The sequence below is a fragment of the Cervus canadensis genome, chromosome 14 (assembly GCF_019320065.1).
Source record: "Cervus canadensis isolate Bull #8, Minnesota chromosome 14, ASM1932006v1, whole genome shotgun sequence".
Lineage (NCBI taxonomy): Eukaryota > Metazoa > Chordata > Mammalia > Artiodactyla > Cervidae > Cervus > Cervus canadensis.
In genome coordinates this window covers 58785755-58928241 of record NC_057399.1, presented here as the reverse complement: position 1 = coordinate 58928241, position 142487 = coordinate 58785755, and the positions used below count along the sequence as shown (strand labels likewise).

Genomic DNA, 142487 nt, shown 5'->3' with positions numbered 1-142487 from the left:
TTGGTTCCCTCCAAAAGTGTTTTTGATCTCATTCATTGCATTATTCATTTTTAATTGACTCTTTTTTATTTCTTCTAGGTCTTTATTAAACAATTCTTGTATCTTTTCAATCTTTGTCTCCAGGCTATTTATCTGTAACTCCATTTTGTTTTCAAGATTTTCGATCATTTTTATTATCATTATTCTAAATTCTTTTTCAGGTAGATTCCCTATCTCCTCCTCTTTCATTTGACTTGGTGGGCATTTTTCATGTTCCTTTACCTGTTGGGTATTTCTTTGCCTTTTCATCTTGTTTAGATTGCTGTATCTGGAGTGGGCTTTCTGTATTCTGGAGGTCTGTGGTTCCTTTTTGTTGTGGAGGATTAACCCAGTGGGTGGGGTTAGACGATTGGCTTGTCAAGATTTCCTGGTTAGGGAAGCTTGCATCAGCGTTCTGGTGCGTGGAACTTGATTTCTTCTCTTTGGAGAGCAATGGAGTGCCCAGTAATGAGTTTTGAGATGGGTCTATGTGTTAGGTGTGACCTTCGGCAGCCTGTATGTTGATGTTCAGGGCTATGTTCCTGCGTTGCTGGAGAATTTGCGTGGTATGTCTTGCTCTAAAACTTATTGGCTCTTGGGTGGTGGTTGGTTTCAGTGTAGGTATGAAGGCTTTTGGACAGTCACTTATTACTTAAAGTTCCATGTAGTCAGGAGTTTTCTGGTGTTCTCAAGTTTTGGGCTTAAGTCTCCTGCCTCTGGATTTCAGTTTTATTCTTCCTGTAGTCTCAGGACTTCTCCAACTATACAGCACTGATAAGAAAACTTCTAGGTTAATGGCGAAAAGATTCTCCCCTGTTAGGGACACCCAGAGAGGTTCACAGAGTTACATGAAGAAGAGGAGAGGGAGGAGGGAGATAGAGATGAACAGGAGGAGAAAAAGGGGGACTCAAGAGGAGAGAGACAGATCTACACAGCTGTCTGTTTCCAGAGTGTTCTCCGTAGCCCAGTCACCTACAAGGATTCACAGAATTGGATTGGGAAGAGAAGGGGAAAGGAGGAAATAGAGGTGTTCTGAGGTAGAAAACAGAGAGTCAAGATTGGAAGAGAATAATCTTCGGTTTAAAAATAGGGCTTCTCTTCTTTTTTTTTTTTTGTAAGGTTATAGTGTATTGAAAATGAAAATTAAGGAGTAATAGAGGAGTACTAGAGGACTTTAAAAGAAATAAGAGAAAAAGAAAAATAGAAAATAGAAGAGAAAAAGGAAAGAAAAAAAAGAAGAAAAAAGAAAAAAAAGAAAAAAAAAAAAGAAAAAAAAATTTTTTTCCCCCCTAATTAAAAAATCGTAAAAATCTATGGAAATGAAAGTTAAGGAGTCATGGGGGAGTAATAGGGGATTTTAAAGGAAAATAAAAGAGAAAAAATAAAAAAGAAAAAATAAAAAAAAGAAAAGAAAAAAAAAAGAGAGAAAAAAGTAAAATTATATCTAGGAGTTTCTCTGGAGCTGTTGTGGTCAGTGTGGGTTCGGCTCAGTTTCAGATAGCTCCTCGTTCCAGCTTACACTTCTGATATCTTCAGGCCCCTTCCGGTGTAGTCAGTGTTTTCTAGAGGGATTTTAATCTGTTGCACCAGTCCCTTCTGAAGCGGTTCCCTTTGTTTATTTGGCTTCTGTTTGCCGGTCTCTTCAGAGCCTCATTTCCGCCCTGACACAGGTGGGCGGAGGTGGACTCTTATTCAGGTAGCTAGTTCCGTCGCTCTGCGGGGCAGGGAGGGGCTGACGCTGCGGGGATGGGCTGGCGCTGTGGGGACAGGCTTGCGCCGCGGGGACAGGCTTGCGCCGCGGGGATGGGCTGGGGCTGCCGGGAGGGGCTGGTGCTGCGGGGAGGGGCTTGCGCCGCTGGGACGGGCTGGCGCTGCCGGGAGGGGCTGACGCTGCTTTCTCCGTCTGCGCTGCTCAGGCTCCTGGCTGTTCTATATGAAGCGCGGCCCGCGCTGCGCGAGGTTCCAGCCCTCGGGTGTTCCACAAAAGCGCGGAACGAAAAGCTGCGCCTGCTCTCTGTGCCTTCCCCGTCAGAGCGGTCCAGGCAGCCAGGGGCTTGGTGGGCGCGCTATCCCCAGGTGTGGCGCGCCCACTCCCTTCCGCGGACCCAGTCTCAGTTTCCACTGGCGCCAGTCGGGTGCCTGCGCCTTCTGCCCTCCGCGTCCCCAGCCCCAGTCCCCGCCCGCGCCGGTCGGGTGCCTGCGCCCTGTGTGTCGCCGCGACCTTCCCCTCCCCCCTGCCTCCTGCCTCCGGCGGGGCTGGGCCCGTCCGCAGCCTGCGAGCTCCTCTCTGGACCCTCTCGGTCTCTTTGTTCTGCGAACGGCTGGCAGTGTGTTTGGGCCGGTTAATTTACTCTCTCTCTTTTGGTCTCCCACAGTTCAAGTTGGCAACTCACAGAAGCTCCCTCCGATTGTCCTCAGGGCACTCAGGCCGGGACCCTACCCCAAGCAATGCCGCCTAAGACTTCCCGGGACGGATCTCCATCCTTAGCTCTTTTGTCTCACTTTTTATCTTTTATATTTTGTCCTACCTCCTTTCGAAGACAATGGTCTGCTTTTCTGGGCGCCTGATGACCTCAGCTAGCGATCAGGAGTTGTTTTGCGAAGTTTGCTCTGCGTTCAGTTATTCTTTTGATGAATTTGTAGGAGAGAAAGTGGTCTCCCCGTCCTACTCCTCCGCCATCTTGGCTCCTCCTTTATTTTTATTTTTTTAAGTATTTGTTTATTTGTCTGCATTGGGTTTAGTCGCAGCATGTAGGATCTTCATTACAGAGTGCAGGCTTCTCTAGTCAGGGCTCAAGGGCTCCTCTCTAGCTGTGGCGCACAGGCTTAGGAGTTGTGGCAGGCTTAGTTGCCCCACAGTGTGTGGGACCTTCGTTTCCCAACCAGGGATCAAACTCTCCTCCCCTGCATTGGAAGGTGGGTTCTTACCACTGGACCGCCAGGAATTCACCCCACAGTTGAATATCAGGTTCATTCTGCTGTAATTCTTATAGTGCTAATACTTGAAGCTATGCTTTTAGATCTAAAGGGAAACAGCTAGAATAGCTCCTACACGGACTGTTCACTTTGAGGACAGCACCCTAACACTCAAGACACAGCTCTTTTTCGTCTTTTCTTCATGGGTCTCTCTGACACCTGGAGTCCTTGGGGAGGCGGTCCTGGCGCGCTGTGCCTGGAGCTGTGCCCACTATTGGCAGGCCTGTTCATGCATGTGGGTGCCGGTGTGGACCTTGGAGTAGCATGCTGGCTCAGCCCAGCCTCTGAGTGGTGCCTTAGTTTGACTGTAATTTCCTCTATGACACGGCATGGAAGCAGATTAGGGAAAGAGGCACACAGACACCCATACGTTCTCCAGACCGTTTGCAGAGACTTCATCTCAGACTCTCTGGAGACACTGGACTCTGCAGCCCTGGGGAAGAGTTTAACGTTAGAATCAGTGCTTCCAGTCTCAATTCTGCCACTTATAAAACTTGTGACTTCAGATAGTTCCTCTTTGAAATTATCATTCTCATTTGTAGAACTCACAGGGTGGTTTTGCAGATAAAGTGAGATGTATGCATTGCTTCCTACAGTGCCTCTTGTAAAGTAAGTGCTTCAAATGGGAGTGGTTACAGGACAAGGGTGAGAGGCCTACTTTAACTTCACGAAGATGAGTCTTACAATTCAGTAGACTAATTCCATAGGGTTCATAACTTTGAAAAGTCATAATCTGTATGTTCAAAAAAGTATTGAGGGGGAATGAACTATCGAAAGCAAACTAATGGTTACTTAAGGAAAAAATTATGATGTTATGTCAGTGTTGACTCATTTTAAGAAACATTGCTTCCTAAAGTTAGGAGAACCAGATATTTGAAAGTACCTCTTCTATGTTTTCACTGAGAAGAATTGCAGGGAAATTCTTTAGTTCCCCTTAACTTCCCCCCTTACTTTTACTTAGGACAAGGTTTTTCCCCTGAGCTGCTTCTCTATTGTGTAGAATATAGACGCAATGCTGATTAAAGGCTTTAAAACCTTTTTAGCTTTGGCATAACTTCTTTATCTCCTCCACTAGGTAACGGTGTGCTTACACTCACATGTGGCAAAAGCAAGAGAGTAAAAGCCTGTTGAGGAAGATAGAGGCTGGAACAAACATATAGACATTCTTTTTTATTTTTTTAAAATTAATTTTATTTATTTATATTATTTTTGGCTGTGCTGAGTCTCTGTTGCCACCAGGACTTTTCCCTAGCCGCAGTGAGCGGGCTTCTCACTGCTGTGGCTGCTCTTGTTGCGGAGCATGGGCTTAGGAAGTGAAGGCTTCAGTAGTTGTGGTTCTCAGGCTCAGTAGATGTGGCACATGGGCTTAGTTGCTCCACAGCATGTGGGATCTTCCCAGACCAGGGATTGAATCCATGTCTCCTGTACTAGCAGACGGATTGTTTACCACTGAGCCATCAGAGAAGCCCTAGAGTTCTTTTTTTACTTTTTAAAATTATATTTTAAATTAAATTTAATTTTTCTGTTTTTTGACTTTTTTTTTTTCAAACTTTCTATTTTGTATTGGGGTATAGCTGATTAATAATATTGTGGTAGTTTCAGGTGAATAGCGAAGGTACTTAGCCATATGTTCTTTTGTAGCCAACGCATCAGTTCATAGAGTAGGGTGAGGAGAAAATGGACTGTTGTTCAATATCTGTTGAATCAGGCTAGTGAAGAGCACTGGGGAATTCCCCTAACATGCATGGACTGAAAATGGGCAGAGATGGTAAAAAGTGAGCAGGGACCCAGCTCAAGAGTGGCCAGGAGTCACTGCTAGCTGGTAATTCCATGGTGGTTGGGAGGGCAGAGTCTTGGTCTCATCCCTGTCCTGTTGTGGTGACCAGCGCACACTGCCATGGTTAAAGAGGCAGGCTTTGCTGTCAAGGGGAAAGGCTTAGGAGAAGTATACCAAGGTAGGAGAAACCTTATTCTCTTAAAAGTCAAAGGATTTATGGTTCTCAGGGTGAGCCCCCTGTCTGTGGTGTTTTGAAAAGGGAAAGACTAGAGATCTCTTCAAGAAAATTAGAGACACCCAAGGAACATTTCATGCAAAGATGGGCTCAATAAAGGACAGAAATGGTATGGACCTAACAGAAGCAGAAGATATTAAGAAGAGGTGGCAAGAATACACAAAGGAACTGTACAGAAGGGATCTTCACAACCCAGGTGATCACGATGGTGTGATCAATCATCTAGAGACAGACATCCTGGAATGGGAAGTCAAGTGGGCCCTAGGAAGCATCACTATGATCAAAGTTAGTGGAGGTGACGGAATTCCAGTTGAACTATTTCAAATCCTAAAGATGATGCTGTGAAAGTGCTGTACTCAATATGCCAGAAAATTTGGAAAACTCAGCAGTGGCCACAGGACTGGAAAAGGTCAGTTTTCATTCCAATCCAAAAGAAGGGCAATGCCAAAGATTGCTCAGACTACTGCACAGTTCCACTCATCTCACACGCTAGTAAAGTAATGCTCAAAATTCTCCAAGTCAGGCTTCAGCGATATGTGAACCAAGAACTTCCAGATGTTCAAGCTGGTTTTAGAAAAGGCAGAGGAACCAGAGATCAAGTTGCCAATATCCACTGGATTATCGAAAAAGTTCAGGCGAGTTCCGGAAAAACATCTATTTCTGTTTTCTTGACTATGCCAAAGTCTTTGACTGTGTGGATCACAATAAACTGTGGAAAATGCTGAAAGAGATGGGAATACCAGACCACCTGACCTGCCTCTTGAGAAATCTGTATGCAGGCCAGGAAGCAACAGTTAGAACTGGACATGGAACAACAGACTGGTTCCAAATAGGAAAAGGAGTAGGTGAAGGCTGTATATTGTCACCCTGCTTATTTAACTTATATACAGAGAACATCATGAGAAATGCTGGCCTGGAGGAAGCACAAGCTGGAATCAAGATTGCTGGGAGAAATATAAATAACCTCAGATATGCAGATGATACCAGATATGCCGAAAGGGAAGAAGAACTAAAGAGCCTCTTGATGAAAGTGAAAGAGGAGAGTGAAAAAGTTGGCTTGAAGCTCAACATTCAGAAAACCAAGATCATGGCATCCAGTCCCATCACTTCATGGAAATAAATGGGGAAACAGTGGAAACAGTGGCTGACTTTATTTTTTGCGGCTCCAAAATCACCGCAGATGATCACTGCGGCCATGAAATTAAAAGATGCTTGCTCCTTGGCAGGAAAGTTAAGACCAACCTAGACAGCATATTAAAAAAGCATAGACATTACTTTGCCAGCAAAGGTCCATCTAGTCAAGGCTATGGTTTTTCCAGTGGTCATGTATGGATGTGAGAGTTGGACTATAAAGAGAGCTGAGCACCTAAGAATTGATGCTTTTGAACTGTGGTGTTGGAGAAGACTCTTGAGAGTCCCTTGGACTGCAAGGAGATCCATCCAGTCCATCCTAAAGGAGATCAGTCCTGGATGTTCATTGGAGGGTCTGATGTTGAAGCTGAAACTCCAATACTTTGGCCACCTGATGCAAAGAGCTGACTCATTGGTCCTGATGCAGGGAAGAGACCCTGATGCTGGGAAAGATTGAGGGCAGGAGGAGAACGGGACGACAGAGGATGAGATGGTTGGATGTCATCACCGACTCAATGGACATGGGTTTGAGCAGGCTCCAGGAGTTGATGATGGAGAGGGAAGCCTGGCGTGCTGCAGTCCATGGGGTTGCAAGGAGTCAGACACGACTGAGCAACTGAAATGAACTGAACTATTTAATTGCGTTTTAGTATATGATCGAACATCGTTAGATGTAGGTGATTTTTTTTAATTGGATGCCTAAAGGGCAAGTTTATATTTTTACCTTTTTTCCTGTCACATTCCCCCCACCCTGAGCCTGCCTTAAATAATGATCAGAACCATGTCTGAGAAATTAAATTCCTCATAGGGAAATGTATATCATGTAACCATGGAATTTCATTTCTAGAAATTCACCCAGAGGAAATAATGAGGTAAATGCATACATCATGCAGCAGTTTTACAGCAGTGAAAATGTGGATTGGAAATAGGGTGCATTAAGCATCCTTTATTCTTACAAAAACAATGAAGATAATTACAGGTGGGATGGAGTAAGAGTGGGGAGTCGGGGGAGAGAAAATCCTATTTCGATTGTTTTCCTGACCTATATTCCAGGCCTAAATTTTTAAATATAAATCAAGTTTTATTTGAATTTGAAGTGCATTAGAGATCAATGGCTTCTCAATGGGTGATCAGTAACCAGTACAAGGTATACGGGGCTGGGCCTTTTCCACTCACAGTGACAATAACTGTCTCATATATGCAGAACATGGGCTCTCCACCAAGCCCTGCAAATGCTTATTTATATCAATGGGTCTCTCAGTGATCCATGTGGTCGAGCCTCTCATGAAGTCACGCTCTGGGAGGGAAACTGAGGCATGAAAATTTTCAGTGTCAGTAGATCACACAGCTAGGTTGGGGTGGGGCTGGGCAGAGTCCATCTGTCTAAACTCTGCATCTGTTGGCCTAACCAGAAATGTTTGAAGCATAAATCAGTTCAGTTCAGTTCAGTCACTCAGTTGTGTCCGACTCTTTGCGACCCCATGAATTGCAGCACGCCAGGCCTCCCTGTCCATCACCAACTCCTGGAGTTTACTCAAACTCATGTCCATTGAGTTGGTGATGCCATCCAGCCATCTCATCCTCTGTCGTCCCCTTCTCCTGCTGCCCCCAATCCCTCCCAGCATCAAGGTCTTTTACAATGAGTCAACTCTTCACATCAGGTGGCCAAAGTACTGGAGTTTCAGCTTCAGCATCAGTCCTTCCAATGAACACCCAGGACTGATCTCCTTTAGGATGGACTGGTTTGATCTCCTTTCTGTCCACGGGACTCTCAAGAGTCTTCTCCAACATCACAAGGACAACTAAAAAAATTTTACCGAGTAATAGAAGGTGCATTAAGACAAAAGAAACCTTGGGAATACCCTGGTGGTCCAGTGGCTAAGGCTCCGAGCTCCCAATGCAGGGACCCACGTTCAGTCCTTGGTCAGGGAACTAGATCCCACATGCTGCAACTAAGACCCAGCACAGCCAAGTAAAACACTTTAGAAAAAGAAAGAAAAGAAACACCATTTTCTTGAATTGAATGACTGAATATTTTAAAGATGTGCATCTACTGCAAATTCAGTTGTACATTTATCATAGCCCATAATCAAAATATAAATTTTAGCTTTGTAAAATGGCTCCAGAGTTTATATAGTCACATACATAAATGAAAATAGCAATGACATTTCAGAAAAAATAACTCATGAATAGGTATTGCCCTACCCAATATTGAAGTACAAATCACCATCATTAACATTTTCATGGTTCTTGGCAAAAGACTAGCCTAACAGACCAAGACGAATACCAAGGAGCATCAAAGCTATGCCAGGCAGTCCTGATCAATTATTAACTCATGCTACCTCCCAACAACCTATGAAGTAAATGCTATGACTATTCCCATTTTATATTTGAGGCACTTGCCCACCTAAGCTGTCTGGCTCCACCTGGAACACTGGATAAAAAGAGGCGGCCCCACAGACCCGTGGGGCAGAGCAGATCCTTCTACACACAGCTCTGCTCTGAAATCACCATGCTCTTTCTTCCTTCATCTTTGATGTTTCAGGTGTTCTTCTGTCGTGTCCTCTTTCGAGAACTTCTTTTTGCTCTTCTTTTAGGGAAAGGAAGGTGGTGAACAAATTCTTAAAATAATTTGTTTTGCTTCATCTGAGAATGTCTTTATTTCCTCTTTATTTCTGAAGTATATATTGCTGAGTATATAGGCATTTGGGTTGACAGGGTTTTCTTTTAGCATTTGAAAAATATGTCACTTTTGTCTGCTGTCCACATTCTCTGATGAGAAATCTGGTATCATTCAGATTGTTTTTCCCTTGCAGGTAAGGTGTCATTTTTTTTTTTCTGGTTGCTTTCAAGATTTTTTTCCTATGTGTTTAGAGAACAGAGTTGTGGTTGTCAAGGACGAGTGGATCGGGGAGGGAAGTTTGGGATTAGCAAATTAAATGTAAACTATTATATGTAATAGTTTAAACTATAAATAGTTTTATAAACTATAAATATATTTATAAACTATATATAGTTTAAACTATTATATATAATAGTTTTTATATATATTATATATAATAGTTTATAAATATATTTATTATATATGTAATAGTTTAAATAACAATAGGATAAACAAGATCCTACTGTATAGCACAGGGAACATATTCAATATCCTGTGATAAACCATACTAGAAAAAAATATGTCTGTATGTGTGTAACTGAGTCATCTTGCCCTACAGCAGAGATTGGCATAACATTGTAAATCAACTACACTTCAATTGAAAAAAATTGTAAAAAGACAATATAAATCAAATGATCTGGACTTCCCATAGGATAAATCTCTTAAAGGTGAAATTGCTACATAAAAAATCATGTAAATCCAGAAACAGATAAATAAATGAAGCTAAGGGGCAAACCATACATACACACTGAAGTTTTTTTCCTATGTCTTCAGTTTTCCGAAGTTTAATTATAATGTGTCTTGGTGTGGTTTCTTTACATTTATCTTGTTTGGATTTGTCCAGCATCTTATACCTGTAGGGTTCTGTTAGGTAAAATTTGGGAAATGTTTAGTCATTGTTTCTTTCAGTACTTTTTAAGCTCTGCTCTTTCCCCTCTCCTGTCAACTGTTAGATCTTTTTAAAATAGTCTTAAGGTTACCTGAGGCTCTGCTCATTTAATTTTTTTCTATTCACTTTCTGTTGTTTAGATTGGGCCATTTCTATTGTTCTGTCTTCCAGTTCACCGATTCTTTCCTTTGTCCTCTCAATTCTGCTATTGAGCCCATCCACTAAACTTGTTTTGGTTATTGTATCTTTTAGTTCTAAAATTTCCATTCTGTTCTTCTTTATATCTTCCATTTCTTGGTTGAGCCTCTAAATTTGTTTGTGTTTCAGGAGTGTTTATGATGACCCATTGAAGCATTTTTATTATGGCTAAAGTTTTTGTCAGATGATTCTCAAATCTCTGTCATCTCAGTGTTAGCATCAACTGGTTCTTTTTTTTTTTTTTTCATTCAGTTTGAGATCTTTCTGGTTTTTGGTTTAAAGAGTGATTTTTAAATCAAAACCCAGAGGTTTTCATACCATATGATGAAATTTGGAATCTTACTTAACCTTCTGTGTTACCTGGCTTCTTCTGATATTGTTCTGGCAGGGGAGGTAGGTGACCCTGTTTCATAACTGCCAGGTGAGGGTAGAAGGCTAGGTTTCCTACTTCAGCTTCTGTTGATGTCAGCAAGGGGAGGCTGCTTGTTACTTCCCCTTGGGGATGGAAGTTCTGGCCCCCACCGTGATCTCTATGGATACTACAGGCAGAGGGGCTACCATGTGGCAGGACTGAAAATCCTGGCTCCCTGTGTGGCCTTCTCTGACACCACCAGGGGGGAGTGTTGAGATGCTTCCTATCAGCCCTGCTTAGTGGAATTCTAGGTTCCTCCCCACTAGATTCAGGGTTCCTTGGTTCTTGTTTTTTTTTTGTTGTTGTTGATTTCTTCCTGTGGAACAGCTATTGTCTAAAAGTTTTCTGTCTTGCTAGTTGCCCCTGTCTTCATCCTTTGGCTAGAGAGACAGGCTTTTGTTGAGACTTTCTGTCTGTGCTGAGAGGCATTTCTGGTTGCCAGCTTCTTCAGCCCCGTGTCTGGGATGTATACACAAGGCCAAAAGAGAAGAACCCCAGGGAGCTCACTCCTGTGTTGTTTCTAGGGTTCCATGGCTCCTAACTGGTCTGCCTTCTTCTCTTCATTCTTCAGGATCTTAGATTTATGTTATATATAATGTTTCAGGGTTCTCAGTTGTACTTAACCAAGGCCAAATTTTGAGGTAGAATGTAGACATCCTGTTTAGACATTTAACTTTCATGTAATTCAACAATATTCTTTGTGGTTTGCAAGGGAAGAGAGAAAAAAGGTTTAGATGGTGGGGGACTCCTCTGCCTGCTGTTCTATTCAATGGGTTTATACCTAGGGAGTGGGTATTTCATTCCTGAAACAGTCAATGCATATCATATGTCTATTTGTGAAGGGTTTTAAAAGTTTTACCAACTACTAATGTAGAAAGCATGGTTCACATGACTGTTTTATGGACATCTTTCATGCTTTTATGGATCTTTGATGAAGATATGGAAGGACTAATTGGAGAGGCCACAGTTAAACACTGACTAACAAAGAATTAGGAGAATCAAAATTACCTATGGGATTTTTATAAACAAAACCAGGTACTGTATGTTCATAGAAGTTGTATAGGAATAAATTATTATGTATATGTGTGTGTGTGTGTGTATTTTAGTCATACCCAGAGTACATACTTGAAGGGTTTTTTGTCTGCTTTTTTTGCACTTAGATTCTCCAGATACAGAGTCATGAAAAATTAATCAGGGATAATCAAGGAAAAGTAAAACCTGTGCTTGATAAGAAAAATAAAAAACTGCTTTGCAGAAAGTGCAAAACCTTTGCATGTTACACAGCTGATATAAGAGTGGTGGAGGTAAGCAACCCTTTTCACAAAGAGCACTGGGTCAGTTTTTAGCACTCATTAAAGCTTATCTATCGGTGAGAGGATTATAGTAAGAATACTCTTATTTCTTTTGTTATCCTGACCAAGGTCCATGCATTTTTAAAAAGCTAAAACATTTAAAAAAAAAAAACCCTGAATATTCAACAATAAAGGAATACCTTAAAAGTTGCTGTTTAGCTAAATATTGTATAACCATTACAAATAATCGTTATGCTAAATGCAATGTGGTATTCTGGATTAGATCCTAAAACAGATAAAGGTTTTATCATAAAAAAGTAGTAAAATTTATAGTTTAGTATATACTAACGTGCCGATATTAATTTCTTAGTTCTGACAAATGTGCTATGATATGTAAGATGGTAGTGCTTAGGGACGCTAGGTGAAGGGTACACAGGACCACCTTTCTAACTTTCCTGTAAATCTGCAGTTACTCCAAAATAAAATTTGTTAAACAAAATGATTAGGAAGCTTATGTAGTATAAGGAAAAACTTTTTACAAATTAATGCAAAGTGGAAAAACCCCAGGATACAAAGTAGTAAATATGCTATGATCAGAGCAATGTGAAATAATACCACCACCACTATGACTACCACCAACAAAAACACTTAGGTGTGTACCAGAAAAGGCTGCAGAAGTATACTAAAACCTCCTCACGTTTTGCAGTGAGACTCCGCGATGCTTTTCTCTATTTTATGTTTTCTTTAAAAATATTTTTTTTAATTGGAGTACAGTTGTTAAACAGTGTTGTGTGAGTTTCTGCCGTACAACAACGTGGATCAGCCACAAGTATCTATGTGTCCCCTCCCTACGGAGCCTTCCTCCCACACCTATTTTACGTTTTCTAAACTTTCTTTTGGGGATATGGGTCACTTTTACAATGGAAGCAAAATCTCCTGATCTTAAACACATCTGCAGCTTAGCTTTCTATTTTTTTTTTTCCCTTAAAATTTTTAGATAAAGGATTAGAAAAATCTCCAAAGACAAAAAGTGGACGTAACTCTATCGCTGCCGACTGGGGACAGTGGAGGCCTGGGCTGGTTCACATGATGAGTTGTCACATTGGGGTTGTTTAGTCTTCAGAAAGCTGAAGTCTCTAGCCAGTGCAACACTGGGGCACGAAACACATTTAGGGCTAATACTAGCAAGTTCCCATACCTTTCTGAGTCTTTTTCTTTTGCCGTAAAAGGTCCTTTCAGCTCCAATTTGGGTGATTTTCTGTTGAAATAGCCCTTTTAGGCTCTGTTTTCCTGAGGGCCTGGTTTGCAGGCTCTGTATTTGCTCCAAGCACTATGAATTTTGTTCCAGTGTATTTTAACGTTGTGGGTGGGGCCAGTGGACACCTTAGTCCCCGAGCCTCTTCAGACGCACACTGACCCTTTGTTGTTCTCTGTACCCTTGGGATTCTTCCTGTCAGGGCCACTGATGAGCTTGGGCCTCCCAGGTCTTCAGCAAATACCCCTGTCTCTGAATTAATAAGGAGTATCTATTAATTTTTTCAGGGGTTTCCCCTATGGCTCAGTGGTAGAGTCCACCTGCCAATGCAGGGGACTCCGGTTCAATCCCTGGGTCGGGAAGATCCCCTGGAGAAGGGAATGGCAACCCACTCCAGTATTTTTGCCTGGAGAATCCCATAGAGAGAGGAGCCTGGCAGGCTACAGTCCATGGGGTTGCAGAGTCAGATGTGACTTAGCGACTACAACAATGACAGTCTATTTTCAGGAGCCAGGTTGCCGGGAAACTTGTTAGTCCTCCTCTGCATGAGGTGTCCCACATCGACTCACTGGTCCCTCCACGCCCACCCTCACCTCCACTGTGTGGCTGGGAGTCAGACTGCATGGATTCTACTCTGGTCTTGAGGCAAACTCACATTTCCTCCCTACTCCATCTGTAAAAGAAGTGGGACCCCGCCTCCTTGTCATCTCAGATTATTGTGGAATTTTATTTTTTAAATCACAGTTACGTTCTGGTTCTAACATTCTGTTTTGGGTGCTATTCAATCCCTTTATCTGTAGGAATGCTATTTCACTGTGGTTGGAGATGCTTTCAGGGAGTGCTTCATGACTAAGTTACATCCCAGACCGACGAAATTTGGGAGTTTTGAGAAGAAAGCTAAGATCTTCTGTGCCAGGAAGGACTGCCTCCATGACTGGGGAATTCATGCGAGGTACAAGGCATTCGAGATTCCAGTTATAAAGATCATAAGTTTTGTTGTGGAAGATGTTGCGACTGGAGCTCAGACACTGTATGCAAAGTGGAAGGACTTTAATTTTGAGAAGATCCCATTTGATGCTGCAGAATTGTACAGTCACGCTCAAGACCTCAATCTGCAGGGAATGGATGGCCTTGAATGAAGAAGAAATTAGACCTGTGGGTAAAGGATGGGTCTCTTTGTACTATGGTCAAGTTATTTATCCTATGGCTTGTACGATACTGAGTATTTATCACTCAACTTCTATTTCGTTTTCAGCAGTTTGTACTGATATTTTATCATGTCTGTCAAGCACAAGTGAGTGGATTAGAGCACGCGATTCTTTGTTGGCCAGGAGAGCTTGGGAAAAATGAATAAGCCTTAACTTGTTGCCATCCTTCCTTTCAGAACCCACTGCACCCACAGCCACTCAGTACACACTGGGATCAATGAATGAGTGAATGGAATGTTGAAAGGTTTTCCATACTTCCCTCTCCTTAACCCACTATGCTGAAGCTGAAACTCCAATACTGGCCACCTGATGCGAAGAACTGACTCATTGGAAAAGATACTGATGCTGGGAAAGATTGAAGGCGGGAGGAGAAGGCGACGGCAAAGGATGAGATGGTTGGATGGCATTACCGACTCCATGCACATGAGTTTGCATAAACTCTGGGAGTTGGTGATGGACAGGGAGGCCTGGCGTGCTGCAGTCCATGGGGTCGCAACGACTCAAACACAAATGAGCGACTGAACTGACTAACCTACTATAAACTGACTTGCCCTTAACGATCCACTGAAATTACCTTTGTCAAGGTCATCAGTGACTCTGGTTGTCAGATCCATTGGGCACTTCTTAGTCCTTCTGTTTGATCTTTTAGCTGTTTTTGCCCTGTTGAATACTTCTTTCTTGGAACTCTGTCTTGGCCACTAGCTCTTCTAACTCTTCCCCAGTCTTTTCTATGGGCTTCTTTTTCTGAGCCCTCACATGTTGGCAATTCCAAAGGTTCAATGTATATACACATCCATAGGCATCAGAGTCACATATACTTGTATTCTCTGTGTGGCATCTATTATTAAAACTCAGTGGTGGACTTTTTTTTTTTTTGGCTCTTTGACCTTTCTCCTTTAAAGTTTAGTACTTTTTCTTCTTTTTTAAATTTTTAGATTAATTTTTATTAGAACGTAGTTGCTCTGAACTGTTAGTTTTTGCTGTGGAGCATAGTAAATCAGTTTCACATACTCACAGAGCCCTGAATTCAGGTCACCACAGGTTACTGAGCAGAGTTCCGTGTGCTGAAGAGCGTGTTCTCAGCAGTGGGCAACGACTAGTAATGGGGACATGGAAGTGATACAGTCATCCTTGCAAAGTTGATTTCTGTTGTTTTAGTTTATTGGATATCTTGCCCAATTAATTTTTTTCTTAATCTGTGCCACTGTTCCCTTCGATTGATCATCTCAAGCCATTTTCTAGTAATAGTTGATGGTCAACATTTGGACTGTGTTCTCAGGTAGGTCCCTTGGATGATCCTGAAGGGGCAGTTTAATTTGGCTGTCCATTCTGTTTAAAAAATTAGAATGCATGCAAAGGTATCCTGTGCCGTTTAACAGGGTATGCTGATGCTTGGGAGTTTAGTTTGGTGTGTTCCAGACACAGAGACACCTGAGTTTTGCTGTCTCCACCCCAGGCCAAGGTATTGTATGTTCAGCTCAGGGTAGGCTCTGTAGTAATTTAAAGCAAATTCCTAAAACATATGAGCTGTTTGTAATACACTAGGATCATCAACGGCTTAAACAAACTTGTAAACATCATAAAATGTTAATATGCTCAATATAAGGGATCACATAACTTTTCAAATAGCACCTATTTATATCTGAAGGCTATTTGGTGTCCAAGAGACAACTCAGACTACCCAGATCAATCCTGGAGATCAGTCGGGTGACGCACTACAACCACCTCATCCTGGTTTTGATCTGATGACTGGTTTTGCAGGCTGAGTCAGAGAACTTGCTATTTATATAACTATTCCTTGGCTTAATTTTCTTCATCTGCAAAACAAGCATAATGCATACCTGTAAGGATTAATGGAGAGTTTTTAACTGAAATAACATATGAGAAGTCCTTGATTATACATAGTAGTTGCTTGATCATGGTTACTATTAGATGTATTCTTAGTAAGACATAAAAAAAAATGAGTTATTTAAGCTGACTTACTTGCTGATTTTTATTCATTTTCCATTTGTATTTTATAAGAGTATTAAGGTTCTGCTTACCAGTTTTAATGTGGGCTTTTTTCCCCACACCACCAAGCAATTTATCAACTGGGTGTCTTACCATTCAACTCACTTCTGACATTCTCTGCCTGGAGATGGCGTCAGAGTCCTACAGGTTAAGAGCTCAGTCCTATAAGACTGCCTCCCTCCTCCCTAAAATTGTTACTACCTGTGCTTCTGACCAATTGTCAACAAAGGTCCATCTAGTCAAAGCTATGGTTTTTCCAGTAGTCATGTATGGATGTGAGGGTTAGACTATAAAGAAAGCTGAACACCAAAGAACTGATGCTTTTGAACTGTGGTGTTGGAGAAGACTCTTGAGAGTCCCTTGGACTGCAAGGAGATCAAACCAGTCCATCCTAAAGGAAATCAGTCCTGAATAATCATTGGAATGACTGATGCTGAAGCTGAAACTCCAAACTTTGGCCACCTAATGCAAAGAACTGACTCATTTGAAAAGACCCTGATGCTGGGAAAGATTGAAGATGGGAGGAGAAGGGGACGACAGAGGATGAGATGGTTGGATGGCATCACCGACTTGATGGACATCAGTTTGAGTAAACTCCGGGAGTTGTTGATAGACAGGGAGGCTTTGCGTGCTGCAGTCCATGGGGTTTCAAAGAATTAGACGCAACTGAGTGACTGAACTGAACTTGAACTGACCAATTGAATAGGGATGAAAGTTACAGCAACCTCATCTGTGGCCTTAGTTAATTTGCCAGAGACTCACAGGACTCAGAGATTATTGGTTTATTGTAAAAGGAAATAACTCAGTGTAGGGACCGTTCCTATAAATTAGCCAAGATGGCAATGGTCAGGCTCTCTTGCCCCACGACTTTTTGCTGTCACCCCATGTTTTGTAAATAATGACTTTGCATGGTTATGTAACAGCTGAGATCACTTATAGAACTGCGCATGCATGTCATGATGTACTCGCGTGGCTATGGGCCGCTTTTTGTTCTGTAAAGCTATGTAAGCCCCACCTGAAAAGCCCTTTGAGGGGAGTAAGAATTGTATTGAATTGGGTTGCGTAGTTGCTACTACTGTGCCAGCCATTAGAGAATAAAGCATGTCTGCCTTCCCACAGTGAGTAAAGTGTCTGCAGTTCCTTCCCAGGTGGCTCGGTGGTAAAGAATCCACCTGCAATGCAGGAGATGTGGGTTTGACCCCTGGATCGGGAAAAGCCCTTTGAGGAGGAAATGGCAACCCACTCCAGTATTCTTGCTGGAAAACCCCATGGACAGAGGAGCCTGGTGGGCTACAGTCCCTAGGGTCTCAAAGAGTCAGACACGATTGAAATGACTTAGCATGCACGTTCACAGTTCCTATGGCTCCTCGCATCTTCTTCCAGCTTCCTTGCTCATGCCTTGTCTCCCTGGGTTCAGTGAACAGTGAGATACAGCAAGACAGTTGGCGTAGTCAGGAGGATACAGCGAGACACGAACAGCCCGATGAAAGAGATGCATAAGGTAAGATATGCGGAAAGGGTTCAGAATTTCCATGTCTTCTCTGAATCTCTACGTGTTCATACACCTGGAAGCTCTTTGAACCCTGTTCTTTGGGTTTTATGAAGGCTTCATTATGGAAGCATGATTGATTAAGTCATTGGCCATTGGTAACTTGTTTAACTTCCAGCCCCTCTCACCTCCCCTGAGGGCAAGGGATGAGAGTGAAAGTTCTAACCCTCTGATCATGTGATTGTTTTCCCCATCCTTAAGTGTTAGTTGCTTAGTGGTGTCTGACTCTTTGAGACCCCATGAACTGTAGCCTACCAGGTCCTTCCGTCCATGGGATTCTCTAGGCAAGAATACTGGAGTGGGATGCCATTCCGTTCTCCAGGGGATCTTCCAGACCTTGGTCTCCTGCACTGCAGGCAGATTCTGAGCCACCAGGAATGCCCACCCTTCCTTAGGTGTGGTCCAAAGGTCAGTCATTAACATAACCAAGACACCTTTGTTGCTGTCATCACTTATGAAATTCCAAGGGTTTAAGGAGGAGCCTGGGGCTACAGTCCATGGGGCTGCAATGGGCTGGACTGAGCGACCACACCCAGCAGATTTTCAGTGCTGGAAAATCTGCTGGAAATCTAAATAATTCAGTTTCAATGAAGGTGAGTAGCCTTCCTTCCCGACAGCCAACCGAAGAATGCAGACAAAAGCTGAAACAAGAAAAACTTAGCATTTCCTTGTTTCACTTTAGCCTGAAGTCAAGCCCTTGCAGGTATGGAGCATGGAACAGAGTAGGCATCTGGTTGATACTTGTTGAAGGAAAGAAAACAGTAGTAAGGATTTAAGAATTGCATACTCTTGACTGATGCCCAAATGGTCACTGGATTTCTAGATCAAAGGCTGCATTTCAGAACCAACTGGGAGTCTTTCTTGGGCACATGCCTAGCCCCCTTAGAACATCCTGGCAGGGTGTGTCTAGCCATGTGTAGCTTTTGAAGTTCCTCAGGTGGTTCTGCTATAATCTGATACAACCACTCTTGTTAACTGTGTTCCCCGCTAGTGCTGACCTTGTGATATTTCCCCTGAAACGTCACTTTCAGTCTAATGCCTGATTGTGTCACAAGGCCAGTAAACTGACTCCAACCCTTGAAACTGATATTATTATTTGAATCTAAAAACAAAGAATCCAGCAGGTCAGTGTTTGCTCAAGTGTGACTTGTGGAACGTGGTGCTGTGCGATGCTCTAAAGAAAGCAGTTCTGTGGGCAAATAGGCTTCTATGTTGCTTGTTACCCGCTCTCCCCTCAAATGAATGATTTCGCAGCACACACTGCCATTGTGTGTCCTTGTGTCAGTTCTGCAGTGATAAGGCCCATGTAACCCACTGGTTCCCAAATACACAGGCCCTAGACCCCCTGTATTCATGGGACGTTATCAACATCCCATAGAACCACCACAGTAGCAGATACGCATAAGCCCTGCTGCTGACCAGATGACTGGAGCCAAATTAGAGTATTAATTTCAGGATCATACCAGTATCTCTGTTTTATGATATAATGTAATAAAACTATAAATTCCACTCAGCAAATCTGTATTTAATATGAAATCTCACTCAACAAATCTATATTTAAAATGTAGACCTCAGTTTTGAGGATGTAAATTATTAAAACTGTTAAATATCGACTGTAATTATATAGTCTTTGTACAGGTAAACAAAAACTACTTGGATGTTAAATTCTGTTTGTAGTCGGGACATTTAACAGCTTCCAAAGAAGGCAGCCCGTGGAGCTTGGGATCCTGTTTTTCAGAAGCAGCTCTCATGGCTCTGTCACACTGTCCTAACTCAACCCTGAAAGGCCAGCTGTGCCCAGAATAAGGTTCTTCGTTTAGGTGACTAAGAAACTCCAAGTATTTTTGGCCTAGGGGACACTGGGATCTAAGATCACAAGCTTAACTATTATCCCAGAGCTGTCAGTGGCCATGTCCCCCAGCACACGGACTGGCCCAGAGTGAGGCCATCACAAATGGAAATGAATTGGAAGGACCTGAGTCTGAGTCGCTAGATCCAATCTTATGCCTGTGGCAATGGCCACCTCGTTTCTTGAGCCACTTTTTTTGTTTGTTTAGGCAGTTTGAATTGTGCTTCTAACACTGTAGCTAAAAGTCCTGTCTAATTTATCCTTCTCCTAGATCACTTTCCACCTACATGAGCTGTTCCATTGCCAAAGACACATATGCTTATTTGCTGCAAGAAAAATGTTCGTCTGTGAACTCACTGGGCACCAGGAACACTTGTTTGCCTAGGAGGTATCAGGCACATACGAATTTAGAAAACAGTAGGAACGAGGGAGATGGGAACCCTATAGACAGGGAGGGGCTGGGCCCAGCAAGAGCAGCAAGCTTCTCACCTGGAGAGTAAGCACCCAGTGACTTCTTGAGAAACCAGGTGAAAGGGGTTTATTTGTTCAGCCTGGTTGAGAGCAAGGATGGGACACTGGCCCAAGACACTTTATTAATGAACATGATAGAGGGTGTTTGGAAGGGAGAGGAGGGAAATTCAGAGGTGAAGGGACCCCATTCCAGAAGTCATAGCTGCAAGAATGTCTCCCCATAAGCACCGAGGGTGGGGAGCCAGGCTGCTCCAGCTTCGGCACTGGAGGTCTGAGGGGTGGATGTGTTTTTTCAGCCCTTCTTAGTGTTGTCATGCTAGTGAAGAAGGAATTCATATGGCCTGAACTCCACCTGAGGCCTGTCCATGCTGATCACGCTCAGCCACCTGTCCAGTGGACTCTGAACTCTCTGCTTAGTGCCTGTGGGAACGACAATGGAAGGATAAGACCCCCTCCGGACAGGGGAACCTTGAAGATCATATCCAGGTTACTCATCACCTAAGAGAAAACAGACACTAATCACCCCTGCCTCCGGATAGTATCTATCGGAAAGTAACCACAGGCTTATCGGTTATTAACTGGTTGGAATGTAACCGCAGGCTTATTAACTATTTGAACACATAACACGTGAATGATGGGGTTATTGTGATTGTATTTAGCCTTCCTTTGTAAGCCTCAAGGAATTTGGGGTGGTGGGTTCAGACACGTACACATGGGGTATAAAAGATTTTCACAAATGCTGGTCGGGGTCCTTGGCTAAGAGGAGACTCTGCCTTGGGCCCACCAGTGTAATAAACTGCACTCCACTATCTGCACTGTCCTTCTGAGTTTGTTTCCCGGAAAGCGTGGCTATTACACTGATTTTAATATGTGGGTCACAGGGTTTTCTTGTACAACAGGGTTCTGTCTGTGATTTTTATTCATGAACAGAAGCTAGATCCCAGGATCTCAGAGGCAAGGATGCTGAGGAACCTGCCTTGTCCAATTATCTGGGGGGGAGCTGGGGGTTAGGATTTGATCCTGGGTGTTGTGGTGCTAGTGGTAAAGATTCTGCCTGCCAATGCAGGAGAACAAGAGACCTGGGTCCATCCCTGGGTCGGGAAGATCCCCCAGAGGAGGAAATGGCAACCCACTCTGGTATTCTTGCCTGGAGAATTCCATGGACAGAGGACCCTAGTGGGCTACAGACCGTGGAGTTGCAGTCAGACATGGCTGAGTGAGCAGATAAGCCAAAGTTCTGTTGACTAGCCCACAGACCCGAGTGCTGAAAGCTGAGGCTTAAAACTCACTAGAGGGAGATTAATTTGTAAGGTATAAGGTGCCCTGTTATGAACGGAACGGGTGCCCCCTCCACCCCAAATTCCTATATTGAAGTCCAGCCCCCACTGTGCTGCTGTGGAGGTGGGACCTCTAGGGTAAGTTTAAATAAAGGTCACGAGAGCCGGGCCCTCGTAAGAAGAGACCCCCGGGAGCGCGTCCGTTCATCCATCATCTGTGCACAGGCGCTGAGGGAAGGCCGCCCGAGGACACGGGCGGCGGCTGGCTGGCTGCAAGCCAGGATGAGAGCTCGCACCAGAAAATGAGCTCGCCGCAACCTCAACCTCGGACATCTATCGTCCAGAACTGTGACAGAATAAATTTCTGACATTTGAGCCACTCAGTCTATGACATTTCATCATGGCAGCTGGAGCAGACTACGACATGTGCCCTGAAATGACCTCAGTGGTGAAAAGGAGCAGGTAACCCAGCTGAAGATTAAAAAAAAACTATGGTCCGTTCACCAAGCTACATCATCACGGCTCCCAGGCTATTGCTACCATCTTGTACGCTCCTAAAGGGGGTTCAACACAGCCATTTAACCTGCATATTACTGATGTGGTTACAGGAAAGAACTCGAGGGACTTACCTGGCGGTCCAGTGGCTAAAGACTCCGTGCTCCCAGTGCGGGGTGCCTGGGTTCAATTCCTGGTCAGGGAACTAGATCTCACATGCCACAACTAAAGAGTCCTCATGTTAAAACTAAGACCCGGCACTGCCAAATAAATATATTTTTGGAAAACAAACAAACAAAACTCGAAGATCACTCAGACTTCAGGAACCTGCAGTCTGAAATTTGCTCTGCTCTAAATATCACAAAATGAGGGCCACGCCTGCAGCAGAATTCAATACCAAAGTCAAAAAGTTTTCCTTGAAAATAGATTTAATCTTATTCAAATTAGAAATGTTCTGCATATCTCTTCAAAACCACCTCCAAAGTTCTCCTCATGATACATGAAAAGTTTTCCAGGGAAACTTTATGAAACTACTGAAAGACATCTCCATATTTCCTCAGTGTGGAGCTGTCAAAAAGTACACAAGTGAAAACTTTGAATGTCTGAGCCATTCCCGAGGTGCCTGGGTCATTCACTCTGGAGGAATCGGCGGGGTGGAGGGACTACGGTCACCACGTGCGAACACGTCCCCTCTGCCTTGTCAGTTACACTGGCAGAGCACACAGAGGCAACGGACTCTCAAGGGGAACGTTTCATAGAGCAGAGGGCAACGGACAGGAGCCAGAAACTGGGCAGGAGCTGAACATTAGAGGCTAAGAGTGAAAAATCAACATTCAGTGATCAGTGACCTTAAAGGGCTCAACTCTCCCTTCTTGGCACAAGTGACAGTCCCACCATTCTAAGCTCCCAAATTCTAGAACAAGATAAAAAGATTAACAAAAATAGCGCATGTAGAAACTGCTGATTCTGTGTGCAGAGGATCCACACTGGGACCTCAGGGCGCCCTGGGCAGGCAGCACCCCTGCATGGAGGCGAGGGTCAGGAGAGGAGGCCAGGGGCGAAGAGGCTGCCAACCCGGGGCCTGTGGGCTGCGGATGCTGTGCTTCCTCCTGCCGCCGGGCCGCTGGGCCGCCCATCTCCAAGGAGACCAGGGCCTACTTGGTCATCTTGCGGATCATGTAGTTGAGGATGCCCCCGTTATGGAAATAAGTGAGCTCCACGTCGGTGTCAAACCTCATGACAGCCTGGAAGGTCTTCCCGGTGTCCAGCTGGGAGGACGGAGGAGCAGAGAAGAACAGATGAGGGAGGAGACGAGCCAGCCCTCAGACTGCCCTCCAAGTGCAGTCCACGCCCCGGCAGCACCCAGCACCCGAGCAGGTGCCGGCCGGCCCCAGCCCAGATCCGCTGAGCAGGAAGCTGTGCTTTACTTAACAAGATGCCCCATGTACTGATCTACAAGGTAAAGCCCTGCAGAGCATCTGTGATGGAAGTGAGAGACCCTGAGAATTAGAAACAGCCTCTCGGTGCAGCAGTTACTTGCGATGTTTGGAATATTTTCGAAGCCTTCACCAGGGACGGCCCGGGAAAGGAAGTCTTGGCAGCCAGCAGGCGCTTCATTAAGGCTGTCCCCTGGGCGCTGGCCCAGATGCTCACTCTAGGACGCGGCTCAGCAGCTCAATCTGCCTGGGCGGCTAGATCACCCTGGGACCACGGTGCTGCACCTCATCCTCGCCTTACCCAGGGCTCAGCTGTCGTTTTCACCTCAGTGCTAATCAAAGCCAGGGCCTGGGGTGAGTGTGTCTGTTCACATTTTTATAATAAAAAGCTGCTTTAAATGCCCCACCCCTGAGCTTTTCATCACTATTCTCCCAATACAGGAGACATGAGTTCGATCCCTGGGTGGGGAACTAAGATCGTGCATGACCTGCAGCATGACCAAATTAAAAAAAAAAGACTGATGACAAACATGGGGTCCCTTTAGCTGGACCTGGCATGGAAGGGCACTGACTTACCTTGATCTGGACTTTCATTCGTGGTTTCAGGGTTTCTGGAATGCTGATAGTGTATCGTTCACGCCCGGTGAGTCCCAGGGTGTCTGCATTCTCCCCAGGGAGGTACTCGAGAGGGATCACCCCCATCCCGACCAAGTTACTTCGGTGAATGCGCTCGTAACTCTCCGCTAGGACAGCTCTGATTCCCTGAAGAACGAAGACTGTAAGTAGCTGGGACACAGTTTTTCTTTAACACAGACACTTAACAACAGGATTCTTAGGTCAAAACTCTTCTCCTGCCCAAATTCTCCTTCAATTAGTCCTTTACATAAAATGTTGCTATTATATATATAGCACAGTAGCTAACCAACTGCCTCCACTGTATAAGCAGCAGGTAGGCAATGAAATGAACTCTCCCCTTCTACCTCCACCAACTCTGGATGGAGACACTGTTACTGTGCCCTGCATCCTGGGAGTCAGTGGTCTGTCAGATATTTGAACCCACAAAGTCTAATCACACACTTAGTTTGTGATACAAACTCCCACTGTATCTGGAAACCACACTACAAAGAAACACAAAGAAAATTCATTTTGCCCTTTGAATTTTGGTATTATTGTAGGTTGTATTAGCAGACACAGAATATTTAATCAAAACACAACTTTCAGAACATAGTACAGAGAAAGGAATTGATCACCTGCTGTGTGCTGCTTTTATACCTCCTGTTTCAAGGATCAAATTGCACTGAATGTAATCTTGATATAAAGCTTCCTATAAAGCACATTTTATTGGTAACCTATAACTGACAATATACAGCAATGATCAGTAAACCAGGATACCTGATTAACTAGAACACCCAAATCTCAAATATTAGTTAACTGTAATATAATATTAAGATACCCGTAAAAGCTCTCAACATACTTTCAGATCCCCTGAATCAGGGTCACTCAGGAAGCTTGTTAAAAATGTAGATTCTTAGGTACTTAGAACCCCGGATCTACTGTATCAGAATCTCTTGCAGGAAGCATGGGTGGGAGAGGATGGGATACTTTTAAGTCTGGAGAACCATGGCTAGACAGAGGTGTTCTAAGGTTCTGCTGATATTACAGTCACCAGGAGAGGCTTTTAAAATCCGAAGTCCAGGCCTTTCATCTTACCAACCAAACCAGAACGTCTGGGAATGAGATCCAGGCATAGGTATTTTTTAAATCACAAAGTGTTTCCAAGTTTAAAAGCACAGGTTTAAAAGAGCAGATTCTTTAGGGCAGTTGGTATTTTGTGTAGATTTATGTACATATGTACTGCGTATTTATTCGGGGGGAAGGGGCAATGGTTGTAAACACAGGTTATTCACGCCCCAAGCTCTGTGAGGAGGGCTGTGTGGAGCGGCAGGTCACGCTGCCTGGCCTCTCTTTCTGTGGACAACGTGGCTGAGGCTGGCCAGCTACAGAAGGAAGTGTGCACTGCTGTCTGGGCAGACAGAACTCAGGGCTGTTCTGTAGAGAAGCTGACACTACAGAGTCGGAACCCTAAAAGATGGCTGTTCCCTTGCTCTTTGTATACCCGCTGCTCTCCTGCTCGGGCTTCGCCTCCGCCCTACTCACGCGAACGTGCTTGCCCTCTGCTCCTTAGGCCAGGATGGCCCCACCTGTTAGTTCATTAGAGGGAAACATTTACCCTCTGACCGCTGTTAACTTGAGGGGCTGTGAGGGACATGCCCCAGCCCTGGTTTCCCTGGTAACTACAGCCAACCTGATGTCAATCCCCGCTCTAATAAATGGGAGGAGCCGCCTCCTCCTCCCTGGGGTGAAGACTATCGCGTGTGCCGCCTGCGGTCAGCTGCACCCCACGATGCTTCAGATGTGTAAGAAACCACTGATGCCTCTCTCGCCGGGGCCAGGCTCGCTCTTTGGCCCTGCGGCTGGTGCAGCCCACCCAGACTCTAGAGATCCCCTCTGAGCCGTGACTCGCCTATCCACAGACCTTCCTGTCCCCCCCAGCACCTCCCCCCACGCCCCGACTGTTCCTGCTCTCAATGCTGTTGTCAGCGCCCGGCTCCCTTCCTAAAATCCTTCCTTTTGTAGTTTCTTAGGTTCTTTTCAGCAGTTTCTAGAAAGGGCAGGCCTTCGACAAATTACCAACTAATAACATATCTTTTCTCCACACCCCCACCCACTGCAAACTGATGGGACTTAAAAAGGCGGGGGGGGGGGGTGTGTGATTAAAACCTGGGCGTCTGGAGGGCTGTCTGCCAGACAGTCATATATTTTTTACAGCACATGTGGATATCAACTGACTTGTGCAACGTCTGCCAAGTGCATTGATTTGCTCAAGCCACTGTTATTTAAACTGGTATCAGCTAAGCTATTCTACCCCACCCTGAAGACTGAAGCCAGGCACCACAAGTGGCCCTGCTTGATTCAGGGCCAGCGAAGGGGCCAGACGGAAAGACTCCCTGTGGGGCCCCTCCCACAGGGACAACTTCCGGGTCAAGCCCTGAAATGGCGGAAGGTTCTGAAGAGCGGTCTGTCTACACTGAGAGGGTTTCCTTTTCTACTGAGCCTGTACGCACACCCTTCACTGGCAGTGAAAAGCAGCTGTACAAAGTGCATTCCCTGAGTTTATTCAAAGCTCAGGCTCCTGGGCTTCCCTTGTGGCTTAGCTGGTAAAGTATCTACCTGCAATGTGGAAGACCTGGATTTGATCCCTGGGTTGGGAAGATCCCCTGGAGAAGGGAAAGGCTACCCACTCCAGCATTCTTGCCTGGAGAATTCCATGGACGGTATAGTTCATGTTTGCAAAGAGTTAGACATGACTGAGCGACTTTCACTTTCGGGCTCCTGATGTTTTCTCTTCTGTGAACCTAACAGACGAGACAGTAGCAGCACTGTCCTCACATTGAACTAGGACAAGGGCCTTAAATAAGCTTCAGGTGCTAACCCGAGAACATTAAGAAAATCATGAAACTTTCCCCATAAAAAAAAAAAAAAAAAAGACACACATTCCACACTTCTGGATGTAATTTCATGGACTTCAAGATCCTCCCCTCAACGGTCGTACCGACACACCCAAAGATCCATGGCTCCCAGGGTAGCGACACTTGATGGAGGGGAACCTGCTGACTCCACATTTCTTCACTCAGTGAGGGAAGCCCGGATCACGAAGCAGGAGGCGAGGAAACAGCCCACGCTTCCCCGAGCTTGCCTTGCTCTCCCACAGCATCTTCTTGGAAAGCAAACCAAAGGACGTTCCTTCCGCCTCCCTCCCAGCTTCCCTTCTGGAGCGGGGGGCAGCTGCCTGCAGCGCTGTCTCTGCGTGCTACTCACCAGGAGGAAAGGGCCCTTGGCGGCCCAGTCTCGGGAGCTGCCCGAGCCGTACTCCTTGCCGGCCAGGACGATGAGGGGGAGACCCGCCTGCTGGTACCGCTCAGCGGCGTCGAACACATCAAGCTGAGGAGGAGAGGAGGGAGGTTTTACCGACAGAGTAAAGACACAGCGTGTAGACAGAGGCTAGTGAGTCCTGAGGGGACATGGAGGAGTGTCTGCAGTCGGCCAAGTCAGTGTAAAGTCAAGGGCAAACTCAACCAACCAGTTGCCTGGTCTACAAATTTCCAGTTAATGCCATCTATTAATACTACTTCTTTTCTTCTTCTTTTAAGTCGCTCAGTCATGTCCGACTCTTTGAGACCCCATGGACTGTAGACTACGAGGTTCCTCCATTCATGGGATTCTCCAGGTACTTACCTCTATCAAATTGAATTTTATACTCTTAAGTGAAATGCCTTATTGTCCTAATTGTAGAAAAACATTAAAATCCTAGGGCATCAGGGGAAAAAGGAAATTAGATCAGTTTTTTTTTTTTTTAAAACTCTTCCATTGATTAAAATATCTTAAAGCAAAAGCAGAGAATCCCACCTAAATCTGGGATTTGATTCTGTACCAGAGGCTTGGTGATGGTCAGTTGTAAAGGGTGGCCAAACACAAAAAAAAGGTCACGTGTTTGGAAATTACAAAAATGCAGACTTTTATTCATCACCCTTCTACATGGAGGTCAAGGTAACAATAGTAGAAACACTGATGAAGCACCAATCAATAAAGGACAAGAAAGCATTAAGGAATCTCTTAGTATATATGAGAAACGGCTTTAACAAATAGATTCATTTGTTTCTCACAGGAACTCTGAACATTCTGCTGAGCTGAGGCTTCACAAAGACAGGTGATATCATTGATGGTGAGTAATGAAACTTTTTTTTTTTGTCGCTACTTAAGTCAGAAAATAAGATCCCTCCAAAGAGGGAGTGTTTGATTTGAAAGGAGCTCTAGAAAGGTATATAATCAAACTCTCAAGTAGGCTTTCACAGATTACTACTGTGGTGAAAGGATGGAGACTGTGGTTAATGTCCCACGGCACTGCCTAAATCTAGATAGGATTCTGTCTGTCTTCAGCTGAAGAGAACTCACAAATATAGAAACTGTTGAAAAAAAAAAAGAGTAAAAGCCTGCTCTGTCTAACCAAAAACCCTGGATGCTTTCAAAGACCAGAAAAGAAACAACCTACCCGATACTTTCAGAGGTATCGGTTACTAGTTTGGATATTAAGAATGTGGGAGTGTGTGTTTTAAAGTGCTTTCAAAACGACCACAGAGCTGACAATCCCACGGCAGAGTGGGTTGTGGAACCCAGATGTGCGGACTCAGCAGGTTTGAATTCCGGGCTCCTGGCTTTTCTCTTGTGTGCGTCAAACTGAGAGTAGCAGGCAGCTTATAGAGTACCGGCTCCCTGCACGTGCCCTCTCTTCTAAAGGAAGCATAAAAGTTAGTGGTTTCTTCTGATATCTCACCTCTGGATTCCTAAGTATTTAATTGGTCAGCTCATTTCTCTTTATTATCCATTAAATTCTTAGAGGATTTAGTTCTTTCCACTACCACTCTTGTAGGGCTCTTCCTCTCCCCAACCTCTCCTCTCCAGGGCCTTCTAATATCACTGTCATACCTTTTCTGGCCATATGTTTTAAGTATGTACATGCTATTTACAGCTGAGCCACATAATGGACTCAGATTTCCTTTTCTTGGCAATTAAAAAAATTTTCTTTTCCCACTGGAAATAATAAATCTGTATGCGTGTGTGCGCACGCTCACCTGTTTGTGTCCCTACCCATTAACTCCCAAATATACTACCTAAAGTATTGATACAAATCTTTTCTGAAGGCATTCATATCTATCAGGCGATTTACTTTAAAAATCTTTTTCACGGGGGGTCACTCCTGACGCCCTCATTCCTGTGTGGACCGCTGACTCTCTGAGGTGTGTTCATGTGATGGAGGAGTCTTCCTTCCCCAGCATCCTGGCGATTCCCTGCATTTCCTTTTCCTGGATCCTACATCTTCCCCTATATTTGGTTTATTCTCTCATTTTGGTGGAATACAATTACCAAGTAGCTTTCTGAGACTGGGACTGACAGATTATTTTTAAAGCTTTTGAATATCTGAATGTGTTGTTACTTTAGACTCTCACTTGGCTGGTAGTATGAGGGATACAGATTTTAGGGTGCCAACAATTTTCCTTAGTCTAAGTCTCCTGGGTTGCCTTGAGTGCATCTGATCCCCAGAAGAGTGCACATAAGCTTTTTTTCCCCTCTCCGAAGTTTCTAGATCTTCTCCTTACCTCTGCTGTTCTTACTTTCAAGGTGATGTGACTGGGAGTGAGTAGTACTCATGTGGCTGGGTGTGTGCAGTGGACCTTTCGATCTGGAATCTCAGATTTTGCACTTGAAGAATTTCTTGTGTTAACTCTTAAACAATTTCCTCTCAGATTTAATCTGTTCTTTTTAGCATGTTTATTCAGTCAGATGCTGGTCCTCCTAGGTTCAGGCTTTGATATTCTTACATTTCCTAATTTCCCCTTTGTCTTTCTACCTTCTGGAAGATTTTCTCAACTTTTCCTGTGAAATTTTTTAGGGCCTTTTTTTTTTTTTTAAGAGCTCCTTCTTGTCTTCTGATTACACCAACAGAAAATCATCTCTTAGACGAAACAATTGTTTTTCTTAGTTTTCTTCTACTCTGTGCATTATCTGTTTTTCTCTTTATTCCTCCATTTCTTGTCTAGGTCTGTCTTTCAAGTTCAAGACCTGACTCCAATGTCTCTTCATCTCTGATGCTGTCTCCTTATTTAAGCTGAGGCACTAACCATCTGACTAGGAGTTCTGTGCATGGTAGGGCTGTCAATGAAGGGTCCCACCATGACAGTTGGCATCCCGGAGGCCCTCAAGTCTATTAACTACAAGTCCCTCCTTCGTCTCTTGGGGATTTTACCATTCATCTGTATCTTTTTCACTTAATAGTCTACTGTCCCCACTAGTCACTGAACAAATATGTCCTAGGCACTCACTCTGTGCTGGATGGCTTCACAGGTGGTGCACTGGTAAAGAATCCGCCTGCCAATGCAGGAGACATAAGAGATGTGGGTTTGACCCCTGGGTTGAGAAGGTGCCCTGGAGTAGGAAATGGCAACCCAGTCCAGTACTCTTGCCTGAGAAATCCCATGGACAGAGGAGCCTGGCAGGCTACAGTCCATGGGGTGGCAGAGTTGACTGAGTGACTGCCGCGCGTGCCACCCAGGGTTAACCTCAGAACCTTAAAAAGGAGATGTTATTTCTACTTCGCAAGTAAGAAAAGTGAGGCTCAGAGAGGTTGGTAGATCTCTGAAAAAGGCTCCACAGCTGGTCTGAGGTGGAGCTGGGACTTGAACCCAGGCTTGTCTGACTTCAAGGGCAGGCTTCCCCACGTCTCCCCATGCCTGCCCTCTGTGAACAGACAATTTCAGCTCTAATAAACCAACTCCACGTGGTTCCCATTAGGACCCAAGCAGGCCTGCCCAGTCCTCTATATTCTTCCTTCCCTAACGGTATGATTAAGTAAATGTTACTGAAGTCATAAAACAGCACTTCTTAGTAAATATCCTCCACCTTAACCTGGAATTTCCCCTTCAAGTATTCTGAACTGATGAAACCTCAATTGGAGGCTTTTTAAGCTCAACTCCTAAGAAACAAGATTTAGTTAAAGCATGAAGCAGAAATCTCTAAGCAGGAAAAGGCCTTCCAGTTTAAAAGGACTCTTCTTTAGGGATGACCTCTACATATATGGAACACTTGGCAGAAGGGATTATGTAAAGCAAGAGGTAGGATGTTAAGTGTGGAAAAAAAATAAGACCAAAGGGAAAGGGACAAGGCAAGCATTGAACCACCCAGAGCCTGAGAAATGCTGGCTTCTAGAGGAAGCGCAAGACACCATACTCACAATTTCACCAGAAGGCAGATGGATAGTCTGTGGTGCCTGCTTGTTCAAGAATTTGTTTAATAAGCGGATGTTGGCGAATGTCCCCCGCGCCATGATGGCATCATTCCCTCGGCGGGAGCCGTAGGAGTTGAATTCTCGAGGAGTCAGGCTGATAACGAAAGTAGGAGAGAAGCTGGTTTAGGGAAGTGAGAGATCAAACCTGGCTTACACCATGAAAGGGGGAAAAAATCACAAACCTAGTATTTCTGTGAGTCTACTAAGTATTGTTCTCCAAGACAGAAAAATGTTTCCATAGCTTCGACTGAGGGCCCATTGAGAGGCAGCAGGTGCGATGGTGAATCTATAACCTCCTAGCATCAACCTAGAGTCTTATAAATCTGGGTAGAGCAATCGGGAGGAACTTGAATCAGAGTATTTTATTTATTCAGTAGGGTAGCCTATAAAGCTTCATTAAAGATAAAATGTTAAAAGTGGGTGGAAAAAAAACAAAGAAAGCAAAGGGAATGCTCCGGGTACATCAGTTTGGTGGAGCCGAGAGTGGGGGACACACAAAAAACATTCTGCAAATGAAACAGAATAGGTTCACATTTGTCCGGGAACCCGATGCAATTAAAAACCACGTAACTGGCAACATGACTTAGTATTGTTGTAAGATCAAAAGCAGGGCAGGGACGAAGGAGCAGAACAAGAACTGCTGGTCCTAAAAATCAAAGAAAAATCTGGTCTGTGGGTCCGAATGAAGGGACGTTTTGAGATGTCTGGAACAACATCTTAATGAACAGTGACCAGTTCACTGAGCTGTTTCTTAAAATGCTAGGAACCATGTGTGTTAATGATTTATTCATTAGCTCAATTTTGAAGACTGAGAATCTAAGCATGGGCTTCAGGAGTAGGTGAGTGTGTCTATGAACCCCTGAAATTATGTCCAAAATATGGATATGTATTTTTCTGGAATGGTATATTTCCTTTAATTCTATTCTCTAAAGAGTATCAGTAACCACCAATCAAAAAAGGTGTTGGTTACTTCTCTCTTCCTAGTTTTCTTCTTCCTGCCTCGACTCTATTTCTCTAGATTCTCTGTCCTTAGAAGCCTTTCCCATTCATTCATTCAACAACTTTTCACTGAGTACCAACTACACGCCAGGAGCTGTTAGGTGCCTGGGATGCAGCAAGTCCCTGCTTTTCAGGGCTTACATCCTAGAAGGTAGAGACAGAGGCTTTCTTAAAAGAGCATCCTACACAAGTGTTACTAGACTGTGGTTAAAACCTAAGAAAAGGTAGGCCAGGGCAAGAAGAGTATGGTGGGCGTGACCTTATGGAGGAAGACTCGAACTTGGCGTGGGAGTTAGTTAAGAGGGTATCTTGGGGAAAGGCATCCAAGAGGAGAAAACCGTCAGCCCACCCGAAGGCTGTCAGGCAGAGGGGTACTTGGCCTTGTTTGAACATTCAAGGAACAAGATGGTGGGCAGCGTGTCCCGATCAGTGTGGGTGAGGAGAAGAGCAGGACTCACCAACCCACCTTGAACGTCTCCTGCCCTTTTCTATTTGCTGATGGACTGGCATCTCCCACTCAAGACAGAAACATCTCTTTAAAAGCTCATAATATGAGGACTTTGCTTAGGTGGTCCAGGGCCTAGACACCACACTTCCAGTGCAGTGGGCCTGGGTTCCATCCCTGGTCGGGGAATTAGATCCCACATGCCGCAACTGAGACCCGGTCCAGCCAAATAATAAAACAAACGAATGTTAAAATCTCATATGTATTAGGTTGGCCAAAAAGTTTGTTCGGCTTTTTCTGTAACATCTTAATAGTAGACAACCCTGAGTGAACTTTTTTGGCCAACCCACTATCTGTGTATGGGCAGTTGCCATACATTTTAAAAAGTAGTTGCCCCACGTTAAAGAAAAATCTCGACACAGGCCACTGTGCGTTCACCTCCTCTAGATCTGGGCTGTCTTCTTAAACTCACAGCACACACATCCTGGGGAATAGGAGATATTCTCGATCTGAATAAACAGACTGTCTCATGGGATGCACCAGGAAAAGGCAGAGACTGAATGAGCATGAGAGAGGGGGAAAGTTGTGAAGAGAATGGGTTACCCGCCCAGCAAGTCAGGGGAAGGGCAAGGTGGCTGTCCTCTCCCACTGGGAAAAAAAAAAAAAAAAGCTTCAATTCTGTTTCTCATATTGACTCTGGGCCCTGTCCCTGAAGAAGGTGATTCAGGAAGTGGGGATGGGGGCCAGGAACATTCATCTCCCCAGACGAATCTTGAGAAAGTCAGATCTGGGATAGACATTGACTGATACTGGTACACTATGGTGGTGGTTTAGTGTCCGACTCTTTGTGACCTCATGGACTAGCCCGCCAGACTCCTCTGTCCATGGGGGCTCTCCGGGCAAGAATACTGGAGTGGGTTGCCATGTCCTTCTCCAGGGGATCTTCTTGACTCAGGGTTGGTTAAATAGCAGTATATAATATTAGTGTAATACCTGTTAAAATAGGTATATGACTGAAGGATTGCTGAATGGATGTATAAATTGCAAATTCTCACAGCTGTTTTCTGTAAAGGATGTGTCTCTTGGGAGTTCCTTGGTGGTCCAGTGGATAAGACTCTGCGCTTCCAATGCTGGGGTCCTGGGTTCTATCCCCAGTCAGGGAACTAAGATCCTACATACTACAACCAAGTCCATATGCCACAACTACTGAGCCTGTGCGCTCCAGAGCCCACACGCCACAACTAGAGAGTCTATGGGCTGCAACAAAGACCCAGCACAGCCAAAATAAATAGTAAACTAAAACCCAACATATGTCTCTCAACCAGGAAATGTCAGTGCATTTCTGGTTATACCCCTGCCAAGTGCTTCAAGTATAACCAGGCCACACAGGGGAAGAGTGGAGCCTTGTACATAAACGATCAGCCAAGCTGGTGGCAGGGATGACAGCTGAGTCTAATAAGTACGCTTGCTCAAAAAGAAGGTCTCCACGTGCTAGGGTTCACGTGCTGGTGGATTCTCTAGTAGCTTCAAAGCAACAAACAGAAAGATTGATTGCTTTTCAGGCTCCAGGGTTCAGTGAAAAACTGGAGTCTGATGCCAAACAGACCTCATGGAAAGAGGATTAATGACCTCATGCTGTCCCTTTTGTCTTCAGGCTTCCCCTGCTTCCCTCATAACTTACCCTCTGTTAGTTAAGTAGCGAGCAGCAGGGCTGTTTCTTGCGATGTTTCCAGCTGGAGAGATGTGGTCTGTTGTTACTGAATCTCCCAAGTTTAACAGCACATAGGCATCCACGATAGACTTAGGGGGCTGAAGATCCAAAGTCTAGCAAAGAACACAGTAAGTCAGTGTTTGCCCGGGTTTTCTCCAATGCATCACCAGGGGGGCCTCAACAGCAGGGGTCCACGGATCTGAACCTGATGACAGCCCTACATCAACACATAGAGAATTCTCGTTTTACTGGGTTTATCAGGGGTGTTTAGTAAAGCAAAGTGAATTTATGCAAGATATTCATATCTCATCCTTGAAGGAGGTGAAGTATTGGCACTATCCCCTCAAAAGCAAAAGGGATGCTGCCGCAAATGACATTCTTTCTCCACATTCAGAGAAGGTCCCAAGTGCTGAGTACAGCAGGAGTCCTGCCTTCTACTCACATCCTCTCATCCCCTCCTCCCACCAGGAGAGCACAGACTCCTGAACATCAGCTTCAGAGAAGATGTCCCTTGTTTGTATGGGTATGAGGCTTAAGTATGGCAGGTCCTGGAGGCTGTTCTCCTGGACAGCCCCCCTCAGACGTTACTGAGTCTCTGTCCCGGCGATACTTGATCTCCAGGGGTCTCTGCACAGCCACACAGAAGCCCTGGACAGACAAAACTACAGGCCCATGCCAGCCAAATAACCCAGCTTCCTCAAGCTCTCCCCAGTGTTATCTGCTCAAGTGTGTAAAGGTTTCAACGAAGCAGGTAGTCAAAGCGAGGGTACTGGTTAATCAAGTAGATTTTACAAGCCAAGAAACTTTTTGAAGAACACATTTTGTTAAAAAAAAAAAAAGGGCCTACCAGGTCTTCAAAGAATGGTGGTGATTTAATGTATGTAGATTTGGGATTCCAACAATATAGCTTATCTGACGGGGCTGCTAGGGCATTCCAGCTCTCATTCACAGTCTTGGGGAGAAAGAAAAAAAGGACAGGCAGGTCTAATCACAGTTCATCCTGAGGAAGACTTAACATGTGAACATAATACATATATTCAAGCTAACAGTATAGTAAAACCAATTCTTAGCCTAAATGGTCACACAACATGTCTATACAAAGATAACACCATGCCAAGTAATTTACAAATACACATGCGCTGTGACAGGCCATCTCTAAAATGACCGCATTTTAGATTCCTATTTAAATTAGACCCCATTTAAATGATTCCCAGGAGGATTCCTGCCTCGTGGGAATCCTACCCGTAAATGAACCCGTCCTGCTGGGTGAGGGCTGAGCCTAGCGACTCATTTCCAGGATTAGGTTATAGAGACTGTCTTCTGTCTCCTCACCCTCTTACTTGCTCTTGTTGGCTCTGATGGAAGCCAGTCACCATGCTGTGAAGAGACCCGCTAGTAAGGCCCTGACGGGGGTGTCTCTCGCTGACAGTCAGTGAGAAGCTGAGGCCTTCACCCATAGCATGCGAGGTCCTTTATCCTGCCAATGACCACACAAGCGGTCTAAGAACTGGCTCCTCCCCAGTCAAATCATCAGGTGAGACCACAGCCTCAGATGACACCTGGAAGGAAGCCTTGTGAAGGCAGACACACCCTGTTAAGCGGCACCTCCATTTCTGACCCACAGACACAGGTAAGAAGTGTTTGCTGTTTTAATTCACTAAGTTCAGGAGTAATGTGTTGCAGAGCAATAGGTAACTAACACACATAATTTATGAAATAACAATCCAGGTTGTACCCGAGGGGAAGTTATTGATGCTCTGAAGATTTGGGGAGGTAGACTTCCGGTCACAAGGACATTAGATAGTGACGGCCACCATGCGTTCAACTTGGCTTGAACTTGCTCCACGTCATTAACTCAGCCTCTGGAGAAATGCATTTAGCCCAGTATCCACCAAACTGCCTTGAACCATTTCCCAAAGAGCAGCTTAAGGGATTCACGGTGTGTGAGTGTGACTCCCATCTGACTCTGCTGCCCAGTCTGCCCTCGTATTTCAAGCTACCAGCCCCAGCCAGAAGCCCTGGGGTCAGCCTAACACAGAAACCAGGGAAAAGGGTAACATTCGAGAGTCTCGGAGAGTGGTATCGAGCCCCATACATTTCCCCCTGTTTGTAAAATGCACAGGAAGTTTTCTTTTTTTTTTTTAATTTCAGCAGCTTCATAGTTTGGTGCTTCCTACTGAGTGGCTTTTATTTGTTACTCTTTGAAGCCGGCAGATAAATCTGAGCGGTGTGTTCAGCCATGTGGCCCCTCAGTGACACACTATAGGGACACTGGGCTCCTCATCCACAGCTCATGCTCACCCTGGGCTGTCAGAGGAAGAGGGGAGCCACGCAGAGCTAGCCAGGAGCCGCATCCGTGCTGAGTCCACGCCTCCTGAGCCTGCTGCTCAGGCGTCCAAATCTGGGAACAGCTGGGGAGAGTGGGGTCTGGAAGAGCCTGAATTGTAAGAGTAAAATGACTGTACCACTTTCCCAGTCATCTGAAGAAATACCACTTTGTCTGGTTGATACTGACACTAGCCTCAAGGTTGGCAGAGATGACGTGGAGGAGCGACTTCCCCTTGACACTGGGGTGGGGACCTCACCTCTATTTTCTGGTAGACCTCCTTAAACATCCCGGGGATCACGTACTGACGCTCCACCGCCTGGATCTCGTCTCTGGTCGGCCAGATGTCTTTCAGAAATATCTGCTGTCCCTTGGCATTGACCCCTGGGGAGAAATTGCTTATTAGTGAGATGAACTTCATCTCATATCCAATTTTCATGGTCACAGGCAGTCAGCCCAGTCTCATTGTTCAGAGCAGTTACATTCAGTAAATTCTCTGTGCACACTTAGAGAACACTCAGTCACTGCCCACAAGAAACACACAGGTTAGGCTCCCAAGGGTGTTTATCCACAACATTGTTGTCAACTGATCAATACGTAATGCTGTTTCATGTATTTCTGTTTACATACTATTGATGCATTCACACTGAACTCATGAGCCTGTCTAACATGAGGCCTGTCACAGCCTTCCTGGGCTCAGGAATACTCCACAGCACTTTAGCCCTACTCTCAGAGGTCATCTTAAACAGTAAAACCACCCAGAAAAAGCACAAAAGTGTGAAAAACATGATGCTATCTGGAGCACAAACAGGACACTTGTTTGCAGCATGAGACCTGAATAAAAAGACAGAGTGTCACCTTGCTTGACCTCAGCGGAGAGAGGCACGGTGAGTTTTCACCACCTCGTGCATGTCTGTGAGTGACCATGGGAGTGTGATGAGCACTGATTTTGGGGGTGAAAATCCACTTCAATGAGTAGAAAAAATTTGAAAATACGGAATACATATGTAATGAGGATCAGCTGCACGTCTAAAGCTGTGATTTCCTTAAAGTCAAGTCTAGGGCACCGTTTTCATATTATCTAATCTGCGTAGCACGGACTGAGGAGGGCACACAGGAGGCCAGGGGAAAGGAAACAAAGCATCAGGTCCCCCAAGCTTTGAGAAGCGTCACACTGCGGACGTGTTCCTACAGCAGAGAGATTAAAACCAGGCTATCGTGAGACTGAAGCAGGCGCTGGAAAGGGAGGGGCTGGAGCAGAGGCCAGAATGGCAAGACCTCCATTACTCTTGGTGTTTCTTTCCCTTTTTGTCCCTTCCCCTTTATAAATTCTTGTTTAGCTATTTTAATTATGTCTTAGCTGTATGCTGGGAAAGGAAGCAAAGACCCTTCTTCCTCCTCTGATCTTTGGAGATTCTAGGCTTCATTATTTATTAAGGAAAACAATAACTTTTTTTCCAGTAACGTTTTCAAATTCATTGGGGGGAAAACAAAATTGTAACCCCACAAATCAGATCTTACCCAGTGGCTCTTTCTCAAAGTCGATCCTGATGGTCCCAGCAATCGCATAGGCTATTACTAAGGGCGGAGAGGCTAAATAGTTGGCCCGGGTATTGGGGTGGACTCGCCCTTCAAAGTTCCTGTTCCCAGACAGCACTCCGACAGCTACAAGGTCCCCCTGTGTGAGGAAGGGGGAAACAGGTCACAAAGACAACAGACTGCCTGGGCTTCCTAGACCCAGCTGCTGAAGTTCACCTTTAAGTCAAGTAGCCCTTTAAGCTTCCCCTGCACTGGTCCTCTCCCCGGGGAAGGAGACCACACAGGGTGACCCTGGGGGAGACATGCTGGGTCAAAAGCAGCAGAGAGACGCACTGGATGGTTTCTGCTCATGAGGAAATACCAGATGGGTCAGGAGGCAGCATCCTAGTTATTCTGCAGCCGGGGGCCCAGGAACAGGGGGGGAAGATGACAGGTTGACAGCTAGAGGAAGCCACACTGGCTGACAGGGATTCTATAATCAGTGCAAGCAGACAAAATAGTATTTTTCAACGCTAGAGAATTTATGGGACAAAAATCAAGCCAATGAGTTTATGTTCAGTTGTCTGACTTGGAACCAGCCTGCAGACAACAGGAACGAATGATTCTGGTGCCGTCACGTGCATGGGGCATGCGCCGGCCAGGCACCGCACTAAGGCCTTTGTGTCCACTATCACCATGATGCTCGCAGTTTTCTGAAACACATACTGTTATCCCTTCCCGTTTACAGCTGTGAAAACTGAGGCACAAAGAGGTTCATGAACTTGCTCAAAGATATACAATTAATAAGTTTAACTCAACTCCAAAGACCATTCTCTTAACCACATACACCCCATGCTTCCCTGAACTTTCTTTAAAATTACCAGCATTTCATGCCACATCATATGAAAAAGAAAGACCCACAGGCTCCCCTGTAATTACCTGCACGATGGCCTCTACCACAGCCTCCGGTAAGGGCCCGCTGTTGCCGATACAGGTCATGCAGCCGTAGCCCACCACATCGAACCTGGTGTGGGAGAGAAGCGCGGGGTGCAGGATGGCTCCCAGTGGGCCCGCCTGCTGGTTCCTGGAGACCACTGACTTACAGAAGGTTAACACAGGGCTGTCTCTGTGAGGCTTTCATTCTCGGGAGCGTTTTGATCTACTATTCATTCATCCCAAATCATTCGGTTAAGACTCCTTTTTATAATTTACTTTAAAAAAAGACTGAAGTATAGTTGATTTTATATTGTATTTTACCTATTTTATACCTAGTAGTGTGTATCTGTTAATCCCATACTCCTAATCCCTCCCCCTTCCAAATCCCCGACTTTCCCTTTGGTAACAATAAGTTTGCTTTCTCTATCTGTGAGTCTGTTTCTATTTTGTAAAAAGACTCATTTACATCATTTTTTAAAGATTCCACATATTAGTGCTAATATATAATATTTGTTTTTTTCTGCTGACTCACTTCATTTAGTACCATATTCTCTAGGTCCATCCATATTGTTGTGAATGGCGATATTTCATTCTGTTTTCTGGCTGAGTAGTATTCTGTTATGTATATATCTTTTTATCCATTCATCTGTTGATGGACACTTAGGTTGCTTCCATGTCTCAGCTATTACAAATAGTGCTGCTATGAACATGTGGGTACATTTATCTTTTCGAATTAGAGTTTTTGTCTTTTCCAGATATATGCCCAGGAGTGGAACTGCTGGATGATATGGTAGCTCTACTATTTTTAGTTTTTTAAGGAACCTCCATACTGCTTTCCATATTGGTGACACCAATTTACATCCTCACCTACAGTGTAAGAATGTTCCCTTTTCTCTACACCCTCCACACCCTCTCTAGCATTTATTATTTGTAAGACTTTTTGATGATGGCCATTCTGACTGGTGTAAGGTGATACCTCATTGTGGTTTTGATTTGCATTCCTCTAATTATTAGTGATATTGAGGATCTTTTTATGTGCCTGTTGGCATCTGTAAGTCTTCTTTGAAAAAATGTCTATTCAGGTCATCTGCTCATTTTTTGACTGGGTTGTCGGTCTGATATTGAGCTGTATGAGCTATCTGTATATTTTGGAAATTAACCCCTTGTTGGTTGCATTGTTTGCAAATATTTTCTCCCATTCTATAGCTTTTCTTTTAATTTTGCTGATGGTTTACTTTGATGTGCAGAGTTTTTTTGATTCCCTTTAGGTTCTATTTATTTTTGCTTTTATTTCTTTTGCCTTGGGATATTGCTATGACTTATGTCAGAGACTGTTTTGCCTATGTTCTCTTCTAGTAGTTTTATGGGGTCATGTCTTACATTTAAGTCTTCAAACCATTTTTAGTTTATTTTTGTATATAGTGTGAAGAGTATCCTAATTTCATTCATTTAAATGAGGCTGTCCAGCTTTCCCAAACCACTTACTGAAGATACTGTCTTTTCTCCATCGCATATCCTTACCTCCTTTGTCGAAGATTAATTAACTATTGGTGAATGGGTTTATTTCTGGTCTCTCTACTTCATATAATTTACTTTTATAAGTAATTTGCTTTTTAAATTTGTAAGTAAATTATGAGGAGACTACCTAAATGATCTGTAATTTTTAAAAGTCGAAATCAGATATCTGATATCTTGATTCACTATTCTTATTATATAATCCCAGGGACTTCCAAACTTTTATGAGGTTCATAATAAAATCTATGTCAATTAAATTAGTAATAGTGAGTTACTAGGAGAAACTGTATTTGGAAACAAATAACTGACTTCAGTGAATCACAACATTTCCAGGTACGTGAAATAATTATTTTCATACAGAGGGCAGACTCTCTGTGGCAGAGCCAATATTAGCCCACAGCACACCTTCACGTAACTGAGAAAAGTTGCCCACTCCCCTAGGAGTGCAGTGCTACAGCGGAGCACGGGCTTGATATCAGCCCACACTGTCTTCACAGATACCCTTGTCTGATGAACAACCAGCACAACTGTACGGGAAGGACGTGCCTGTTGGAAAGTGAGGGTTAAAGTCTGCAGTATGCAATCAGATACCATCAGATAAGCTTACATCCATTTCAAGGTGACTTAGCAAGGTATCTGTGGAATACAATGCAACAAAAGCAGTGGTGTAAGAGACTTCTCCCTCACCCAAGCTGAGACAGGTAAGGCATGACTCCGCTTTCCCGCAGGTAGTAGGTGACCACACCACTTCCGGGAGACAGGCTAGTTTTGATGTAAGGCTTCACGCTCAGGCCTGCATCCACAGCCTTCTTCGCTAACAAGCCTGTGAAACAGTAAACACAGACATGGTTGCAGGCTGCCCACTCTAGGCACTACAGACAGTTCAGGAAACACTGACTTTGGTCTGTACTTCTGCACCGCCTGCCAGGACCCCACTCACGCTGGTGCTTTCTGCCATTTTTTGCTGCCTAATAGAAACCAAAGCCTGGCGTGCTGCAGTCCACGGGGTTGCAAAGAGTCAAAGACGACTGACGGATGAACAGTAGAAATCAAACGCTCACTAGCACAAAGTCATTCACGTTTGTTCAGTAAGCTCAGAACGAGCCATGGACGTGAATGACATGAAAAGAGAAGTGCTTTTTGTTTTTTAAAGAGATAAACCATTCATGATTATATTATTGAGTGAGTTTTTCATTTCTGGAGGGAAAGCAATCTTTCTAATTGGATAAAAAATAATTGGAAGGGCCTGTTCTTAAAGTATACGAACTGTGTACTAGTTGGTGAGGAGTACAGTCCACCTAGAAGTTAAAAATCTTGTTCTCAGATATTTCTTAAAGTGGAAGATCAAGGGCTGTTGGGTCACTTGATTCTGGGCAAATCCAGAGGCTATGTACGACAGGGACACTTGGGTGCTCTGACTTAGGACATCTCACGAAGTAGGAAAGAAAGAAGGAGTGTGGGTACTAAGAGACAAGAAGCTACAGACAAGCTGGTGTCTTGTCTTAAGGAAACTTGTTTGTCCAAAGCTTAGGGGCAAGAGACGAATACTTGGACAAAGAAAGGTTTCCTTATGCACCCGTCCACTTCATAAAGAAAGAACTATTTGTGTGTGGACACAAGAGGAACTCTTCGGGATATTTTAAAACTTGGAAACTAGAGGGACCTTATATTAGTGAAACTCTGCATGTAAACATTAAATAACCAGAACTGCACAATAGGCAGATAAGTTTTATCAACCAAGTGCCCTGTGTGCTAATTCGGATGCACTTGGCAATGTATCTAAGACTAAATGCCACTGTATAAAAAGGGATTTTATGAAGAACAATCTGTGGCATGAAAACATTTTTTCCTTTTTCTAAATTCAGACACAAGATTCTAGGCTTTACCAGAAATTCATCTTTCCTTCCTCTCTCTTCCTTATTTTCTGTGTTAATTCTAAAGACCATACTACTTTAAATATTTTATATTGGGCACTATTTATTGAATAGACATTTCTGGGCCAATTAGTCTCAGCATCTGGGAAGGACAAGGTTCAGGGAACTACGAAAGTCAAAGTGTTAGTCACTCGGTCGTGTCCGACTCTTTGCGACCCCATGGACTGTAACCCAGCAGGCTCCTCTGTCCATAGGACTCTGCAGCAAGAATACTGGAGTGGGTTGCCATTCCCTTCTCCAGGGGACCTTCCCAACCCAAGGATCAAATCTGGGTCTCCTGTCCTGCAGGTAGATTCTTTGTGGTCTGAACCACCAGGGAAGCCCCACACATAGAACTTAATTAAACCCTTGGGTTATGTCTTGGAAATTCCCACCCACATGTCCACAAGACCACCAGATGTATTTACCTGCCCCTAACATCACAGATGGATTACTGGTGTTTGTGCAGCTAGTAATGGCAGCGATTACCACAGAACCATGAGCAAGGGTGAACTTGCTGTTATTATAGATAAATGTCTTATGGTCATTATGATGGTCTGGAGCAACCTGGAATCCTTTAAATCCTTGCTATAGGAAGAAAAAAAGAAAATATATATATATATGGTCAAAAGTTCTCACTTTGGAAGGAGAAGAAGCACTTTGGCAATTATAATTCTTAAAACATAAACATCTCAGCTGGTAAACTCTGAAATGCTACAGAAAAATTAAAGTTCCCTTTCCTTTTTTAAAAACTTTATAAAAGGGAGTCATGATTTCTGAATCTTATTTTGCTTTGAAATTATTAGCAATTACCTCCTTCCCACCATAAATATTGAAACACTACAACTACAAATTTAGCTTAAAGTTAGTCTAACTCAAGCAATTAGTACAGATTTAATGGCAACAGAGGGCAGAGACACTAACCATACGGAAATTTAGAAAAAGGTGCCATTTTGCCCAGATTCAGCCAAGAATGAGCAATGAGGCGAACACAGTGCAGCTGAACATTTGGTAAAAGGCTGGTGTCCCATGGATAAAACCCATCACTAGTCTTAATCATTCATTTGGGAAATTTTTCATTGAAAATCTGCTGTGTACGAGATGCTCTGCTGGGCACTGTGTGGGACACAAATGTGACTGCGACATAAATCCTATCCTCAGACTTCAGAGTCTAGTAAAAGAATCAGACGTGCAAATAACATAAAGTACCAACAATGCAGTTAAAGGATATGAAACGCCATCACAGGGGTTTAGACTCATGCCAGGACGTTCAAATGAGGGAGAGATGACTTTGTGCTATGAGATCTGAGGTCATGCTGTGGAGGAGCTGAGAGATTGGGGCATGCTGGTGAGGAAGGGCATGTAGGCAGGGGTGGCATGAACAAAATTAGTGGCCAGAATAGCTTGTTCAAGCAGAGTGAACGCTGTGGTGAGTCATGTGAAGAGTGGATATGCTTAGGAAAAGGAGAGTTAGAAAAAATGAAAAGGAGGGTTGAGTGTGTTTACAGCAATCGAGGGCTATGAGGAAGCTGCTCAGCTCCTAGCTAAGGCGGGAGGAGGCACTGAGGGGTTCAGTTTGGAGAGGAAATGCCTTCAGTACTAGGCTTCAGGAAGATTCATCATCGGGAGGGGTGAAAAGAAGCCTGTGCCTGAAGAAGCCAGCAGGGGGAGGGTCTCCACCCACCCCTCCCGGCTCCCTACCTTGGCCCCCAGGCAGCTCTCAAAGTCCTTTTTCATGTCAGACACAGCCACTTTGTCCTGAGGCCTTTTGGGTCCGCTGCAGCAAGGCACTACTGTTTTCAAGTCTAACTCCACAACCTGTCCACCCAGAAGAAAAGGAACCACAGAACTGGCATTATACCCACAAAGAAAAAAAACACAGCTGTGCCAGAGAATTTACACCACAACAATAAGAACAAACAAACCAGACTACCACATTCAAAAAACCAAGAAAGTCAGGGTCCCTTTTTAACACTGAAGGGATGAATTTCCAGAGATCCAGAAGAGCACTTTGGTAGCATGAGACAGGCAGAAGCCTTGCACACTCTCAGAAAGACCAGGGTGGGCCCTGTGGCTGCTGTGGTCTTCCACTTGGCCCTCTTTATAAAGCAGCTCATATATCCTTTTAATTGCTTCAGTTAGTCTGAGACGTGTTTCCTACTGAAATGATAAACCATTGTAATTTTTCTAAGATGACTTGGGGAGATGTCGTCATTAAGTCATCAATGCCAAGAAATGGGCCCTAGTCTGATGGAGTATTTCCTTCCCTCAGCATATTAATAATAGGAAAGGAAATAATAGTCCCACATCTGGTTTACCCTCTGATCTTGGCTATAGAGAAAAATGTGGGTTTAGTTTGCACCCTGGACAATGAGTAAAGATAAGTAATGGATAAACTGAACTAACTGATTGGCGCACACTTAATCAATTGGCTTGCACATTCATTTCTTCCCTATCTATAATTCTGATGAGCTTATCAGCCTTTAAATAGCTCCAGTCCTTCTAAACTTCTTCTCCAAAGGTCATCTACATAAGAGGAATAAATCAAAGAAGGAGACACTCAACCTAATGGCCAGGAAGAACAGGGAGAAGTTATGTTATTTTGTTATGTCTGAAATTCCTTATCTTTTTTATTTTTTCAGCCTTTAACACCCTATTCTTTTGTGATAACTTGGCAGTGACTAATTTCCTACAAGTACACCCCCCTGGGAAAAACTTTCACAATTAAAACCACAGGCTTGAGGAAGAGGAAACGTGTTTAATGAGAGGTGCTCCCATACCTGGGCAAAGTCTGGGTCTTGAGAGGAGTCACTGAAGTCCCGAAACATTCCTACAGCCTGAAGATACTGTTTAATATGCTGTACTTTTTCTTTGTCACGACCTAATGGGCATTTTAAGAAGTAACAAGTAACAGATGTCAGTATTTTCTGATGAAACTAATACCTTTAGCAGCAACTGCATAAATAATGGGGGTTTCACTTAAAACACTCCAAGCCCTCTGCTGACACCGCAGCCTTCAGACTCATGGTTTGCCTTTCCAACAGATGCTGCTGTTTACTAGGGACCATGAACCAATCTGCTGTTCTACCGAAGGGACTGTTTTCTGAAAAGGATTCTAGTCTTACTTATAAGTACTCCTCTCTCTTGGTTATAGTTCTTTTTTTTTTCCCCCAATCATTTGGCGGCACTGTGTGGCATGTAGGATCTTAGTTCCCTGACCAGGGATGAAACCCATGCCCCTGCATTGAAAGCACGGAGACTTAAATCACTGGACCACTGGGGAAGTCCTGATTATGGTTCTGAATTAAGAGGCTCCTAAGATCAGCAAATTGCCCAAAGTGTCCCTCCTACGCATCTGCCTTCAGCTGGCCATAGACCCTCAACATTCTACATTAGTCCTGTTAAAACAGTAATTTCCCCCCATCTCCTACCACAAACCACAAGCTGTGCGCCCAGCACTGTGGGCTAAACTTTTTCAATGCATTATTTCAATGTCTAATCCTTTATCCTGACCTTCTGAGACAAACAATATTATTATCCTTATGTATAGATGAGGAAATAGTGGCTCAAGAAGATTAAATAACTTTTCCGTGGAACACAGGCTGTAAATGGCAGAACCAGGAGTCGAAGCTGAGTTTAACTCCAAAGTTCAAAGTCCTAACTCATGATACTGTATCACCAGGAATATGACCCCAAATGCTCTGCTGTTTCATTCAGAAAGATCCTGGTTGTAGGAGATAATACGCATGGTTTGCCCAATGGACATGCAGTCCTCCCATTTCTCTGACAGTAAATTAAGACTGCTGGAGAGCTTGATTCTTGGATCCACATCAGATCAGCACTTTTGTTTGCCTGTTCACTTTCACTGAATTGTCAAGGTCATCAGCTGTCAGCATGGATCTTATAACAGATGACTGTCTGATCTTCATTAGCATATTTATCATGATCTATTGTTGGGTCCCAGCGTTCACTACACCCCATGTCACCCTCTCCATGAAAACACATGGGAGAAATTTCTCTTAGGTTTCTGTTTAAGAAAGGGTTCGCCTTCTCTAAAACCATTTGTTTCATTTCAATAGAGGTTGTAAATTCAGTACCAGATGAGTAAGAGCTTCAGTGGCCACCTCTAGATCACAGAAACCAATCTTATCTCTGGGTGTAGTTTGTAGCTTTCCGCTCCCCACCATCCCTTCCCTTCTCTTCTTTAGGGTGATGCCTCTACTGTTTAACTGAGGGACAGAGGCAGAAGGTAGCACTCCAATTCTCAGCTTTCTCTGAACTATACAAAGGACCTTCTGTTCTCGGGGTTCTGCACTTACCTGTCTGCACTAGGTACTTGATACTGACTTCATCAACTGGGAAAAAGGCAGCAGTGGCCCCATACTCTGGACACATGTTGGCAATCGTAGCTCGGTCGGCAATGGACAACTGGGCTACTCCTGGCCCAAAGAACTCGACAAACTTGCCCACTACCCCAACCTGGCGGAGGTGCTGAGCAACAGGATAATAACAGAATTTGAGATTTGATAACCCACAGTTTTTTTTCACTATTTATTTATGTTTTATGCTCATGCCAGGTGGCATGCAGGATTGTAGCTACCCAATCAGGGATTGAACTCATGCTCCCCACATTGGGAGAGCAGAGTCTTTACCAGTGGACCAACAGAAGTCCCAATAACCCTTATTTAAAATGCAGAACTATCCCCTTGCAATTCTCATAAACTAGCCTTGTGAGTCAACACAAACAAGAAATTAGCCCAATATATTTTGGATTATGGGCTTCCCAGGTGGCTCAGTGGTAAAGAATCTGCCTACCAATGTAGGAGACACAGGTTGGATCCCTGGGTTGGGAAGATCCCCTGGAGTAGGAAATGGCAACCTGGTCTAGTATTTTTGCCTGGAAATTTCCATGGACAGAGGAGCCTGGCAGGCTACAGTCCATGGGGTTGCAAAGAGTCAGACACGACTGAGCACACATTATAGATTACTTTTAAAAATAAAACTTAAAAAGCAATGCAACTAATATAACCTGGTATCCTGTAGTAGATCCTAGAACAGAAAAGGGACATTACTAAAAAGACTGGTGGAATTTCTAGTTTAGTTAAAAATGTCATACCAGGGTTAACTACTATTTCTGATAAACGTACCATGGTTATGTAAGATGTTAACATCTGGGGGAGCTGAGAGAAAGGTAACAGAACTCTGTATTACCTTTACATCAACTCACCTATAAATCTAAAATTATTTCAAGACAGTTCTTGAGAAAGAAAAAATAATATAAAAACACAATAATAAGAAAAGTTTTCAAAATGAGAAAACTTTCTAAAGATTAAATAAATTCTTTCAACTTAAATTAGTTACGATTTGCACTTGCTGAGTAAGCAAATGCCTTGTTTCCAAGTGTATAATGAATGAATATCCTGAACATAGGTATAAGTCAAAGGTAACCAAAAGATTCAGGCAGTCTGACTCCCACATCTTTTCCATACAAGCCATCAGTCAGAGCTGCAGCATAAGTGACCAGCTTGGGCCTGCATGAAATCAGTTTCATGAAGTGTGTGGACAACCAGTAGACAGGCTCTTCTGATTATGTGGCATTCTGCCAAAGTTTGTGGGTAAAACCTATATTATTCTACACTTGAACGATGTGGACATCTCTGATAAGCTGTAGTATTCAAACATATCCAATTCTGGTTTTCATGAAGATTAAATCAAAAGTGTAGTATCCATCCCAAATACCCCAAGCCTCCAAACTATACAACCAGAAGAAACTTTGTGATAATAAAAAAATTACTTTTCTAATAATCTTTCAAAATGAAACTGCCTTCTTTCTGCAAAGCAAGCAAATCATCATAAAAGATTACTTCCAACAAGGGCAAATTTTCCAGCTTGGAAAAACATCCGTTACAATAACATAACTTATAATACAGAGAAAGAAATTGTAAAAATCAAAAATTATTCATAGAAAGAGTTTGTTATTTACATACAAAGAAGAACCACATGAAAAAAGTACAGAAGTATAAACATATGCATGGAAATGATTTTGTACAACCTCAGCATAATGATTATCTCTAGAAATGAGGAGGGTGGCTTTAGCCATAAACATCACATTTCACTTCTTAAAAAAATGTACATACAGAGAGAGCTCTGAAGCAAAAACAGCAAAATGTTACCATCTGTTAAGTTTATGTGGTGGGCATATAAGTGTCATTTTAACTTCTGTGTATTTAAACTATTTCACAGTTTCAAAAACATTTTTTTTTTTTTTAAAGAAAAAGATCCACGCAGCAACAGAAGAGTAACGTGAACCTAATGATCTGAAATTTGACCACAGAATTCTCACCTTATCTTGTCTCTTTTAAAGTCATCAACGTGCTGTTTCCTAGCATTCCTAGCACATGGAAACCAAGAGAGAGTCCATTTAGGACTTCCTCCCAGTTTGTCACTGAGACTCTCTAAGACCCCAGAAGAGGCAGCGCTTGGTTACCTTGGTGATGGTGAGCACGATGTCAGTGGATGTTACCAGGGGGTGGGGACTTCCCACCAGCTGGTAGCCGATCACCTGGGGAAGCACCATGCTGATTGGCTGGCCCAGCATCACAGCTTCCGCTTCGATACCACCCACACCTATATGCAAAAATGGTTTCATGACTCCTCAGGCATAGTTCAGTATCATTAATAAGTAGTCAACCCACTTACAGTATTTTACTAGTGTAGAGTTATATTTCCATAAAGAACAGTTATCTTTCCTTTATTTCCCTCTACAGAATTTTTAACAAGTGTTTATTGGAGTGTGGTCTCCCGACATCTAAATCAAAATCCCCATGATTCCACATAGAAAAGGAGAGTGAGGGTCAGGAGTATCCATTTTTAACAAACTCTCTGGATGGTTTTAAATTATTTTAAATGTCCCTAACCCCCTGTTCCAATTCATTCTTCCAAACATACTGAGTGCGTAAAAGGCACAAAACACTTTTCAGGGTACTGGAAATAAAGCAGTAAGCAAAACAGACAAAAATACCTTTTCGATATTTGTTGGTCATTCAAATTCATGCTGCTGGAATGTAATGGTATCAAAGTAAATCGAGGTCCATGCCACAGACTAGCACATATGGCACAGGAACCACTCACCCCAACCGAGGACGCCCAAACCATCAATCATGGTGGTGTGTGAATCTGTGCCCACAAGGCTGTCTGGGTAGTAGTATCCATCCTGATCAAAGACCACTCTTGCCAAATACTCCAGATTCACTTGGTGGATGATTCCTGAGCCCGGGGGAATAATCCTCATGTTGCGAAAGGCCTGAGAGCCCCACTAGGGTTGAGAAATGGGAGGAGCACTGTGAATGCCAGACACACTTTGATGCAGCTCACCGCTCCCTCGCACCCCACACACAGGAAGAATCAATCAGTGGAACCAAGCTCTGCCCATACCTTTAAAAATTCAAATCGTTCTTTATTTCTTTCAAATTCCAAGTCTTGATTCTTCTTTAAACTGTCTGCCCTGTCAAAGAGAACAAGTAAACGTGTAAATTTTAAGGCTTAATATGTTACCAAAGTTATTGATGATAATAAGCCAAATGGCATATTATCTGTAGGCCTGCTGGGTGGTAATGCATTTATTCACATGGCAAAGAAGAGTTAATTAAAGTAAAAAGAACTTTATTTTTTGATTGAGGTGATTTTTTACAATGCCTTTAAACATGGTGGGTAGAAAACATTAAGTGAATCTAAGTAAAAACTATTCTAATCATAAAGTCTGAGTCTTAGGAACAGACCTAAGACATTTATGATGAGAACAGTAGTTTAGATTCTTAAAGAAGCCTTCTTTCCATACATCTTTCTCATCCGTGACTTTGTTATGACACCCCTCTGAGCTGAGCCATTCCTGGGCCTGGCATTTTCATCTGTTTTATGTTGGGAGACAGGGACCCAGTGATGCCAGGAGGCACAAGAATTTGTAGGATCACAACCTCCTATCCTCCAAATGGAGGTTTATAGGGCAGATGGTGCCACCCAAGAACATCTATAAAACCCAAATTACATGCCAAGGTTTGCTGAAAGTCATCCTATCCATCAGGATGGACATGGACAATGCAGACTATCAGGAAGCTTTTCCAGGATTTTTATAATCAAACTGCATTGTTTTGAGTCAAGGTAGAATAAGTCATAGTGGTAACTCTGCATGCTGAGCACACAGGAAGCACATGTCATGGACTGACTGAACACATGGAAGGATAGTAAAATTAACTGCTAAGACCCAAGTCAGACCTCACTAATTGACAGTTAACACTTACTGACATTACGAGAGCCAGGCACTAAAGTGCTTTACATTTATTTTCTAATCTAGTCTCCAAAACAGCCCTTTAAGTTAGGGGCAACTAATATCCACATTTCTTTCAAGAGGAGACAGACAGAAGGTAAGGTGCTTCAGACCACCCAGCAAGTAAATTGGAATTGGTATTGAAACCCAGGCAGTCTGACTCCAGAATCGATGTTCTAAATCCCTATACTGCCTCCTTGCAGTAGTAGTTACAGAAACTGTAGCAGTGGTGCTGGTATTGTAATAGCAACAACCTCCATAATAATTATAGCAGAAGACAAAGTGCAAGATTGCAAGATGCGTCATAGAGTTTACACACGTGAACTCATTCAATCATTGTAACAACCCCTCACGTAGGTACTACTATTATCCCAATGTATAGAAGAGGAAGCCCAGGCACAGAAATATTAAATAACTTTTCCAAGTACACTGAGGGCTCCATCCCTCCAGTCCCCACCTGTGTCTTCAGTCCTCCACCTTCATCCTAGTACACTGAGGGCTCCATCCCTCAGTCCCCACCTGTGTCTTCAGGTCCTCCACCTTCATACCAGTACACTGAGGGCTCCATCCCTCCGGTCCCCACCTGTGTCTTCAGTCCTCCACCTTAGTCCTAGTACACTGAGGGCTCCATCCCTCAGTCCCCACCTGTGTCTTCAGGTCCTCCACCTTCGTCCTAGTACACTGAGGGCTCCATCCCTCAGTCCCCACCTGTGTCTTCAGGTCCTCCACCTTCATACCAGTACACTGAGGGCTCCATCCCTCCGGTCCCCACCTGTGTCTTCAGTCCTCCACCTTAGTCCTAGTACACTGAGGGCTCCATCCCTCAGTCCCCACCTGTGTCTTCAGGTCCTCCACCTTCGTCCTAGTACACTGAGGGCTCCATCCCTCAGTCCCCACCTGTGTCTTCAGGTCCTCCACCTTCATCCTAGTACACTGAGGGCTACATCCTTCCAGTCCCCACCTGTGTCTTCAGGTCCAGATCCATATTCCCAATGTATCCTGAGCATCTACACCAGGAATGCTTTGGGCACCACAAATACAACAGGTCAAATCCTAATGTGTGACCTTCCTCCCTACATCCTCCTCCTTGTCCTTGTCTGTCCATCCCTCATCTAAAGATCTCTTCTCCCACGTAGTACCAACTGCTATCAGAGTGTTTATTCCAGAAACAGCCTCCTGTCCAGTTTCTCTCAATCTAGTCAACCTATCTTTTGTACTGTCACCAGAATTTGGTTTTCAAAAAAAAAAAAAAAAAGATCGTTACAACCCATGTTGAATTTGCCAGGGGATCCCATTTTCTAAATAAAGTACAAATCCCTTTCTTTAAAAAACAAGGTCCTTCAGTCTGACCTCAGACTTCCTTCATGCACTCTCTCCCATCCTCCAGTCCAAACTTTCAGCTTCAGCTGCACTGTGGCCTTCATACTCTCCCATACCACACTTTCCTCGTGCCTTCACATGCTCTGTTCTCTGTGTAGAATGCCCTTCCAGCTCCTTGTGGTAAACATGCCTGGGGACCTAGATCAAGTGATACTCCTGGAAGAACCCCCCCAACTCTCCAAGTTAGTGATTTCGTTCCTACACTTGCTAACTGCATTCAATCTATGCATTCTCTAATCTCTCTGCTTTTTGAGACTAACCTGCTTCTTGAACAAATACTGGCACACAATAGGTCTGTTAAATAAAATTATTTTTAATTAAAAAAAAAAGGAAAGGCATCTTGGAACATTATTCTTAATCATGTATGGCCCTGCTCCATCTCTTCTGCTGTACTCTGAATACACACGGACTCCCAGTCATTATGCCTCATCCTCCTGTCTCTAGAAGGATGTCAGAGCTCCTTACAGCAGAAGCAGGACTGGAAGAAGACCATTTAACCCACAGAATTTTGGGTTTTTGATTCAGTTTGATATGAATGACACAGTCACAGGACAAGCAGAAGCCAGAATGCTTAGGCTGCTTTACGATATGTTAATTCTAAGTTTAAAAAAAAAAAACAAAACCCCACCAACAACAACTCTTTTAGTCACTAAAACAGAACAACTTTCATACTAACCTTGGCTCTTTCTTTAACTTAGTTCTAGTTATTTGAATGAATAAACAGACCTAGAATTCAGAGTTGTCTACCACTCTGAACTGTCCTAGATTTACCCAATCTGGTGAGTTTTTAATAAGATCTCTGAATGTGAATGGCCTCACAGATTAAAGAGGAAATGTCTCCTTATTTACATAAATTGAAATCAGATCTGGATGTAGTTCAAAGTTTCTGAGTATTACATTTAATGGTACTCCAGAAATTCACAGAAAATATTTATAGAGGAAATAGTTCGGACATTCTTGAAATCTGGTTGGAAACGGCTATATTCTTGTTGGGATTTTAAAAAAGGTTATTTCTGAGATAACTTTGAAAAACATTATAATAATGCATTAGTTAGACTCTTGATTCCTAAAGATAGTGTGAAGCCAATTACTAATATTCAAACAAAGGAAAGAGCTTAGAAATACTTAACTGAGAAAATTCACCATCCCACCACCCCTTACCCAGTTATACTAGTTCATTTCTGGAAATAGCTGGAAATAAGCCCGCAGCACAGAGTTCCACAAAAGTTGAGACATATCACGTTTAATTCCTTACAAAAATGAGGAAACAGACTGGGAGGTCAAATTGCAAAACCAAACTCAAGAAATAAAAACAAAACACTAGCAAGGAAAATGCTTCTCACAGAAGTTTCTCTCGAATTAAAAGAAAAAAAGTGTTTGCTAGATTTGGGTATCATTTTGGATCAAAGCTCAACCTTGGACTTTGCGTTTTTCAAAACAATATTTTCAGTATTACAGCGTAAATGAAAAAGGTCCATCAAAAATTGAAACCAGAGTTGATAGATGTCACAGCTTAAAGAGGAAGCCAAGTCACACTGAACTCAGTGCTGATTCAGATTCTTTACCTACTTAAGAGTCAGGAGTTCTTTGAGTTTTGAGTCAAATAACTTCAGACATTAAAACAATTGCAATTCTGTCTCCACCAGTACCTTTACCTTCCAGGCCAGGGATATAAAGGTAAATCCATGCAGGCCAATGAGAGTCTTCAAGAAAGATAAGTCTTCAAGAATGATTTTGTGAGGAGGTTGTTCAGTTGCTAAATCATGTCCAGCTCTTTGTGACCCCATGGACTTCCCTGTCCTTCACTATCTCCCGGAGTGTGCTGAGACTCATGTCCATTGAATCAGTGATGCTATCCAACCATTTCATCCTCTGCCACCCTCTTCTCCTTTGCCTTTGTGAGCTTACTTTTTATTCATTTCTGAAGTGGGACTTTAGGAAACATACTTACTCTTCAATAGGACAATAGTTTGTGTATTTTTAACTCTTCCATTTGAAATAAAAATATTAGATTGAGCTCATGTAATTTAAGGGGAAAAAAAAAAAAAGACATGTCACCTAAGGATGGGTTTAGAGTCCAAAGGAAAGGAAAGAGCTGGCAAGTATCCAGTCTGTTTGTTCCAAGAACCGACAGTTCAGGAGACAAAGCAGATTTCTCTCTGTTCATGAATTTTTCTGGTTTGGATATTGTCAATACTAATTTGAGAATGACCAGTTTCTACATTTGTCTCAAGGCTATATGGAACCCACTTAAATTGCCAAGGAAGCAAATAAAGGTTTTGGGTTTTTTTTTTCCCCCTTTGTGCGGTTGGTTTCACATTCTTAAATGAACTTCTATGATAAAAACAACAGCTTCTTATTGTAAAAATAAAGAATAGTTACAATCGCTTAGCAGTTTCGCACCTCTCTTTCCAATTCTTTAATCTCTGCCTAGCTTTTCACTGAGCTGAGATCACTCTACACAGGCCATTTCTCCCTGGTTCCTTGAGCTAACACATGAGCATGTTCCAAGCGTTATTAAGGATTTATATATAACCCTAAAGGTTACTTAATATATTTATTTTAAGGATGTATGTAATTTAATAAATCACTCTCCTTTGTTGGGACACCTAGAATGCTTCTAGGTTTTCTCTATTATAAACAATACTTTATTTATTTATTTTTAATTTTAATTTTTTTTCTATTTATTTTTATTCATTGGAGGCTAATTACTTTACAATATTGTAGTGGTTTTTGCCATACATTGACATGAATCACTATTTAGTCACTAAGCTTCTGCTGAATTTCACAAATCTATAAAGGGTAAATCCCAGGATTTTTATTGGGATTTCAAAGGATATGGCAATTTCTAAGGATCCAAATACACAGTGCTTTCATTATTTCTAATTTCTAGCGCTATCAGCAGTGTATAAAAGTGTCTCCATCATGACACCTTTATAATTAATAACATTTATTTTCTAATCTTAACTATGCTGATAAGAGAAAATGGTATCTCAAGGGTTTAACTTACCTTTTTATTACTTATAAAGTTGAAAAGGCTTTATATACTGTTTACCATTTCCATTTCCTGTGAAATGTCTACTTTCCTTTGCCCATTTATTTGCTGGGTTTTACTGTTTCTTTTCTTTTTTTTTTTAAATAGGTTACACATACTCTGTATATATTAAGGTTATTAACTCTTTATTGAAAATATTTCCAAGTTACCTCCTGTTAACTTTGAAGTCCTTACATCTATAGTTATTGTGCCTTTGTTTCATTCACTGCCTCTCAATTGAGAAAAGTCTTTCTCATCAAGACATTTGACACGTATAAAGTTACATTTTCTTTTAAATGTTTGATGATTTAATTTTTAAAATATTAATGCTTTCAATCATAGGTACTGTTTTTTCTACCAAAGATTTAATTTTCGCAGCATTGTATGCAGAACAGTTATTTCTTTTTAACTAAGGTTCTATGTAAAGTTGGAAATAATTTTACTTAGTTACTTTTCTAGGTGAAGGTGTCAGCCTTCTAGCAGTACCTGGCTGCCCTCCCTGTATTCATATCCTTGTTGAGTAATCTTGCAGTTACTGGAGTGTATGCCTCCACCCCTGACTTTGGGCTCGACCGCGGGCCTTGCTCTGATTAATGTCATTGTGAACAGAAGTGATCAGATGGCAGTCCCTCATCAAGGCCTTGAGAGATACTGCAGGTTCCCGCTTGCTCTCTCCAGCCTCTGTGATGCCCAGACAGCTGCCTTCTCCTTCAGCCTGGGCTCCCACAGCAGCCCGCAGAGGACGGGGCAGGCCCCGCTGCCCTGCAGATGTGCAGTGGAAGCAGTCAACCCAGTCACGGCTGGGTGAAGCACAGCTGCCCAACCAACCTCAGCTGAGATTAGCTCACCTCCCAACTAACTGGTAGCCATGTAAGAGAAATTTTTATCGTCTACTGCCACTGAGATTTTACTGGTAGGTTATTGGTAGGGTTATGGCAGGAAGAGAGAAGCGGATATCCCGAACAGTAGAAGGAACAAAAGAAAAGAAAGGTACAGACATTATGGACACTCATGTGGAGAGGCAGAGATGACTAGATATAAAATAATTACTTGGAATCAAAAGAGGAATAAGGATCCGGTGGTTAGAAAAAGCAAAACAAAACACCTAAACTCTTTTAAGGTCACACACATACTTGTACTAACAAACTCTCCTGGCAGAAATTTGTTAGTGTTTTTCACCCAAATTTCAAGCTTAAAACACAGCCTGCTCCCCTGCAGGAAGTAAATAGAAAGAAAAAGAAGATTAATGTCCCCATCACTAAAAAAAAAAAAAAAAATTCAAGGGAAAATATATAGTAAGTTTTGAGTTTTTCTGAATATATCTTTTAAAGATTTTTCTTCTTTTATTTAACGATATACACACACACAAGAAAGACTTATACTCCAAGATTTTGCACAAAGCAGAAAACCCAAATATTCATCCTAGTCTCTCACCTTCTGTTGAAATCAACCTGGATGGAATGATCAATGACAAGATCAGCAGGACAGATGGGGTTTATTTTCTCTGGATTGCCTCCTAACTTTTTCACAGCATCACGCATGGCAGCAAAGTCAACCACAGCTGGCACACCCCTAAGAAATGGGAGAATTAAGCAGAAAACAAATCTATTAAACAAGTGGTATGCATCTTTTTTTTCAGCTTTTGTTTCTGCTGAAAATATTGGCAAGAGGGCTGTCTCACCAGCGGAGCAAATGATGGATGTCAGAAAAGTGAAAGCTGCTAAAATACATTTCCTTGAGTGGAAATCACATCAGTAATGAGCGTCATGGCTGAGTGGAACCTCTATATGCAATTTTACTCCTGCATTAAAGTTTACAACCAATGTGGTTTACACAGAGAAACTGTCAGAAAGCTGGCACTTAAAAACTTTGGAACTTTTTCTGCTATCACTGTTCCCTACTCACATGGTGGGCTAACAAAGACCTGGGCAAGACATACAGATCACAACCTTCAACTTCAGGCCAAATTTAAAGGAATGGATATAACTCAGAGAAGCAGGCTGTGAATCAAGTTTATATTAAGCGCATCCTTCCTTTTTATTATATTAGAGAATAAAATATGAGTAGTCATCCTCTAAAAAAATGAAATTTGGTCTCCAGAAGTAATAAAATAACATTGTTTAAAAAAATGAAAAGGTAGTTGTCTCAAAATGAGGCTGTGAAGGGCTTTCCTGGTGGTTCAGTGATTGAGAACCCACCTGCCAATGCAGGGGACGTAGCTTCAGTCCCTGATCCGGGAAGATCCCGTATGTCACAAGGCCACTCAGCCCGTGTGCCTTAACTGCTGAGCCAGTGCTCCTGAAGCCCACGGGCTGAGAGCCCGTGGTCTGCAACACGAGAGGGCACTGCAAGGAGAAGCCAGCATACCACAACTAGAGAGTATTCCCTGCCCACTGCAGCGAAAAGCCCATGGGCAGCCATAAAGACCCAGTGCAGCCAAAAATAAACAAATAAATACATAATTTTTTTTTTTTAAAGTGAGGCTGTGACCGGAAGCAGTTCTTCGGACTAGCAGGATGTGAGCAGAGACTTAACAGCAACACATCAGGCCTTGCAAACTATGTATCTCCCCTCTGGTGATACATATCAACATTCCAAGGATGGCTGTTTAAAACCTGGCTCCCCTCAGAGGGATGGGATGGGGAGGGAGGCGGGAGGGGGGATCGGGATGGGGAACACATGTAAATCCATGGCTGATTCATGTCAATGTATGGCCAAAACCACTACAATATTGTAAAGTAATTCGCCTCCAACTAATAAAAATTAAAAAAAAAAAAAAGTTAAAAAAAAAAACAAAAAACCTAGCTCCCTGAGTGACAGGATGTGGGGGAGAAAAGATTCTAAGACAGTTCCACTTCATGCTGTTTCTTTGAACTTTTTTGCTAGTACACTGAGGACTAGGATCTTCAAGACCAAGGACAATGACCTCCACCACTGGAAAAGGTGGGTGAGTACCATCCCTGAGACTATCTCTTGCCATCTGGGATGAACGCCCTCTTTCGCTTTCAAGTGTCTCTGAATATTGAGTGAAAAATCTCACAATCACTGTGTTGTTTTTTTGGTTTTGCCTTTAAAAAGCCTTCTTTACAGGCTGACGAGGGAGAGAAAAGAGTAAGGTGACACGAGGCTCACGTAAAGTCCTGCAGGATCACTCGGGCAGGCTTAAAGGGCACTTCTATGTTCTTATGCTGCATGACCTTCCAATTCAGGATATTTTCAACATCCTTTTTCTTCACCAAAAATTGATCACAGTTCCGAATGGCTGCCTCCAGGAGAACTCTGATAGAAAATGGTAAGGATCCTAGGAATAAAAGGAGAAAGCATAACAAAACAAAAAACCATGAGACATCTTATTATCAGAGCTCTTTAAAGCCAATCTCCATCCAAACTTGATACAGGCAACATCCCCTCTAGTCTTTCAACAGGGAAAGAGAGTAAATTCAAACTGATTTCAATGATTTGAAATATAACAATATTGAATGGGTTTGAGACATTCAGTTATTAGAAAATACCTATAGCCTAGGCAGAAATAAAATATTACAGTTAATTCTTTCATAACCAGTGGCTGCCTAGCCTTGGAATCCAGCAACAGAGCTTCCTTTAAGTTATCATGAAAGAAATCAGTCTAGATTATTTAATTTGCTGTATTACTGTTAGTAAAACACACACACACACATATATAGAGTAGTATTTCTTATGAAACCTCAGTGTGTAAAAAATGAGAAAATAACGCTTTTACAATGATTAAAATGAGACCAAAGAATAGTCATATATACCTTTCAAAGGAAATAAACAACTAAACTCCATGGAGTATGGTCATTGGTAACCATGTTTTTTAGAATAAGACAATGGTAATTTTTAAGAAAATTTATTTTGCTTATAAAAGAAGTGGTTCATCTTGACACATAAGAATTATTCACTAGTATTATCCAGAAAAGGCAAGAGTACAAAGGCAGAAAAACACAGGAGTTGGGACAAAAAGGCTTGTGTTTTCATCTCTCCCGCTATCTTTTTGTTGTTGTTCAGTTGCCAAGTTGTGTCTGACACTGAGCACCATGGAATGCAACACGCCAGGCTTCCCTGTCCTTCACTGTCTCCCTGAGTTTGCTCAAACTCATGTCCATTGAGTCAGTGATGCCATCCAACCATCTTACCCTGTGTCATTCCCTTCTACTCTTGCCCTCAGTCTTTCTTAGCATCAGGGTCTTTTCCAGTGAATCAGTATCAGGCGGCCAAGGAACTGGAGCTTCAGCATCAGCATCAGTCCTTCCATTGGATATTCATTGACCACCTGGTTGATTTGCTTTAGGATTGACTGGTTTGATCCAGTGGATGTTGGCAATTTGATCTCTGGTACCCCTGCCTTTTCTAAATCCAGCTTGTACATCTGGAAGATGTACATACTGCTGAAGCCTAGCTTGAAGGATTTTGAACATTACCTTGCTAGTATGTGAAATGAGTACAATTGTGTGGTAGTCTGAACATTCCTTTGCATTAACCTTTGGGACTGGAATGAGAACTGACCTTTTCCAGTCCTGTGGCCATTGTTGAGTTTTCCAGATTTGCTGGCATATTGAGTGCAGCACTTTCACAGCATCATCTTTTAGGATTTGAAACAGCTCAGCTGGAATTCCATCACCTCCACTAGTTTTGTTTGTAGTAATGCTTCCTAAGGCCCACTTGAATTCATACTCCAGGAAATCTGGCTCTAGGTGAGTGATCACACCATCGTGGTTTTCTGGGTCATTAAGGACTTTTTCGTACAGTTCTGTGTATTCTTGCCACCTCTTCTTAATCTCTTCTGTTTCTGTTAGGTCCTTGCCGTTTCTGTCCTTTATTGTGCCCATCTGTGCATGAAATGTTCCCTTGGAATCTCTATTTTCTTGAAGAGATCTCTAGTATTTCCCATTCTATTGTTTTTTTCTCTATTTATGTGCATTGCTCACTTAAGGCTTTCTTATCTCTCTTTGCTTTTCTCTGGAACTCTGCATTCAGTTCGGTGTATCTTTCCCTGCCTTTTGCTTCTCTTCTTTTCTCAGCTATCTGTAAGTCCTCCTCAGACAACCATTTGCCTTCCTGCATTTCTTCTTCTCAGGGATGGATTTGGTCACCACCTCCTGTACAGTGTAATGAACCTCCGTCCATAGTTCTTCAGGCACTCTGTCAACCAGATCTAGTCCCTTGAATCTATTTGTCACCTCCACTGTATAATCATAAGGGATTTGATTTAGGTCATACCTGAATGGCCAAGTGGTTTCCCTACTTTCTTTGAGCTTGAATTTTCCAATAAGGTGCTGATGGTCCGAGCCACAGTCAGCTCCAGGTCTTGATTTTGTTGACTGTATAGAGTTTCTCCATCTTCGGCTGCAAAGAATATAATCAAACTGATTTTGGTATTGACCACCTGGTGATGTCCACGTGTAGAGTTGTCTCTTACGTTGTTGGAAGAGGGTGTTTGCTCTCATCAGTATGTTCTCTTGGCGAAACTTTCGTAGCCTTTGCCCTGCTTCATTTTGTGCTCCAAGACCAAACATGCCTGTTACTCCAGGTATCTCTTGACTTCCTACTTTTGCATTCTAGTCCCGTATGATGAAAAGGACATTTGTTGTTGTTGTTGTTAGTTCTAGAAGGTCTTGTTTAGGTCTTCATAGAATTGTTCAACTTTAGCTTCTTTGGCATTAGTGGTTGGGGCCTAGACTTGAATTACTGTGATGTTGAATGGTTCGCCTTGGAGACGAACAGAGATCATTCTCTCATTTTTGAGACTGCACACAAGTACTGCATTTCAGACTCTTTTGTTGACTGTGAGCGCTACTCCATTTTATTCTAAGGGATTCTTGTCCACAGTAGTCAATATAATAGTCATCGTTATTAAATTCTCCCAGTCCCATTTTAGTTCAGTGATTCCTAAAATGCCAATGTTCACTCTTGCCACTTCTTTTTGGACCACATCCAATGTACCTTGATTCACGGACCTAACACAGGTTCCCACTCAATACTGTTCTTTACAGCATCGGACTTGACTCTCACCACCAGACACAGCACAGCTGGGCGTCCTATCCACTTTGGCTCAGCCTCTTCATTCTTTCTGAAGCTTTTTCTCTGCTCTTCCCCAGTAGCATACTGGACACCTACAGACCTGGGAGGCTCATCTTTCAGTGTCATATCTTTTTGCCTTTTCATATTGTTCATGGGGTTCTCAAGGCAAGAATACTGGATTGGTTTGCCATTCCCTTCTCCAGTGGACCACGTTTTGTCAGGCCCTGACTAGCAGGGACATGCCCTTCAGCTGTTCCATGTAGCTGGAGGACAGGCCCAGTGCCCTGGCTTATCCACTGCTGGTTCTCGTTGCGTGTAAATCTTCACTGGCTGCTGGGTGTGCTGGTCAACATTCCACCTGGGGGCCTGGGCAAAGGCCCTGCTGGAGCTGTTGGCTGGAGCTGACTGATGCTGGAGGAAGCCCAGGAGCGCAGGGCTCCCCAGGCTGTCTGCTGAAACTGCTCGCTCTAGGGCAATCCACAACCCAGCAGCCTGACTGTTGCCCCTGGCTGCCTACTACCTATACAGTTGTTATTTCATGTCACTGACTCTCTTTGGGCCTCAGCTTCCTCAGGACTTTTTAATGTTTTTGAATGTAGCCTGATAGGCTTGTTATTTACATTAAATAATATACATGTACAAACAATCTCTATACCAGGTGTTATATAAATGTTACATGTATATAATCATTATCTACTTGAAAATGAGCAATGTAAGAAGGGTGTGTGTGTGTATTTGTGTGGTTAATCCAAGACCATTCAGCCATTCTCTGCTACTCCCTCTTCCAACTCTCCTAAAGGCAGATTTATTAGGTAGTTTACTTATTATGCAACTGATATTCCAATTGCTATCAGAGCATTTATATCAAAGAGCCATGTACCTACCATATCTGGAATCCTCCAATTTATTCAAATTGAAGAATTTCTTTCCTGGTTGTGCAGGATCCAAAGGCTCAACAAGGTGTGCAAATGGGTTGCTCATGATTCCTGATGACCACGTGTCCCTGAAAAGGACAGAGAAAATTTAAGTTTCTACTCTCAAAGCTGGATCTTATTTATTCCAACGAGTATTTGCCCTCTTTAACAATTATGATACACATTGACTTCAAGAAATCACTTATCTTTTCAGAGTAGTGGGAAGGTGGGACACGAATACCAGAATGATATTCTTAGCAAAGAAAATGACCTCTGTGAAGCTCCTGTGAAAGCTAGCATTCACCTCTAAAGAGTATACAATCACAAACTTCTTTTGTCTTATATCTACAACTTTCCAACATGATTGCACTGATAAGACATGAGGAAAAAGCGAAATGAAGGAGGTGTCACATGGGAAATCGAAAACATATGAACATCTGAGCTGGATTCATGTTTTGCTTGATAGGAGGTAAGAGGTCTGGAGCAGGTGACATTGCACAACCATATAAAGCCTGAACTCTGGAAGAGCGGGCTTGGAAACAGCTGTTTTCTTTTGTAACTGCCTCTGCAGCATTTTAAATAAACTTGTTAGTTAGAAGTCTTCTGGACTCACTTTTACATACAGTAGCAAGACTGTGTTCACATCAAGGAATCTTTAAGGTATGTGCTGCTGCTGCTGCTAAGTCACTTCAGTCGTGTCCGACTCTGTGCGACCCCATAGACGGCAGCCCGCCAGGCTCCCATCCCTGGGATTCTCCAGGCAAGAACACTAGAGTGGGCTGGCATTTCCTTCTCCAATGCATGAAAGTGAAAAGTGAAAGTGAAATTGCTCAGTCGTGTCCGACTCTTCGCGACCCCATGGACTGTAGCCTACTAGGCTCCTCCGTCCATGGGATTTTCCAGGCAAGAGTACTGGAGTGGGGTGTCATTGCCTTCTCTGTAAGGTACCTGGTGGATAAGGTACCTGATGTATGTATAAAAGGCCAAACTCCCAATAAGTCTGGAGAGGACCCTCTACCCCAGCTCTGGGCAGAATTTCTCCTGTATCTTTTAATAAATTGTAAGTGATGAACAAAAAAGATCTGGCCTGCACCATACAGATAAACAGCGATTCAAATAACTATACGACTTAGAGCAAAACGCTCCAGGGTAGGAGTTGGAAGACTTGGTTTCTAGATCTACCTCTTTGGAGAAAATCCTTATCAGTCCATTCTTCTGTCTTAATTATTATACAAGAATAGTAAAATTTCCCTACTTAATCCAAGGTTTTATGAATAAATATTTAAAAGTTCAACCTATTTTGCAGATGACTGATATGAAATGATCAACATATTATTATAAAATGAAAAAAATGAAAAGATATGTATCTTGATACTGCTGCTGCTGCTGCTAAGTTGCTTCAGTCGTGTCCGACTCTGTGCAACCCCTTAGATGGCAGCCCACCAGGCTCCCTCGTCCCTGGGATTCTCCAGGCAAGAACACTGGAGTGGGTTGCCATTTCCTTCTCCAATGAGTGAAACTGAAAAGTCAAAGTGAAGTTGCTTAATCATGTCCGACTCTTAGCGACCCCATGGACTGCAGCCTACCAGGCTCCTCCGTCCAAGGGATTTTCCAGGCAAAAGTACTGGAGTGGGTTGCCACTGCCTTCTCCGGTATCTCAATAAACCCATCATAAATTGGAAATACCGTAAGCCGAAATGCATTTAATGTACTAAGCTACTGAACATCACAGCTTAGCCAAGCCTACCGCGGATACTCTTACGCTAGCTTACAGTGGGGCAAGATAACCTAACACAGAGTTGAATATCTCATGTAATGTACTGACTACTGAAAACGAGAAACAGTGGCTGTCTGAGTACAGAATGGCTGTGAGGTTGTTCCTCCCAGCGATGGCGTGATGACTGGGAGCTGCGGCTGCAGCTCCTCACCATCACAGCAGAGTACGGTACCGCCTAGCACCAGCAAGGACCCAAACTCAAGATTCAAAGTGTGTTTCTACTGAATGCCTATCGCTTTTGCACCAAAGTGGTAAAAAAAGAAATCGTAAGTTGAACCATTGTAAATCGAGGACCGTTTGTAGAGAAAACAACTGTTTGTGAGGATGAACAGTGACAGTGGGCCTTGTCTCCAGAGACAGGCCCGTATTTTCATCAAGACACAAAACAGATGGTTCCTTTAGGGAATGAGTGAGTGAAAGTTGCTCTGTCGTGTCCGGCTTTTTGTGACCCCATGGACTGCAGCCTGCTAGGCTCCTCTGTCCACAGGATGCTCTAGACAAGAATACTGGAGTGGGCTGCCATTCCCTTCTCCAGGGGATCTTTCCAACCCAGGGATCAAACCTGGGTCTCCTACACTGCACGCAGATTCTTTATTGTCTGAGCCACGAGGGAAGCCCCTTAAGAGGGACAGAAGCCTGAAAGTCAGGACTGGGAGGAGGACTCACATTCATCGTATATCCTTTGGTATTGTTTGCATTTTAAACTGAGTACAAATAAAGTTGTTTGAAAATGAGTTAAAAACTCATTTTCTTGAGAGAGAGAATGTGTTCGTTCACTCTGAAGTCCAGTGCTGGGCCGTTCTGATGAGAGGCAGCTGACTGAGGAGTAGCCCTGCCTTCCTGGGGCACCCCGTGCGGGAGGGCCAGGATGGCCCAGGCACCTGTAGTGGACAGGAGAGAATGCAGTGGAAAGCCATGTGTGTGTGACAGACAGTGTGTGTGAGTGGGTGTGGGTGTCTGTGTGTCTGTGTAGGGGAGCAGGGGACGGGTCTGACCAGCACCTTGTTGCTAGGAGAGGCTTCTTTCCCCCAGACCCACGTGGTTTTTTTTTTTTTTTTAAATCTTTATTGAGTTTGCTATAGTATTGCTTCTGCTGTGTATGTTCTGGTTTGGAGGCCTCAAGGCATGTGGGATCCCAGCTCCCCAGCCAGAGATGGATCCAGCACTCCCTGCATCGGATGGCAAAGTCTTAACCAGTGGGCCGCCGTGGAAGTCTCGTCCCACGTGGTTTTTGCTGGAGTTACCATTTGGTGGGGGAGACTGAAGGCCAAGTGCCTGCCTTCTCTAGGAATTCTGGAACTGAAACTAAAGAAAGGCCAGCAGGGGACACTGGGGCATGTTGCCACTCTATTTATAAAGTACACACCCCAGGTCATCTGCAGGAGAATTACCTGGGGATCCTTCTTGTTAACAATACACTCCTGGGTCCCACCGCTGCCCCCCAAGCTGCTGAATCAGAAGGGACTGGGGGAGCAGCAGGATCCAGTAATCTCCCGGGTGTCTCCGGCAGGTGTCCGGTGTGACAATCATTGCTGGACAGTGTGGAGGGGCAGGTGAGGAGCGCCCACTTGGCTCAGAAGGCAGCGAGGTACCACGGAAGGGAGATGTGTAAGGTGGCGGCGAATGAAACCAAAGCACCACCCCAGTTCAGGAAGGGGCCCTGAGCAAGGGAAGCAGGCAGCGCCCGGCCAGGCAGCTCAGGCATTGTCTGCCCAGCCAAGGGAGCAGCACCCACTTGGCTCCAGCCACAGGCGGCATGCAGGAATGCCAGCCCGGTGTGATGGTGTTCAAGCGAGGCTGGCAATCTGGATTTCCACCCAAACTCTCTTGATTTACAAATGTTGGTAACTAAATTTTCCTAAACGAAACGATTGAGTGGGCCTGCACCATGACGGCCAACCAAACACGCCCATGGGCGAGCCCTGACCTGCGTTCTCACTCAGCCTGGCAGGAGTTTTGGAGGAATGGTAGGAAACTAAAGAGAAAACTTGGGCAAGGAAACTCTGGAAGAGGTGGGGACCTTTTGCTGAACCAGGCATGGTGGGCAGGTCATATCTATAAAAAGTCTTAAGTCACACTGAATCGTTCCTGTTTCTCTGTCAAGCCCTAAAGGGGCTCAGTTTGCCAAAATTCTATGGGCAAACCAGTTGCTAAATTGTATTCATATTTGCCATGACGCGGTGAGGACTCAACGAGTCAGTTTGTTCCCCTGACGCTTACAAATGTGGGGTTCCCAGGTGGCGCTAGCAGTAAAGAACCTACTTGCCAATGCACAAGGCATGAGATGCACATTCGATCCCTCGGTCAGGAAGATCCCCTGGAGGAGGGCATGGCAACCCACTCCAGTGTTCTTGCCTGGAGAATCTCATGGACAGAGGAGCCTGGCAGGCTACAGTCCATGGGGTTGCAAGGAGTCGGACACGACTGAAGTGATTCAACACAGCTTACAGATGCCCCCAGCAGAACTCTGGAAGTCTTACATGATTCTTGCTGTTCCTACCACCCTACAAAGCCAGCTGGCATTTCAGGATGTATATACGTCTCCCTGGTGGCTCAGATGGTAAAGAATCTGCCCGCAGTGCGGGAGACTCGGGTTTGATCCCTGGATTGGGAAGATCCCCTGGAGAAGTAAATGGCAACCCACTCCAGTATTCTTGCCTGGAGAATCTCGTGAACAGAGAAGCCTGGCGGGCTGCAGTACATGGGGTCGCAAAGAGTCAGACATGTCTGAGCGACTTTCACTCATTCACTCACATATGGTGACCAGTGCGGCTCTTGTAGAAAATATGTTGTGTAACGCACTCTCCATCTACATCCTTTTTTCTTTAAAAACTAAATAATTATCTAGTTTCAGTCCATAAATGAAGGAAATCTTACTTGCAGAAGTTAGGAGACAGACAAACCAATTACTAATTACTAAGTATCAGGATGTACCATTGGCTTCATACCATCTTCTATAACCCTGGCCACAACTCTGTAAATTTCAGCCTATCATTACTCTCATTTTACAGCAGAAAAGACTGTGCTCTGAGACATGGATAGCTCGCCACAGGGCATACATCCAGTTAGAGGCAGAGGGAGGCTTTGATCTCTGGCTTTCTCTACCAGCTCCTTGGGGCCACCTCTCTAGGTGTGGCAACTCCTCATCTGAAGGAGGTGCTGGCTGGAGGCCACCAAGCAAGCCCTAGTGTTGATAAAAAGCCAGGAGACTTGTGGGCCTGCAAAATCCTCCTACATGCCTCAGTTTTGAACATGACGGTTGCCTTTCCTTCTTTCTAGGGCTCAGCCAGCACAGCGGCCTGGGCCGGGCATTGATTGCCACATGTCCCTTGCCACTCTGAGCCCCAGGTCAGTGGAAAGCAAGAGCAGCTGTGTTTTTGCAACCCCAAACTGGTTTTGCTTGGAAGTTGGGAAATGTCTACTCCCTGCCCCCCTCCCCCAACACCTGCTTTAAACCTGGAGGGTTTTGGAAATCAGAGCCACTCCACAGTTTCACTCACTCTATCGTTTGTATTTCAAATGACCTTATAGGAGTTCCCAGTGCTTCAGGAACCCCAAGAGGGAGCCAAAGTGACCACATTCCAAGCAGGGTGTGAGGAGAAGGATCTCTGCCTTGGGGACAAGCCAGACCAGAGTAGAATCTAGGCATCAGGGATATACGTAGGTCTGCCTGACCCTCGCCAGAACCCTCAAACCCCATCCCCAAGCCTCGAGTATTATTACTGCGGGATCTGTGATTTTGCTAGAAAGCCCACCAACTGGCCCGGGAATCCTGTCTGCTTCCACAGTCACAGAAACCACAGGCCCCACTGTTTCCATTCCTTTCCTCTCTACTCCGCATTGTTCCCTTTTCTCTGTTTTACCTAATTCCCATTCAGTACTAGTAAAAGAGAGGAATGAACAAACAGGATTGTTTTGGAGAGAGTGGAGTGTTATCCTGGGTTTTTTCTTTTATGGAAGGAGGAAAGGTTAGTGTATACATGGAAATATGTTCGGGTTGCTGCCTCTTCCGTTCCACCGAATAAGGTGGTACTGCATGGAGGCAAAGGATAAAAAGAGGAAAAGAAAAGCAGAAAAGAGATTTTTTTTTTAAAGAAAGGAAAGCAGGGGAAATGTTATATTTAAGCAGCGAGTTTGCAGCTCATTCAGCACTTGTCCTTCCTAAACGCTTGTGTTGAGAAGGCCAGAACTGCTGACCTTTGCCTCTGAATCAAGTGGGACCCAGGGACCGTTCTTAAACAAAAGGAATCCAAAAAGAGACCTTTGTACTCTACATCTGTGAACATTCTGAAAGAAAAGATAATTGTTTGGTAGAGAAATGGTGTTTCTCAAAGCTAACCCATCCTGAAATACCAGCTGGGTCACTTAGCATGATCCTTACAGGTACATTCTGTACATGGAGGAGTGGGAGTGGGGCAGGGAGTGCTGGACACCAGAATTTTAAAGTAAATCACTAAGAATACTAAACAGGAGGTATGGGTGGGCAGATCTGAGGCATTTACCAAGTGACCTGTGCTCCTTGTAAAAAGCTCAGTGCAGGGATCCTCTCCAGCCACAGACAACGTTGCTGCCAACTGACCTTTGGCCTCAGTTTGGGACACACGCAGACTTGGAGAGGCACCTGCGCTTGTGCATTTGCCACGCGGCATGAACCCATCACCATGTGTGCGTGTGCTCAGTCGCTCAGGCATGTCCGACTCTCTGTGACCCCAGGGACTGTGACCCACCAGGCTCCTCCGTCCGTGGGATTCTCCAGGCAAGAATACTGGAGTGGGTTGCCATGTCCTCCTCCAGGGGATCTTCCCAACCCAGGCAGGGATTGAACCCAGGTCTCCCGCATTGCAGGCAGATTCTTTTACCGTCTGAGCCATCAGGGAAGCCCACCACGCCCTAGGTGAGCATAGTAGATGCTGAGGATGTAATGAGATAAATCAGAGAATGTTGAGCCTTCATGAAAGAACCTTAGATATCACTAACATTTCCCTGATGAGGAAACAGAAGCCCTAAAAAGGTGATAGCCTGGGGGTCATAGGATTCTAAGTGGCAGAACGAGGAAGAAAACATATCTGATTTTCCTTCCAATTAAAAGTACATTTCCCTGGAAGGGGGGAAAAAACAACAACGTAAAATCCTACATAAATAGAGTTAGAAAAGCACTACTTAGACATATTACAGTCTTCTGGCACTTTCTTGAGTTAGTTTTATAATCATTCACTGAACCTTCTATGATTCAAAATTCCAGAGAACTAACTGACAGCCAAACTTTGGGAAAACAACTTGTGGTTAAGTTTTTAACCATCTGGATGTTCTGGATGACTAGTTTATTCCAAGAGAGGCAGAGGAGTAAGGTCAAATCAATCCTATAGATGTAAATAGCAGACTCACATACTATTGTATAAGTGAATAAATAAAAAAAGACATAAAGTTAAGGTATACAGATAGTTAACAGACACATGAAAAGATGTTCAACATGGCTTCTCATCAGAAAAACGCAAACCAAGACCACAATGTCAGTGGTTTTGCAAATCAAAACCAGTCTCACACCAATAAAAATGGCTATCATGAAAAGAAGACATCAGATGGCTAACAAACACATGAAAAGATGCTCAACATTACTCATTATCAGAGAAATGCAAATCAAAACCACAACAAGGTACCATTTCATGCCAGTCAGAATGGCTGCTATCCAAAAGTCTACAAACAATAAATGCTGGAGAGGGTGTGGAGAAAAGGGAACCCTCTTACACTGTTGGTGGGAATGCAAACTAGTACAGCCACTATGGAGAACAGTGTGGAGATTCCTTCAAAAACTGGAAATAGAACTGCCATATGACCCAGCAATCCCACTCCTGGGCATACACACTGAGGAAACCAGAATTGAAAGAGACACATGTACCCCAATGTTCATCGCAGCACTGTTTATGATAGCCAGGACATGGAAGCAACCTAGATGCCCATCAGCAGGCGAATGGATAAGGAAGCTGTGGTACATATACACAATGGAATATTACTCAGCCATTAAAAAGAATTCATTTGAATCAGTTTTAATGAGGTGGATGAAACTGGAGCCTATTATACAGAGTGAAGTAAGCCAGAAAGAAAAACACCAACACAGTATACTAACATATATATATGGAATTTAGAAAGATGGTAATGATAACCATATATACGAGACAGCAAAAGAGACACAGATGTATTGAACACTCTTTTGGACTCTGTGGGAGAAGGTGAGGGTGGGATGATTTGAGAGAGCAGCATTGAAACATGTATATTATCATATGTGAAACAGATCGCCAGTCCAGGTTGGATGCATGAGACAGGGTGCTCAGGGCTGGTGCACTGGGATGACCCACAGGGATGGGATGGGGAGGGAGGTGGGAGGGGGTTCAGGATGGGGAACACATGTACACCCATGGCGGATTCATGTCAATGTATGGCAAAACCACCACAATATTGTAATTAGCCTCCAATTAAAATAAATGAATTAAAATTTAAAAAAATATAGTATTAAAAAAAAAGGAAAAGACTCAATCTCATAATCTTGCAAGATAGGTGAATTAATAATATAACTATTTTTCATGGGAGAAAAAAAAAAAAAAAAAGACCACAAATAACAAATGGTGGTCAGGATGTGGGAAAAGGGAACCGTCATATGCTGTTGGTAGGAATGTCAACGGACACAGGCACTGTGGAAAATAGTATGGAGGTTCTCAAAACACTAAAACCAGAGCTAAAATATGATCCAGCAATTCCACTGCTGGGTATATATTTCAAAGGCAACACAAACACTAATTTGAAAAGATACATGTACTCCAACGTTCAAAGCAGTGTTCTTTACAATAACCAGGATATGGGAGCAACCTAAGTATCCATCAACAAATGAATGGATAAATAAGATATGATATATGAGATATATATATATATCTATATCTATATACGCATATATATAACATACATATGGGCTGGAAGAAGCACAAGCTGGAATCAAGATTGCCGAGAGAAATATTAATAACCTCAGATATGCAGATGACACCACCCTTATGGCAGAAAGTGAACAGGAACTAAAAAGTCTCTTGATGAAAGTGAAAGAAGAGAGTGAAAAAGTTGGCTTAAAGCTCAACATTCAGAAAACTAAGATCATGGCATCCGGTCCCATCACTTCATGGGGAAACAGTGGAAACAGTGTCATACTTTATTTTTTCGGGCTACAAAATCACTTCCTTGGAAGGACAGTTATGACCAACCTAGACAGCATGTTAAAAAGCAGAGATATTACTTTGCCAACAAAGGTCCGTCTAGTCAAGGCTATGGTTTTTCCAGTGGTCATGTATGGATGTGAGAGTTGGACTGTGAAGAAAGCTGAGCGCCGAAGAATTGATGCTTTTGAACTGTGGTGTTGGAGAAGACTCTTGAGAGTCCCTTGGACTGCAAGGAGATCCAACCAGTCCATCCTAAAGGAGACCAGTCCTGGGTGTTCATTGGAAGGACTGATGCTGAAGCTGAAACTCCAATACTTTGACCACCTCATGCGAAGAGTTGACTCATTGGAAAAGACCCTGATGCTGGGAGGGATTGAGGGCAGGAGGAGAAGGGACGACAGAGGATGAGATGGCTGGATGGCATCACCGACTCGATGGACATGAGTTTGTGATGGACAGGGAGGCCTGGCGTGCTGCGATTCATGGGGTCGCAAAGAGTCGGACACGACTGAGCAACTGAAATGAACTGAATATATATGTGTAATGGAATACTACTCAACATGAAGAAGAATGAAATTTTGCCATTTGTACCAACTAGACTTGATGGAAAGAAGTCAGACAAACACAATATATTACCACTTACATGTGGAATCGAAAGAATAAAACAAATGAACATAACAAGACAGAAACAGCACAAAACAGGCACATAGATCAACAGGGGAGGATGGAGGGCTCAGAAGTAAACTCACACACTGACGGTCAGCTAATCTACAATCAAGGAGGCAAGAATGTACATGCAGAAAAAACACTTTCTTCAATAAGTGGTACTGGGAAAACTGGACAGCTACGTGTGAAAGAATAACATTAGGGAATTTTCTAATACTATACACAGACTCAAAGTAGATTAAAAACCTAAATATAAGACCAGAAACCATAAAGCTCCTTGAAGAAAACATCACTGGGACACTCTCTGACATAAGCCATAGCAATATATTTTTGGGCCTGTCCCTCCTAAAGCAAAGGAAACAAAAGCAAAAATAAAAATAAATCACAGGACCTAAATATATAGTTTTTGCACAGCAAAGGACACCATTGGCAAAATGAAGACAACCTATGGAATGACAGAAAATATTTGCAAATAATATGACCAATAAAGGGTTAGTTAAAATTCAAAATACATAAACAGCTCATACAATTCAATACCAAAAAAAAAAAAAACCCAAACAACTCAATTAAAAAATAAGACCCAGAATAACCTATGTGAAATCTTAAAAATTAAACAAATTAGTGAATATTAAAAAAACCAAACTCACAGATATAGAGAACAAACTAGTGGTTAACAGCGGGGAAGAGAGACGGTGAGGAGGGCAAGACAGGGGTAGAGGATTTCGAGGTATAAATTACTATGTATAAAATAAGCTACAAAGGTATACTGTACAGCATGGGGATTACAGCCAATATTTTAGAATAACCATAAGTGGAGTATAACCTTTAGAAATTGCGAATCACTCTGTTATACACCTGAAACTTAGAAAAATATCAGAAAGATATTGGTACAGTAAAATAAAATTTTAAAAACAGATATTCATTGTGGAAACATTAGAATATGCAATTGAACAAAAAGAAGAAACTAAGTCATCCATAACACCATGGTGTGGAGTTTCATTGAACATGAATTTTAAATGTATTTGGATTTTTAAAAAATGGATGAGACTTTTAAACTGCTTTTTTCCCCCACTCATCAGTAGACCACAAACATCATGGAGCCATCATGTGATTTTTTTTTTCACGTGGTATTTTATATCACTTTTAACTACATCATAAAAATCTCTCCTTCAGACATATAATAATTTATTTAAATTTCTTATTATTAAAATATGTAGGTGATGTCCAAGCATTAACATTCAAACATTGCTTGCAATCTTTCTATACATTTCTTTATATAGGTCCTTAATCCATTTCCTCAAAATAAACCCTGAGCTTTTGGTTCCTAGAAGTAGGGCAGCTGGGGGAAGGATCTGATAGCTCCCTTTGGATGCACACCACCAGGCCGCCAGGGAAAGGCTGTACCAATTTTATGACCCTTCTCTGCAGCAGAGTAAAGACAGAAGTGCCTAACCGGGGAACATAACTTGTCTTTATCTTTTCCAAATTGAGAGATTAAAAAGTTAATCTTGGACATTTGTCTAATGGCTACTAAAGGTGAATACTTTTCCATCCTCCTGTCAGACATCTGAATTTCTTCTGTAAGCTCCCTGTCTGCCAGAAAGGCCAAACTGAGCAACGCTGAGATGGCCTCTGGTGACCAAATGTTCTCATATCCGAAGGGACTTCGCTGAGTTATTCCTGTGGATGAGACTCAGCTCTGTAACTCTGGAGAGGCAAGGACTGCCCTTGGCCTCTACCTGATCTCGAGACCTGTGGTCTACAAGATTCCCCTTTACATGAAGGGAGCCCTGACAACCTGATGTACAACTTGACCCCATGCTCAGGTGCACTGTGAACCTCGCTGGCTAGAGTCGCGCGAGTGACCGGTTCCTGACATCATGGGCAAAATCTCTCCTGGGATCAGTGAACTCTGCTACCTGTAACCCAGACCATTTCCAAGCCCAGGCAGCAGTCTTGCTAATGGCTTTGGTGAGGGAGACCGAGCAGCTTATGGGTAGCACACTGCTAAACTGCCGCTCTTGCTAGACTGTTGTTATAGTTGTTTAGTTGCTAAGTCATGTCTCTCTGTGACCCCAGGGACTGCAGCACACCTTCACTATCCCTCACTTCCCTGTCCTTGACTGTCTCCCAGAGTTTGCTCCAACTCACGTCCATTGAGTCAATGATGCCATCCAACAGCTCATCCTCTCTTGCCCTCTTCTCCTGCTGCCCCCCCGTCTTTTCTAGCAGCAGGGTCTTTCCCAGTGAGTCTGCTCTTCACATCATGTGGCCAAAGTACTGGAGTTTCAGCTTTAGCATCAGTCCTTCCAATGAATATTCAGGCTTGATTTCCTTTAGGATGGACTGGTTGGATCTCCTTGCAGTCCAAGGGACTCTCAAGAGTCTTCTCCAACACCACAGTTAGAAAGCATCAGTGCTTCAGTGCTCAGCCTTCTTTATGGTTGACCAACTCTCACATCCATACATGACTAATGGAAAAACCAGAGCTTTGACTAGACGGACCTTTGTCGGCGAAGTGATGTCTCTGCTTTTTTTTTTTTTTTAAAGATTTATTTATTTGGCTGTGGTGGGTCTTTGCTGCCGCACACAGGCTTTCTAGTTGCTGAGAGCGGGGACTACTCTTCAGTTGCAGTGCTTGGGCCTCTCATTGGGTGGCCTCTCCTGCTACGGAGCACAGGCTCTAGGGTGTGCGGGCTACAGTAGTTGTGGCCTACGGGCTCTAGAATGCTGGCACGTGAGATCTTCCCAGACTAGGGATTGAACCGGCATCCCCTGCATTGCACGGTGGATTCTTAACCACTGGACCACCAGGGAAGCCTCGTCTCTGCTTCAGGTTTACGCTGTCTAGGTTTGTCATAGCTTTTACTTCAAGGAGCAAGCATCTTTTAATTTCACTGCTGCAGTCATCATCTGCAGTGATTCTGGAGCCCAAGAAAATAAAGTCTGTCACTGTTTCCATTGTTTCCCCAACTATTTGCCATGAAGTGATAGGATTGGATGGCATGACCTTAGTTTTTTTCAATGTTGAGTTTTAAAGCAGTATTTTCACTCTCCTTCTTCACCCTCATCAAGAGGTTCTTTAGTTCCTTTTCACTTTCTACCATAAAGGTGGTGTTATCTGCATATCTGAGGTTATTGATATTTCTCCCAGCAATCTTGATTCCAGCTTGAGCTTCGTCCAGCCTGGAATGTCTTAAATGTACTCTGCAAAGAAGTTAAATAAGCAGGGTGAAAATATACAGCCTTCACGTACTCCTTTCCCATTTTGAACCAGTTCATTGTTCCATGTCCCATTCTAACTGTTGTTTCCTGACCTGCACACAGGTTTTGCAGGAAGCAAGTAAGGTGGTCTGGTATTCCCACGTTTTTAAGAATTTTCCACAGTTTGTTGTGATCCACACAGTCAAAGGCTTTAGCGTTGTCAACGAAGCAGATATTTTCTGGAATTCCTTTGCTTTTTCTATGATGCAATGGATGTTGGCAATTTGATCTCTGGCTCCTCTGCCTTTTCTAAATTCAGTTTCTACATCTGTAAGTTCTTGGTTCACGTACTACTGAAGCCTAGCTTGAAGGATTTAAGCATTACCTTGCAAGTGAAATGAGTGCAACTGTGTGGTAGTTTGAACATTCTTTGGCATTCTTTGCCCTTCTTCGGGATTGGAATGAAAACTAACCTTTTCCAGTCCTGTGGCCATTGCTGTGTTTTCCAAATTTGTTGGCATATTGAGTGCAGCACTTTAACAGCATCATCTTTTAGGATCTGAAATAGCTCAGCTGGAATTCCATCACCTCCACTAGCTTTGATCATAGTGATGGTTCCTAATGCCCACTTGACTTTGCATTCCAGGATGTCTGGCTCTAGGTGAGTGATCACACCACCATGGTTATCTGGGTCATTAAGACTTGTTTTGTACAGTTCTTCTGTGTATTCTTGCCACCTCTCCTTAATCTCTTCTGCTTCTGTTAGGTCCACACCATTTCTGTCCTTTAATGAAGGACAGAGGACTGCCTGTGACCACACACCAGCTGACAGTGATGGTATCTGTTTGGCACAGTCAGGTTTGTAGACATGTTTGCAACAGGCGAATGATTTTAGCTAAATGATGTGCTCGCTTTGGCAGCACATATACTAAAATTGATTTTAGCTAAATGCCAACAATCGGATAAAATACGACTCACCTTTTCAGGTCTCTTTCCAGCCTTTGGAGTATACAATTCTAATTATATTTAGCTGCTTCTGCTGTCAGAGTTGAATTCTCTTAGGTTATTTTGTGATAGAGAAAGAAGCATGGATGTGAACAAACCCTATGACCAACCACAGGATTCCCATGCACCAGCAGGAAGGAGCAGAGGAAAACTGTAACCCAGGCAGCAGAACTTCTGTCAGTAGTTCTGGGGCATGGGCTGGGGCATCTCTTGTGCCATCCAAACACTTCATTTAGGAAGAGATGGGAAGCTGGGGACAGACAGGTATGCACTGTGTATTTAAAATGGATAATCAACAAGGACCTACTGTAGGGCACAGGGAAGGCTGCTCAATGTTAGATGGCAGCCTGGATGGGAGGGGAGTGAGGGGAGAAGGGATACATGGATAGGTGTGGTTCAGGCCCTTCGCTGTTCACCTGCGACTACCACGGCATTGTTAATAGGCCGTACCCCAGTATAAAGTTAAAAATTAAAAAAAAAAACAACTATAGGGTGGGGAGAAAAGGGCTTGGGGGTGGGGTGGAGACTGTGCATATCAGTTCCCTGGAAAGTCTGTATAGTTTGAAAGGCTTTCAGGTGATTCACTGAGAATCTCTGTGCTATGGTCTAAAGTACAGACAACACACCCTCTGAATTATGTATTGAGCACATCTAAGACACACAGAGTGGATTTTTTAAAAATCTGTGCCAACATCAGAAAGAGGTTTCTTCTGTAGTTCAGATGGTTTATTCACCTGGCTTCTCACACTTTCCTAAATATATCCTTCCTGATTTTTCCTAGCTTCCAATCCAAAGTAACATAACATCACTGCATCTCTTAGAGTTTACTTCAGTTCACTCTCAAGATTAGCTGTGCTTCCTTTTCTTCTGTTTAAAGAGAAATTAATTGGTCCCGCTCCCAAACTGACTGCTGTGTATCTAAACATCATGCTACTTATAAACAGCTTTTTGTCAAAAGTGAGATTCCAAGGATGTCTATGTAAATATAAACAAGATTGAGGTCAGAACCATTCAGGCCAGCAAACCACCATGGCAGGTCGACTTGGTTCTTTTACAAACGAGAGAGCTAGAAATGTTAGTTTTTCGCTTTATTTGATGCAGATGATCTGGGAAGCTGGAATAGCTAAATATCTCTGAATTTTCCCAGCATGTGTGTGTCAGTCACTCAGTTGTGTCCGACTCTTAGCGACCCCATGAACTGTAGCCTGCTAGGCTCCTCTGTCCATGGAATTCTCTAGGCAAGACTACTGGTGTGGGTTGCCATTTCCTTCTCCATGGGATCTTCTCAACCCAGGGACTGAACCCAGGTCTTCTGTATTGCAGGCAGATTCTTTACTGTCTGAGCCACCAGAGAAGCCCAATTTTCAGAGACCAAATCATTTCTTGATCTTCCTAGCTGTCCATAAAAGTACTGGGGGGGGAGGGGGGGACACGAAAAACAATACAAAAATCTCTTAAATGTGATACTTGCAACCAAAAGAATTTTAAAGAAGTCATAAGTGCAATTATCTATTTTGGGAGAGAATGGAGGAAAAAAAAACAGGTAGTGCTGTTATATGAAAAATGGGGCAAGAAAGGATGGTCATGTCCTAGGTCTCGCGTGGCCAAGTGAGGGCCCTTGGCTTTGTGCAGGAAAGAATTCAAGGTGAGCCACAGTAAAGTGAAAATGGGTTTATTTAGAGAGATACACACTCTGTCTACATACACCATCTCAGAAGGTGAGAGGTGGCCCTAGGGCATGGGGTCCTCTTGGAAAGTTAGACCAGACCCCGGGTGTAGGGGTGGTTAGTTTCTATGGACTGGGGAATTTCACTGGATACTGAGGAGGAGGAATATTCTAACTATCTTGGTGAGGGGGTGGGGATTTCCAGGAATTGGGGCAACTCCCGCTTTTTTCCTTTTTATGGTTGGCCCTATAACTTCATGGCACCTGTGAGACATTTAGCATATGCTAATGTATTACAGGGCTTCCCTGGTGGCTCAGATGGTAAAGAATCTGCCTGCAATGCAGGAGACCCATATTCACTTCCTGGGTCAGGAAGACTGCTGGCGAAGGGAATGGCAACCCACTCCAGTATTATTACCTGGAGAATTCCAAGGACAGAGGAGCCTGGTGGGCTACAGTCCATGAGATCCCAAACAGTCAGACACGACTGAGCATTAATGTGTTACAGTGAGTGTATAATGAGGCTCAAGGTCTATGGGAAATTGAATCTTCTGCCATCTTGGACCTAGTGGTTCCTAACCAGTTTCTGTCACATCCTTAGGGTATGTTATTCTTTCGAAGGTTGCACCCTGTCCTCTTCCCTCCTGTCTCAGTGCAGAAGGAGGGTCTTGGAGAAAGAATGGCTTTATAACAATATTAGCAAACCCATCAGCACGTTTTTCTTGGGCACTAATTAATGCAAGGTGCACGTTACATCACAAAAATTAATGCGACTCTGCCTTCAGAAAGCTTTGCAGTCACACAATAACTTGTCACTCTGGGTTACAATTTTAACTTATCACGAGTTAACTTATCACAACTTAACTTATTACAATTTTAACTAACTCTTTTGTCTCATCCTGGACCACTGGCCAGAGTGCTCCACATATATTCCCAGAGTTTTTAAAAGAGCTGTAACAGTTTTTGAATGATTTAGTTTCATTTGAAATAAGCCACAGAGCCTTTCTGAACCTCAGTTTCCCAGTCTGTAACACAGGGTTATTTGATGATCTAAAAAGTCCCTTCTGGGTGAAAAAAATTCTATAATTCATTCATTCATTTGTTCAATGTATCTTTACATTAACTGTAATATGTTTTAGGCACTCAGGAACAAAATTGACAAAGTTCCCTCATGGTGCTTCCATTTCAGTAGAGGGAGACTAAACAAATAAATACAGAAACAGAATGTCAGACTGTGACCAGTTCCATGGATAAAGCAGGACAAGGCAGTAGGGCATGTTCTGTGAAGCGTTATTAGGAGATCAAAGAGGACCTCACTGACATGGAGCCACTTGGGAAAAACTGAGAGGGAAGTGAGGGGAATCTGGAGGAGGGGTCAGATCACGTGCAAAGGCCCTGAGGTGGGTCTGAGGGAAGGCAGAACGGGGTGAGCAAGGGCCGAAAAGCAAAAGACTGAGGTGGGCTGCAGCAGAGTCAGTCACTGTAGGAACTCGGACTAAGGACCAACCACAAAGTGCTCTCCTAACTTCACACATGGTTTAAACTGTACATTTCCAACCCCAGAATTTAGATTTGGTGGGTAGCAACTCATAATATGAAAACATTTGATTGTCATTTAAGAAGTAGCTACTTCCTGAAATCTAAACTTTCTGTTCCTCCAAACTTCATTAAGTAACATTGGAAATTTTCAGGATGTATCATAGAAGTGATCATGACTCACTCATCAGATGGGCATAGCCAGAGCCAAAGGCAGTGGTCAGAATTTGGGTGGACCAGAGCCCTGTGACCACGGCACTGTCTGATCAAGCATCCCTCGCCTCTTTGAGGCTCAGAGCCCAAGATGGCACAACATCACATGCAATTCCCAAGACAGAAAGCTTGCCTGACACATCTTTTAAGCTCATTTTAAATTAACTATAGTAGCACAAACCCCAAAGAACAGAAATAGTTATTTTTCTTTTCTGGTATCACTACAAGCTAATATAAATAGTTTCACAAGAAAGTCTTGGTGAACTTCCCATTTATCATTCTGGAGATGCAATGAGAAAGGCAAGTCACTGTGTGGTCAGGAAACATTTGTCCAGAGAACAAAGGAAGAAGCAGAGCAGAGAGGGTCTTCCTTGGTGGGCCAATGGCTGACTCAGTGCTCCCAATGCCGGGGGCTCCGGTTTGATCCCTGGTCAGACCAAAGGTTGCGACTAAGACCTGGTTCAGCCAAATAAATAAATAAATAACTTTTAAAAAAGGAAGCAGCAGCAGCAGCAAGGGCAGGACCCATCAGAACTAGGCATCCTAACTAGCTCGCTGCTCTGGACCTCATCCTCTTGTCTTTGAGGCCAGTACTCCTTAAGGCTGCCCTTCTTAAACTGTGGTTTCCTGCCCTGCAGCAACCCACCATCACCAGTAGGGTTTCCAAAACGACACCTGCAGAGACCCCAGCCAAGCCCTGATGTATCTGAGTCCCAAGGGCAAGGGATGCGACGTGAGTTCCTCAAGCTCCTACCTCATTTAGTAGTTCCTTGGTAATGAACTTCCCTAACTCGAATTTTAGAAATTAGAAAGAGTGTCACCACAAAAGGGCTGGGCGTCAGGCTGCTAGAGGTCACTCCGGGCAGCATTTCTCTCCATGAATTCACCAAGGTTCTGAGGTGATCTGCCCCCACCCACTTCAGCACTGCTGGGATCCAACAGTGATGACTCATGCTGGTCAAGTTCTCAGAAGTTTGAGCTATAAACCCACGTTTCTTGGTTTTCCAGAAGAAAGGCAGCTGCAGGGAGGACCTGATGGTACTGTTTTCTTTTCCCACAGTCAGGTGGTTAGAAGCGGGAAGGCAGCTGCCAGATCGCAGGCGTGCTGAAAGGGAACTCAAAGTCAAATGCATCCACCCTTAAGCCCAGCTCTTGAGCAATAATGCTCTAATCCCATCTCAGTGGCCCCAAGGGCCACGAAGCATCCACATGCAATGGCCACTTCACTGGATCAAAGATGGGACAAGTATTAGGGTAGCATTTGACGACAATGCATCTGGTTTCTGGGCCGCTGGTTTGTCCAAGAAAAGGGACTATTGCAGATTCAGTTTTACATTTGACCCTGAGAGACACTGATTTGACATCAATGAGATAAAGACATAAGAGCTCTCCCCGCCATCTTCAGTTACACACAGACTGGTCGGGAGGTTATGACACTATCAAGCAGTCCATCCTGCAGCAATGGTGGATGCAGGCCGACAAAGGGAATTCTACGGGGGAGTCCCCGGCGGTCCAGTGGTTAGGGCTCCACACTTCCACTTGAGCGGGCACGGGTTCAATCCCTGGTCAGGGAACTAAGACCCCATATGTCTCACATTGCTGCCAAAAACAAACGGACAGAAGAAGCATCTAAGGAGAGCACCTGATCCAGTATGGGAAGGGGTCAGGAAGGCCTCTGGGGACAGGTGACACCACGCATGAGCCTTCGAGAACTGCACTGAGGGAGGGAGTCAAGAACAAAAATATTCTGGGCAGAGAAGACAGCACATGTGAAAGTATGGAAGTGAGACCCTGTGGATGTCATAGAGCAGTTCCACGTGTCTGAAGGAAAGGTTCGTGATGGCGGGGCTCAGAGGAGAGGGGAGGGCTGGGGCCCATATCAGGAGGGACCTTGCAGAAAGGCACAGAAAGACTTGAAGGGAGGCAAGTTAAAAGGTTCTTAGCTGAAATCTTCAAGACCTGATTGAATATTATACATCACTCTGGTAGAGGTGGCTTCCCAGGTGGCATTCATGATAAAGAACACACCTCCCAATGCAGGAGACATAAAGAGATGTGGGTTGGATCCCTGGGTAGGGAAGATCCCCTGGAGGAGGGTATGGCAACCCACTCCAGTATTCTCGCCTGGAAAACCCCACGGACAGAGGAGCCCAGTGGTCTGCAGTCCACAGGTTGCCCAGAGTAGGACATGACTGAAGCGACTCAGCATGCATGCTGGCTAAGGCAGGAGCTGACTCGGGGGGAGGGTGCTAGACTGGCGTCAGGGAGGCAGGGTATGGTGCTGTTGCAGTCATCAAGTCAGAAGTGGGGGGCAGGCAGGGCAACAGATCCCGGGGACAGCTAAGAAAGGAGAACGGGCTGAGGGTGGGGGAGGAAGAGAGAGAAATCTAGGATGGCTCCGTGTCCCCCATCTGGGCAAACTGGCAGAGCCAATGACCATGATAAACACCTGGGTGCTGGTTTCAGATGGTGAATTTGCTTTGAAGAGGAACAGCAGGCAGCAGCATATGTGGGCCTGGAGCCCAGGAGGTCTGGGCTAAGAGAAGTGCGGAGAGGCACTCTGCTGTGAGTGCTACATCACTACAGCACTGCAGCCAGCTGACATGAGCCGAGCCCTGTGGAGCGCCCGACACTTTATCCACAGAGTCTAACATGGTCCATCAACAACTGTGACATAGGGACCATCACCCAACTGTACAGATGAGAAGACTGAGGATCACAGACAATAAGTATTGATAACTTGTCAACACCCCATGGCCGGTAAGTGGCCAGTTTGTGTTTTGTTTTTAGTTACTCAGCTGTGTCTGACTCTTTGCAACCCCATAGTCTATAGCCCGCCAGGTGCCTCCGTCCATGGGATTTTCCAGGCAAGAATACTGGAGTGGGTTGCCCTTCCCTTCTCCAGAGGATCTTCCCAACCCAGGGACTGAAGCTGTGTCTCCTGCATTGGCAGGTAGGCTCTTCACACTGAGCCACCGGTGGCCAACTCCCTTGCCCTACACGTTTCCAAACAAGCAGAGAATCTTATAGTTACTCCTCACCCAGAAACCTACATAAACCAAATAGATTTAAAAAGTTAAATCTCACTTTAAAACAATCTTCCAACTCTAAAGTACACATGTGAGGACTAGATAAGTCAGATAATTTGAGGTAGTCGTGTCTGAATCTTTGTGACCCCATGGATTGTAGCCCACCAGGCTCCTCTGTCCATGGATTTCCTAGGCAAGAATACTGGAGTGGGTTGCTATTTCCCTCTCCAGGGTATCTTCCTGACTCAGGTATCAAACCATGGTCTCTTGCATTGCAGGCAGATTCCTTACCATCTGAGCTACAAGGGAAGCCAATAGTGTAGTGAGGACTAGATAGTTGACCTCTAATTGCCCCTAAAATGTCCTTGATTTCAGTATGCTGCTGCTGCTGCTAAGTCGCTTTAGTCATGTCCAACTCTGTGCGACCCCATAGACAGCAGCCCACCAGGCTCCGCTGTCCCTGGGATTCTCCAGGCAAGAACACTGGAGTGGGTTGCCATTGCCTTCTCCATGATTTCAGTATAAATTTGTATAATAGATGACTCTGAACTATGGGTTGATGTCAAAAATCCATTATTGGGCATCACCAGCCTTAAAATGTAACTGATTCCTTATCTGAGCAGATAAGGTTTTATGAAACCTAACAGTTCTTATTGTTTTGGCTGTGCCACAAGTCTTGTGAGATCTTAATTCCCTGACCAGGGATGGGATCCGTGCTCCTTGCAGTGGAAGCTCAGAGTCCTAACCACTGGAATGCTGGGGAAGTCCCACCATAACTTAGCAAGTGCTGGTCTTGACCCCACCACTATTACAGAACTGTCCTGAGTATGTCTGTGTAGCTCTCGCATGTAACCAACTGTCCACAATGATTTGTTCACTTCTCTTCACAACCTAAAGTTCAAACCTGGTAAGTCTGTAGACTTTCTTAGACCGACATGCCTTCTTCATGAGCTAAGCCACAATGTGCACTTTGCTTTGTAAGTTTACAGTCATGATCATGAAAGGATGATGAGGTTGAAGGATAATGAAATGCTCCATTCGTGTCAGTTTGAACAAGAGCCTAGGCAATTCACACAGTTCAAAGATAGGTTTCCCCAAAGTTCTGAAGTCACAAAAACAGAATGAGAGAGAACCCCACTAGCACTCATACAGAGCAGCCTTGCCAATTCATCAGAGAGTGGATCAACTTCTACAACAAAGACTAAAGCTGAGCCTGAGGAATTTGGGAAGTGCTTGGTTCGGAGAGTGCGCTATCACTTTGGTAGTTTTATGCATCAGGATATATATACACACTGACTTCGAGAATCTGGTCTGGCTCCCAAATCCATGTCATGTTTAGAGAGTTTCCTGGCTTTGCATGTTCCCCATAGCCAATCCCAGAGAAGGGGGCGACAGAGGATGAGATGGTTGGATGGCATCACTGAGTCAAAGGACATAAGTTTGAGCAAGCTCCAGAAGACAGCGAAGGACAGGGAAGCCAGGCATGCCTTGTAGTCAGAAATGTTCTCCAGTGAAGCTGAGTTAAATTAATTTAGCATCTATTTCTTGAGCATCTTCTTTGCACAAAGTATTGCTTCCCTGGTAGCTCAGTTGGTAAAGAATCCGCCTGCAATGCAGGAGACCCCGGTTCGATTTCTGGGTCGGGAAGGTCCCCTGGAGAAGGGATAGGCTACCCACTCCAGTATTCTTGCCTGGAGAATCCCCATGGACAAAGGAGCCTGGCGGGCTACAGTCCATGGGGTCACAAACAGTCGGACACGACCAAGCAACTAAGCCAAGTAGCGCAGGAGAAAGGGAGATAAGGAAAACCTTGCTTTACTTGAAAATTACAAAGATTATGATCTGACTAAGGAGACTGAAATCAGCTTGCAGACTGCAAAGGGTCATAAGAGAGGCCAGAGGAAAGAGACAGCTATGAGTAGGGGAGTTGAGAAAACCTTAATGGAGCAGAACTGGGAGACAGGAAGAAGAAAGGCCAAGAGGAAAGCAAATGCAGAGGCAGAGAAGTGCGACCACATAGCAAGTGTGTGAAGTCCACTCCAGGGGTTCAGTCATGCCGACAGCAGGGCACAAGACTTTAAGTAATTTTGCTACAGTAGTCAGTACATGCTTGATACTAAAAAGACACAACAAAGAATACTTTATGTTGTGAACATAAAGATGCTAACTCTTAGAAGAGGGGAAAAAAGAAGTAAGTTCGAGGAAAGGTCTAGGTGAAATAAGATTGGTCAAGTGCTAATGTTCATAACTGTTGAAGCTGGGGATTTATATTCTCCATTTCCTTGTACGTCTGAGGTTTTCCATTAAAAATGGCTTAAAAAAATAAATGAAGGGCAGTGAGTCTGGGGAGATGGTCAGCTGATGGCTTCTCGGGTGATGGTGCAAACCCAATCAGAACCTTCTAACCTCTGGGTCATTTGGAAGAAGCGGGCAGATTTGAGCTGGCCTCACAGGGTGAAGTAGACACCGCACAATGTGACTGAGGGCTGTTTTGTTTCCCCTGAGTCGCTTTCCACACACTTCTTTCTCCACTTCCCACTGGGAGGAAGGGAGTAGCAAGGGTCTGCTACTGGCCAGGTTGCATGGTCGGTCTAAGAAAAACGAAGGCAATTATGTTGCCCTCCACATACAAGTAACTGTAGGGGTTATTTCTGGTTATATCAAGTTTAATACTTCTTTAGGGGTTGCTAGCAACTATTAATAAGCAAAGTGACCATAAATAAAAAACTACCCCACCACCAAAAGAAAGCCGCTCGGCACGCGGGCATATATCCTTTGCCCCGGTTGGTGCAGGGACACGTCAGAACGCACATGACCATGCTTTCTCTTCTCATAACTGTAGGATCACAGAGAAACAGTCTTGGGTATCAGACTCTTCAATTTTAAAACTGTACTTTAGGACATTTCATGAAATAGCATTTTACAACAGCAGTTTAAGGTGGGGGGGGGCGCATGATGATCCATTGAAGAACAGTCTGATCTGGTGGCTTCTAACCTTACATCAAATGATACTGTTCAAGCATGTTTTGAGCTCAGAAGGCTCTCTCTTAGTATCATTTTGACTTAATATATATACTAGCATCACAGATACTAGTTTAGAAACGTGATGTAACAAAGTAATTTGTTTTCTTGGGAGAGAGGGAGTAGTGGTAACTTTCTTATCAGAGACATAATCCTATCTTCCTTGAAAAAGTGTATGTTGTTGGGATTTCAGTTTTTGTTTTCAGGTTGTAAAAGCAATACAGGAATGCTGCTAAACAGGCAGTCATATGGTATCACAAAGAGTAACAAGGAAGAGTTTCCTGCCTTTTTTTCTGACTCCATTGCCCAGAACTGACTGTTGATAGTTTGGGATGTCTGTCTTCCAAACATTTATAAGGCCATGGTGTGTGTATGTGTATCCAGTTGCTAAGTCGTGTCCGATTCTTTGCAACCCCATGGACTGTACCCTGCCAGGCTCCTCTGTCCCTGGGATTTTCCAAGCAAGAATACTGGTGTGGGTTGCCATTTCCTTCTTCAGGGGATCTTCCTGACCCAAGGATCGAACCCCCATCTCCTATATTGGCAGGCAGATTCTTTACTGCTGAGCGACAAGGGTGCTCTTATAAGGCTATATATGTACCTAATTTCTATCTGGAACTTGTGCTGACAGAGCAAGAAGCCGAGGAAGAAATGCAATGAGGGGTCCCCACCTATCACACACAGCCTGCAGGACACCGGGCCCTGGCAGAGGCTGAGGGAGGGCCACCCACAGGGACAAACAGCCCCCACCCCCGAACGTGGAAAGGGAAAGAGCACCAAGACTGGGAAACCATATTCCAATAAATGCAAGGTTGCACAAGCACACACAGAAGTGATCATGGAGGAAAGGGAGGCAACAACATGCCTCCCTATTCTCTTCAAAATCACTTCCGACCCACTTGGAAGCTCTTGAACAAACTCCTCCACACTTGGCATTGGCTCCCCATGGGCATGTCTCTGAATGCATGGGTCCTGTGTGCCACGTCCCCGCTACAATCTGCAGGCATACACAGGCCAGCTCTGCAGGCGCAGAAATAACCCAAGGCATCTGAGGGCCTTGCCAGTTTTCAGGAGGCGTGCAGGGCTCATTATCTCCTACATGGGGACACAGTACTTGGGTTTCCAGAGTGAGGTCAGCTTGGTTGCAGCTACCGGAGGTTAACCATCCTTCCTTGGGGTGATGCGTGTTCCCATTCAGAGGAAGGATCACAAACAAGAAGCAGGATCAATGACTTAAGCCCCTGAAGTATTTCCTACTCCAGTGGTTCTCAAAGCATGGTGCAGGGGACTCTAGGGATTCAGAAAGTCAAAACCACTTTCATAATAATACCAAGCTGCTCTTTGCTGCTTTTACTCACACACTTTCAGGAGTACACAGCGGAGTTTTCCAGAAGCGATATGACATGTAATACCGCAACAGACAATGCAGAAGCAAGACATAAGAACCCTAGCTGCTACTTACTAAAACTGATATGAAAGAGATTTGCAAAAATATAGTACAATGACACTCTTCTCAGTAACATTCTATTTTGAAAGGTATGGTTATTTTCATATATACATATCAACATATAGTGCATGCCTGTCTGTGGTTCAGTCATACCAGACTCTTTGCTGCCCCCACGGACTGCAGCCCATCAGGCTCCTAAGTCCATGGGATTCTCCAGGCAAGAATACTGGAGTGGGTTGCCATTTTCATATCCAGGGGATATTCCCACCCCAGGGATCAAACCCACATCTCTTATGTCTCCTGCACTGGTGGGTGGATTCTTTACCACTATTTTTAAATGAGATACTAAATATATTGAAAAATTCTGTTTTAGTTATATATGATAAATATTGAGACACATAACCCACATAAAAGCTCCTTAATATACTAATTTTTTAAGAGTGTATAGGGGAGTTTGAGAACTACTGACAGGCTGTTTCTGACTCTCTGCCCCCATCCCCGCAACACACACACACACACACACACACACACACACACACTCACTCACTCACTCACTCACTCACTCACTCACTCACTCACTCACTCACTCACTCACTCCTCCCTGGGTCTGTGAATCTTTAGGATGGACTGTGTCCCCACCCCTCCCACCGAGGGTCTCTTCCCCCTCACTCCATCTCCCCCTTACCCCTGGTGTGGACTCCCTGATCTGTCGGAACCCCAGGGGGAAATGTCCCTGCCTCGCCACCCCCAGCTGGACGAGGACTCCCCGGCGAGGCCCGCACACCCTCCTTGGGGTAGGACTCCCCGGTTCAGTGTGTCGGGACAAGTCGCAGCGTGGATTCTCCCGGCGGCCCCCACAGCCTCGCTGACTCCCGGGTGAGGCCCTCACAAGCTCGGCGCCGACTCTCCCGGCGGCCGGCACAGCCCGGGCGAAGGAGGCCGAGGAGAGCCATTTCCAGTCCCGCCCCCGTGCTCGGCGCGGCACAGGCTGGGAACAGGGCGGAGGGGTCAGTCCCCAGGAACTAGTCCCGATTCTCCCGGCTGCCTTCCCGCTCCCCCAGGTCTCCCTTGGGCGGCCCGGCGCGTTGCAGCCCGGCTCGGGGAGGCGGATCGGGGTTCCGCTGACCCGCATTCCCCCGCGGGGGCAGGGCGGCCGGCGCTCGGGCCCGGGGACTCGCGTTGGGCCGCGTCGTACTCACCGCAGAGAGCGAGGAGGACTCCGACTGGCGCGGGGAACCAGGCTGGGGGCGCTCTCCGGAGCGGCTCGAGTCCAGAGGCCCGCGCCGCTCCGCCCCCTGTCGCCGCGGGGCCGCCAGCCGAGGGGCGGGGCCGGGGCGGGGCCTGCGGGCGGGGCGGGGCCTGAGGGCGGGGAGACTTCGCCCCGGAGGGAGCGGGGTAGCTGGGGGTCAGTGGCAGGAAGCCGCCTCCGGACGGGATCCTCCCATGTGGCCCCAGGCCGGGGACACGCTCACTCTTGGGCGTGGAGTGTGACTGCCCAGTTCGCTGGGAGGGAGCTGAAGGGGCAGGTTAGAAATGCAGCTTTTAAAAATGATTTGACCATCACTGTGGAGGCTTCCTTGTCCGACACCCCGGTACGTGGTCACCTCCCCTCTCTCCCTTTTGCCCCCACCCCGCCCCCACCTTAGCGCCTGGCAAAGCGAGCCGAGTGACTGCCAGGACTTCAAAGTTTCCATGGTTACGGAGTGCAAAGTTTCAGTGTTTAATCTTTTCCTTTTTTTTAATGTCTAACGCTTCCTAATGCAGGCTGTTCACCTGTCAGAAGTCAGAGAAATGACTGGGTTGACTCAGAAGGCCTTGGTCACTGCACCTACTTTCTATAGGTTGGTTGGAGTTCAGCCTGCTCAGGCAAATTTGACTGATTAGATCTTTAGTTTTCTATCTTGAGTATATGGATATACGGCTTATAGAATGAATACGTACTGACTATCCCCATAGGGGCCAACCTGTGTAACGTAGCATTTTCAGCTTCCCAGGTGAGGCTAGTGGTAAAGAACCCCCCTGCCAATGCAGGAGACATAAGAAAAATGGGTTCATAACCCTGGGTTGGGAAGATCCCCTGGAGAAGGAGGAAATGACAACCCACTCCAGTATTATTGCCTGGAAAATCCCATGGACGGAGGAGCCCAGTAGGCTGCAGTCCATGGGGTTGCAAAGAGTCACCCACGACCGAGCAACTAACACTACTGCTACTATATTCAAGTTTGAAGAAGGACATATTTACTGTATAGTGAACATTGCTTCCCAGGTGGCTCAGTGGTAAAGAATCCACCTACCAATGCAGATGGAGATGTGGGTTGAATGCCTGGGTCAGGAATATCCCCTGGAGGAGGAAATGGCAACCCATTCGGGTATTCTTGGCTGGAGAATCCCCATGGACAAAGCAGCCTGGCGGGCTATAGTTCATGGGGTCGCAAAGAGTTGGACATAACTGGGTAACTGAGCACACACACACACACACACATAACAAGCATTATATTTTTGCTATATGGGAGAAGGCTTTCTTCCTACCCACTTTCTAAATTGTTTCTATTCACATTCATTGAGCAAACTTCCCTTGAGTGGACTGGGGTCCCCTTAGAGAGTATGTGGGGAAGGCTGAGGGGTAGGGAGAAAAGACATCCAGCTAAATTTTGATTCTTAATCAAGGCAGCCCTTCACAAAGCAAAATTTCTTAATGTTCAGTGATAACATACATGTAATAGGAGAACTCGTAATCCTTGACAGGAAATAATTAAGTCAGAACCATAAAAGGAATTGAGATTTATTAGTAAACGCTCTGGCCAAAACTGTGAAGGAAATAGTTCCCACATCACCCTGCTCTTTTGCTCTTGGGCCTGTCACCAGGGATGTGTGGATTGCAAAACCCAGTGACCCCTCTTCTGTTCTTGCCCTTGCTGACTGCTCTGTGGTATTTGATACTGGTAACAGGTCTTTCCTTGAAATTTTGACTGCCTTTTGGCTTTAGAGGCTTCTACTCTCGTGATTCACCTCTTCTTAATTTGGTCCCTCTTTCTTAGGCTCTTTCAGTTCACCCTTTCTCTTCTCACTTTACATGTAACTCCATACACTGATGAAGTCGTCATCATCTATTTTCTCTCTATGAAGACTTCCAGCTAAAGTCTGCTCTGTCTGCATCATTGACCTTGACCATCTTCAAATCTCCGCACTCTTTGACAGCAGCTATTTGCGGAGCATTAGCACTTGAGTATTCCCAAGGCCCCTTCCATACTTCCCATCTAAAGTGGCAGTTCAATGTCTTCTCTTGCCATCTGTCTGTCCCCTCCCACCAATCCAGTTTCTTCCTCATCCTGAATCCCACATCTGGGATCTTTTATCGTGTCCTGAGAAAGCTAAACATTTACGGGATTTCGAACCACATCACTATACTCGTACAAAGTTCACCTGATATATATTTCTGTCATGATACAGAAGATTCTGCAAGTGGCCCAGAGGAGTGTGTAGACTTGAAGGGCCTTCAGAGAGGAAGCCATCCAGGTGTGGTAACTGCCCAGGCACTGTGGATCTGCTCCAGGGGCCAGTGGCAGAAGGGCCTTTAGTGAGGTAACAGCCTTACGTGACAGAAGCTTCTGCTACTCTAAAGGGAATCCTAAGGCTTTGGTTGGAGACCTGTTGAGCTCTGAGGAATGCCTCATCGCACTTCACCGTGACTTTAGTTACGTGTGTAAACTGGGCCATCCTAAAATCTAGACACCACCTCTGCATCTTGCTTTGTAGTTCATAACGCATTTTCCCACACGTTATCTAATAGAAAGGAAGTGGTGCAAGAGAAAGGCAGTCTACGGGATTTCCCTAGTGGTCCAGTGGTTAAGACTGTGTTTCCACCACAGGGGGCAAGGGTTCGAGTCCTCACTGGGAACTACGATCCTGGATGCTGTGCAGGAAGGCCGAAGAGAGAAAGGCAGTTTGGTATGGCAGCTTTCAAACCTTGAGACTGAGTGTGAGGGTCTGACCACCCTTTGAGTAACACCAATGGTGTTTCCCAGACTATGTGTTAGAATCACCAGAGGAAGCATTAAAAATACAGCCTCCTGCATCCCCACCTCGTAGAATGAGGTGAGGAGTGGGATCTGAGCTCAGAGTCCGAGTACTCTGCACACTGTAGGAGATCCTGCTCCAGCAGGTCCACAGATCAGCCCCAGGGAGCTGCTACTGGAGGCACATCCTCCACGAAGGTGGGGCTGCTTCAGTTTGCTCGTCACCCCGAACAGGGAGCCTGGCACATAGACACTCAGACTGCTTACTGCCCTCAGCTCTGTGCTCTCCGTTGGCCTGCATATTCTTCCGTGTTCTCTAGCATAGCAGAGGGGGAGATATCTGTATGGCAATGAATGAAATATAAGGTGGTCCCTCCTAAGTTCCTGGGCTTCCCTGGTTGCTCAGATGGTAAAGAATCTGCCTGTGAAGCAGGAGACCCCGGGTTGATACCTGGGTCAGGAAGAGCCCCTTGAGAAGGGAATGGCCACTCACTCCAGTATTCTTACCTGGAGAATTCCCTGGGGTTGCAAAGAGTCAGGCACAATGGCTCAAGAATGCCTAAGTTCATCGCTGAACGTGTGTCCTCCTCATACCAGGGGAAGTTTGAAATAAATGTTTTCTGTTCCTGTTTTTTAAAAAATGCTATGTTCATAACAAGAAAAGGCAGTTCTTGGGCTCATTTTGGCCCCCCACAAATACCACTGCCATGCCCTTCCACACCTATCAAAGTCTTAATTTTTGTGCTCTCTTTCTTACCACGCAAGTGCCTGAATTCTTGAGCTGCTTTGCCAGGGAACCAGGATTCCCTGGCCATCTGCTTTTCAGTTAAGCACTGTTCCCCTCAACCAAGTTAATAATAAAAGCCAAATGTGGTTAAATGTCCCATTGACTCCACAACAGCTCTTTGAGCTGGAGGCATTGTTATCATTTTGCAACTGAGGAAACTGGGATTCAGAGTGACTGTGTGATTCAGGTCACATAACTTGTAAATGGTGATGTTAGGGTTTGATGAAAGGCTGGTCTTATTCTGGAGCTTGTGCTTGACACTCTGTGTAACCAAATGTATTTGTTTAGGACTTTGCTGGTGATCCAGTGGTTGAGAATCTGCCTGCCAGTGCAGGGCATATGGGTTTGATCTCTGGTCTGGGAAGATCCCACATGCTGCAGGACAGCTGGGCCCAGGCACCTCAGCTACTGAAGTCCATGCTCTAGCAAAAGAGAAGCCACCGCAGTGAGATGCCCATGCACTGTCAATAGAGAGTAACCTTTGCAGAAAACCCTCATGTAGCAACAAAGACCCAGCACAGCCAATAAATGAATTTTTAGAGTATATAATTATTTAAATGAAATCACTGGATACTCTCAGGTTAGAAGTTACTAGTTCTTTGCAGACAAGAAGAAGAATTTAAATGTTCCAGGAGGAACTTTGGTCTGTTCCCATATGGTCTAAAATTCCTTATTCATTTATTTTCAGCCCTGTGTCTCCCTGTTTGACAGTCTGGAGTTCCCTGTTACAGCCCTGTAATTTAGGTGCACACAGGTAAAGATGCTCTCCGTCCTGGGGATGGAGGTGTTAGAAATCATATCACAGTCATATCACTCTTCTGAGTCTGCTGCTACTGACTTATTTAATATTTTTTTCTGGATAATGATCTGTAATAAGTCTTTCATTGCTGAACATGTTGTTGTTGTTGTTCAGTTGCTCAATTGTGTCTGATTCTTTGTGACCCCGTGGACTGCAGTACCCCAGACTTCCTGGTCCTTCGCTGTCTCTCAGAGTTTGCTCAAACTCATGTCCCTTGAGTCAGTGATGCCATCCAACCATCTTATCTTCTGTCGTCCCCTTCTCCTCCTGCCTTCAATCTCTTCTGGCATCAGGGTCTGGTCCAGTGAGTCAACTCTTTACATCAGGTGGCCAAAGTACTGAAACTTCAGCTTCCAATGAATATTTAGGGCTGATTTCTTTTAGGATTGACTGGTTGGATCTCCTTGCAGTCCAAGGGATTCTGAAGAGTTTTCTCCAACACCACAGTTCGAAAGCATCAATTATTCAGTGCTCAGCCTTCTTTATGGTCCAACTCTCACATCCACACATGACTACTGGAACAATCATAGCTTTGACTATATGGAAATTTGTCGGCAAAGTGATGCCTCTGCTTTCTAATACGCTGCCTAGGTTTGTCATAGCTTTTCTTCCAAGGAGCAGGCGCCTTTTAATTTCATGGCTGAACATGTACTTGATCTTTATGTTGTACCTACTTGTATTGTAAATGCATGTGAGGTCCGGAAAGGATTCTTGCATTCAGGGACTGTGGCAGGTAGAGAGGCAATCTCTGTTCTCTTTCCAGCTGTCCTGCAAAAGAATATAAAATCTGAGAGGAAATGGAAATTACAGCTTTAAGGATTTAAGAGGTGGCAGCTTGGAAAGGCAATTTCCTGGTACAATATCGCCACCTGCCGGATGCAGGCACTAGTACGCCCCTTTTATTTTATTTTATTTTATTTTATTTTTCCTTTATTTATTTATTTATTTTTTCAGTGGGTTTTGTCATACATTGATATGAATCAGCCATAGATTTACATGTATTCCCCATCCCGATCCCCCCTCCCACCTCCCTCTCCACCCGATTCCTCTGGGTCTTCCCAGTGCACCAGGCCCGAGCACTTGTCTCATGCATCCCACCTGGGCTGGTGATCTCTTTCACCATAGATAATATACATGCTGTTCTTTCGAAACATCCCACCCTCACCTTCTCCCACAGAGTTCAAAAGTCTGTTCTGTACTTCTGTGTCTCTTTTTCTGTTTTGCATATAGGGTTGTCGTTACCATCTTTCTGAATTCCATATATATGTGTTAGTATGCTGTAATGTCCTTTATCTTTCTGGCTTACTTCACTCTGTACAATGGGCTCCAGTTTCATCCATCTCATCAGAACTGGTTCAAATGAATTCTTTTTGATGGCTGAGTAATATTCCATGGTGTATATGTAGTACGCCCCTTTTAAAAGGGGGAGTAGCAATTGATGTGTTGCCAAGTGCTGGTTGAAGATAAATGCCTGGTCCTACGTGAAGGGCTTAGGCCTCTGCAACCTGATGTCCACATTCCTGGGTGAGCTAGCTCAGACTTGACAACCAATAAGGAAAAAGTCGGAGTTCCCTGGTAGCTCATCAGTACAGAATCTGTCTGCAATGCAGGAGATGCAGGTTTGATTCCTAGGTCAGGAAGATTCCTTGGAGGAGGAAATGGCTACCCACTCCAGTATTCTTGCCTAGGAAATCCCACAAACAGAGGAGCCTGGTGGGCTACAGTCCGTGGGGGTCGCAAAAAAGAGTCGGATATGACTTAGCGACTAATGACAACAAGGGAAAAGTCCGGTCTACTTACTTGTTAAATGGAGATTGTATGTTCAAGGACACAGTGGCCTGGCCCCAGCAACATCTTAGTTTATTTGAAAAAATGGCAGCTATTGCTGATAGCTTACGGTGAACAGTGCCACTGAATTCATGGTCTCTGAAGGAGAAGATTTAACTCCCCAAAGACAGTCTCAGTCACTCAATACTTTGTGTAGATTTTATTTAAAGTGAAAGTGACAAAAAAAGCTTCTGATGTAGACATCAGAAGGGGGCTGGCAAGTACCTGACTCACTAGTTTAAGCAGGGCCTTATGTACTTCTCCACTAGCCACTGAGAATAAATAAAAAATACCTCAAGGCTGTGAGAGTTGCACCCAGGCCCTTTCCTGTAATATACATCCTGGGGTGACATCAGCACGAGATTAGCTAGAAGGAACAGGTTAACCCGAGCTCAAGGCCGTGGAAGTTTTACCCAGGCCTTCTCCCATAACATTCATCCAAAGCCCAGAAAGGAAAAAAAAAAAAGGCATGTCCTTGAACAAGAGATATTGCTGCTTACAAGCCCTACTTGTCTAAGGCAAAAGAATGCGAAAAAGCATGTTTGCCTCCTCCTTAAAGGGCCTTAGGCTTGGACTCCTTATCAACCTAAGTTAACTCTCTCATTACTTTGGAGACACTTTATTCTCCATTGTACCACCTGAAGTAAATCCATCAGTTTATTGGGGCCCTTTGTTCACAGAGGTTCATCTTAATGCCTGGTTCACTGATGGTTTGGCTAGGTTGCATCCTGTTAGTGCCCCCTGGGCTGCTTCCGATGTTCAATTGCTGCTCAGTATATGCCATCTTGAAAACTGGTGTGGTTGTCCACTCAGTGGGCAGAACTCAAGGCCATTCTCATAACTCTGGCCAATACTCCTTTTGATGAGAAAAAAATTTTTTTTTCCTTTTACTGATCCTTGGGATTTTGCCAATGATTTAGCTAACTGGTTTACTATCTGGCCTGCCACTTGGAGTACGCGTAGATTAAACAACCCTGGCATCTCTGGTGGGGTCACTTCAGGCCCAAAATGTGTGAGGGTGGGGACAGTTAATAATCTCTTTGTCCCATAGATCCACCACTACCACTGTAGTCAAATAACAACTGCAGCTGACTTTCTGTGGACGTGGCTGGTCCTGAATTCTTCTGCCTGATGACAGATGCTCTTGCTGTCATCAGTAGCAGCTCTCCACATGGACCCCCCTTTAAGCAGATACAAACTTGTTTCAGTCTGACTGTTATAAATTCACGTGCTTTTCTGATCCTTGAGTGGTCTTTGGTTATGCCGTGTATGGAAAAGGAGTCTACAACCATTTATAACACTGCCCATGTGATGTAACCAACATTAAAGCTGATCCAAATCAAGTTTATGGAGAAGGAAATGATAACCCACTCCAGCATTCTTGCCTGGAGAACCCCATGGATGAGGAGCCTGGCGGGCTATAGTCCATAGGGTTGTAAGAGTTGGACACAACTTAGCAAGTAAATCACCACATCAAGTTCAATGAAAAACTTGATTGGAATTACCTGTGGCCATTTGGGTTGTATGTTTGCATGTGGCTGGAAGTGGGTCATAGGATATTTCTCCATTGGTATTTGATTTTTTTTTTTTTTTTGCTTACCTATTGCCTTCTGTAATTGTTGGCAATGACCCCAAAGATCTGTAGGTTAGTGTAAACTCTCATGGCTTGTAGTCGATACTAGACAGCCTTACACTAGACTATATCCTGACTGAAATAAAATCCCTGGTCTCCCCGAGGACAGTTGCCTGGGTCCTGGAAGGCATATTTAAGTCAATACTGCAGGTTAATTTTATCTTACCTTTGGAGTCCTATTGATAGAAGCCTTGATCAAATGCTGTATGAGAACATTTGAACTGATTTAATTCTAGCTGCTGTTGGTTAGATTAATGAGAGTGGTCAACAGTGTGGCATACTTCTGTGATTTTTGCCAGAAGTCAAGACATGGAGGAACAACAGGTGGATTGGTGGGGAAGGCACTCTTCCATGGCCCCTGCACATTTGTGCTGAGTATGCCAAGAACACAAGGTCCTGACTGCTCTTTACACATGCCATTCCTTAGGGTGGTATTTACAGAGAGCGGAGATTGTTAGAATTATATAAGGTCAGGCATTTGCCTCAGAATTACTAGGTGAGGAGAAGAATTGAGTGGGACTATAGATGAAACAGTATTGTCTGAGAATTTATGATTGTTGAGTCTGGATCATGGGTGCATGTGAGCTCAAAGTGCAGACTTTGCTATCACTATGCGTGCGTGCGTGCGTGCAGTCTCTTTAGTCATGTCCACCTCTTTACAACCCTATGGACCGTAGCCTGCCAGGCTCCTTTGTCCATGAGATTTTCCAGGCAAGAGTACTGGAGTGGTCCGATGGGAGGGAACGATGTGGAAGAGCTCAGAGGAGGTACTATATACAATGGGTTTGCCCTGCAGAGGAGGAGCACTGAACTTTTGAATTCCCAAGTTCAGTGCTCCTCCTCTGTAGCACAAACCTACTGTATGTATTACATCCTTCTGGGTTCCTCCATGTCACTCACTCCCATGGGACCCGAGGCAAGGACTTGATACTCGTGCCAATTGCTGTGCCTTGAGTAATCAAGTTTTTCTATGACCTAGGAGTCTCCTGCCCCCTGCCAATATTCATAAAATAGTAACAGTCTCTTATTAGCTTGGAAGTACGATATAATCGCAAACCCTCATGGGTATCTGTGTTTTGGGGGAGGGCAAAGGATGTTATGGTATTTGCTTGAAGTCACCAGGCACAAAGTTAGTTGTGTAACTTTGTTTTTACATTGAGGAAAATAATTCAGTTCATTAAACTTGCCCTGAAGCTGTGCCAAATTTCGCCGAGCTGGAAATGTAGTACTTTTTAATTCAGCCACTTTTTAAGTTTTATTTAAAAACTTTAAAATAATGAAAGGTCTCAGCCATTTACAAAAGTAGAGAGACTAGAATTGTGAGCACTGATACAGATATCCCTCAGCTTCAACAATTTTCAACTCATAGCTAATCTAATTACTTCTGTATCTGCCTCCCATCCCTGATAACTTGGAAGCACATTTATGAAGTCATATCACTTCATTTGTAATATATTTTAATTTAAAATGATTGACTAGAATTTGCTTTGTTTTGTATTATCTGTATTCTTTGAATTTCCAAGAACTATTTTGTGAACATAAGATATATTGCTCCATTAATAATAATTAATGGGAAACCATCACAATTCTCCTTCTCCCTGATCTCTGAAATATTTTCAGTCATTTCAGTTCAGTTCAGTCGCTCTACGTGTCCAACTCTTTGCGACCCCATGAATTGCAGCACTCCAGGCCTCCCTGTCCATCACAAACTCCCGGAATTTACTCAAACATATGTCCATCGAGTCGGTGATGCCATCCAGCTATCTCATCCTCTGTCGTCCCCTTCTCCTCCTGCCCCCAATCCCTCCCAGCATCAGGGTCTTTTCCAATGAGTCAACACTTCGCATCAGGTGGCCCAAGTATTGGAGTTTCAGCTTCAGCATCAGTCCTTCCAATGAACACCGAGGACTGATCTCCTTTAGGATGGACTGGTTGGATCTCCTTGCAGTCCAAGGGACTCTCAAGAGTCTTCTCTAGCACCACAGTTTAAAAGCATCAATTTTTCAGCGCTCAGCTTTCTTTATAGTCCAACTCTCACATCCATACATGACCACTGGAAAAACCATAGCCTTGACTAGATGGACCTTTGTTGGCAAAGTAATGTCTCTGCTTTTTAATATGCTATCTAGGTTGGTCATAACTTTCCTTCCAAGGAGGGAGCGTCTTTTAATTTCATGGCTGAAATATTTTAGGGGTACCCAAACTGTACACAGTGGTAAATGTATGTTGCTGTTTAGTCGATAAGTTGTGTCAGACCATTGTGACTCCATGGACTGTAGCCCACCAGGCTCCTCTGTCTTTGGGATTCTCCAGGCAAGAATACTGGAGTGGGTTGCCATTTTCTTCTCCAGGGGATCTTCCTGACCCAGGGATCGAACCCATGTTTCCTGCGTTGGCAGGTGAATTCTTTACCACAGAGCCACCAGGGAAGCCCAGTAAATGTATAGGCTTGAGTTTTTTGGTTATTTTAAGCATATAAAAAAGCACAAATAACTTTATTATGAACTTCCATGTACCTGTAAACAAAGAGAACACCTTGAACAGAGTGTCACCTTGATAGCAAAGGGTTAAACAGAAACTCCCTGCAGTCTCCCACCAGGAGCACACGGAAGGAGAATTCTGGGTGGAGAAAAATGGGGGGGAGTGTTCTGTGTTTCGTGCAGCTGGATGGTTAAGATGCATGTCTAAGGAAGACTTTTAACTACCCCAGATTCTTGCGTCTTAACATTCACAGAAAAACGCTAAAGTCATTAACTTGAGAGATCTGTGTTTTTTTTATTTTATTTTATTTTTTTATTTTTTCAATTATTTTTATTAGTTGGAGGCTAATTACTTCGCAGCATTGCAGTGGGGAGATCTGTGTTTTTTTGTGTGCGATTATCAGTAGTCTTTTACCAAGATGGATGCTTGACTACATGCATTTTCCTGCAAAAAATTTATACATAAACTAGCTCCTCCCCCACTTCCTCAGGGCTGAAAAGCTGTCTTCTAGGTTGCTGTCCTCAGTAAGGTCCCCAAATAAAAGTGAAACTCACTGCTTTTACATCTTTTTTTTTTTTTTTCAGTTGACATAGCCATGACCCAGACTCAAGTCTTTAGACGATATTGTTTCTTCTGTATCCTCACTCAATTCTTCCTCACACCTGATAGTTTTGAAGCAAATACCTGACTTTATACAATTTCATGTATTATATATTTTGTTTTAAAAATGTAACCACAGTATCATCACATAACAAAGTTAAAAATAGTTTGAGGATACCATAAAATATCTCATCTGTGTTCAAACGTTCCTGTCTTACAATAAAAAATTTAAAACAATTAGCTTGTTTAAATCAGGCTCAGTATAGGTTTACATCCTATTTTTTTGATTTGTTGATGTAATAATTGTGTTCTACCACCTGTATTTTGCTGATTGCATCTCTATGATGTCATTAATATGTTTGTCCCCTGCAATGATAGATCAGCTGGTGAAGAATCCGCCTGCAATGCTGGAGACCCTGGTTCGATTCCTGGGATGGGAAGATCCTCCTGAGAAGGGGTAGGCTACCCACTCCAGTGTTTTTGGGCTTCCCTGGTGGCTCAGCTGGTAAAGAATCTGCCTGTGATTTGCAGGAGACCTGGGTTCAATCCCTGGGTTGGGAACATCCCCTGGAGAAGGGAAAGGCCCACTCCAGAATACCCACTCCAGTATTCTGGCCAGGAGAGTTCCATGGACTGAATAGTCCATAGAGATTGCATCTCTATGAGGTAATTAATATGTTGGTCCCCTGCAATAGATACATGTATATTGAAGTGTGATTAGATTATGGTTCCCATGTTTTACACAAGAATACTTATAGATGATGTGCGTGTGTGAGTGCTTGCTCAATCATGTCCGACTCTTTGTGACCGCATGGACTGTAGCCCACTAGGCTCCCCTGTCCATGGAATTTTCTAGGCAAGAATACTGGAGTGGGTTGCCATTTCCCTTTCCAGGGGCTCTCTCCAACCCAGGGGCCTCTTGTGTCTCCTGCGTTGGCAGGCTGTTTGTTCAGCATCTGAGCCACCAGATGACATTGTGTACTTTTATCAGGAGGTATACACTATCTGATTGTCTCATTTTATGTGTGAATGTGAGCAGGCATTGATGATCAATGCCTAGACTCATTAATCTTTATAAGTTGCAAATGAAGATATTATAATAGAATCAAGTTGACTCCTGAGTTCTTTTGACATAACCCAGTTGTCCTTGATAGTGTCCTTGCTTTCTGGTGCAACAAGAGCTTCCTTACTTGCTTTGTATAATACATTTTCTGTTCCAGACCTAGAACCTGCCATCTCTCAAAGGAGTCCTGGCTCCATTTAGTGGGAACTGGTATTCAAAGATATAACCTGGGCACTAGGGTTCCTCATACCTGAATGGTCTAGTGGTTTTCCCTACTTTCTTCAATTTAAGTCTGAATTTGGCAATAAGGAGTTCATGATCCGAGCCACAGTCAGCTCCCAGTCTTGTTTTTGCTGACTGTATAGAGCTTCTCCATCTTTGGCTGCAAAGAATATAATCCATCTGATTTCGGTGTTGACCATCTGGTAATGTCATGTGTAGAGTTGTCTCTTGTGTTATTGGAAGAGGGTGTTTGCTATGACCAGTGTGTTCTCTTGGGAAAACTCTATTAGCCTTTGCCCTGCTGCATTCTGTAACTCCAAGGTCAAATTTGCCTGTTATTCCAGGCATTTCTTGACTTCCTACTTTTGCATTCCAGTCCCCTATAATGAAAAGGACATCGTTTTGGGTGTTAGTTCTAGACGGTCTTGTAGGTCTTCATAGAACTGTTCAACTTCAGCTTCTTCAGCATTACTGGTTGGGGCATAGACTTGGATTACCATGATATGCCGGGGTCCAGCCCCAGCAGGATCCAGGGGAACCCTCAGGATGAACGGCATCGGCGAGAGAGAGACACGTAGGACCGGCCTTGATAGGGCCAAGTCTGCTAGGGGAAGAGAGAGAGAAAGAAAGAGAGACCAGACCGGGATGTGCAGCAGAGTCTGGCAGTTGCTTTATTTTTCACCGTAGCCTTTATACCCTAAGTTGGTACATTTCTAAGGGGCAGATAAGCATACAGACTTAGTTTAACATTATATCAGCTTGTCCTTCACGAAACCAGGTGTGCTGTGTATATTTTTTGTTTATGAGAGTCTTTTCCCATAGATTTTTTGTACATTATCTTCTGGCCTTGAGGTTAGCAGAAAACAGAAAAGTGGCAGTCTCATGGTACAGCAAGTTGTAACATAATAGAAATACAATCCTGTTAACATAAAAGTCATTCTTTTTGCAGAAGTTCTCAGCTAAATTTATCTAAAAAGTTTAACACACAAAGACTCTGCAGCTCTGGTGAGGCAGCCCCTGTTTAGCACTCTTGGTTAAAATTAACAATTATCTTATTGTTTTTACACTAGGGCTAAACTCTTATTTTACTATATCTTTAACTATATTAATAATAGTTTACACTGTACAACCTCAGCATATTAACATCAATCAAACGTTGATCTAATAACCACTTTTAAAACAATATTTTTTGTATTTTCTAATAGGGCTTCCTCACCCCGCAAAGGGCTCTGTGCCTCTTAGGGCCTTTTTAATGGTTAATCTCTATGTATAATATCTTTTGGCTTTCAGGCCTGTTGACAATTTATGGCTTGCACCTGGTGCAACTTTAAGCAACTTCCGTAGCCGACCCTGTCTTTTTGTGGTTAATCTATTTTCTTTCTATTAGGTGTCATCTCCAAGGGAACTAGATAGGATTACATTTTTACAGAACAGAAATGCAAAGGATTGCAAAAACAGCAGATATAGCACAAAACAGGCCCTTAGTCCAAAAGTTAATTACCTGCAAGAAGTCACCAGCTAATCTCTATCTAAACTATTTTTTATTAGGCACATTTGTGGCTATAATATTTGTGGGGCTTTTCTCACCCCGCGGAGGGACCTATGCTTAATAGTTTCTTTTGTTAGCGTACTGTGCTTAGGATGTTTAGAACAATCATGAGCATTTTGTGCAATGAGAGCACACATTTATCAAACAAGCCAGAATGACAGCAAAAGGGTTTAAATTGAAGCATTTCCTTCATCCCTGGCCCCTTCATAGGGTACCAGCGTCCAGGAGATTTATTAATTAGCTTTTAAGTTGGTCTTTATTCAGTGAAAGAGGAGCAGGAGAGCTCTGGGCAGGCAACACAAGAATCTGCAGCAGGGCAAATAAGAACAACAGCAGAAAAAGGGGGGAGGGTACAGGGTGGGGTAGAGGCTGAGGCCAACCTGGAGGGTCCCTTATCCTAGACGGCCTTGCCTGTCAGGTATTTTCCTTGTGACCTCGTCATGGATGGGGTCCCGGATGGCCTTGCCTGCCCGGTATTTTCTTCATGACCTCGTCACGGGCGGGACCTCCCATAATGGCTCCCGACAATGATATTGAATGGTTTGCCTTGGAAACGAACAGAGATCATTCTGTCATTTTTGAGATTGCATCCAAGTACTGCATTTCAGACTCTTTTGTTGACTATGATGGCTACTCCATTTCTTCTAAGGGATTCCTGCCCACAGTAGTAGATATAATTATCATCTGTGTTAAATTCACCCCTTCCAGTCCATTTTAGTTCTCTGATTCCTAAAATGTCAGTGTTCACTCTTGCCATCTCCTGTTTGACCACTTCCAATTTGCCTTGATTCATGGATCTAACATTCCAGGTTCCTATGCACTATTGCTCTTTAGAACATCGGACTTTACTTCCATCACCAGTCACATCCACAACTGGGTGTTATTCTTGCTTTGGCGCCATCCCTTCATTCTTTCTGGAGTTATTTCTCCACTGATCTCCAGTAGCATATTGGGCACCCTCCGACCTGAGGAGTTCATCTTTCAGTGTCCTCTCTTTTTGCCTTTTCATACTGTTCATGGGGTTCTCAAGGCAAGAACACTGAAGTGGTTTGCCATTCCCTTCTCCAGCGGACCATGTTTTGTTAGAACTCTCCACCATGACCTGTCCGTCTTGGGTGGCCCTACACGGCATGGCTTATAGTTTCATTGAGTTAGACAAGGTTGTGGTCCATGTGATTAGATTGGTTAGTTTTCTGTGATTGTGGTTTTCATTCTGTCTGCCCTCTGATGGAGAAGTATAGGAGGCTTATGGTAGCTTCCTGATGGGAGAGACTGGCTGAGGGGGAAACTGGGTCTTGTTCTGATGGGCGGGCCTTGCTCAGTAAATCTTTAATCTAATTTCCTATTGATGAGTGGGGCTGTGTTCCCTCTCTGTTATTTACCTGGGGCCAAACTATGGTGGAGGTAATGAAGGCAATGGTGACCTCCTTCAAAAGGGCCCATGCATGCACTGCTACGCTCAGTGCCCCCAACCCTGCAGCAGGCCACTGCCAACCCATCCCTCTGCTGGAGACTCCTGGACACTCATGGGCAGTTCTGGGTCAGTCTCTTGTGGGGTCACTGCACCTTTCTCCTGGGTCCTGGTGTACACAAGGTTCTGTTTGTGCCCTCCAAGTGTCTATTTCCGCGGTCCTGTGTAAGTTCTGGCAGCTCTGTGGTGGGGTTAATGGCAACCTCCTCCAAGAAGGCTTATGCCATACCCAGGTCTGCTGCATCCAGAGCCCCTGCCCCTGTGGCAGTCCCCTGCTAACCTGTACCTCCCCAGGAGACGCTCAAACACAGTTCTGTCTCAGTCTCTGTGGGGTCTTTGGGTCCTGGTGTGGACAAGGTTTATCTGAGCCCTCTGAGTGTCTCTGGCAGGTATGGTGTTTGATTCTAAACGTGATTTTGCCCCTCCTACCATCTTGCTGGAGCTTCTCCTTTGCCCTTGGACGTGAGGCAGCTCCTCAAAGTCGCTCCACCGCTGTGCAGCCACCCCTCCAGACCGGGAGCTGACTGTGGCTCAGATCATGAACTCCTTATTGCCAAATTCAGGCTTAAATTGAAGAAAGTAGGGAAGACCACTAGACCATTCAGGTATGACCTAAATCAAATCCCTTATGATTATATGGTGGAAATGACAAATATATTCAAGGGATTAGATCTGATGGACAGAGTGCTTGAAGAATTATGAGGAGGTTCGTGACATTGTGCAGGAGGCAGGGATCAGGACTATCCCAGAGAAAAAGAAATGCAAAAAGGCAAAATGGTTGTCTGAGGAGGCCTTACAAATAGCTGTGAAAAGAAGAGAAGCTAAAGGCAAAGGAGAAAAGGAAAGATATACCCATTTGAATGCAGAGTTATAAAGAACAGCAAGGAGAGATTTAAAAAAAAGCCTTCCTCAATGATCAATGCAAAGAAATAGAGGAAAATAATAGAATAGGAAAGACTAGAGATCTCTTCAAGAACATGAGAGATACCAAAGGAACATTTCATGCAGAGAAGGGCACCATAAAGGACAGAAATGGTATGGACCTAACAGAAGCAGAAGATATTAAGAATAGGTGGCAAGAATAGTAGAAGAACTATACAGAAAAGATCTTCACAACCCAGATAATCATGATGGTGTGATCACTCACCTACAGCCAGGCATCCTGGAATGCGAAGTCAAGTGGGCCTTAGGAAGCATCACTATGAACAAAGCTATTGCAGGTGATGGAATTCCAGTTGAGCTATTTCAAATCCTAAAAGATTACGCTATGAAAGTGCTGCACTCCATATGCCGGCAAATTTGGAAAACTCAGCAATGGCCACAGGACTGGAAAATGTCAATTTTCATTCCAATCCCAAAGAAAGGCAATGCCAAAGAATGCTCAAACTACTGCACAATTGTACTCATCTCACACAATAGCAAAGTAATGCTGAAAATTCTCCAAGCCAGGCTTCAACAGTTACATGAACTGTGAACTTCCAGATGTTCAAGCTGGATTTAAAAAACGCAGAGGAACAAGAGATCAAATTGTCAACATTTGTTGGATCATCGAAAAGGCAAGAGAGTTCCAGAAAAACATCTACTTCTGTTTTATTGACTATACCAAAGCCTTTGACTATGTGGATCACAAGAAACTGTGGAAAATTCTTAAAGAGATGGGAATGCCAGATCACTTGACCTGTCTCTTGAGAAATCTGTACAGAGGTCAGGAAGCAACAGTTAGAACTGGACATGGAACAACAGACTGGTTCCAAATAGGGAAAGGAGTACATCAAAGCTGTATATTGTCATGCTGCTTATTTAACTTATATGCAGGGTACATTATTAGAAACACTGGGCTGGATGAAGCACAAGTTGGAATCAAGATTACTGGGAGAAATATCAATAACCTCAGATATGCCGATGACACCACACTTATGGCAGAATGTAAAGAAGAACTAAAGAGCCTCTTGATGAAAGTGAAAGAGGAGAATGAAAAAGCTAGCTTAAATATTCAAAAAAAACAAAAACAACAACAAAAAAAGCTAGCTTAAAACTAAGCATTCAGAAAACTAAGATCATGGCATCTGGTCCCATCACTTCATGGCAAATATATGGGGAAACAATGGAAACAGTGACAGACTTTATTTTTGGGGGCTCCACAATCACTGCAGATGGTGACTGCAGCCATGAAATTAAAAGATGCTGGCTCCTGGGAAGAAAAGCTATGACAAACCTAGACAATGTATTAAAAAGCAGAAATATTTCTTTGCCAACAGAAGTCTGTCTAGTTAAAGCTATGGTTTTTCCAGTAGTCATGTGTGGATGTGAGAGTTGGACTATAAAGAAAGCTGAGTGCCGAAGAATTGATGCTTTTGAACTGTGGTGTTGGAGAAGACTCCTGAGAGTCCCTTGGCCTGCAAGGAGGTCCAACCAGTCCATCCTAAAGGAGATCAGTCCTGGGTGTTCATTGGAAAGACTGATGCTGAAGCTGAAACTCCAATACTTTGACCACCTGATGGGAAGAAGTGACTCATTTGTAAAGACCCTGATGCTGAGAGAGATTGAAGGCAGGAGAGAGGGATAACAGAGGGTGAGATGGTTGGATGCCATCACTGACTCAATGGACATGAGTTTGAGTAAACTCCGGGAGTTGGTGATGGACAGGGAGGCCTGGCGTGCTGTGATTCATGGGGTCACAAAGAGTTGGACACGACTGAGCTACTGAACTGAACTGGCATTTCCTCAGTGATTAGAGCATAAAGGTATCTCGTGTTATGTTAATGGAGTGGCTTTGGGAAAGCATCTTATGATAGTCAGAGGCGCAATCCTGTGATTAGGGTTGGAATGTTCAGTCCAACTCCTTGACCTTTAGGGAGGGGAGAGTGTCTAGAGGTTGAATACGTCATAGCCAAAGATTTAATCAGACTACCCTGGTGGCTCAGATGGTAAAGTGTCTGACTACAATGTGGGAGACCCAGGTTCAATCCCTGGGTTGGGAAGATCTCCTGGAGAAGGAAATGGTGACCCATTCCAGTATTCTTGCCTGGAAAATCCTATAGACGAAAGAGCCTGGTAGACTACAGTCCATGGGGTCACAAAGAGTCGGACATGACTGAGTGACTTTTTTCACTTTCAAAGATTTAATCAATCCTGTGTCTGTAATGAAGCCTCCATAAACCCCAAAAGGGCAGGATTTGGAGAGCTTCCAGGTTGGTGGACTCGTGGAGGTTTGGGAAGACTGGTGTGCCTGGAAAGAGCATCGAGGCTCTGTGCCCTTTCCCCTTACCATGCCCCGTGTCTCTCTTGATCTGGCTGTTCTTGAATTATATCCTTTTACAAAAAACTGGTGATCTAGTAAGTAAAATGTTCCTTTGAGTTCTGTGAGTCATTCTAGCAAATTAATTGAATTGGGCGGTTGTTGGATCCTCCCATCTTTTGTTACTTGGTCAGAAGCACAGATAATAACCCAGACTTGTGAAAGTGAAAAAGTGAAAGTCACTCAGTCGTGTGACTGTAGCCCTGCCAGGCTTCTCTGTCCATGGGGATTCTCCAGGCAGGAATACTGCAGTGGGCTGCCATTCCCTCCTCCAGGGGACCTTCCCAACCCAGGAATCAAACCCTGGTCTCCCGAATTGCAGGCAGATTCTTTACCCTCTGAGCCACCAGGGGAATGGGTTGTGACTGGTGTCCAAAGTTGGGGGTGTTGGGGGCAGGGACAGTCTTGTAGGACAGAGCCCTTAACCCATGGGGCCTGATGCTGTGTCCAGGGACTGGCAGCATGCAGTTGATTTGTAGGATGCCTAGCTGGTGTTGAAGAATTGCTTGTTGGTGTGGGGACCCCATTCCACATACACACCCTCAAGGTGGAATTGTTCACCAGAACCTCTTGAAGTCAAATCTGTAAAACCCGGTATATCCAGAGAAGTCTAGGTTCTGTCCCTGTCTTCTTCAGCCTATTCTTACTACCTCCAGCGGGTATCCTGGTTTTTTTTTTTGTTTGTTGTTTATCCTTCCACTTAATTCAACAAAAGTAAATATGTGACTGTTTTCTTATTCTTTCTTTGCTTAGACAAATAACAGCAACCTACACGCATTTTATCTTTCTTGCTTTTTTTTTTTTGCCTAACCATGTATCATAGAGATCACTTCATAGCGGTGATAGTGCCTTTTCCCATTCATTTTTATGGCTTTATAATATCCTGTTATGTGTATGTACCATTGGTAGACGTTTTTGTCTCCAGTCTTTGCTAAGATAAATAGTCTTTCAAAGAAAGACCATATATTTTTTGCATATTGATGGGTCAGTGGGTAAATCTGTGTTGCTTTTGCTAAATATTGCCAAATGCTTTTCTGTATCAGTTAGATTTTGCCATGAACTGAATGTTTGCATCCCCCCAAGATTTGTACGTTGAAATTCTGATCCCCTAATGTGACAGTATTTGAAAGTGGGGCCTTGGAGAAATGATTAGATCATGAGGATGAAGCCCTCGTGAATGGGGTTAGAAGAGACTAGAGAACTAGCCAGGTCTCCTTCTGCCATGTGAGGCTGCAATATTAGCAGCTGTAACATCTTAGGCAACCTCGAAGAGGACTCTTGCTAGAACCTGACAGTGCTGGCACCTTCTCTTTAGCATCTCCAACCATGAGCAATATTAATACACATTTGTTGTTTCAGTCACCCAGACTGTGGTCACTTGTAATAGCAGCCCAAACTGACTAAAAGTCACATTTGGAAATAGAAACCACACTGTCGTGGTCCATGTGTGGGTTGGAAAAAAATTTGCTGACATGAGGCACAATGAGTGGATGAGTGGAGAATAAAGTTTATTAGAGAGTGAGATGCTAGTAGTCAATTTTTACAGCCTCAAGACAAAGAAGATTCCTATTGGAATGGTGGCATAAGGTGATTGGTTAGGATGCTATAGGGTGGGTAATAGGATGGGTATTTTACCTAATATGTGGTCAGGGAACTGGCTGATTTAAATCCAGAGGCTCATGGCAACAGTTGCTATGGGGCTTCGTCAGTTCCTCAGATTTTTGTACTGTGACCTTGGTATAAAGCTCCACACACACCAGCTATTTGAACCAAAAGAATTTCATATAATATAAAGGCTTCCCAAGTGGCAATAATGGTAAAGAACTCACCTGCTAATGCAGGAGACATAAGAGATGCAGGTTCAGTCTTTGAGTTGGGAAGATCCCCTGGAGGAGGGCATGGCAATCCACTCCAGTATTCTTGCCTGAAGAGTCCCATGGATAGAGAAGCCTGGTAGGCTACAGCCTGTGGGGTTGCAAAGAGTTGGACACAACTGAAGTGACTTAGCAAAAGCTTGTTCAGTAGGTGTGTATTAGTCACTCAGTCATGTCCAATTCTTTGTGACCCCATGGACTGTCGCCTACCAGGCTCCTCTGTCCATGGAATTCTCCAGGCAAGCATACTGAAGTGGGTTGCCATTTCCTTCTCCAGGGATCTTCCCAACCCAGGGATTGAACCCGGGTCTCCCACATTGCAGGCAGTCTCTTGATCAACTGAGCCACCAGGGAAGCCTCACTTGGAATAATGTTATTTATTCTTGTTGAGTTGCTCAGTCATGTCTGACTCTTTTTGTGACTCCATGGACTGTAACCCTCCAGGCTCCTCTGTCCATGGGATTTCCCTGGCAAGAATACTGAAATGATTTGCCATTTCCTTCTCCAGGGGATCTTCCCTTGCCCAGGAATTGAACCTGCTTCTCCTGCATTGCAGGTGGATTCTTTACTGCTAAGCCACCAGGGAAGCACTATAATGTTATTAATAGTTGAAGGTAAAAGATAAAAAAGCAGCAACTGTAGGCAGCTGCTCCCAGCCCTTGGCTGAGGTCACTTAGAGGAGAAGTCCTTTGGAGCTGCACCTCAGACCTCTGAGAAGATGATACTGTTGGACTGGTGGGTGGTTTTGAGTTTGAAACAGGGAGCCTTGTGGGCCTGGGACCCAGACTTGAAGGAGGAGAGGGCCAGTTGGTTTTGATGTCTCTGTGGGGAGACAGAGGTTTGCAAGTTCAGGGAAAACTGAATTTGCTGCTCTGCAAAGGTTTCTCTGCTGACTTCCCTGATGGTTCAGAGAGTAAAGAATCTGTCTGCAATGCGGAAGACCTGGGTTTGATCCCGGGGTCAGGAAGATCCCCTGGAGAAGGGAATAGCTATCCATTGCAGTACTCTTGCTTACAGAATTCCATGGACAGAGGAGCCTGAAGAACTGCAGTCGGTGGACACAACTGAGCGACTAACAATTTCACTTTCACTTTCTGTGAATGTATTGCCACTGCAGAGTGAAAGCACTACAGGGCCGATTCCTGGGAACTGCAAACAGACAGGACGTCTCCCAGGAAACAGACAGGACACCCTCCAGGAAATAGACAGGACGCCCCCCAGGAAACAGACAGCACGCCCCCAGGAAACAGACAGGACGCCCCCCAGGAAACAGACAGGACGCCCCCCAGGAAACAGACAGGATGCCCCCCAGGAAACAGGACGCCCCCCAGGAAACAGACAGGACACCCCCCAGGAAACAGACAGGATGCCCCCCAGGAAACAGGACGCCCCCCAGGAAACAGACAGGACACCCCCCAGGAAACAGACAGGACACCCTCCAGGAAACATACAGGACACCCCCCAGGAAACAGACAGGATACCCCCCAGGAAACAGGACGCCCCCCAGGAAACAGACAGGACGCCCCCCAGGAAACAGGACACCCCCCAGGAAACAGACAGGACGCCCCCCAGGAAACAGGACACCCCCCAGGAAACAGACAGGACACCCCCCAGGAAACAGGACATCCCCCAGGAAACAGACAGGACACCCCCCAGGAAACAGGACGCCCCCCCAGGAAACAGACAGGATGCACCCCAGGAAACAGACAGGACACCCCCCAGGAAACAGGATGCACCCCAGGAAACAGACAGGACGCACCCCAGGAAACAGGACATCCCCCAGGAAATAGACAGGACGCCCTCCAGGAAACAGGCAGGAAGAAGCAAGTCCCTCCATCCTCCTGTAGCCTCTCAGGCTCCAGCTGGTGCCCCGGTGGACAAATCCTAACTTAGAACCTCCTGACCAAGCAGAAATGTGGTTAGGGAGCCCTGGCCCCAGGATCAAAATGCAGAGTGCCAAAGGGTAGACATGGAGCTGAGAGGCAGCAGTTTTGTGACCTCACAGGTGTGGTAGAGCTGCTAAGCATTTCAGTTTACCAGGTGCCTTTTCACCACAGCCTTAGCAACAGAATGTTTTGTCAGACTTGCAGATTTTTGCCATCAGATGATTCTTTTAAACAACAGGCTATTATCTACCTTATAAATTGTTGTAAAGTATAGAAAAACATGGAAGGTATAATAGTTCTTACTGCTTTTATGCTTATTATATATAATGACTTTAACAATGCTTGTAAAACAATACACAACTATACAGAAATGCAGCTGACATAGACTAATTGACAATTCTGTGACCAAGGATAAAATGACTGCTCAAGATGGCTTGAACCATCAGTTGGCAAAAGTGAACAGTAGAATCTTTTGTATTTTTTTCCCTTGAAAATTTACAGTTTATCCTGCTCAGATTTAAGCCTAGAACAGCTTTTGCTATAAAACAAGAATCTTTGTTTAAAAAAAGTTTTTAATCCTTGTTGTATTTTAAGACTGGGCTTCCCTGGTAGCTCAGTTGGTAAAGAATCCGCCCACAATGCAGGAGACTTGGGTTCGATTCCTGGGTTGGGAAGATCCCCTGGAGAAGGGAATGGCTACCCACTCCAGTACTCTTGCCTGGAAAATTCCATGGACAGTAGAGCCTGGTGGGCTACAGTCCATGGGGTTGCAAAGAGTAGGACACAACTCTTTGATTAACACAAAGAGGATTGATTAACACACTTATTTTAAGATCACCAACATAAAAGGGAACATCTAGAAAATACTCTTGTCGGTTGTTTTCATTTGATACTTCTTTTGACATTACATATAGAAAGCCAATTAGTCATCTGTAATTTCTATACCTTTACTGATAAAATAATTGTTTCCTTACCTCTCTAGCTAGGTATCCCAGTCTTTTAAGTATATTGAGGATCAAGATATGCTTCCTGCTGGGGAAAATCACTCAGACGTACATCCTCTTACATTCTAGACACATTCTCCATTAAGTTTTTAAATCTTTGATTGAAATCTGCAAAGGTTAAGTCATCATATAAATAGCAGTGCTATTAACAATCACAAAATTAATGGGAATAATAATGAGTTCAAGTGTGTAAAATGCCAGAGTTAGCATAAACATTGTAATGCCTCTGTGTATGACATTTTTGTTTTGCCATAGGGAAAAGTTCTGTGAGCTGGTTGCCTAAGTGGAACTGATACGTTATTACTACAAATAAACTCATTATCTAAGTCGCTTTTTGCAGCTTTTGGAGAAAGCAAGATGATGTATTCATGAAGGAGATATTTATGGCTGTGCAATAAAATAGAAAAAAAGCTGGCTTTAAACAGAGGTGAAATTTAAAACACTTCTGTATATCACTTTCATCATCACTGTGAAACTAAAACACATTCACTGCAAAAAACTTAAAAAATACATTTATGTGCTCATTCATGTGCACGTACACACACACACACAAACACACACAACATGCCCCACTAAAAACTGCTCACAATTCTACTACCCATGAATGACATGAATGACTTCTCACTGGTAGTATGTTTAGTTCTATAGGTCTCTGTCTTATCTCAGTAAGTGGGGAACACAGAGTATGTGTTTTTATATGTTGTGTTTTTATCAAAACATATCATAAACTTTTCTCAGGCCATTGAAAGTTAATTGAAACCATGATTTTTTTTCTGCTGCATAATATTGCATCACACAAATAGGTTGTATTTTACTTAACCTTTGACCATTCCACATTTTTAACTATGTAAAAATTTCCTTATTTTTCATTATAAAGATGAACATTTTTGTGCATAAAATTTTGACCACATTTCTCATTATTTCCTTTGCACACATTCCTAGAAGAAGAATTGCTGGATCAAAGGATTTGCACTTTCTGAAAACTTTTAAATTTCATTTCCAAATTATCCTTCAGAAAACTTGTACTAGTTTAAATTTCCACCTTCTGAAGCAGAATAACTATCTTTTGGGATCCCTCATAATGCTGGATATTAATTTTTTAAAAATTTGATGGGAGTTTGTATTTGTTAAAAATTTCTATTTCTTTGATATTAATTTATAAATAAAATTATAAGACCAACATATTCCTGATTTAGCTTTAATCAAAATGATAGTTGAAATCAGAGGCCATACATTTCAGTATCAGGAATCTTGAGAGGAAAAATAATTGCTGACATGATGGTTTGAAGGTGTAAAGTTTCAAGATAGTCGTTTTATGCTGTTAAGGATATGAGGGCAAAAAGCTAAAAATGTGATGTTTTTCAAGTGTAATATTAGCCAGTACTACACTATTTTGATTACTATAGCTTTGTAATATAGTTTGAAATCACAAGATGTGATACCTTGAGCATTGTTCTTCCTCAAGATTGCTTTGATATTTAAAATCCTTTATGTTTCCATATGAATTTTAGGATTGCTTTTTCCATTTCTGTGAAAAATGCCATTGGAATTTTCATGGGGATTGCATTGAATCTCTGGATTGCTTTTAGTAGTATGGTCATTTTAACAATGTTACTTCTTTCAGTTCATAAACATGGGATATCTTTCCGTTTATTTGTGTCTTCTTCCATTTCCTTCACCAGTGTCTTACAGTTTTATTGGCTAAGAGAGTAGATCTTAAGCATTTTCACCACACACACAAAAAAGGCAACTATATGAGCTATTGGATGTGGTCATTAGCTTGATTGTGGTAATAATTTCTCAGTATATACATATATCAACTTGTATAACTTAAACATACAATTTGTATTTGTCAGTTGTACCTTAATACAGCTGGAAAAAATGGTTTAGCCTTTTGGAAAAAAGTATAAATATTAATTAGGTTGGGGAATAAAGTTCTGGTCAAAATTTGCATATTATATACATATATATATACTAGTGTAGGAAGGCAACCCACTCCAGTATTTTTGCCTGGAAAACCCCATGGATAGAGGAGCCTGATGGGCTACAGTCCATGGGGTTGCAAAGAGTTGGACACAACTGAGTGATTGAGCATATATATGTGTGTGTGTGTGTGTGTGTGTGTGTGTGTGTGTGTATATATGTATGTATATGTCATCATGAATTTGGATCTGGCTAGTTTTTCAGCATCATATTCTTTAGCGACACTCTGATCTTTGACCTTGAGATTATTTAAAACATCTTTTTAAATTTTGTGTTGTGACACAGCCAATTAACAAACAGTGTTGTGATAGCTTCAGGTGAGCAGCAAGGGGACTCACCCATACACATGCATGTATCCACCCTTGCCCAAACTTCCTCCCAACTAGGCTGCCAGGACTATTATAATTCTTGGCTGTGTTGGGTCTTTGTTTTTGCGCTTGGGCTGCTTCTGGTTGCGGTGAGCAGGGCTTACTCTGTGTTGCGATGTGCAGGCTTCTCGCTGTGTTGGCTTCTCTTGTTGCAGAGCACGGGCTCGGGGCATGTGGACGTCAGTGGCTGCAGTGCGCGGGCTCAGTGATTGTGGCTCACAGGCTCTAGAGTGCGGGCTCAGTAGTCGTGGCACGTGGGCCTAGTTGCCCCAGGGTATGTGGGATCTTCCCGGACCAGGGATTGTACCTGTGTCTCCAGATTGGCAGGCAGATTCTGGACCACCAGGGAAGTGCCTATCTTTGAGATTAGTTTAGAAAACTATTTTGGAGGAGAAAATTTTATTTATTTAACACAGGTTATAGACATTTATATTTGAATTTTGTACTATGTCATTAACAGTTTATGGATTTGTTGACCTTGTGATAATTAAACAAGCCATACAAAAATTCTCTTGAAAATACATGGATTATATGATAGATATATATGTTATTTTAAACCAACATTTAAAAGCTAAATACAATTAAAAATTACGGAAAATAAGTAGTATTGATCAGGATGTGAAGAAATTGGAACCTTTATACACTGCTGGTGGAAATATAAAATAGTGCAGCCATTTTGAAACAGTAGAAACTTTTCAAAATGTTATATATACTTACCGTATGACCCAACAATTCTGCTTGGGTATGTACCCAAGAGATAAGAAAACATATGTCCATATAAACATTTATACATGAGTGTTTATGGAAGCATAATTTATGAAACAACTCAAATATCCATCAGTTAAAGGATTCATTAACAAAAAGTGGTATATCCCATTTAATAGAATATTTTTGTTGTTTAGTTTGTTGCTAAGTTGTGTCCGACTCTTTTGTGACCCCAGGGACTGTAGCCTGCCAGGCTCTGTCCGTGGGATTCTCCAGGCAAGAATACTGGAGTGGGTTGCCTTGCCCTCCTTGTTCAGGGGATCTTCCCAACCCAAGGATTGAACCTATTTCTCTTAAATGTCCTGCATTGGCAGGTGAATTCTTTACCACTGGTGTCATCTGGAAAGCCCCGCTAAATGAAGACAGTCAGTCATAAAAGAACACATACTGTATGATTCCATTTGTGTGAGATGTCCAGAGCAGGCAAATCAACATAATATTAGCCAATCAAGTTTATCAGCATATAAATAGGATAGCATACCATGAAAAAGAGATTTATCTCAAGAAAGCAGGAGTAGTTCAGCATTTGAAAATTAACCACTGTAATTCACTATATTAACAGATTAAGAAAAACTACAACCATCTCAATAGATGGAGAAAAGATTCAGCATTCACTCATAATAAAAACTTCGGCAAACTAGGAACAGAAGGGAACTTCCTCAAACTGATAAAGGGCAGCTACAGTAAACTTATAGCTAATGTCATGCTTAATGGCAAAAGACTGACTGCTTTCACTGTAAGATCAGAGACAAGGCAATAATGTCCACTGGCATCACTTCTATTCAGTTTTGTTCCAGATTCAAGTTAGTGAAATAAGCCAGGAAAATGAAAAAGTTTATAAAACCTGGAAAGAAAAAACTGTATTCTATTTGTGAAAAGTGAAAGTGAAGTCGCTCAGTCGTGTCTGACTCTTTGAGGCCCCATGGACTGTAGTTTACCAGGCTCCTCCGTCTATGGGATTTTCCAGCAAGATTACTGGAGTGGGTTGCATTTTCTTCTCCATTCTATTTGTAGGTGACATGAATAACTATGAGGAAAATCCCAAAGAATTTACAAAAAGATTCAGTTCAGTTCAGTTGCTCAGTTGTGTCCGACTCTTTGCGACCCCATGAATCGCAGCACGCCAGGCCTCTCTGTCCATCACCAACTCCCAGAGTTTACTCAAACTCATGTCCATTGAGTCAGTGATGCCATCCAGCCATCTCATCCCCTGTCATCCCCTTCTCCTCCTGCCCCCAATCCCTCCCAGCATCAGGGTCTTTTCCAGTGAGTCAGTTCTTCACATGAGATGGCCAAAGTATTGGAGTTTCAGCTTCAGCATCAGTCCTTCCAACGAACACCCAGGACTGATCTCCTTTTGGGTGGATTGGTTGGATCTCCTTGTAGTCCAAGGGACTCTCAAGAGTCTTCTCCAACACCACAGTTCAAAACCATCAATTTTTTGGCACTCAGCTTTCTTCACGGTCCAACTCTCACATCCATACATGACCACTGGAAAAACCATAGCCTTGACTATATGGACCTTTGTAGGCGAAGTAATGTCTCTGCTTTTAAATATGCTGTTTAGGTTGGTCATCACTTTCCTTCCAAGGAGTAAGTGTCTTTTAATTTCATGGCTGCAGTCACCATCTGCAGTAATTTTGGAGCCCAAAAAAATAAAGTCTGACACTGCTTCCACTGTCTCCCCATCTATTTGCCATGAGGTGATGGGACCAGATGCCATGATCTTAGTTTTCTGAATGTTGAGCTTTAAGCCAACTTTTTCACTGTCCTCTTTTACTTTCATCAAGAGGCTTTTTAGTTCCTCTTCACTTTCTGCCATAAGGGTGGTGTCATCTGCATATCTGAGGTTATTGATATTTCTCCTGGCAATCTTGATTCCAGCTTGTGCTTCTTCTAGCCCAGCGTTTCTCATGATGTACTCTGCATATAAGTTAAATAAGCAGGGTGACAATATACAGCCTTGACGTACTCCTTTTCCTGTTGGGAACCAGTCTGTTGGTCCATGTCCAGTTCTAACTGTTGCTTCCTGACCTGCATATAGATTTCTCAAGAGGTGGGTCAGGTGGTCTGGTATTCCCATCTCTTTCAGAATTTTCCACAGTTTATTGCGATCCACACAGTCAAAGGCTTTTGCATGGTCGATAAAGCAGAGGTAGATGTTTTTCTGGAACTCTCTTGCTTTTTTGATGATCCAGCAGATGTTGGCAATTTGATCTCTGGTTCCTCTGTCTTTTCTAAAACCAGCTTGAGCATCTGGAAGTTCACGGTTCATGATTACTAGAACTAAAAAGTCAGTGTAGCAGGGTTTTAGGATACAAGGTCAATATATAAAATTCAACTGTATTTTATATATTAACAACAAATGGGAGGAAATTAAAATTAAATATCAGTACTATTTGTAAAGGTACAAAAATTATAATAGGTATAAATCTCAAAAAAATACATGTGGAGTCTGTGTGCTGTAAACTAAGAAACACTGATGAATAAAATCAAAGAAGAGCTAGAGAGTCATACAGTGTTCTTGAAAATGAAGCTTCAATATTATTAGGATATCAGATCTTCCCAATTTGAACTATAGATTCAATGTAACACCAATAAAATCCAACAGGATTCTTTTGGTAGAAGTTGATAAGCTTATTCTAAAATTTCCTATGATGGAAAGACAAATGAAATAGAGTATCTAACAATTTTGAAAAAGAAGAATTAGTCTGAAGCATTCACTGTATGTGATTTCAAGATTTATTTTAAAACTGTTTCAGTTAAGATAGAATATAGTATTGGCAAAATAATAGACACATTGATCAATGCAAGAGAATAGAAAGTCTGGAAATATACATATATATATATATATATATATATATATATGTCTTGTTAAAAGACAATTGATTTTCAACAAAGATGCAAATGCAATTCAATGGAAAGAAGGCAGGAAAAATTATATATTCATATGTAAGAAAATTATTTTAAATCCATACCTCAAATTATAGTCAAGAATTACTCAAAATAGATCATATCTTTAAATCTAAAATCTAAAAGATTGTTGTTCTAGAGAACAACATAGGAGAAAATACTTCTGTGGGTTATTAGTAACCTTCCAAAAAAAAAAGCATAGATTTCTTAGATGTGACACTAAATGCACATATCATAGAAGAAAAATATTGAGATCCCCCCACCAGACAATATCTCTTTATTTCCTTGAAATATGAAAGTATATTTTATGATTTATTGATTGCTATCTGTCAGAGAAACTAATAGGAACTTAAAAAGAAATGAACACTTAATTTTTAAGAGCCATTTAGGTCCACAGCAAAATTGAGTGGAAAGTACAGAGTTCTCAGGTACTCCTTGTATTCACTCTTTCACTAAGTGACTTGCATTTAAGATTATTCCATGTCTTTTCATGGTTTGATAGCTTAATTCTTTTTAATGCTGGATAGTGTTCCATTATCTGGCATACCACAGTTCATTTAATCATTCATCTATTGAAGGACAACGTGGTTATTTCTAAGTTTTGGCAATTATGAATAAAGCTGCTTTGGGGGCTTGGCTTCGCTGGTGGTTCAGTGGTAAGGAATCTGCCTGCTAAAGCAAGGGACACGGGTTTGATCCTTGGTCCGGAAAGATCCCACATGCCATGGGATAAATAAGCCCACGAGCCACAATTACTGAGCCAGTGCTCTAGAACCCGTGAGCTGCAACCACTGAGTAAACCTCGCTTGCCAGAACTAGAGAAAGGCCATGTGCAGCAAGTGAAGGCCCAGCACAGCCATAAACAAATAAGTAAATCTTAAAAATAAAATGCTGCTTTAAACATCCACGTGTGGTTTTTGTGTGGACATTAGTTTTCAATTCATTTGGGTAAATATCAAGAAGTGCCGTTGCTGAATTGTGTGATAACAGTATGATTAGCTTTGTAAGAAATTGCCAGTTGGCTTCCAAAGTGGCTGTACCATTTTACATTCCTGCCTACAATGAATGAGTTCCTGTTGCTCCACATCCTGTCCAGCATTTGGTGTTGTCAGTGTTCTGGATTTTAGTCATTTTAATTTAGGCATGAAGTGGTATCTCCTTGTTGTGTAAATTTGCAGTTTCCTGGTGACATGTAATGTTGAGCATCTTTTCATGTGTTTACTTGCCATGTGTATATCTTCTTTGGTGAGGTGTCTGTTCAAGTCTTTTGTCCATTTTAAATCAGATTGTTCATTTTCATATTGTTGAGTTTTAAATGTTCTTTGAGTACTTTGGATTACAGTCCTTTGTCAGATGTGTGTTTTGCAAATATTTTCTCCTAGTTGGTGGCTTGTCTTCTCATTCTCTTGATGTTATCTTTTACCGAGCAAAATTTTTTCATGTTAGTGAGTTCTTTTATCTATGGGTCAGGCCTTTGGTGGTGTATCTAAATAGTCATTGTCATACCTAAGGTCATCTAGATTTTCTCCTACATTATCTTTTAGTCTTATAGTTTTGATTTTACATTTAGGTCTGTGATCCATTTTGAATTAATTTTTGTGAAGGGTGGGAAGTCGTATTTCAGTTTTTTCTCTTTTGCATGCGGATATCCAGCTGTTTCAGCACCATTTGTTAGAAAGACTGTCTTTGCTCCACTGTATGCCTTTGCTCCTTTGTCAGACATCAAATGTTGCTGTATTTATGTGGGTCTATTTCTGGGCTCTGTATTCTGTCCCATTGATCTTTTCGACAATTCTTTCACTGATATCACAGTCTTGATTACTGTAGCTTCATAGTAAGTCTTGAAGTGAGGTAGTTAGTCCCTTAATATTGAATTGGCTATTTTGAGTCTTTTACCTTTCTATATAAACTTTAAAATCTGCTTGTTGGTATCCATAAAATAACTTGTTCATACCTGGGGTAAGCCCCTTTTGGTTGTGGTGTGCCACATTCTTTTTATACATTGTCGGGTTTGATTCGCTATTATTTTGTCAAGGATTTTTTCATCTATGTTCATGACAGTTATTGATCTGTAGTTTTTTTGAATGTTTTTGTCTGGTTTGATTTAGGGTAATGCTGGCTTTGTAAAATGACTTGGGAAGTATTTCTTCTGTTTTTATCTTCTGAAAGAGATTGTGAGCAATTTCTTTCTTAAATGTTTAGCAGAATTCACCAGTGAAGCCATCTGAACTTAATACTTTTCTTTTAGAAGGTTAGCAATCCCCCTCGTTCAAGGTAAGGAGCAGCAGCTGCGCTTTGCTGGAGCAGCCGTGAAGAGATACCCCACATCCAAGGTAAGAGAAACCCAAGTAAGACGGTAGGTGTCATGAGAGGGCATCAGAGGGCAGACACACTAAAACCATAATCACAGAAAACTAGCCAATCTGATCACAGGACCACAGTCGTGTCTAACTCAATGAAACTAAGCCATGCCGTGTGGGGCCACCCAAGATGGTCAGGTCATGGTGGAGAGGTCTGAGAGAATGTGGTCTACTGTAGAAGGGAATGGCAAATCACTTCAGTGTTCTTGCCTTGAGAACCCCATGAACAGTATGAAAAGGCAAAATGATAGGATACTGAAAGAGGAACTCCCCAGGTCGGTAGGTGCCCAGTATGCTACTGGATATCAGTGGAGAAATAACTCCAGAAAGAATGAAGGGATGGAGCCAGAGCAAAAACAATACCAGTTGTGGATGTGACTGGTGATAGAAGCAAGGTCCGATGCTGTAAAGAGCAATATTGCATAGGAACCTGGAATGTTAGGTCCATGAATCGAGGCAAATTGGAAGTGGTCAAACAGGAGATAGCAAGAGTGAATGACGACATTTTAGGAATCAGAGAACTAAAATGGACTGGAATGGGTGAATTTAACTCAGATGACCATTATATCTACTACTGTGGGCAGGAATCCCTTAGGAGAAATGGAGTAGCCATCATGGTCAAAAAAAAGAGTCTGAAATGCAGTACTTGGATGCAATCTCAAAAACGACAGAATAATCTCTGTTCGATATTGAATGCAAACCATTCAATATCATGGTAATCCAAGCCTATGCCCCAACCAGTAACGCTGAAGAAGCTGAAGTTGAATGGTTCTATGAAGACCTACAAGACCTTTTAGAACTAACACCCCAAAAAGATGTCCTTTTCATTATAGGGGACTGGAATGCAAAAGTAGGAAGTCAAGAAACACCTGGAGTAACAGGCAAATTTGGCCTTGGAGTACAGAATGAAGCAGGGCAAAGGCTAATAGAGTTTTGCCAAGAGAACGCGCTGGCCATAGAAAACACCCTCTTCCAACAACACAAGAGAAGACTCTACACATGGACATCACCAGATGGTCAACACTGAAATCAGATGGATTGTATTCTTTGCAGCCAAAGATGGAGAAGCTCTATACAGTCAGCAAAAACAAGACTGGGAGCTGACTGTGGCTCAGATCATGAACTCCTTATTGCCAAATTCAGACTTAAATTGAAGAAAGTAGGGAAAACCACTAGACCATTCAGGTATGACCTAAATCAAATCCCTTATGACTATACAGTGGAAGTGAGAAATAGATCTAAGGGACTAGATCTGATAGACAGAGAGCCTGATGAACTATGGACGGAGGTTCGTGACATTGTACAGGAGACAGGGATCAAGACCATCCCCATGGAAAAGAAATGCAAAAAGGCAAAATGGTTGTCTGAGGAGGCCTTAGAAATAGCTGAGAAAAGAAGAGAAGCAAAAGGCAAAGGAGAAAAGGAAAGATATACCCATCTATATGCAGAATTCCAAAGAATAGCAAGGAGAGATAAGAAGGCTTCCTGTCATATCGTATATTGGTTTAGATGAAGTCTATGGCATGATACTTCTTCATTCCTTTATATTTTATTTTGGAAAATCTGGCTTAACTTCCTTTAGGAGGTGGGATTGTGACCCAGGAAAGCTCTCAGCCCAGTGATAGTGCCATGAATTCAATTTCAATAGGTTTAATAGTTCCTAAAAGCAGAGAGCTTAAAGCTAGGGAGATATACTTAATTATTGACGATGGAAGCTTTTTGAGGTTCTTAGTTTCCATAGCATAGCAAGGGAGTTCTTCATTCCAAGATATTATTTGCAGTATTAAATTGTGCCAATAGATGGAGAAGTTGTTCCATACAAATCAGAATGCTTGGTTTTTCCATGAAGACTAAAGAAATTCAGGTTTCTGGCAAGTGGAAAATGGATTTCTGCAATAAAAATGTGAAATAGGAAAAGTGGATTACTTATAAATTTTAATAAGAAATAACTTTTAACGGGGACAGGAATTTCACTAATTTCAGTTATATCTACATGAAACCCTTAGTACCTCCACTGTTTTTACAATTTAACTGTAGTACTTTTAGATCTGTACATATGCATGTGGGTGTGTGCATGTTTATTTTATACAAAATGCTCTTGTACATAAAGGATTTTTAACAATGTACAAAATTTTATAGGATAAAAAAGATAAAGCTTAACACTTTTAAAGTGGAGCAGGAACGAATGAAATGAACCTCGGGAAATAGCATGTCTTGACTTGGTTCACAAATCTGACCGGGAGCTTCCTAGCAGCTAATGCTAGTAGGAAGACAGGATCAGTTGCATAATCCAGTGTCTATGACATAAGAACATGACAAGTGCTAGGAGAGTTGTAATAATTCTGAGGTATAATGAATATTCTGGAGCTTCCCAGGTGGCTCGGTGGTAAAGAATCCGCCTGCCAATGCAGAAGACATAGGAGATGAGGGTTCAATTCCTGGGTCGGGAAGATCCCTGGAGGAGGAATTGGCAACCCACTCCAGTATTCTTGCCTGGAGAGTTCCATGGACAGAGGAGCCTGGTGGGCTACAGTCCTTGGGGTTGCAGAGTCCAACACCACTTAGGGACTTAGCACACCCGCACACATAGTGATGCTGAGATCAGAGATTGTGTTACTTGGGGATTCAGGAGGAGGATGCTATGGCACATAATACATACTGTTCTCACCTTAAGCATGTTAATACTTAAAATTGTATTTACTTATTTTTTATTTTTGGCTGTGCCGGCTCTGTGTTGCTGCGTGGACTTTTCTCTAGTTGTGGTGAGCAGGGGCTGCTCTCTAGACTTCTCTTTGTGGTGACGTCTCATGTTGCAGGGTACTGGCTCAATAGCTGTGGCACATGGGCTTAGCTGTTCTGAGGCATGTGGGATCTTCCTGGACCAGGGATTGAACCCGAGTCTTCTGCCTTAGCAGGTGAATTCTTCACCACTGAGCCACTGGAGAAGCCCACATTAATACTTTTAACGTTGACTGCAAGTCACCTTGTATCAGATGGTGGTCTGTTCTATTCAGCTGAAGGGGTTGGAGATACAAGAGGGAGGGTTAACACCAGGTACTACCAAACATGTTGTGTAGCCTTCTGATTTAGTTTAATTGAAGGATATAACTTCTAATCCACCAATCCTCCATAAATATTATTTCTCTAACTGAGGGGTTTGCTAAGGATGGAGGGTTACTATGAAGATGAAATCACATGTTATATGAAGAACACTTAGCTCTGAGTCTGGAGAGAGTCTGAGTCTGGAGAGAGTCCTCATTGAAAGCCAGCTATAACCAGCCTGAGCCATGCACCAGTCTCGGCCAAAGCACACACAGTACTAGCCATGGCTGACTCATGTGGTTATCTGGGTGGTCTGTTAAACATAGTAGTGTAGTTTTCAAAAGTGGTTTGAACTGGAATAGCTTTGACATCCCTTTCTAGAAAGAATCCCTCAGCCTCATGTTCGTGCATACATCCTAGTTTCAGACCTCTTGTGCGAGGCTCCTGGGTCCTGTTCGTGTTCCTAGACTCTCTGCATATCTTCTCTAGCTTGCTCTCTCTCTTACTCTGTCTGTGATGTCCCAAGGACATTGCTGCTTCAGATCCTGAAACCCACGCCAGACTTCCACTGTCCCAACCATTTAAAAATACCACTGTCCAGATGACGTTTCCCTCTCTTTCCAGGAAAGGAGGTTAGACCACAGACTTAAGTTTTATGGCTTTATTCTTGGTCAACTTACTGTAATCTGTGAGTCTGTGACATATTTATAAACTTTTCAGAGCAGCTTCTGGGGCTGGAAGCTGATTTGAGAAAAATCTTTCAGCTCCATCCAGTCACCTCTTGCTTTATTCACACTCAGACCTTGTACCTTCAAACATGGAATCATCACAACCTCAGGCTGGAGTGACCAGTGGTCATTTATCCCCTCTATCCAATCATACACATGTCCCCCTACATCTAATCTTTCTCAGTTCTCCACTGTATTGCTTGCAAATCCTACTACATAGAATTTTGCAAAATAATTTTGCATTCTATAGCCAGATGATATGCTAAAGATATATTTTTGCTTATATTTCTGCACACTGTTTGGGAGAATGTGCCCTGAATTCTGTTTTGTTTCCATTAACCTTTTTCTGAGAAATTACTGACCCTGAGTATTGGAATCTGCAAATGGATTCTTTTAACAACTATCCTGTCAGGATGCAACCTCTGTGTGTTATGTGGCTTTTAGTCTGCAAATGCTTCCTCTTAATGCATCGATTACCTTAAGAAGTATTTATTTGAATGACTTTCCCTGCATTAGGATTTCAGGAATATTTCCGTCTCTGCTGTTTTAGGAAAGCTCCAGTCAGAAGGATTTACAGTTCACTTACTTTTATAGCTAGCAGCACTATTTAAAACCTTGCTTCTCACTCTTAGCTGCTTGAGATCGTCCCGTCAGTGATTCTTTGGATTTCTCCATAGACTTTGCCTTAATCCTGTGCACTCAGTCTTAAGTAAGACATTTGTGTCCTGACATATTTTTGCATATTTCCATCATCCTTGAGAAAATCGTGCAAACTGTTTCCCAGCTCCATGCCAAGCAGAGGTGCACCACTATCATTTAGCCTTGAGTGAGGCTGTGTTGACGGAAAGATCAAAGGATTTTGATCTTATGTATCCACATGGGAGTCTCTCTATTCTTCAGGGCAGCACTGATATCTGTGAAAGAGCTCCCCAGTGTCATCATTGGAGGACAGGGCAGGACTGGAGCCAAAAGTTTCCCTAGTGGCTCAGTGGTAAAGAACCCACCTGCCAATGTAGGAGCCGCGGGTTTGATCCCTGGATCGGGAAGATCCCTTGGAGGAGGGCATGACAACCCACTCCAGTATTCTTGCCTGGAGAATCCCCATGGACAGAGGAGCCTGGCAGGCTATAATCTATCACGTCACAAAAAGTTGGACACGACTGAGCCACTAATGACAACAACAACAGGATTGGATATATTTCTAGAAAACAAATCCACAACACTCAATCTTGGATCGTTTATTATTTTCAGATGATGTTGCCAACAAGTTGGGACCTTATAGCAGCAAGCAGCAAGTGGGGCCCAGGCCCATGGGGGCTGGCCAGTCCTCTGGGGAGATGTTCCATGCTCAGGCCTTGGCAGATAAGTAGGGATTTGTCCTCATGGTAATGATATTGTTAATTTTCTTCTCTATTTTCTATTATAATAAAAATTAAGAAAAAACAAGCACACACAAAAGACCTATTATAAACAGCACTTGATTCCTCTCAGTAAGTACACTTCGAAAGCCTTGGAATCTTGGGTATGTATTTTCATATGTATGTGTATGTGTGAGAGTGTGTGTGTGTGTGTGTGTGCATGTGAAAACTAGGGGGCAGTCAGGGCGCAGAGAAGAGGCAGGAGGCTCAGAGGACACTGTAGTGGTAAAAAAAAATGTAACCAAACTGAAAAACAAGTGCTCCCGGCAGTCTTGCTGGAGAGCCAGCCGAGGAGTAAAATGAATTGCATTTCTGACTCCCCCTCTGCCGGTGCCGCCACCGCCCAGCCCCGGCTCTCCCACCTCACCCTAAACTACTCGAATTGTTCTGATCCCTCAACCTGAGTTATTGATGACAAGTGAAATTAGGCAGCCTGGTTTCTAGGTAGCAGGTTGGATTGCAGTGGAATGTCTCTGGAACACCCCAGCCTTTGTCAGATAGCTAAGCAGAGCTGCCGCCAGATGGTATGTGGAGGGTACGCTGTAACCTCTTTGTGCTCATTACCTATATCTGCACTCAGGAGGTGTAAATGCCGGGAAGCCAGATGTGCTCTGAGAGGCTTGAGGAAAGACCCTTTAGCACAGACAACAATCATGCTGGGTTTGGTCCTGTGAGGAGGTGATGGGAGCTGGAGATTACAGAGGAAGAATGCAGACAAGTGGCAAGTCGGGAGTGTGTCCCTGTGTGTGGCAGCAGCTAGCGGGTTCTTCAGATGGGATCACTTCCCACCGTCTCTTTATTACACGGAGCAGGGACTTGGCAGCTTCAGTGCCATTAACTCCTTTACGTGCCAGGAGCAGCCTTGAATGAGCATGCCAGTTCAGGTGCAAAAGAAAGGGAACTTCTCTACCAGAACACCAAGCCGAGCGCTCACACGTTGATGGAGGAGATGGGAATGGGCTCAGGCAGAGGTGCAGTGAACAAAGTGAACAAGAGGAGAAAAGAGAACAAGTATTGTCGTGCAGAGACATAAGCAGTAATGGAAACCGTGTCAAAGGGAAGAGAAATGGAAGAAAGAAAAAGAATTCGAAGCAATAGGTGAAAAGCAAGAGAGAACGAGATTTAGCCCCTTGTTTAATGAGGCCGTACAAACAAGAGAAAAGATGGTGAACGTGATGTCTGGTCCCAGCAAGACTGAAGCAGAGGCCATGAGCTGTGACTTCGAAATGCTGCAGAGGGAACACTGCACAGAAAATGGTGCTCTGTATCTCCTCTTAGTGGAACTGAGTCCTGGTCCAACACCGGGGGAAAGTGGGACAGGAAAGCATCAGGGGGCCGTGAGTGGGAACCGGAGGTCTGTGCCCAGGCAGAGGTGGTTCTGGAAGATCTGCCTGGGGCCTGCTTCTCTCAGAGCTGGTCCGGCGAGTTGCAGAGTGATGAGGAGGTACATGAAGCTGTCTTCTCGCTCTCGATGAGGATGGTGTAAGGGAGGAGGAGGAGCAGACAAGAGACATCACAGCTTATCTCGGCACTTCTGTTTCCTCATTTGTAAAAGGGTAAAATGTGAGAGTATATAACTCAGAGTCCTTGTGAAGAGTAAGAGAATGCTAAATTAAACAAGGAGGCCATTAGATTGACCTGCACCCATGGAGCAAACCAAAATCTAAGCCTGCTAATGCCTCAACATCACTAAAGCTAACGGCAACCGATCAAAACAGCCAACTAGGCTTTAAGTTGTGGCCAATCAACACTTTTCTTACTTTGCTTCTGCACTTTCTCTATGTAAGTCTCTCCCCTAACTCCTGTGGAGTGCTCCTAACCACCTTCAGATTGGTGGTGCTGGACTTAAATAGATTTTTGCTCAACTCTGAAAGTGTTTGCTATTGCCTCAGTTTCCCTTTTAACAGGCGATAATATAGCAAGGTTCCTGGCTCAGTAAATGATACCTACTTTTAGTGCCCATATATTTGGTCTTTTGAAAAAATGTACAAAAACATTTATATAGCAGCTTCATAAGTAAACGTAATAGTTATAGTATTCACAGCAACAAACACACACACACACACAGAAGCATGGAAGGGAGGAATTGGATTAAAATCTTAACTGTGTTTACTTTCACAAAGTGGATTATTGCTGATTCATCTTTCTACCACACTTGTCCTACCACACATGTTCCTACAGTGAACATGAATTACTTTTGTAATAAGAAACACATTATTCTTTACAGAGCTGCAGGAATCAATCCCAACAAGGTCTGCTATCTGTCCTCTTTCTCATACCTCCTCAAATATGGATTCAAGAAGCTCTAACATCAGCCTTTGTTCTCACCCACCCCCTCACCAATGTAGATTCATTTGAATGGGGGCCTTATGGCCACCCCTCCTGGTGCCTCCTGGGCAGAGGGAGAAGCATATTTGCATTCTGGTAAGAGCTGGGAGAAGCTACTCTGCTGTGTTGCTCACCTGTGCGTGTAGAAAGGCACTTGGAATTTATAACAGAAAACCTAATTTGCTCACAACTGTGTTGGATAAAGGAGCCAGATTTGCAGGCAATCTTGTATCAGGCATGACTTCCCAGGATCTGCAATAGGAAGGCCAATTATTTGGAGGGCTGTCTCTTTGCCCATGCTTTATTAATCTGTGGGCCTTGCCATAAAAAATTGGCTTTTCGCTGAGAAAGCCTTCTCAGGGAGGCTCAGTGGAGCAGCTGCTCGAGACTGGAAAGTGCCACTTTCCAACCGGGTGTGCATGTGCGCCACCTGGGCAGAGCTGGGCGCGCCCCAAAGCAAGCCTTTGTCACTGGCGTGATGCTTTCCCTGGGCTCTGATTGGAAATGTGAGATGTCCTGTTGTGTTTCCATTGCCTTTCTGCTAAAATCCTAGCATCATATGATGTAGTAGAACCTGGTGATGCTAGGTGGTGCTAATGGCTTTGAGGAGCAGGGAGGAAGGTGGTGATGTGGCATCCAATTAGGTTGCCACAATCCAACTGGAAACTAACAGGGGAAGCAAAGAAAGAGTTAAGTTAGACGGCTGTGCTGTGAATTGCTGTCTACCTCAACTTAGGCACTGCTTCATATTTTGATCTGCTTTGGCACGTTTTGATTTTGGGCAGGGATTCAGTCTTGTCCATGGTGCCAGAGGCTGTGTTTGTAATAGAGGCATCACATGCAGTGACAGGCTTGTAGAAAAAGCAATCTGTACAGATACAGATCAAATGGGAGCATTTCCATTGAAATGTGCAGCACGGCTTGCTTTTTGCATCCCACTGGTAACCTGACTGCTCAGAGTCACAGTCAGCGGTGTCCAAGTGTGTTTGACACTCAGTGATACTGATGGGTGGACCTGGCCTCCTCTGGTAGCCTGGTTCTTAGGTGGAGAGGCTGGGTGGGGAAGCTTCCTGAGCAGGAGGTCCAGGACTGGGGATACAGAACCCTGAACACTGGCTCTTCAGGGTTGTTCAAGCCTTGGGCATGACTCTGATCCTTTGTCAGAAATTGACAGTGCATGACAACTGAAAGCTGAAGCTCTGGGATTATTCACTCCCTTTATTCCTCATTCTTCTTCTGGCTATCGTCAGTTCTCAGGGCTCCCAGGAGGCAGATAGGGCATGGTTTCTCCTTTCTTTATTAGTGGTTCTATAAAACAGTATAGTGGCGGTGGGAAAATTAATGGTAGGAATAATCAAATGTTGGATAATTTTGGGTTTCAAATGCTCTCTCTGCTTCCATTTCCTCCATGACTCATTGCTGGTACAAGTGAACCTCTTTCCATAATGAGGGTGGGGGTCTTTAGTTTTGAATTACATATTTGGTTGGGAAAATTTGCATTGATCTATTCTCGTGTCCTGTTAGATGGATGAGCAGGTTGACTACTCAGTGTTATTCCACTTTGATTTTTGCTAAGGCTCTTGAAATGTGCTATGTTGGCTGATTGATAAATCCATACAAAAGTTCGATGCATGCCTACTATGCACCAGACCCTGAGCAGACATACAGGGTAACCCGGCCCAGAGCAGTTCTATCTTCATGGAACTTAATCTAATTAAAGGGATGGAAAATTAAGCAAATAATTAGGAGGCAATATAATAAGTGCTTTGATAAGGTAAGTCCTTTGTATCTTGAAGTATGTAGCAGGGACATTGGAAGGAGCAAAGAAGTTGTTCTAGAGGAACTGACTTCTAGGTTGAGACCTGAAGATGGACCAGACTTAAGAAAGAGATGGGGGACTTCCCTGGTGGTCCAGTGGAGAAGAATCTGCTTGCCAATGCAGGAGACATGGGTTCGATCCTTGGTCCAGGAAGATTTCACATTCCGTGGGGCAACTAAGACTGCAAGATGCAACCAGTGAAGCCCTTGCAGCTAAAGCCTAGCCTGTGCTCTGCAACAAGAGAAGCCAAGGCAATGAGAAGCTCATGCACCACAGTGAAGAACAGCTCCCACTTGTCTCAACTAGAGAAAGCCCTCAAGCAGCAACAGAGGCCCAGCATAACTGAAAATAAATGAGTAAAATTATAAAAAACAAATCACTGTGGACAGTGACTGCAGCCATGAAATTAAAAGATGCTTGCTCCTTGGAAGACAAGCTACAACAAACCTAGACAGTATTAAAAAGCAGAGACATCACTTGGTTAACAAAAGTCTGTCTAGTTAAAACTATAGTTTTTCCAGTAGCATGTATGGCTGTGAGAGTTGGACCATAAAGAAGGCTGAGTGCTGAAGAATTGGTGTTTTCAAACCGTGGTGCTGGAGAAGACTCTTGAGTGTCCGTTGGACAGAAAGAGGTTCAAACCAGTTAATCCTAAAGGAGATCAACCCTGAACATTCATTGGAGGGACTGATGCTGAAGCTCCAATACTTTCACCCCCTGATGTGAAGAGGCAACTCACTGGAAAAGATCTTGATGCTGGGAAAGATTGAGGGCAGGAGGGGAAGAGGGTGACAGATGATGAAATGGTTGGATGGCATCACCGACTCAATGGGCACGAGTTTGAGTAAACTTCAGGAGAGAGTGAAGGACGGGGAAGCCTGGCATGCTGCACACCATGGGGTTGCAAAGAGTCAGACACGACTAAATGACTGAACAACAATAAAAAAATAAAAAAGGAGAGAGAGAAGGGGCGGGGAGGGGCCAGTGTTTTAAGCAGAGGGACCAGTCTGGGCCTCACTTCATAATCCCTTTCTGCTGGGTGTATACATATTAAGAAAGAAAAGCCTTAAGTGAGAAAGAATTTATCTGGTAATAATCAGATGATTATTAACAGATCTCTTATCAGGTGGAGCTTTATTTACCTCTCTCTTATGATCATATCCATTAGAGTTGGTGTTGTGGCTACTTACGTGCATCACCAAAGGATCTCTGCAGCCTCTGGAAGGCCTTTGGTTTGCTCGTGTCACTCAGATAGAGGTTTTGTAAGTGAGCTTGTTGAATGTTGAATCAAAGAATAAACTGATCAAAAGTATCATAAAATGAAAAAAAAAAAAAAGAATAAACTGCTTCAGGGCACATTGGCTATCCAGTCTGTGTCCCTGAGCCAGTAGGGAAGGCAATTGATCTTAATGCGTGATCTTGGCTCTTCAGCATTACCTGGATTATTAACCAGTGGTGTAGGCCTATCTGACCTTCCTGAATGTTCTCTTGGCCTCTCTCCTTTGATCTGATATCCTTCTTTCTGCGAGGCTCACTGGGTTTAGCCTAGGATGGGCATGTTGGCCTATTTCCCTTTAGCTCCATTTAAATTGTTATGATTGCAGACCTGTACTTACATTGCTCATTCAACAAATGTTTTAGTTCCACATATTTCAACACATTAAGAGCTTCCTGTGTCCTGGGTTCTGTGGTACATGCTGACAGCACAAGAACGGATGAGACCGGATCTCTGCCCCAAGTTACTGGTAGGTATTATGTGCTAAGATTCGACTGAGCTGGAGATGGTGAGGGCCTGGCAGAGTGGATGGATGGGAAGTCCCAGCATCAAGATTTTAGGTAGCAGTTCTCCATGACATCAAAAGGGAACATGATCTTGGTTCAGGAGCTTAGAAGGTAATTTCCATAGGAAATAGGACCTGGTCTCTTAGGAGATTATAAATTTTTCTCCAACTTCTTTTTTTTTTTTGCTGGTGGGATTGAAGCTTTTTATATTCTTTCAGACTGAGTTCTTTTTGGGTCCTGGACTGATGGGTCTGACGTCATTTGGAAGGTTTGCATCCACCAGATTCTCTTGGTGACTTGAAAGAGTTGGTGTGCCTCTGTGATACTGTGATAGAAGAAGAAATATATACTTGGTCTTTGTACTCAGTTCCTGACACAGAGCTCCTAAAACTCTTGTTATTTCCTGAGATAATATGAGCATCGTTAATAATATCTGGCCTTAGTCCATAGTTCCTGACACAAGATCTTCGAAGACCCTCAGAATCTCTGGGGTGATAAGGTTTCTCTTTGTATGTTAACGAGATGTCTGGTGGCTGGGGGCACCTAGGTAGCTTCAGGATGGGGACTGGTTGTCAGAAAGACCAGCACATGATTAGAGGGTGGGAGCTTTCATGCTTATCTCCTGACCTCTGGGAAAGACTGTAAATTGAATTAATCCTTAATAGCTAATGTTTCATCATGCCTACTTACTTAATCCTCCATAAAAACTCCTAAGACACAGAGATCGGAGAGCTTCTAGGTCAGTGAACACAGGGAAGTGCTGGGAGGGTGGAGAGGAGAGGCCTGGAAGCTCTGGGCTCCCCACCCTACACTTTGCCACACGCATCTCCTTCATTTGACTGTTTCTCAGTTGTGTTTTTTAGAATAAGCCAAAAGTAAATTTTTTCTGAGATCTGTGAATCACTCTAGAAAATCATCAAACCTTAGGAGGAGGTCATGGGAACCTGAATTTATAGGCGGCCAGCTAAAAGTTTGGGGGGCCCAGGACTGGCATCTCAGTCTTGTGTGGCTGAGCTCTTAACCTGTGGGGTCTGTGCTAACTCTGGGTAGTTAGTGTCAGAATTGGAATGGAGACATCCAGTTGGTTCTGGAGAGTTAGAGAATTGGTTGATGTGGGGAAAAAACCCCTGTGTATTAGGTTTCAGAAGTTTCATGAGTAAAAATAGTTTATTGTTGTTTAGTTGCTGAGTTGTGTCCACTCTTTTTGAGACCCCACGGACTGTAGCCCACCAGGCTTCTCTGTCCATGGGGTTTTCCAGTCAAGAATACTGGAGTGGGTTGTCATTTCCTTCTCCAGGGGATCTTCCCTACCCAGGGATTGAACCTGCATCTCCTAAAATTGGCATGTGGATTTGTTACCTCTGAGCCACCAGGCAAGCCCCTAAACAGTGTAGAACCTCCAGAAAGAACGCCCAGTGATGATGTATTTTGCTTTCAAGTAAATACATTTTTTTACAAAAATCTCAGAAATTCATTTGGAGTCTACAACTTTGAAATTTGTGATTCTTTTGACACAACTTAGGCTAATTTTTATTTTTACGTTTTCTTAGAAAAAGGGGCTTGGACAAGATAATACTAAAAATGTACAAAAGAAAGAAGAAATAAACTGTCATTAGTAACTCTAGAAGCACGCAAACTTGACATACTGATTAAAAATAATAATTACCTTTTCATAAAGAGAGGTCTGCTAAATAGAAGTCATGCTATTATATATATTTTTAGACCATTTGGTGCCAGCTTTTTGCTCAGGGAGACTTGAGGTACCTAGTGCTGACTTCCAAGCTACAAATCACCTATGTATTTTATACAAAGAGACAAATGAACAATGACATAAATCTAATGGGTTGTTTATTTCTAGGAGTAGTGAAAACTAGAAAACCATGGCAACCAATGTAGTCAGAGATGATGCGCAAAGGACTTAGACTCTTGGCAAAAATGAATTAGAAAAAAAAGTGTGAAAAGTCTTGAAACACTCACTAACAGTTCTAGGCAATTTAACTTTTCGTTTTTCATTCTGATGGAAGAGTTACATCTCAGCAGGAGTGGAAGTTACAGTGAAGGGTTATTTGTTGCTTTCTCTACTACTGTTATTTTATAATTCTAAGCTCAGTGGTAGAGGCCCAGTTGAAAGCTCATGGACATGTTTTATAGTGAAGATAGTGATAATGGTAGCATATTAACAACTCATGAAGAATTCAGTATTTGTCGTGTACCTTAAGCTCTCAGATTCTCTCCTGATTAAAGTCATATCTTGAAATTGAAAGTCACTAAGTTGTGTCCAACTCTTTGCAATCCCATGGACTATACAGTCCATGGAATTCTCCAGGCAAGAATACTGGAGTGGGTAGCTGTTCCCTTCTGCAGCAGATTTTCCTGACCCAGAAATCAAACCGGGGTCTTCTGCATTGTATGTAGATTCTTTACCAGCTGAGCTGCCAGGGAAGCCCTAAAGTCATCTCTTAGGATCTATAATATATGAACTCCAGTAAGCCATGAAAAAAAATTATTGTATCAGTTTGCTTATGGGTAAAAGACTTAGCTGTCAAAGCTGAGTTTATGGATGGTGAAATTGCTTTGCCATTTGATATATATTCTCAGCCATGTTATAAACCAACTGATCAACCAGAGCAAACTACATTTATTTGTTCAATGAATAATGGTACCAACTTTCTGATTCAAAACAGGACAGTAATGGGACAAGCCAAACATCACAAAGTTTGCCCTTTTTACTGAGATTCAGCCACTTTTTTGAATTAATACTCCTTGAATCTTTTCATGCCTTCATTTAATTTATTTTTTATTTATTTATTTATTTTTCTTTCTTTTTTTTTTTTTTTATTAGTTGGAGGCTAATTACTTCACAACATTTCAGTGGGTTTTGTCATACATTGATATGAATCAGCCACAGATTTACACGTGTTCCCCATCCCGATCCCCCCTCCCACCTCCCTCTCCACCCGATTCCTCTGGGTCTTCCCAGTGCCCGAGTACTTGTCTCATGCATCCCACCTGGGCTGGTGATCTGTTTCACCATAGATAGTATACATGCTGTTCTTTTGAAATATCCCACCCTCACCTTCTCCCACAGAGTTCAAAAGTCTGTTCTGTATTTCTGTGTCTCTTTTTCTGTTTTGCATATAGGGTTATCGTTACCATCTTTCTAAATTCCATATATATGTGTTAGTATGCTGTAATGTTCTTATCTTTCTGGCTTACTTCACTCTGTATAATGGGCTCCAGTTTCATCCATCTCATTAGAACTGATTCAAATGAATTCTTTTTAACAGCTGAGTAATATTCCATGGTGTATATGTACCACAGCTTCCTTATCCATTCATCTGCTGATGGGCATCTAGGTTGCTTCCATGTCCTGGCTATTATAAACAGTGCTGCGATGAACATTGGGGTGCATGTGTCTCTTTCAGATCTGGTTTCCTCAGAGTGTATGCCCAGAAGTGGGATTGCTGGGTCATATGGCAGTTCTATTTCCAGTTTTTTAAGAAACCTCCACACTGTTTTCCATAGCGGCTGTACTAGTTTGCATTCCCACCAACAGTGTAAGAGGGTTCCCTTTTCTCCACACCCTCTCCAGCATTTATTGCTTGTAGACTTTTGGATAGCAGCCATCCTGACTGGCGTGTAATGGTACCTCGTTGTGGTTTTGATTTGCATTTCTCTAATAATGAGTGATGTTGAGCATCTTTTCATGTGTTTGTTAGCCATCTGTATGTCTTCCTTGGAGAAATGTCTGTTTAGTTCTTTGGCCCATTTTTTGATTGGGTCATTTATTTTTCTGGAATTGAGCTGCAGGAGTTGCTTGTATATTTTTGAGATTCCTTCATTTAATTTATATCTCAGAAAGTTAATTCTGACTTTTTTTTTTAAGCCAATATTCTGGTTGCTTTTATGGAGGAATGGAGTTTCGGAGGTTCTTTACCAAACTGGACTCAGGTTCGCTTGCCCAATACTTGCAGCAAAGCCAACTTATTGACACAGGACTGTGGTGAAAGAAAGTATAGCGTTTATTTGTAGGACACCAAGCAAGGGGAATGGGCAGCTACCATTCAAAGGACCTAAACTCTTTCATGGCTTTTAAGCATGGGTTTTTAAAGGCAGCATTATGGGTGGGATCCTTGGGTGCCTGGTCAGCTCATGAGCACTCTGATTGGTTAGTGGTGAGGTAACAGGGTGATGTTTTGAGAATTTTAATCATCAATATCTGGTTCCCCACAGTCTAAGGTCTATATGTTTGTGGTCAGCAAGTAGTTAATGTTGTCCACTGGTTTTCATTGATGAACTGTTGTTCAAAACATTAATACTTTTCTTGCTTGACTGCTTTTCCTTTGTTTCTGCATTTTCTCACCTCTCTAATCATTAACTTATAGTCTGCTCTCCGGAACTTGAGGAGAACTGAGGAGACTAAATTCTTTTACAAACCAGAAGTAAGGGACATGGAGGGGCTTGTATCCAGGAAGGTCCTGCAAGGTCCTGCTCAGTTTCGGATCTTACTCCACAATTCTGGAAGTGCTTCTTTCTAGTCCCTTCGTTTTTACTTTGTACATTTATCAGCATTAAAGGTCAGTGAGATTAAACAGGCTCCTGTGTGCCCACACAACCCCGCATGTGTAGGACAGTGTTCCTGAGTGATTGCCTGGCCTGAATGGCCTACAACTGTGGGTGTCTGAGCAGCTGCTGTTTCAGCTGAACTCTTCTTAACCTGGAGAGGAGCAAATGGAAGGAGAGCAAAGGGAACACCACTAACCAACAGTGTGGTCATGTGCATAGAATTTCTGGATGAGCATTAAATGTGGTGGCTTAAATTTATTAATTTATTTTTAAAAATATTTATTTATTTAGCTGTGCCTGGTCTTCAGTCTTACCTGTAGCATGTAGGATCTAGTCCATGGGGGCCAATGCAGGAGAACCGGGTTCCATCTCTGGGTTGGGAAGATCCTTTGGGGGAGGAAATGGCAACCCACTCCAGTATTCTTGCCTGGAGAATTCCATGGACAGAGGAGCCTGGCGGGCCACAGTCCATGGGGTTGCAAAGAATCGGACACGACTGAATGACTAACACACACACACTACAATGCACAGGATAGCTCTCCACAACCAAGAATTAACCCTTCCTGAAGGTCAATAATGCTGAGTTTGAGAAACCCTGGCTCTAGTCCATGGATTTGAAGGCAGGGAGCTGGTAGCTAGGTATGTAGACATAATAAATGGTAAACATAACAGCTGGCTAAAGAACAGAGTCTGTTGGTTTCTTATCAGTTTTTGGCAGGTGTAACCAGTGGTCTGAGGGCTTGAAATTATGTATTTGCTTTCCTTCATTTCTTGGTTAGTCACTGAACAGGAAATCCAGAAAGATCGGACAGTCCATTTATTTCTATGAATAAACATCAAAAATTCATGAAAAGTGCCAACCAATAAATGCTCAATACAGAGTAACTATTTAAACTGTCATAAAAGTCCACATCTCTTCCTAGATCATTTATGCATTAATTCCTCTATGCACACGGCACTTCAGCAAACATTTCTGGTTGTGTGCTTCCACTTTGTGTATACACGTATCCAACAGGACACTGATGGATGGGAGATGTGGGTGTCTGTTATCGGGCCTGGGCTCACGTTGTCTGCAAAAGCAGTATCTGAAAGGTGCAGGCCGGCTGCTGCCATCTGCTTTCACACAGACTTCAACTACAGAGCGAGGCCAGGGGATCCAGGGAATAGAGCTATCTCTTCCCTGGGGGCAAAACTGAAAATGCACCCCATATAACATTTCTTTAGAAAGGCATCATTCAGTCTTACCCAAGCTGATGGGGCTGGCAGTGCTCACCCATCAGAATAGGCACAGCCTTTTGTCTGAGTTTGTTTTACTCTTTCAGTGTGGCTTTTGGATGCGGACTTGATTCTCTGCCTTCTGTTATGGACAGTCTTGAGATAGCACAGTGCAGAAAGACGCAGAGAGCCGGGCAGCTGATGCACAGATGACCGAGGGATGGTAGGAAGGCTGTAAGCAGAAGGGAAACTTTCTGCATTCCGTTTATTCCCGTGTGAAAAGAAACCATGCCTTTGCTGTTTCAAGAGAAAAGATAAAGAGCATGGAGGAAGAGATAGCTCTATTCCCTGGATCCCCGGGCCTCGCTCTGTAGTTGAGGTCTGTGTGAAAGCAGATGGCAGCAGCCGGCCTGCACCTTTCAGATACTGCTTTTGCAGACAACGTGAGCCCAGGCCCGATAACACACACCCACATCTCCCATCCATCAGTGTCCTGTTGGATATGTGTGTATACAAAGTGAAAGCGCACAACCAGAAATGTTTACTGAAGGGCCGTGTGCATAGAGGAATTAATGCATAAATGATCTGGGAAGAGATGTGGACTTTTATGACAGTTTAAGTAGTTACTCTGTATCGAGCATTTAGTCTGCCTGGACCTTTGTTAAATACTGTTTTCATTAATCCTCATATCATTCCTGTGAGTGAGGGATGTTTATTTTCTTTTCACAGATTAAAAAACTGAAATTCAGAGAGGTCAGCTAGCTGGCCTAAGGTTTTTTAAAAAATATAATTTATTTATTTTGTGGAGGGTAATTACTTTGCAATATTGTGATGGCTTCTGCCATAGATCAACATGAATCGGCCACAGGCATGCATGTGTCTGCTCCCTCCTAAGCCTCCCTCCCACCTTCCTCCCCGCCCCATCCCTCCAGGTTGTCACAGAGCCTGGGGGTTCAGGCCTAGAATGCTAGGTTAGGGTTTGAGCCCAGGACCCTGCTGCACTGTCTCAGGGAAAAGGCTTCAGCTCCTGTGAAACCTGGGAAAGCAAGACGGTGGTGGAGGTGGAATGGAGTCAGGGCTCCTTCAGCATGCGGTCCATGCTTTCCAGCAGAAACCCCAGAAGGTGTTCTCTTAGCAGGTTTTTTTTTTAAGTGTTTAATTAATTAATTAATTTCTTTGATATGGACCATTTTTAAGGTCTTTATTGAGTTTGTTACAATATTTCTTCTGTTTTTTATTTTGTTTCTTTGGCCCTGAGGCATGTGGGATCCTAGCTCCCTGACCAGGAATGGAACCCACACCCCCTGTACTGGAAGGCGAAGTTTTAACTACTATACCTCCTGGTGTTGTTCAGTTGCTAAGTCATGTCTGAATCTTTGCAACCCCATGGACTGTAGCACGCCAGGCTTCCCTGTCCTTCACTATCTCTCAGAGTCCACCCAAACTCATGCCCATTGAGTGGGTGATGCCATCCAACCATCTCATCCTCTGTTGCCCCCTTCTCCTGCCCTCAGTCTTCTCCAGCATCAGGGTCCTTTCCAGTGAGTCAGCTCTTCGCATCAGGTGGCCAAAGTATTGGAGTTTCAGTTTCAGCATCAGCTGGGCCTCTGGGGAAGTGCCTTTTTGGCTGGTTTTTAATGAAGATGTAAAAGCATCGGATGACAATGACAGAATCCATCCTCTGTAGTAAGAACTGTAGCCTCTTTACAAATATAGTTTGTGAATCTTCAGGCCACAGACTGTGGATGTGGTCCACATCACTACCACCATCCATGCATCACACACTAGACCTCACTAGCTAAAGAGGAAACCCAGCCCCCTGTAAAGCTCTCTGAGATTCTCTGCGAATCTTGGGTTTTGGATAGGTCCTTATGCGTATGGCAGGCAGCTTCCTTGCAACACTTGGAATTTCCCTCCTCTGTCTTTGATCTGATCCTGGTCAAGTACTGTCAGTGCGGCCCAGTCCTGAAGAGTATAGACTCTGGAATCAGACTTCCACCGTTCTTGTCTAACGCCTGTTACTAACTCACTGCGAGCATGGACAGTTTGCTTACATCCACTTCCCTCATCTATAAAATGACAATAGTGATCATGCCTACAGCACAAAAGTTGTAAGAATGAAGTGAAACAGCTAATTCAAAGTGCTTAGCATGGTGTCTTATAAATAGCTCTCCTTCAAGCTTATCTATTAATATTTTAAACTTCACCATACCTTCCCGGCATGGTAAGAAATATCTGTGTTTGGAAACTGCCTGGGCAGAGCGCTCTTTAGAGAACTTCCTGTTGGGGACACAGGAAGTTTATGGATGTGAGAGAAAGTGGGGGAAGATATGACTTTCAGCACAATGGTCTACCTTTCTCTCACCTTCTCTTCATATTCCCTAGGCATTTTGGAGAATTTTATTGGCCTAAAACTGTGGCTTAAATTTTTTATTAAACATTTCATGACAGTGTTATTACTGTGCATCTAGACATGTAAGTTGTGTTATATACCTGTGATTTTCCATTAAACTTTTTAATATATATTTTCAAGGAGGGGACCTTTGGGAATTCCCTGGTGGTCCAATGGTTAGACCTCCACATTTCCACTGCAGGAGGCTCAGGTTTGACCCCTGGTAGGGGGACTAAGATCCTGTGTGCTGTGTGGCATGGCCAACAAAAAAAGAGGGGCCCTTTTCTATGGTGTTAATCAAAAACAAAAGGTTAGATACTCAAAAATTTTAAGGAAAAGTTGAAAATGTGAATTTCTAGTCTTATCCCCAGAGATTCTGATTTAGGAGATCTGGCAAGGCAGAAATAATTTTTAACAAATGTTTTGGGTATCTTAGAGGTGAGTGGTCTAGAAAGTGCTGGAACAATAAGGTAAAGTTGGAGGAGTTATTTGGGAGAGGTCATCAAAATGTACATAGTGGATAATCTACATGATTCCTATTGCTCTTTGGAGGTGAGGATGAGACCTGGCACTGCGGAGGTGAGGGAATCACTCTTCACTCTCCCCAAGTCTCCCATTAGGCGCCTCATTGCAACAAAGCTGCACCCTTCCACATCCTGAGCTGCAGTGTAGTTGGAGTTTGAGGTTGTTTCTGTCCACCACCTCTGTGGATCGGGAGTGGTGGGATTAAATGAAACCTGCATTTTTCACTCCCATGAGGAAAATCACAAACTCTAAAGACAGATTTAATGGAAGCAATATTTAACTCTGCTTACAATTATTGATCTCTGCCTCAAACAGAATCAACTAGTGCTCTTTTCTGCAAATAAGAGAATGCACTGTATTCAGTCAAAACACAAAAGGGGTTTATTAAAGAAGAATATAAGGAACCTCCAGGTGGGCTTGGAGGCCCTGAAGTCAATGTTCCAGCACACCTCACGTCTCCTGCTCACATTGCTAGGGAGGCGGGGCAGACATAGCAACCCACACTAAAGGTGCTGGGATGGGACCCTGGAACCACTGCGTCTTCCAGACTCCAAGACAGGATGCTTCCTCTGCCAACTTCAAAAGCATAGATTCCTTGTGGAGCTTGCTTCCAATATTTTTCTGTTCTCTCTTCAAAGATTGCGTTTCATGCAGGTGCATCTGATTATGGAATCTGAGTCACCTGCCTGTCCGGTGAAATGTTGAAGCTGGCTGAAGCTAGCTTTGAGAGGTGACGGTTAAGTTTCAGGGATGTTATAGGTTAGTTTTTAAACTGGTTGGTAACTTGAAGTAGGCCATAGTAGGAGAATTTACAGCACGGAAATTGGCAAGTGATACAAAGCAGTGAAACTGAGAAACGTTTGCCATCACCTCATTGCAAAGGAGGCTGGGTAGTTTGATTTCACAGTCCCTTTGGAAAGGTAGACCTCATAGTGGGTGAAATTCTCTAGACAGGGGGATGCTATTTAAAATGTGCCACACAACCACTAAAATAGTGAACCACTGGTTTCAAGGTTTCTTCCAAGTGACTCTTGTCAGAGTATCTTTTGATGTCAGATAATGTGTAGTGAGATAGAACTGCAAATGTGCTTCGGGTTATAGCCAGAATTTTCAGGTTCATCTCCTCCATTGTGCACCCTGCCAAGCAACTCTGTTTCCTTGAAATTGTTCAGAGTGTTTATTAAAGGACAAAAGGGACCGTGTGGCCTTTTGAAACATCACTATGAGGCCCTGAGCCATGTCCATTCAGAATATGATAGTCTTCTAGCTTGGGGTCTCCAGGAATTATTTCTAGGAGGGACATAAAGAGAGAGACTCCACAGATAAAATGGTGAGAGAAATGGCCACATAGTAATGATGAGAGATGTAGCAGAGAGTACTTCTGTCCCTGAAGGAAGGGTGGGACCTAATTGGCAGACTCAGAAGTGGGAAATTCTATTGGTGAAGAATCTCTCCTTTGGGAATAAAGGAGATTGGGCTGGCTAAGGTTGGGAAAATCCCCTGGAGAAGGACATGGCAACTGACTCCAGTATTCTTTCCTGGAGAATCCCATGGATAGAGGAGCCTGGAAGGCTACAGGACTAAAGAGTTGGACATGACTGAAGCAACTTGGCGCAAGGTGTGAAAGTAGAACTACCGTCATCTGGTCATCCTTTGGGGACTGCAGGGGATTGGCTCCAGATTTTACCTCCAATGTAAAAATCTGAGGATGCTCAGGTCCTTTGTAGAAAATTGTATAGTATTTGCTAGAGAAGGAAATGGCAACCCACTCCAGTACTCTTGCCTGGAAAACTCCATGAATGGAGGAGCCTGGTAGGCTACAGTCCATAGGGTCGCAAAGAGTCGGACACAACTGAGCAACTTCACTTTCTTTCTTTCTATAGTCCCTTTTGGAGAAGGAAATGGCAACCCACTCCAGTGTTCTTGCCTGGAGAATCCCATGGACGGAGGGGCCTGGTGGGCTACAGTCTATGGGGTTGCTAAGAGTCGGAGGCGACTAAGCAGCTAACACACACACATATGGTATTTGCATACAACCTATGCACATCCTTCTGTATCCTTCAAGTCATTTCTAGTGTATTTATAGCACCTCATACAGGGTAAGTGCTATGCAAATAATTAGTGGTGTGTGGCAAATTCGAATTTTGCTTTCTGTAATGTTTTTCCTCTATAAATATTTTTAATCCATGGTTGGCTAAATCCTCAGATGCAGAACCATGGATACGGAGGGCCAACTATACCTCTAGGGGCCCTAGTAAAGGATGAGAAGGTGTAGATCCATTACCCTTTTCCCTCCTACATCCTGATCTTCTTCAGGCACCAGGAAGAGTCCTGGGGCTTCAGGGAATGCAGGAAAAACTGTAGCCCTGTCCAGGACAAAGAGCTCATCTTGACAGGCCAGACTTGCAGCTGGGCTGCCCCCAGTTAAGATCTTCTCAAACATGAGCATTGCAGGATCATTAGTCCTGCAGTGGACACACAAGAGCAGTGGCCAGGCTGTGGTGATGCCCAGTTTGGGGTGCAGAGGTGTCTCTGGAGCCAGGGAGTAGAGACACAGTTGTAGGTTCCAAGCAGACTGTTTGAAGGAGGATTTTTGTGAAGGACACACAGCCTTCTCTCAGCCACAAAGGACCCCTCCTCAGTGACCGCACTGACAGCAGCTGCTGTGAGGGGTGCAGGGCAGGACAGACCACCCAACCCAGATGGTGCTGGAAGGTGACTTAGGGCACCCATGGGGAGTCCCCGGCAGGCAACAGTCACTTCACCCACTACCTATTAAAATCAAATAAAAATGCTACTGATTATAAAAGTAATATATGCTTTTGTGGAAATTTTTTAAAATATTGAAAAGTATAAAGAAAAAAATTTAATTAGTATTACTGTGCATGCATGCATACATGCATGCTCACTTGCTCAG

The 142487-nt window shown here is 43.6% G+C and overlaps 1 protein-coding gene across 1 annotated transcript; it reads right to left on the bottom strand.

Annotated features, from left to right (window-relative positions):
• Positions 1–22114: 22114 nt before the first annotated feature.
• LOC122453014 (cytoplasmic aconitate hydratase) lies at positions 22115–88176 on the bottom strand. Its single transcript, XM_043486813.1, has 21 exons — positions 88056–88176; positions 62064–62182; positions 58273–58441; positions 56575–56712; positions 49838–49907; positions 49535–49718; positions 48891–49030; positions 46723–46894; positions 45184–45284; positions 44105–44221; positions 42832–42991; positions 41178–41313; positions 38979–39063; positions 38043–38199; positions 36781–36905; positions 35043–35147; positions 34166–34308; positions 30987–31134; positions 27020–27142; positions 23717–23902; positions 22115–22972 (listed from the first exon to the last, which is right to left on the bottom strand). Exons 2-21 carry the CDS (start codon positions 62158–62160, stop codon positions 22859–22861), a joined length of 2670 nt encoding a protein of 889 aa, XP_043342748.1. The 5' UTR covers positions 62161–62182; positions 88056–88176; the 3' UTR covers positions 22115–22858.
• Positions 88177–142487: the final 54311 nt, after the last annotated feature.

Bases quoted from the DNA above. Each gene is read 5' to 3' on its own strand.
- LOC122453014 (XM_043486813.1), bottom strand. From the start codon at position 62,160: ATGAGCAACCCATTTGCACACCTTGTTGAGCCTTTGGATCCTGCACAA. The intron at 45,285-46,722 runs GTAAGTGCAGAA...AATGCCCATTAG, and splicing joins CAAGTACCTAGTGCAGACAG to GTCGTGACAAAGAAAAAGTA. The intron at 39,064-41,177 runs GTGAGGGAGAAG...CTCCCACACCAG, and splicing joins CCTTACCTGTCTCAGCTTGG to GTTCGATGTGGTGGGCTACG.